This window comes from Lemur catta, unplaced genomic scaffold (assembly GCF_020740605.2).
Source record: "Lemur catta isolate mLemCat1 unplaced genomic scaffold, mLemCat1.pri scaffold_41_ctg1, whole genome shotgun sequence".
Classification (NCBI taxonomy): Eukaryota; Metazoa; Chordata; class Mammalia; order Primates; family Lemuridae; genus Lemur; species Lemur catta.
Window position 1 is genome coordinate 2,049,007 of NW_025423849.1, and position 143,516 is coordinate 2,192,522.

At 48.3% G+C, this 143,516-nt stretch overlaps 1 protein-coding gene, 2 long non-coding RNA genes and 3 pseudogenes across 4 annotated transcripts; 3 read left to right on the forward strand and 3 right to left on the reverse strand.

Annotated features, from left to right (window-relative positions):
- Positions 1-45,396: 45,396 nt before the first annotated feature.
- LOC123629745 lies at positions 45,397-48,129 on the reverse strand (annotated as a pseudogene).
- Positions 48,130-59,991: 11,862 nt separating this feature from the next.
- Positions 59,992-60,476, forward strand: LOC123629767. The gene is made up of 3 exons (XR_006732226.1): positions 59,992-60,061; positions 60,212-60,286; positions 60,407-60,476. It is a non-coding gene; the product is annotated as an uncharacterized LOC123629767 (long non-coding RNA).
- A 5,568-nt stretch (positions 60,477-66,044) lies between these two features.
- On the reverse strand, positions 66,045-73,547 carry LOC123629763. The gene has a single exon (XM_045539164.1). It carries the CDS (start codon positions 73,433-73,435, stop codon positions 71,906-71,908), a length of 1,530 nt encoding a protein of 509 aa, XP_045395120.1. The 5' UTR covers positions 73,436-73,547; the 3' UTR covers positions 66,045-71,905.
- A 10,947-nt stretch (positions 73,548-84,494) lies between these two features.
- LOC123629749 lies at positions 84,495-85,165 on the forward strand (annotated as a pseudogene).
- Positions 85,166-91,481: 6,316 nt separating this feature from the next.
- Positions 91,482-92,726, reverse strand: LOC123629750 (annotated as a pseudogene).
- Positions 92,727-100,744: 8,018 nt separating this feature from the next.
- Positions 100,745-106,197, forward strand: LOC123629752. Of its 2 annotated transcripts, none has more exons than XR_006732204.1 (3): positions 100,745-100,887; positions 105,367-105,526; positions 105,996-106,197. It is a non-coding gene; the product is annotated as an uncharacterized LOC123629752 (long non-coding RNA). The 2 variants fall into 2 exon arrangements; XR_006732205.1 differs by having other exon boundaries at positions 105,396-105,526.
- The last annotated feature ends 37,319 nt before the right edge of the window (positions 106,198-143,516 follow it).

Sequence of the window (143,516 nt, forward strand, 5' to 3'; positions counted from 1 at the left end):
ATAAGCTCTCAACAATTCCACATACTCAGAAAAGATAGTCTTCCTCATTATTTTAACCCGGACAGAATAATAATTTACTTTGCCCTGGAGATGTTCACTTACCTCTCTTCAGGTAAGACACGCGCGCGACTTTCAGTCCACTCCAGGTCCCTTGCGATGCAATTCGGGAATTCCTTCGCTCGAGCAAAGCCTTTTGCCTTTAAGACCCTATCGGAACATCCTGCCAACTACGCCAGTTTGCGGGGAGTTAGCTACGCTCCCCGCAAAGGGGGTTTTGTCTCTTTCTTCGGATCAGGTCTCTAAGTTGACCACGCCAGTTTGCGGGGAGTCAGCTGCGCTCCCCGCAAAGAGGTTTTCTCTTCCGATCAGGTCTCTCAGGCAGGGGTCATCGCAAAGGATGAAAAAATAGTAGGAAACAGAAATAATAGTAATAATACACAGAGCCAAAGATATAGTTTATAAAGTAAAGGTTTATGAAAATAGATAAAAGTAGGGTATCCGGATGGGGATATTTCCTCCCGCTAGCAATATCTCCCCAAAATGAATATCCACACAGGTGTTATATAGGGTAGATACAGGCTCCCGTTGGCAAGGGCAAGGGAATTCGCATGCTAACAGGCAGTTTGCTTTCGGGTCAAAGTCTTCTAAAAGGCTACTACAGATCCTTCAACTAACTCTAACTAGGGGAACAATGAGTTGTAAAATCTTCTTGGGGCAAACTTCTAAGTTTTCTGATAAGGCTATTACTTCAAAAACCAGAGACATCTTGGCTCCGGTGATTGTGTTCTTGGAGACAGAGATGATCTCAGAAGTCAACATGAGCTGTGCTTTGTGTTAATCACTTTAACCGCATGGCTCCTTCTGGGCCCGGCTTGGGCATTAGCATATCTCTCTGATCAGCTCTCATCTCCGGGGGTCCTTGCCAGCTCCGGCAACCCATGGCTCTAGGAGAGGCCTGCCTTGTCTTTCAAAACAGGTGAGAACCATAGGCCCAGTTTACAGCTGTCTCTTTGAAGTGCAGCTTTTACTGACCAAGGAGACGCCCTCCTGAGACGAGGCAGCTTTTGAACTAACACATTTCTTTTTTCTTTAAGGCAAAGCCTTATGTGACTTCTGAAATCAAATCTTGTCTCCGGAAATACAGGGGGCATTTCTATGACTCAGTATTCTTAGGCCCAACAGTCACAGGCTTTCTTGCCTGCGTTCGGGATCAGGCTTCGGCGTCCCTCCCAAGCAGCGCCTGGAACTGAACCCACGCAGTGACAGGTGTGTGGACCTGAGCAGGGCTGGGGACGGTGTCTGGCGGGGGCGGGAGGGGCACTCGGAGGCCTGTGTGTCCCGGGGCCGCTGGGGAGCGGGCGGCCGGCAGGCTGGATGCCGCGCTCCTCCTGCGGGGCTCCCCGTTCCAGAAAAGCGGACTGTGCTTGTGCTTCCGCCTCCGCAGGGCCCTGCTGAACCCGGGGGAACCGGCAGTGGAGACTTCCAGACTTCCGTTCTTTTTTTTTAATCATCTGTCTAAGATCCAGAGACTGCGTTCTTTAATCTGCAACCATGTCTCTCTCCTGGGATTAGTGGTGTGACACAGGTGGCAGAGACTGGGACTCTCGCACTCGGGTCTGTGTCACCAGGGCAGCCTCTGGCCAGTTCTGCTTCTTCCTGTGAGTCTCCGTGGGCATGTGCCACCACGCCGGCCTGGCGAATGAATGAATGAGTGAAAGAATGAATGGGCACAGCCCTGACCCCCGTGACTTTAAGTGTCCAGGCCTGGCCCGGCTCCCGGGGGACGGAGCCAGTGGAGGTGCTGAGCGATGAATCCCGGCCTCCGCGTGGCACCGCCCGGTCCTTCCTCCCCTGCAGCCCCTGCCCTGGGCGGAGGCAAAGATGTCGCGGGGAGGGGAGGAAGAGAATGAGAAATCACAGCTCAAAGAGAAGCCCACGTCCCCACCCTCACTCCACGTTTTCCTCTTTCTTGCTTTTGTCTTAATTATCTGCTAAACCACAGGTGTTATCTCTCAGTCCCTGCGGGTGAGGGAGACAGGACAGGACAGGCCGAGCCGGCGGGCCTGGGTCACCGCCCCGAGAGGTCAAGCTGTCGGGGGCTGCGGGGTCTGCGGGCTAGGCCCCTCCCGCGGGGGGCTGGGGACCGTCCCCACCGCCTCTCCAGAGGACGGAGTGAACTCACAGCGTGGCAGCCGGCTGTCCTCAGAGCGAGTGCAGAGGGGGGCAGGGAGGAAGAGAGACCTGAGAGAGGCCGCCCTGCCTTTTGTGACCTGCTCTCTGAAATCACGGCTGTCGCTTTCACCTTACTCTGTCCCTTAGCTACAAACAGCTCTGTCCTGCCCACACCCAGGGAGGCCATTAGGCTCCACCTCTTGGGGGAGCTGTCTCGGGCCTTGTGGAGACATTCTAAAGCCACCACACCCCTGCCGGACCCCCTGGCCCGCCCCCACTGCGCTCCACTCCTCTAATGAGCCAGGCATTTGCCCAACTAATCCTAAGGGGACTGGAAGCTTCCAGTAGCTTCCCTCAGGCCCAGGAATCCTGACACCCTTTTCACTTCCTCCTCAACACAGTGTCTTGCCTGTGGCACTTCTAAATATGTTGATTTAATTAATTCACACTAAAATACAGAGGCTTGTCAACTCACTGCATCCAAGAGTGCTTCCCCTTTTAAAAAGAGGCAACATCACTCCAGAAAGTAACTCTTTAACTTAAAGGAGAGACTGGCTGGTAGAATTTTACATGTGCTTGGTTCCTGAGCAGAGCAAGCTAGTACCAGAGTGACCCAAGGTGACCCTGCAAGGTGGGGACACACACATACACAAGAAGAGGGACCTAGGCTGGCCTGCTGGCCAAAGCATGTGCGTGCTCTCTCTCTTCTGCTGTCTCTGTCTCTCTGGGCCTCTCTCTCCCTCTCCCTCTCCATCCCCCTTTCTCTGTCTCCATCTCTCTCTTTGTCTTGGCCTCTGTCACTCAGTCTCTGTCTGTCTCTGTGTGTGTGTGTGTGTATCTTCGCAGCTGACCTGGCATTCTGAACCCCTCCCCTGCACTGTGGGCCCCTCCTGCTTCTGAGCAGCTCTGTTCTCTCTTTACCTCTCTAATTTCCTACCCCACCCCCACCTTCAGAGGTTATTATTAGAAGATTGCTGAACACTTACTTGTTTCATTTAAACAAACAAAAAGAAACAAAATGTTTATTGGGATATACTGTGTGTGTTATTTCGTAATCTACTTCTTTCATGTGAACATTTTATAGTGAACATTTTCCCATGCTAATATTTTTCTGGTGTATTACTACATAGTATTCTACTATATGAACATAACAAAACTTATCACTATTGGACATTTTAGATATTTAAAAAATTTTTGCTATTAGCAATAGCATTGTGTTGAGTATTCTGGTACTTAAGTCATTATCTACATCTGTGGCCATTTCCTTAGCATACATTTCTAGAAATAGAATAGCTTGATTAAAGGGATGTAAATTTTAAGTTCCCGGTGCATGGAAACAAATTAACCTTCAGAAAGTCTATGCTAATTTCCACTTCTATCAGCAATGTGTGAGAATGCTGTTTCTCTGTACCCTAGATAACCATGGCTACCATCAATTTTTTTCTGTTATTAATTTTTAGTTTAATTCTCTTGTGGTCAGAAAATATACTTTGTATAAATTCAATCCTTTTAAATTCATTAAGATTTGTTTTCTAGCCCAGTTTGTAAGTCTACTTGGTGAATGTTCCGTGAGCGCTTGAAAAGAATGTGGCATCTGCTATTGTTGGATGAAGGGTTCTGTAAGTTCCAGTGAGGTCTAGCTGGTTGCCACTGCTGCTGAAATCTGTCCTGTCCTCACTGATTTTCTCTGTGCCTGTTCTGTCAGAGCAAGAGAGAGATGTTGAAATCTCCCATTATAATTTTGGATTTGTCTATTTTCCCTTCTGTCAGCTTTTCCTTCCTATGTTTTAAAGCTCTGCTATTATGGGCATACACAGTTAGTCTTGTTGTACCTTCTTGAAGAATTGACCTGCTTGTCATAATATCACATTCATCTTTATCCCTGGTAATATTCTCTGGCCTGAATTCTATTCTGTCTGCTATAAATATAGCTTTTCCAGCTTGTTTTGATTGGTGTCTGTATGGCATATGTTTTCCCAGACTTTTACTTCTTAACTACTTGAGTCTTTATATTTAAAGTGGGCTTCTTCGTAGACAACATAATTTGAGATTTACTTTGTTTTTTTTTTTAAAAGAAAGTGACAATTGCTGCTTTTTAATTGGAGTGCTTAGACAACTTATTTGATGCAATTCTTGATACAGTTGGGTTCAGTCTCTTATCTTGCATTCCCCCCCATTTTTGTGCAGTCTGTTCTTTGTTTCATCTTTCTTTTTTTCTGTCTTTTTTTTTGGAGTAATTGAGTACTCTTTACAACTGTAGTTTATTTCTGGTCTTTGCTTATTAGCTATGCCTCTTTGTTCTATTATTATTTTTTAGTGGTTGCTCTAGGACCTACAATATACATCTTTATCTCATCCCTGTCTTCCTTCGTGTGTAGTATAAGAACCGTACAACATTTCTGTCTTCCATTCTTTGTGCTGTTGTTGCTGTAAAATATTATGTCTCTATGCATTGTAAAACCCATAACAGATAGGTTTTTCTTGGCTTTAGACCAGGGGTTAGCAAATTTCCTGTAAAGAGCTAGACAGTAAATATTTTAGGCTTTGAGGGCCATATAGTCTCCATTGCAGCTACTTAACCCTGCTATTGTAGCACAAAACCAGCCACAGATGAGACAGAAATAAATGAACATGACTGTGTTCCAATAAAACTTTATTTACAGAAACAGCAGGCAGGATTTGGCCTTTGGGTGGTAGTTTGTGATCCCTGCTTTAGATAATCAAAAATTATATCAGAAAGAAAAAGATATTTTTATATTTACCTATATATTTCCCATATTTAACACTCTTGTTCTTTCTTTATTCTTTTTATGAGATCCCACATTCCACTTGGAATCATTTTCCTTCTCTTTGAAGAATCTTGTTGGATATTTCTATAGAGATACCTACTGTACATTAGCTCAGCTTTTGATTGTTTGAAAAAATTTTTATTTTGCATTCATTTTTTTCTTCCATTTTTTTATATTTTGCCTTTATTTTTGAAAGATATTTTTGCTTGGTATGGAATTCTAGGCTGACATGACTTTTTCTTGCAGTACTGGAAGGATGTCTCTCCATTGTCTGCTGACTTCCATGGATTCTGTCAGGAAGTCAGCTACAGTTATTATCCCTTTTTACCCCACATAAGTAATTTTTTCTGGCTGCCATCAAGATTTCTCTCTTTATCTTTGAGGGTTTTTTTAGCATTTTGACTGTGATGCTCAGGTGTGGTTTTCTTTGTGCTGATCTTGCTTGGGATTCTCTGAACTAGGGTCTGTAGGTTTGTAATTTTTTTTTTTTTAATCTTGGAAAATTCTTGGGTAGTAGCTCTTCAGATATTTCTTCTGCCCTATTCTTTCTTTTTCACTCCTTCTGGGACTCACACTAGATGTGTGTTAGGCCATGTGAAATTGTGGTATGGTGCTTGGATTCTATCACCACCACCATAACCATTTAGATAATGTTTACAGTGGGGCAGGCATTATTCTAAACACCTCATATATATTAACTCTTTTAATCATCGTGTCAACCGTACAATATAATTGAAAACGTATTACTGTTATTCTGACTTCACAGGACTTGGAAGAGGGGTCTGGACTAAAGGGGAGGAAAATAGGACACATTGTGGAACCCTCTGAAGACCGGGGCTATGACTACAAATGTTATTCTAATACTGAAGCTAATAACTCCATCACTTAAATTTGTTTCAGGGAAATACATTCAATCAATCGTTTGTTCATCAGACGTTTATGGGCTGTCTCCTGTGTGGCAGAGGCTGAACAGCCAACAAAGGCTGATGATTCTCCCCTCCCAGCTCCCTCCTTCTTCCCTCGGACACACAAGACAGTTTGAAAAATCAGTCTCCACCCTTCCACCTTCTCCTGGAAAGACACAGGCTTTGAGCTCTGGGCCTGGGTCCCCCGCGGAGGCCAGGATTGCCTTCGGCTGCAGAGCGCCTTTGCTGCCAGTGCTGCCACTGGGCCTCCTGTTCCTTCGGCCTCAGATCTCTTGCTGCTCCATCCTAATGACAGGTTGATGTGCCAGTAGCTTTGTGGCCCAGGTCTGAAGCTGGGCAGCTCAGCTGCGTCTTAGGATTCTGGGCTTGTGAAGTTACTGTGCAACAGCCTCGTGTCTCTGTTTTCTACATTGTATACTCCCAGAAAGTAAGTTTGTGGGTATTTGATGGGCTGAAAATCCTATAAACTGTACTTTCCTCATTCCATTTTCTCTCTGGAATGCAGGTTATTAAAGTGAGAATTAATGCACACCCGGGACAGTTCTGGGGTACACCTGTTGTCCAAGTGTAATCATTAATTGCATCCTCCCCATTTGCTCACAAATGAATACTGGCTTATTAGGTGAGAAATTATATGGTCATCTGAAGTTAAGAAACCTCAAATCCAGTTTTGTTATAGCTTCACTTGTTTTCTCATCTGTTCACATAAATGTTATGAAGGTAGACGAAAGATTAGAAGGAAGTGCTTTGAACTTACCAGAAGAAAGGCACTGCAGAAGTCCAAGGTGGTTTACTATTGTTGTTATAACTTTTATTATGCTTGCTGGCCTGTAACAGATGTGCTCTGGTTTAGGACTAGTTAAAACTTTATGTTAGGATCATAATTTTGTATATCTAATTATATATTCTTATGAATTTATGAATTTTTTTTTTCTTGAGACAGAATCTAGCTCTCTTGCCCGGGCTAGAGTGAGTGCCGTGGTGTCAGCCCAGCTCACAGCAACCTCCAACTCCTGAGCTTAAGCGATCCTACTGCCCCAGCCTCCCCAGTAGCTGGGACTACAGGCATGCGCTAATTTTTTCTATATATATTTTTTAGTTGGCCAGATAATTTCTTTCTACTTTTTTTTTTAGTAGAGACGGGGTCTCGCTCTTGCTGAGGCTGGTCTTGAACTCCTGACCTCAAGCGATCCACCTGCCTCGGCCTCCCAGAGTGCTAGGATTACAGGCGTGAGCCACTGTGCCGGGCCGAATTTATGAATTTTTTGAAATGCCTTTTCTTTTTCTGAAGACCTTAAATTGTCTTCACGTCTCTTTTCCTTGTTTCTCTCCTGGGTGCGCTGCCCGCCTCCCCAGCCTCTCTGCTCCCTCCCTGGAAGAGCGAGCGGTGGGCAGCTTTGGAGCGGTGGGTGTTGGGGGAGCCGCGGGGACTGTGCCTGGGTGACACATGAGCTTCAGGAGCCTTTGGCTGTTTAGAGCAGAGACTGGCTGCCTTTTTCCATAAAGAGTCAGACAGAAAATATTTTCGGCTTTGCGGGTCCTACGGCCTCTGTGGCAGCTGCTGGCGTCTGCCTCTGCAGCACAGACAGTAGTTACCAAATGGAAGTGGCTGTTTCAATAGACCTTTATGTACAAAAAGGCCCGTGGGCCACAGTCTGCTGGGCCCCCAGTCTAGGGAACAGTTTGGGGCCTGGCCTTGGTCTGGAATCTCATCCCAAGAAGCCAGATGCAGGAGACAAGCTAACACTTACAGGAGGCCTCAGGGATTCCTTTTGCAGAGGCAAAATAATCACCCCCTTCTCTCTTTTGGTAAAATGGGGTTTGCTTTGGATGCTGAGGGGTAGGTGCAGCGTTGCTCACTAGCAAGCAATTAAAGGAAAGAGCTGCTGGGTTTGGCCGTCAGCTGGAGGTGTCTAGACCGCAGGGCCGCGCCAAACCCTCTCGCCTCCCACCCCTTCCCCTCTCACCGCTGCCACCCTCATTTCCGTATTGACCTTCTCTGGGGAACGAAGAAAAACTGTTTTCATGCGAGCGAGCCGTCCCTGAAGTAGCCCACCGGGGGAGGTGGAGCACGGTGTCAGAACCGGCAGCTGGGGGGACTGTCGCAGCCCCGCACGAGTGGCTGAGGCTGCAGGGCGGTGGCCTTGTTGAAGGCGGCGTGGGCAGCTCAGGCCGCGCCCCCTCTGCCCCTGCTCCGCCCGACTGCGGGACGGCTCCCCCGGCCAGCGCGCTGGGCCCCCCAAGACAACGGCCCCGTGGGGCCTTGTGCTGTCATCACTGCAGCAAGTGACGCTGACAGGCGCTGACTAGGGCAGAGTAGGGGCCCCTGTGTCCGGCGTCCTACAAGGCGAGGTCCGTGTGCGCTCCCTGACTCACCGCAGCGTCGCCGTGGACCTTCCGTCAGGGCTCCCTGTCTCTGTCGAGGGTCGCTACCCAGGGGCGACAGCAAAGGGCTGACGTTGGCAGTGGAACCTTCGAGAACAGCTCTCCTTTGAGGGATCCTCGTTGCCGGCTGTGACTGAGCAATTCCAGTTTACTGAAAGCTTCATGCAGGCAGTTCCCGGGTCACCTGTGTGTCGGGTGCCCTGTGTTGGTGACAGCCAGATGTCTGGAGTCTGGAATGGAGGGTCATGGAAGCAACGAGGGTACTGTGCTGGGGTGGCGGCGGCTCCCTGCCCGCTTAGCCCCCGTGGGCTGCAGAACCCGCCGGGGTCGCAGAGACGTCGGTAGGATCCCGTCTCGCTGCCCAGCGGGAGGGTCACAAACACCTTGCGCTCCCTGTTCCTCCCCACGGAGGCCTTTAAGGCTTGTGGCTTTCAAGGCCCGAGAGGCCCAGGGAAGGGGACAAGGAGCAGGAGCGGCCGGCTCTGGGCCCAAGGGACGCGGGTGAGGGGCTGAGCTCAGGACAGAGCATCCTGCCTGGGTAACCGCCAAGCTGCGCCCAGGGCTCCGCTGGCTCCTTTATGTTATTGAATATAATAATGTTCATTTTTTATTCAGTATCAATGAGCATTCATTTTAGAAAACTTAAAAATATAAATAAGCAGAAGGAAGAAATTTAGATATCCCATATTCCTGCCAATTTGGTATTAATAATATGGACTTCCAGTGTTTTTCTATTGTCAGACAAAAATTATGGGAGGCCTTGGAGCTTGCCTTGGACTGAGCGCCTGCCCTCAGCCCTGGAAGACTAGACCAAGCCAACATGGAGTCACTCATGCTGAATGCCACATAATCAAACTGAAACTTTAAGGAAGGAGATAGATCCCCAAACAGACCAGTTTTTCCTGAAAACAGGAGATTCCAGTCTAGCTGAGTCGGCATAATAAGGAAGCTGCCTCCACTTTAACTCTTACGAAACAGTAACCTGAGGAAACCTGAGGGTAACCAATGGGCTTTTTTCCTATTGTTCTACTTCCTTGTTCCTGTGTTACAAAACCCACTGTTCTGCCATTACCCACCGGGAGCACTCATTCTGTTTTATAGAGTTGACAATCAAAGCCAATTAGATCTATAATAAAATTTGTTGTAATTTTGTCTTTGATGCTATGTATTCATGTATACATGTATAATATTTATATATTCACACACTTTGCATAATGTTACAACTTGTTTTCACTGAACAATATTTTGTGAACATTTTTATGTCATTAAATATTTTCCTATTGCATTTTAAAATGGATAGCTATAGCATAATTTACTTAACCAACTTCCTATTGTTGGACTATTTGGTTTTTCTATCAAAAATGACCCTGTGCTGAGCTCCTTGAAGTTGCAGTCTTTGCGTGGATCCACCGTATTTCCTTTAGACAATTGTAAAAAGGCCCGAGTGTGCATGAGTTAAGGCATTGAATAACTTCTTGCCAAAGTGCCTTCCTCACCCAGTGTGTGAGAAGGTTCACCTCTATCTTTCCAACACTGACTATTTAAAATTTTAAAAACTCTGCCAAATCTATAAACATTTTGTTGCATATTTTCCTGTATTGGTGAGCTTGAGCACGTTTATATGTTTTTAGCTATTTGTGAATTGACTGCTTCCTCTTTTGCATCACAGCTCTGGTGTCCCTGGGTTATTACAGCCTTTGGAACTGGAGTGCGTGGATCCAGGTTTTATTAGCCTTTGAAATGGAAGCACCTGCTCCCGGCAGATAAACCTGCAGACCTTTCCAGGGCAATTAATTCTCTGTTTCCAACCCCCAAGGCTGGCGCATCCTTTGAGCCGCCTGTCCCGAATGTGCAGAGCCAGGAACACCTTTCCCTGCCGCACCAGTGGGAACCCAGGCCTGGGAAGGGTCTCACCTGTTTGGAGCTACGAGCTTTTAGGTAATAGGAATGGGAAATAAAATTGATCAGTAAAACAACAGAAAATTATGGAAGGCCTTAAAAGGCAAGAGAGCAAAAATATCCATCTGTGGTTAACAGATATTTGCCTTATTTCCAGTTTTTGGCTAAATACACTGGGTGTCAGTGATCTGGTGTGTGCCTGTCTGTGGACACATGCCTCATTTTGTCGTGAGTATTCACCTAGGAGTGGGATTATTGAATCAGAGTGTAGGTGTAGGTTTAGCTTTAGTAGATAATTATGTCAAATAGTTTCCCCAAAAGACCAAAAAAGAATTTACCCTCCAACCAGCAGTGTATCATGGGTTCAGTTCCAGTTGCTTTAAACTTCACTGACATGGTGTTTCTGTTCTCTAATTTTAGTCACTCTGTTAGGCTTCTTATTTCTTTTAATAAGTTAATTGGGTACCACATATAATATTAATTTTGTTTTTATTTTGTTTAGTTTTAAAAATTTATCTTTTAATGTCTTCTACATTTTATAGAAACCCTACTTTCAAGATTTTATACACTTTCTAGTAAAAAATTCTGGGTGGATTCCCTTCACGATAGTTTTTCACCCTTTCATACACCACCTACCTATATGTTACCTCTTCATGTACAGACGCATTTCTTTTTGACAGTGAGTTCTTGCCACTTCTCATTCAACCTAGGAAATGGTATCCAATACCTCACTCCTAAATTTGGTCTTATCCTGTTCTATGAAAATGATATGACATAAATATTAAGCTGATATAAATTCTGCGTGGATTATTCTCAAATCTCCTTCCTTTGAAAGTAAGTTGCAGTGTAAAGAACATGGCTTTACAGCCAGACTGAGCTCAGCTCATGTCCTGAGCACACAACTTACTGGCTGTGTGACTTTGGGCAAGTTAGGTAACCACTCAGAGCTTTGGGTTCCTCATCTGTAGCATAGAAATAACAAAACCCAGCTCTTAGGATTGTTGGGATGAAAGAGGAGATAGCATATGTAAAGTGTCCAGCATGTAATACTTACTCAGTTGATAGAAGCAAATACATCAGGTGATGTATCTTTATCATATAGTCCTCAGTTCACAAAACTATTTAAAAAAGGCATCATCTTATCTACTGTCTGTACCTAGATAAAGGTGAAAGAAACCCAAATTATTAAACATTGCCTTGACTTCATTTTACTGTTGTTTACCCTGCACCCCAGGTGAACCCAAACATCCTATATGACATTCCTGATCTTGCTGCAGGACAGACAGAACTTATATAACATCTTATCTTTTGATGCTCAGAATGTTACCAACCAAAACAGTGCTCTTGCAGTTGTTATTTTGAGGGCCTTCTGCAGACTTATGGCTTAGAATCTGCCTGTTTTTGCCACATTTTGTGCAGATCCATTGTGCACTTGACACTTACACCTAGAGGGGTGGGCTGCTGGGTCCCGGCAGGACTCTGCCGAGCAGCCTGGAACAAGGGCCACTGCGCACTCCGCAGCTAACTTCGCTCTCGATGGCCAGAGGTCCATCGCCACCACCAGGGTCAAGGTGCTGGAGCCCAGTCCACTTAGCCCAGATTCTACTTATTGATGCAAACGCCTTAAAAATGGATAACTGAACAATGGGGGATGAAAAATTCAGGATACCAAAGGTGACCTGAAAACTCTCAACCTGTCCCTACCCCTCCCCTGTGCCAGTGTGCACACATGCACTAAAAGGCACTGACACCAAGAAGGTGCCAGCTTGTTTAGGCAGGAGGCGTCCTTGTCGATCAAACCTTCAAATACAGACTCAGTAGAAACAAGGAACACTTTTTCCCCCAAGGTTAAGCACCCGTGCCCTTTGGAACAAGGAATACTAAGGGAGAGTAGGATTTACGGTGTCTTTTTGGGAATGGTTCTGGAACACACCCGTGGTGCTGTGACTGAAACCCACCGACCGCCCCAGGTGAGGCGCATCCTCGCACCCCCCTTGGAGGCCATTCCTGGTCTCTGCCGTCGTGACTGCCGTTGGGTTTCTAAACCTGTCCTCCTCCCTGAGCCAAAGTGCCAGGTTTCTAATAGCTGCCTGCCAATGTCCCTGGGGAAGCCCAGTAAACATTCCAACACGAGTTAATCATTGCACTTCAGTTGCTGGCTCCCCTTCCCATCCTTTTGTTTCTGTTAAGGTGACCACCATTTTCTTGGGCCACTTTCTACACTACTCAGAACCGATGTGCCGTGTTGCTTTAGGTGAAGGGCTACAGCAGCCGTACCTGCAGGAGCCCCGGGACCTTCCATCCCTTCTTTCACTGTGCTGTGATCTGCATCGGGGCTGCCCAGGATCGAGGCTCCGCTTCCCAGATGCACCTGTCCCTGCGTGTGGCAACAGGCTAAGTTCTGGCCAAAGGACTGTGGGTGAAACTGTTGGGTGTAACCTCTAGATGACATCCTTAAAGGGAAGAGGGCCGGTCCCTTCCTCCCCCGTCCTCCATCCTGCTGCCGGGCACACGTGAGGGGTGGGGAAGCCAGTCTGGGGAACGCGAGTTCCGTGGAGGTGGCCAAGCAGCCCGAAGGGGGAGCCGGGTCTTGACACCGCGCAGCTGCCACACCAGCCTTCACTTAGTGTTTGCCTGGACGGCTGCGAGAGGGAGCGACAGTCTACCCTGTGTAACCGAGACTACTGTGACGCTCCGTTAGGGCTCGTGAAACTCACCCCAGTGAAAACGGCCACCAGGGAGGCCCCCCGTCCCCCGACTCTCCAGCGGCTTTGACTCGGCGCCTTCGCCCCCGCGCAGGAATCAGACTCTGATGTGAAGCAGGATTTGGATGCACCGACGCCGGCGGCCGGGAAAGCTCCAGTGAGAAACCCGGGTCAGTCTGACACGGTCTCTAAACCCCCCGCCACCCTCGCTCTTCCTCCGCCGCCGCATCCGCCCGGACACCCAAGCTCGCCTTTGGGGACGTCACGGTCTGTCTCCGGCCCTGCAGGCCTCGATGTTAGGGGCCTCCCGGAGGCTCTCCGTGCCTGCCTGCCGTCTCCATTCCCGCCCTTTCCGGGCTTTCACACCAGAGTAATGTCTGTCAAAAAGTTAGCACGATGTCTTCGCTTCCCCCTTGTGTCTCCTCAGTGGCCCCTGTGTCAGCTCAGCCGTCCCCACCTCCCATCACTGCGCAGGCGAACTCTCCCCCGCTGGGTGAGTCCCTTGCCCTGGGAAACCTGCCGGCGTCGCCTCCGCTTGTGTCTTCGCTCAGAGGGAGATGCCACAGTGGCAGTTCCGCTGCCTGTGCCTTTTCCTGTCCAGAGGTGGCCCCGTCGCCCAGAAGGCCAAGCCCATGGCTTCTCATGCTGACCTCTGCTTTGCCTGAAGTCCCGCAGTGCCCACACCCGGTCATTTAATTATTCTGGGTGTGAGGTTTCTCTTACTAATTCCAATAGCAGGTGGAATCATTAGAGTTTTGGAACTATCAACTATTCAAATGTGTGACTCCCCAAATAGCAAATAAATTCAGACAGTCCTAATCAGAGCCCCCGTTTTTACTATGCCACACCCCCAACTACTGCTTTGATCATGTTAGAATAAAATCCAGAATCAAACTCCTGAGGAGGCCACTGAATGCCAGTACCTAGAACAGAGTGCCTCCTGCAGCCTGGGCTCCCCACTGTGCCCTTTGACCTCAGTCACACTTGCTTCCTGTTTAGAGTTTTGGAGAAACTGGCGTGACAGCCCACTGTGCATAAAGCACGTCAGGGCACATCCCGGCCAAGACCCAGGACTCCGAAATTTCTTGAGTTCAGTCTGTGCATCACAGTACATCTCTGACCTCCCTGTGGCAAAGACAGAGTCCCTTTTGTCACAAGCAGGACAGGAAAAGCCACACAGCAATCTGGATGATTTAAATGTATGAGTGGATTTTTTTCTGGAAGAGCCCAGATAGACTCAGAAGTGACATCTAATTCCAAACACAAGACCAGGCATATAGTGGGAGCATAATACATGCTTGCCGGCTGTTTGACAGTTGCAGGGCCTATGTCAGTTTCAGCTGCGGAATGCAGCTCTCTGATCTCAGAGAAGAAATTGTCCTCCAGTTTCCCTTTTCCTTGTCACATTGCTTTGTGAAGCCTTTCTCCAATTTCTTGCCAGCCTGGTTTTCATTTCCTGCCTAATTTCTATTTGTACCTGCTTTTTTGTGTGTGTGTGCTTTTTACTAGAGCTACCTTATGGAGAGCAAGCTACAGTGATGCTCCACAGAAAAAATTAGGCTTTTGTGAACGGAAATAAAATCTTAAGGCTCCTCCCCAACCCCCACACTGGCTGACTGAATGGAGCCCCTCTTGGCCAAGCGCATATCCTAAAACTAAATTGCCTGCCAGGAGGAAGGAGGTCAGACTTGCCTCATCATTCCCAGCCCCCTTCTTGAGGACATCCTTTGTAACCTATTGACAGGCCTAAGGGTATGCAAGACAAACCTGCCGGCCCTTAATTTACACAACAAATCTATGTCCTGTGTCTTGTCTCTGATTAACAGCTCCTTATCTTAAAACATTCCAAGCCTTCAGACAAAGCTTCACGTCTTTAACCAATTACAAGTCAAGGAATCTTTAAAACCACCTATAACCTGTAAGCTCCCCCAACCCTCCAGATGTCCCACCTATTCAGGACAAACCGATGTATGACTCCTACGTATTGATTTATGACTTTCCCTATGGCCCCTGTCTCCCTGAAATGTATGAAACCAAACTGTAGCCCAGCCACAGCGAGTCCACTTGCTCAGGGCTTCTTGGCCGTGGCTCCAGGTCATGGTCCTCACATTTGGCTCAGAATAAACCTCTTTAAAATTATTTTACAGAGTCTGGCTTCTTTTCTGTTAACACTTTCTAGGGTGCTGAGGTCTTTCTTTCTCTTTCTTTTCCTTCCTTCCTTCCTTCCTTCCTTCCTTCCTTCAGTACATTTGAAAAGTTTGGTCTAACATTTAAAGCTGGGGTAGAAATTACGGGCACTCAGATGCTTTGGGCAATTGGAAAATTCCTCCAGCCCCTGGAGACTTCAGTGGTGTGGCAGAATTTGTTTAACAAAGGAATTTCAGTATCTTAGTGATTTGCTGTTTACTCTGTTTACAGTAGCAGGTGTTTACTTTGAAGCTTAGCAATAGTAGGAGGCAGGGGGGAGTCATATGTCAATCATTTCTTTCTAACTTCTGTAGTTTTTTCAGTTAAGGGAGCCTGTGAGTCAGCGGAAAGGTCATTGCTCTGCAGATTCTGAGGGAGCAGAGGGGGAGGGCAGCAGGGGCTGAGGGTGTGTTTGGGGAAGGTAGGGGGCAGCCCGCAGTGCAGCTGGGAGGGTGCTAGGAGGGTCTCCCAGCCCGCAGGGCCTGGACGCCCTTGACCGATCAGAGCGCCTGGCAGAGCTGTCACCATGATTTAAAAGCCCTGAGAACATAAATTAGCAGGAGGTCGGTGGATGGTGTCATTCTGGCCCTGAAAGGCTTCCGTAAATCAGTGACACTAGAGCCCCAGCAAACTTCCTTCCAGTGGCGTCTGGAGCCCTCCTTCCACTTTGCTTGGACACGTGGAGAGGAGTGAGTCCTTGAATGGGTAGGATGTTGCCACGTGGCCTGCCCCCCGCCGGCCTGCAGACCCAGGCAGCTGGGTTTTCACCAGAGTTTCAGGCTTCACTGATGGCAGAATTTCAGGATCCTGGCTCCATGGTAGGACTCAGGTTCTGGTCTCTGGGGGGGGTCTTTGACGGTCGTGGCGATGAGGGAGTTTCTAATGAAACAAACTGTCACATTGGATAAACACAATGGAGCTCAGTCTGACCCAAGAATGGCTTGTTCCTTCCTTCTACCCTTTGTGCTTTGTTAACAGAATGTCCCTGGCACTTGTGCGCTCCAGCCTGCTGCCAAAGGCTTAACTCTGCCCTCGCGTAATCCTGGGGACACTGTCAGAAGGTCAGCGGAGTCCCTCATCAGAAGGCAGAGGCGAGGGCTCAACCCTGCCACGATCCCCAGGACATTGTTCAGTTTTAAGGTTTAAACTTATTCCCCAGCGCCAACCCCTGCTTCCCACCGCAGATCACAAGCTCCTCCCTCTAGCTGAGCCAGAGACTTGGGGTCCCGGGTGTCTTTAGTGCCCCTCTATAAAGCAAAAACGTGCCACCTGGACAGCAGGGGCCACGCGGTTACTTCTCTGCATTCTCATCAATTCCATGCTCTAGCAGGCCTTACCTTTTAGGGAAACCAGGAGTCACACCAAGGTCACTTGTAGTAAACTTTTGGCCCCTTCACTCATTTACTTCTGCCAGGCAAGTAGGCACCAGGGCATCTTGTAGTCAAAAACAAAGTGGGAAACCTGACCTCCCGGTGGCTCTTAGGAGCTGAGGAATAAGATCCAGGTGTCTCTGTACTCAGCCAATTTGCGTTCTTGTCTTCCTTGGAATGCAAGTTCCTTTTACAAACCACAAAAGGCAACTTACAGAGAAATAGCCCCAAGGTTCTTTTGCTGCCCCGTGGGCTCTGTGACTGCTCAGCCCAGGAGGTGCGGTCATGTCTTCATGGTGCAGGGGACAGAAATGCCCCTGCCAAGAAGGGAGTTGGTTGGGCTGCTTCACTGTGGCAGGACAGGAACAGCCTTAGCCGTGGACTTGCAAGTACTTGGCTTGTTTGTTTTGGTCACGGGGACAGGAATAAACAAGGAGCACTAGACAGATGAAGTGCCTCAGCACTCCTGGAAAACACACATGTCACACACAGGAGCGCAGTACTGTCTATTACCTAAGTGTATACAAGTGGAGCATCCCTTATCCGAAAATTCAAAATCTGAAATGCTTTAAAAGCTGAAACTTTCTGAGCACTGAGAGGACACCACAAGTAGAAAATCCCACACCTGACTTTGTGTGACAGGTCACAGTCACAACTTTGCTTCATGCACAAAATGATTAAAAACACTGTATAAAATTAACTTCAGGCTACGTGTATAAGGTGTATATATAAAACATAAATGAATTTTGTGTTTAGACTTGGGTCCCATCCCCAAGATGTCTCATTATGTATATGCAAATGTCCCAACATCTGAAATCTGAAGCACTTCTGGTCCCAGGCATTTCAGATAAGAGAAACTCCACCTGCGACCTGCCTCCCACACGCCTTTGCTTATGTCTCTGTCCCGGCTCTGCCGCTTTCTGGCTGTGAGCCTGGCACAAGTTATTCTGTAGAACAGGACTGAAACAACATTTTAGTTAATTCTGTGATGGCTTGCTTAATTTATAGCTAATAGCCAAAGTCCGCTTTTGTATACAAGGCTTGCTTGCTTAATTTATAGCTAATAGCCAAAGTCCGCTTTTGTATACAAGGCCTGCTTGCTTAATTTATAGCTAATAGCCAAAGTCCGCTTTTGTATACAAGGCTTGCTTGCTTAATTTATAGCTAATAGCTAATAGCCAAAGTCCGCTTTTGTATACAAGGATGGCTTGCCTAACGCTTGGTTGCGATAAAGAGCTAAAAAAAAAAAAAAAAAAAACATAAAAGACCTGTACTCCCGCTGCGCGGGGTCCCTGCCCATAGAAAGAGACCACTGCGTTGGTGCTCGGGGCTTGGACCCTAGTTCGAACTAGTCAATAAACTCCTTTGCCTTTTACAGCCTCAGTGACTCTGTCATTCTGTTCCCGGGGCCGAGGGAATCTGGCTCTAACATTTTGGGGGCTCGTCCGGGATCCCAAATCCCCCGGAACAGAATCCGGATCCGAGGAGGAGTTGGAACTCTTGAAATCCGTACGGTGTAGGTGATTGGGCCCTGGAAAGAGACCGGCAGAAGACTTAGGCGGACGCGCTGGTGGGTCGCTGGTCGGGAGTGACAGGAGACGTCCGTCACCCCCACGGTTGGTTTTGCTTTTTTTTGGTTTCCAGTCAGTGGGAGGCACTCCCGAGAGGGGAGATAAGTCCGGGGCCACTCGGCAGTCAGTGGGAGGCACTCCCGAGAGGGGAGATAAGTCCGGGGCCACTCGGCAGTCAGTGGGAGGCACTCCCGAGAGGGGAGATAAGTCCGGGGCCACTCGGCAGTCAGTGGGAGGCACTCCCGAGAGGGGAGATAAGTCCGGGGCCACTTGATGGAAACGGTGTTTGGAAAGGCGAAACCAGGTGGATCCGTTTGACGAGGAATCCAAACGGTAGCCGGCTAAGTTGTGTGTTGCGGGAGGCACCCCCGAGCGGGGATAAGTCCGGGGCCGCTGTTTGTCATTCTGTCTTTGTTTGTTCCCCCGTTGTCGTTACTTTGTCGTCTCGTCTGTGTTTTTCGCTTCTATGACGCGCCTGGTCTTGGAAGGTGCAGTGTTCTGGGTGCAGCTCTTCCTCCTCTGTTCACTAGCCCTGGTGTTTGGTGTCGGTCTATACACTGTAGCACCCCAGTCTTGGAGTACTTCACAGAAGTGTGCATTTACATTCTTCTACTGGGTCGTAGTGGGAGTCCTAGCGTGGCTCCGGATCGACCCTCCCTTCTAAGAGGTAAAGTCTGTCTGTCTGACCGAGTGAATGAAGTGTGACTGTATGAGGTTCCACGGCTGCGGCTACGGAATCTGAGTGGGTCCTAACCTGCGTTTCTGTGGCGACGTCGTACGGCATAACGGTGATTCACTCCCCTAAAAAGGAGTGACCGGGCCCGGGCTCTATACGGGTACACCTTAGCCAAGACGCGCCTAAGTTCCCGCGAGGGACGCAGCCAGGCGGACACCTGAAAGAACTCCCTCCCCTGATACCCTTGTGAGCATGGGTCAGACTCAGACAACGCCTCTATCTATCCTCATTGATCATTTCAAAAATGTTAAGGAAAGGGCACACAGTCTTTCCTTGGATATAAAGAAAAATAAATTTATCACTTTGTGTGAGGCAGAGTGGCCAGCCTTCAGGGTAGGATGGCCACAGGAAGGAACATTTGATGCTGAGCTTATTAAAAAAATAAAAGGGATAGTCTTTGGTCATCACGGTCATCTGGACCAAGCCCCCTATATTATAGTCTGGCAAGACTTGGTCCAGGATCCGCCACCTTGGCTAAGGGCCCTCCTGCCAGCATCAAGGAAGAGGACACAAGCCCTGGTTACCAAAGAGATAAAGAAGAGTGGGGTGCAGGATCCTCAGCCCACAGGGTCACCTGTGCTGCCAGACTCTAATCTATATCCAGATTTAATAGACCTAGAGTGTCATACACCCCACCTTATGATCCCAGGGTGGCCCAGGGGGCCCAGGCGGCTCCTGCGGCTCCTGCGGCCCAGGGGAAGACGGGGCCTCCGACGGGGGGGCCGGCGTACGGCACTAGACAACGGACCGGACAAACTCCAGATCTTGAACCAGTGAGGGCGCTTCCCTTGAGGGCCGTGGGACCCCCAGGAGTGGATGGGGAGCAGGCACATCAGTACTGGCCCTTCTCCACCAGTGATCTTTATAATTGGAAATCTCAAAATGCAAATTTCTCTGATAATCCGAAAGATCTAATTAACCTTTTAGATTCTGTCCTTTTCACTCATCAGCCCACATGGGACGACTGCCAACAGTTACTTAAGGTTCTCTTTACCACGGAGGAGAGGGAGCGAATCCAGGGGGAGGCTCGAAAGTTAGTTCCTGGAGAGGACGGCAGGCCTACTGTCAACCCTCGGGTCATCGACCAGACCTTTCCCCTTGAACGGCCGCCCTGGGACTACAATGAGGCTGAAGGTAGGGAGCGTCTCCGGGTCTACCGCCAGACTCTGATGGCCGGTCTCCGGGCGGCGGCACGGAAGCCGACCAATTTGGCTAAGGTAGGGGATGTTCGGCAGGGGCCCGAGGAGAGTCCAGCGGCTTATCTAGAAAGGATTATGGAGGCTTTCAGACAGTACACTCCCATAGATCCCACTGCAGAAGAGAGCAAGGCGGCAGTAATGATGGCTTTTGTTAACCAGGCAGCCCCGGACATTAGGCGTAAAGTGCAAAAAATAGAAAGGCTGAGTGAAAAAACTTTGAAAGACCTGCTGGAAGTGGCGAAAAAAGTCTATAACTATAGGGAGACGCTGGAAGAAAAGTTAGAAAGAATGAGACAGGAAGATAGGAAGTTCCAGGCCGGTGAGGCACGTAAGGCAAATAAGGAGATGGCTAAGATCCTACTTGCAGCCATGGGAAGGGGACAGTCAGGGGCAGATGGCAAAGAACGACCCTGGAGGGAAAGACTAGGCAAGGATCAGTGCGCCCACTGCAAGGAGCATGGACATTGGGCTAGAGAATGTCCCAAGAAAAAGGGGGGCCCAGGGAGCAGAGCATCGCCTAAGAGAGTCTTACTAGCAGGGCAAGGAGAAGATAGTGAATAGGGAAGACGGGGTTCGGTGCCCCTCCCCGAGCCCAGGGTAACTTTGCAAGTGGAGGGGAACCCAGTTAGCTTCCTGGTGGACACAAGGGCAGAATACTCGGTGATTACCAAAACTACTGGAAAACTATCCAATAAGACTAGCTGGGTACAGGGGGCGACTGGAATTAAGCCCTACCAATGGACCACTCAACGAAAGTTAGATTTGAGCTCGGGGCAAGTGAGTCATGCTTTTATGGTCATTCCAAAATGCCCCACCCCATTATTAGGAAGGGACATACTCACAAAATTAAAGGCCCGTATCTACTTTGAAGAAGAAGGAATAATAATAACTGATAATAAAGGCAATCTTATCAATAGCCCCCGGGTTACTCAAATCTTGACCTTGGCTCAGGCAGACGAGTACCGACTGTATCAGCCCATGAAGATCAATCAGGAAGGGAAAATGAGCTACTGGCTTCATGAGTTTCCTGAAGCCTGGGCTGAGACAGGGGGAGCAGGATGGGCAAAGCATCGGCCGCCTCTCTATATTGAACTGAAACCAGGAGCTGAACCAGCCCGGGTCAGGCAATATCCTATGCCCCAGGAGGCCAAGATGGGCATAATGCCCCACATTCGAAGGCTTCTAGATGCTGGAATCCTCCGAAAGTGCCAGTCAGCTTGGAACACTCCGTTGTTGCCAGTGAGGAAACTGGGTGAGAAAGATTATCGACCTGTGCAGGACCTCAGGGAGGTCAACGCGCGGGTCCTAGACATCCACCCTACGGTTCCCAACCCTTATACCCTGCTAAGCACCCTTCCCCCGACACAAACCTGGTACACTGTCCTGGATTTAAAGGATGCTTTCTTCAGTTTGGCAGTAGCCCCGCGCAGCCAAGAAATATTTGCCTTTGAATGGCAAGATGAGGAAAGGGGAATTCAGGGGCAACTGACCTGGACAAGGCTGCCTCAAGGGTTTAAGAACTCACCCACCTTGTTCAATGAGGCCCTTCATGATGATTTGGGTGAATACCGTGCCAACCACCCAAAAGTGACTTTGCTGCAGTATGTAGATGATCTGCTACTAGCTGCCCCAACCCCACAGACCTGCTTGAAAGGCACTAAGGACCTGCTTAGGGTGCTAAATGAACGGGGATATCGGGCCAGTGCTAAAAAGGCCCAGATCTGCAAAGAAAAAGTCACTTATCTAGGATATAAAATAAAAGGAGGTCAGCGATGGCTGACTGAGGCAATGAAACAGACTGTGTTAGGGATTCCCACCCCAACTTCATGTCAAAAAGTGCGAGAATTCCTGGGGTCAGTAGGGTACTGCCGTCTCTGGATCCCAGGTTTTGCAGAAAAAGCTCGGCCCTTATATGAAGGCTATAAAGTGGGCCAGAAATGGGAATGGACTATGCAAATGGAAGATGCCTTCCGGGCCCTAAAAAAAGCTATGTTAGAGGCCCCGGCCTTGGCGCTCCCTGACCTCACAAAGGAGTTCCACCTGTTTATAGATGAGAGAAAGGGAATAGCCAAGGGAGTGCTTACACAGACATTAGGACCTTGGAAACGGCCAGTAGCGTACCTGTCCAAAAAGCTAGACCCGGTGGCAGCAGGGTGGCCTGCGTGCCTGCGAATCATTGCAGCTACTGCTTTGCTGGTCAAAGATGCCGACAAGCTCACCCTGGGCCAGCGTCTGCACATCACCACCCCTCACGCCATAGAGGGGATCTTGAAGCAGCCGCCGGGACGATGGATCACAAACGCGAGGCTGACTCACTACCAGGGGCTTCTGTTAGACGCCCCTCGCATCGGATTCCGGACTCCTGCCATCCTGAACCCAGCCACGCTTCTGCCAGATCCGGTGCCAACAATGCCTGAACACAGCTGCCTTGAGATCCTGGCTGAGACCCAGATGGCCCGGAGTGATCTGCGAGACCGCCCCCTCGCAAACAGCGACCTGATCTGGTTCACGGATGGGAGCAGCTTCGTCCAGGACGGACACAGACATAAGGTGGGCCACAGAAAAGCTGCAGGCGACGCCGAACAAGGACGGCTGGTTCCAAGACGGAGAACATCGCCTGATAGTCCCTGAGGCCTTAGGGAATCACCTACTAGGGCACTTGCACCAGACAACGCATCTTGGCAAAAAGAAGATGTTACAGCTGCTGGCCACGGCACGACTCAGATTCAAATCACAAGAGAAGACGGCAGAGGACATTGTCAAAAACTGCCGTGTCTGCCAGGTTATGCAGCCGGGGAAGGTCAGAGGGACCCATACAGGTACCAGGGAACGGGGGAGGCAACCTGGGTTGTTTTGGGAAATAGATTTTACAGAAGTAAGACCAGGGAAATATAGGTACAAATACTTACTGGTCATGATAGATACCTTCTCAAGGTGGATAAAAGCCTTTCCTACTAAAGGAGAAACTGCTTTAATAGTGGCAAAAAAAATATTAGAGAAAATAGTTCCCAGGTATGGGCTGCCAGAGAGCATAGGGTCTGACAATGGACCAGCCTTCACAAGTCAAGTTAGTCAGGGACTAGCCCGGGCACTGGGGACAGATTGAAAATTACATTGTGCATATAATCCCCAGAGCTCAGGGCAGGTAGAAAGAATGAACAGAACCCTGAAGGAGACTTTGACTAAATTGGTCCTAGAGACTGGCGGAGACTGGGTGATCCTCCTTCCCTTCGCCCTGTTCCGAGCACGGAACACCCCCTATCATTTAGGCCTAACCCCCTTTGAGATTATGTATGGTGCTCCTCCACCAGTAGTGCCAAAAATAACTTTTGGGGCTGCGCCTGAAGCCCCAAAAGAAGTGCTACAGGCTGTACAGGCTCTACAGCGAGTCCAGGGCCAGATTTGGCCTACACTCCGAGCTTTTTACCAGACAACCCAAGAGGGGAAGAGAGAGGATACTGGGCACCTTTACCAGCCGGGAGACTGGATATGAGTAAAAAGGCATAATAACAAAACCCTAGAGCCCAGGTAGAAGGGACCTTTTCAGATTATTCTTGTCACCCCCCACTGCCCTAAAGGTTGATGGTGTGGCAACCTGGATACACCACTCTCACGTGAGACCTGCCAGCGAGGGTAAACAGGAGCAGCAGCAAGATCAGTGGAGGGCCTCAGCAGATCCAAAGAATCCCCTGAAGACCAGACTGACTCGTGTGGCCCAGTGATAGAAGTGCCTGGAACAAAGATGCTTGTGGTGACTGTTATAATTGTAACTCTTGTGAAAACGCTAGTGACTGATCCAAATCCCCACGTGCCTTATAACCTCACCTGGGAAATCACTAACTTGGAAACCCATGAAGTTTATAATAGGACTTCAGGGACGACCCCACTAAACACTTGATGGCCGGACCTATATTTCAACTTAGAACAATTACCGGGCATTGATATGGACTATAACCCTGCAAAGCACAACAGGTGGATAGGAGGAACCGCGGGGGGGGGGGGGGGGGGGGGGGGGATGGTGTGGCGCCAAGATGGCGAATTTACTCGACGCCAGGCCCAGATAGAGTTAAGTAGGAATGGGTTTTTTGTATGTCCAGGATTTAGAACAGGGGAAATGAGACGCACATGCGGGGGAATTGAGTCCCTCTACTGTGCATCCTGGAGATGTGTGACCACCAATGATGGAGAGTGGAAATGGCAGGTCCAATCTCTTCTCATCGAAATGTCTTTTGTCCGGCCGTGCTCACGAACCAGGTATGCCTCTGACTGTAACTTAGTACGTGTGAGGTTTACGGAGGAAGGAAAGAAGGACAGACGGTGGGTCACGGGATTATATTGGGGATTCACCCTCTATGATCACAGCAAAGGGGGGCGAGGCACTGTAATACAAATTAAGCTGCGGGTCTCTCCCATCCAAGGCGCTGTAGGGCCCAATAGGGGGCTGACAGAAAAACAGTATACCCAGTGCCCGACAACCCAGAAACCCACCAGCACCCCACTTATACCTTCAGAGGCAACTCAGGTGGCCCCCAGAACACAGGCTCCGGTAGCAAAGAACCTTCTATGGAAAGTGCAAGAGCCACAAGACCCTTTATGGAAAATGCTGATCGCGGCATATGGGGCTTTAAATCGCTCCGACCCCAATGCTACGGCAGCTTGCTGGTTATGCTATGATATTAGACCCCCTTTCTATGAAGCAGTTGGATTAACTGCTCCCTTCAACTACTCAGAAGAAGAAGCCCCTGGATCTTGCATATGGGACCACAAGGGCCCCGGGCTAACACTTCAGGTAGTTGCCAAGAGTGGAATCTGTATAGGAAAGGTAACCCCCACTCATACACAGTTCTGTGCCAAAATCCACCCTTTGGTAAACCGGACTGTAAAGACAAAATGGATCGTTCCAGCACTCAATGGGTGGTGGCTCTGTTCTGAAGTAGGCCTGACTCCATGTCTTAGCCTGTCTGTGTTTAATGAGTCTAAGGAATTCTGTGTCCAGGTGTTAGTATTCCCTAAGGTTATTTACCATCAAGAAGATATAGTATACGATGCATGGACAAAGGGCACAGGCAGAGCCAGGTTAGCTAGAAAAAGGAGAGAGCCCCTTACAGCAATAACCGTGGCTACCCTTTTTGGCCTGGGTGTAATAGGAGCAGGGACAGGCATCTCAGCCTTAGCCATGCAACATAGAGGATTTGACCATCTAAGGGCTGCCGTAGATGAAGACATAACCAGAATTGAAAAATCCATCTCCCTTTTAGAAAAGTCCCTAAACTCACTGTCTAAGGTGGTGCTGCAAAACCGGAGGGGACTGGACCTTGTATTCCTCCAACAAGGAGGGCTATGTGCGGCCCTTGGAGAAGAGTGCTGCTTTTACGCTGACCACACTGGAGTAGTTAGAGATACTATGGCTAAAGTCAGAGAGGGACTAACAAAGCGAAAGCGTGAGCGCGAACAAAGAGAAGGATGGTTTGAGTCATGGTTCAATAGCTCCCCTTGGCTAACTACTTTGCTTTCCACTATACTAGGACCCCTAATTGTAATCCTGCTCATTCTCACTCTCGGGCCATATATCCTAAATAGGCTGGTTGCCTTTGTAAAAGAACGGGTTAACACTGTACAATTAATGGTTTTGCGACAGCAGTACCAGAGCTTAGAAATGAAAGACATAAGAGGCCCATAAACCAAATACGAGCAGGAGTGCTCGTATAAACAAAGAAAAGGGGGGAAAATGTAGAACAGGACTGAAACAACATTTTAGTTAATTCTGTGATGGCTTGCTTAATTTATAGCTAATAGCCAAAGTCCGCTTTTGTATACAAGGCTTGCTTGCTTAATTTATAGCTAATAGCTAATAGCCAAAGTCCGCTTTTGTATACAAGGATGGCTTGCCTAACGCTTGGTTGCGATAAAGAGCTAAAAAAAAAAAAAAAAAAAAAAAAACATAAAAGACCTGTACTCCCGCTGCGCGGGGTCCCTGCCCATAGAAAGAGACCACTGCGTTGGTGCTCGGGGCTTGGACCCTAGTTCGAACTAGTCAATAAACTCCTTTGCCTTTTACAGCCTCAGTGACTCTGTCATTCTGTTCCCGGGGCCGAGGGAATCTGGCTCTAACATTTCCTGCCTCTGTCCCCATTTTCCACTTCTGACAAATTAATGGTCTCCCACAGGATTGCTGTGAAGATTACATGAGATAATACATGCAAAGCTCTTTGAATGGTGCTTGGCACAAAATAAGCACTCAGATAATGTTTTTGCTAAGATTCCTATATATCTATGTATGGGTTTGTTGTTGTTTTTGTTTTTAGTCAAGGATTAGAGCTCATTTCTTGTCTTTCCTGGGTTTTCTGAACTCGGGCTGTGTGAGTGCCATCGACCTGCCCTTGCAGCTTCTCAGCCTGGAAGATCGCTTGCATCTTGGGAAGGATCCTCTCAGCGCTCCTCTAGGAAAGCAGCCTTGCACAATCACGCCTCTCTTTCATGTCACCAGAATATTCTGAGCACAGAACAGTCTCCAGCATGGCTGCCAGTTTCTGTCCTTTGTGAGGCGTCTTTGCGGGTCCTGGCTGCCACCCCTAGCACTGTTCGGTTGCTCTCGGAGCAGCCGGCAGGGAACGCCAATCAGCCTTCCCGCTCTCAGGCGCGGGGTTCTGACTTGCCAGGGGCTGCTCTAAAGGAGATCAGCCCTGCAGATCTTGCAGTCAGGAAGACAGAAAACTGCCTGGGCTTGGAGAATCTCTGTGTGTTTATGCAAACAGAAATTTAAAGGACAGAAAGCTGCAGATTATACCTGCTGGGAGCTTAGCAGCCACTATACCTACCACAAGAGACTAGCTGTGTTACCTTGGGCAAGGTGCTTAACCTCCCTGAGGCAGTTTCTTTGTGAAAATGGGGCAGAAGGCAGCGTGGCCCCTGGGATTGTTGGAAGAATCTTGCTGTAGCTGACAGATGTAGCGATATTGGCCACTGGGTGTTTCTGCAATTGCCGGCGTCATCACTGCATCCCTACTCAGGGGAACGGAGGCAATGTCGGGGCCCTATCTTTTCTCTCCCCTGACCCTCCCACACCTCCTTTTCCTCTCCCTCCCAGCTCTACTTCTCCTCTTCTGCTCTCCATCCCCTGGATCTGAGGGCCAAGACCCACACCTGAGGTAGGAGGGGCCTCCAGGAGTGGGCCCGGGCTAGCCCGGGGGAGGCTGAGCAACCAGAAGGGAGGCGAGGAAGGCTAAGGGGAGCCCTTCGCCACGTCCCCTTGGCTATGCACGCTGCACACCTCCTCTGCCCCCTTGGTCACCTCAAGCAAAATTAGCCACCAGCCTCCTACTGTGCTGACTTTCACCCCGTTCTGCCCCACGGGGGCTAAGAGATGTCAGCAAGGATAACCCCCCAAAAGAGCGTTCTTTACACCTGGTGCGCAGAACTGTGCTGCCGTATGGACCTCGCCCTGGGCGGGGCGTCTCTGCCATCCCGGACACCTAACTGGCAGCTGTGGGCAGGGCTGCTCTGGGGATCCGGAAGCCGGAGCCGGTGGCTGCGTGGGCCGAGGGTGTGACTCCAACTGGGTCGGAGGCGAGTGAGGCTCAGCGCCCAGGCTCGGCTCGGCTCAGTTCAGGGGGCCATGTAGGCCAGGGCTGACACCTGTGGTTTGGTTGGGGACAGGTCTGGAAGGCTCCGTGCCTCTAAACTTCAAACAAGACTGGGTCTGTCTTGCAACTGGAGGGCTGGTCTTGATGCCTTCTGTCCACAGGGGTAGCTTAGTTTGTTTCCTTCGAAGGCCTGGGTCTCTTAGTGGAGGGATAAGGAAAGGGTGGGTAAAGTGACCAGCTTGTCCTGGGTTCAGCCCTGACAATCCTGCATTCCAGGAAGCCCCTGAGTCCTGGCCGCACTGGGAGGGTCGGCCGCCTTGTGGGCTGTAGCACGCAAGGCGTTGATCTCAGGCTACATCCCTGCAAGGGAGCTGTGTGGCTCTGGGGTGTGACAGGCACCGGGAATGCTGCCCCGCTGGACGGGGAGGAGCGGCCGTCCCCGCCCACCGCCCAAACTGCTTCCTCCGACGTTTCTCAGGGCACCTCGTGAACGGGGAGTTCTGCAGCAGGAGGGTCAGAGCAGACTCATCGCCAAGGGGGAGGCCTGGGAAGAGCTTCCTGCCTTTGTCCCGGAGCCCCTCACGCCCGCCCCCCAGCGCTGGGAGTGGGGCGCTGGGGCCCGGCCCGCACCTCCCCGGCTGCGGCCCTGCGCCTTCCCTCTAATCGGCCCCTGCACCCAGCCGCGTGGAGACCTGGCAGTGACGCACCTGGCCCGGGTGCTGGGGACCCGCCGCGGGCTGCTGCCGGCCTGGACTGTGCCCCTGCCCGGCGCGGCTTCCAGCGGAGCGTCCTGTGCCCTCAGCTCTGCGGAGACTGGCTCCGTTCTGTTTGGGGACCGGGCCGTGCCCTTTAACCCCGTGCTGCAGGGGAGCCTCGTAGCGGAGGAGGGGCCGTGACCCGACGCCAAGCCCGTCCCGGAGCGAGCGGGGCGAAAGGCGGCCCCTGTCACCGCCCTGCGCCCGTCCCCTCCTGCTACTCCGCGGGTCCCGACCCTGGGCGTGGTGGGAGGCAGAGTGCGCTCGGCTTTCCCGAGCCCAGGGCGCAGCTGTGCTCAGGGTGGCTGCAGGGTTCCTGCACCCCACAGGCCTGGGCCAAACTCCAGCGTGTCCCCAGAATCCAGGGTGGTCCATAGACAGACAGGATCTTGGACTCCAGACAGACGGGGAGTCTTGGGAGAACAGGAAACAGTCCTGTGCTCTCAGCTGGCGGCGGCGGCGAGGTGCCCGGGACGCGCGTTGAAAGGGTGGACGGACCCACTCACAGAGCGGGAAGCGCCTCCACGCGGAACCAGCTTCAGTGACTTAGGGGTGTCTAGACACAGGACAGGGCTAGGCTGGAAGGGAAAAGGCTCATTTCTAGTGCACGTCCTCCCCCCGCGGCCCGCACTCTCCTCCGCCACCCTCAGGCCACGGGGCAGACGGGGCAGGCGAGTCTGGCCCGCATCTCCCCGCCCCTGCGTCCCTGACGCTTCGGCCCCGCGCGCTCTGCTGCCGCTGCAGCGCACACGGTCACACACACAGACACAGTCACACACAGACACGTACATATACATACACTCACACAGACACATACTTAGCCACCAGCACACATAAACATAGACACACACTCATACTCAAACACAAACATACACAAGTGCAACACAAAACATGCACACAAATACACACAAACATACATACACTCACACAAATACACACATACAAACACACAAACATGTATACATACACTCATACATACAAACTAAACACATATACACAAACACACACTACACACACACAAACATGCCCATATACACATAATCATATACACATATGTATCCAAACACACTGTATACAGGCACACATGAAAATACACCCCCAGATACCCTCCTACCATCTGAGGGGTTGGGATATAAGAGAAGACATGAACTTTCCATCTGCACTTAATTGTCATGCAACATGCTGGTCAGCAGTTTTCGTACAGAAGTTTTCAATGTTATGTCTGCTTAAAATTGCTCCAAGTTTTACTTGACGGCAATAGTTTAATGCTATAAAAATATATTGTTAGAACCGGTTCCCGGTTCGGCCCCAGGAACAGAGTGGCAGAGTCCAAGGCTGCAAAAGGCAAAGGAGTTTATTGGCTGGCTCGAGCCAGGGTCCAAGTCCCAGAGCACCAACGCAGTGGTCTCTTTACGAACTAGGACCCCGCCCTGGGGTAAAAGCTAAGCTTTTATGCTTTTCAGTAGGTTACATACGCTGTGCACACCATTCCCCCTCCCCCCTTAGTTCATTTGCTCCTTCAAAGGTGGCTTGATCAAGTTGTCTCCTGATTGGTTGGCTCCAAGGTGCTCCATGTCCCAATACTTTTCCAGCTGTTTTGCAGAGTCATTGGGCGGGAAGAGGACCCATCCCAGGAACTCGTGACTTAGGCCCACCCGTCTTGGGGAAACCGAAACTTAGGCCTGTGTCAGGAGATTCAGCCTGTCATGGAGTCACTCCTGCTCCCCCTTCTGCCCTTCAATATGTATATACTTGTTATGGTTTGTAGCTTCTAAAACATGGTCACCTGCTCTGTGTTTACAGAATTTGACACAGCATTCTTCCTCAAGGCTTTGTGTTGTTAGTTTGCTTCTCCAAGTCATCGTCTAAGTCCTGCTACGGTAAATGTCATCCCGGCCCAGCCCAGTTATGAGTTTCATTGTTGAGTTCTGCATTAATGAGGTCTGAACACGGTTCACTCAGGAATCCGGGTTGTCTGGCAGGATTTGCGACTGTGATCTGTTTTGTGCGATGTGCCGCCTCTGCCGACCACCACCAGTGTCTCCCGGCAGTGGAGGGATTTGTGTGAGGCCAGCTCGCTATTGTGACCTCAGCATTCGCCCTTCAGGGGACGGAAGTGGCTCTTGCTGTCTCAGTCCACTGGAAGCCCTCCCAAGAGAGCCTGGCCGACTGGCTTTGACTTTCAGTTCTGCCACCCGTGAGGGTGTGACCTTGGAAAAGTTGGTGCTTCTCCCTGCCCCTTGGTGCTCCTGTGACCCGGGCATGGGTGACGCCTCTCTTTCAGGACTCTTGTGAGGAATAAATGAGACGTTTTAGTAAAACATCTACACTAGTTTTACAATTTGCAGTTGTGACCCATGAATGAAATGAATTTGGTGAGTTGTGACCAACATTTTTAATACGTTAAGTAAATTATGAAAACTGTCAATCGGTACCCAGGGGAAAAAAAGTTAAGTAAAATAGAATAGATATTGGGGATATGGTGTTTTTTTGGAGGGCGATGAAAATGTTCTAAAATTAGATTATGATGGTGATTGCACAACTCGGGAAATATACTAAAAACTATTTAGTTGTGGACTTCAATTGGGTAAATTTTGTGGGATATAAATCACATCTCAGTGAAATTGTTCATAAAAAAAGATTAGAGAGCCCTTAAAAAGCCCATCACGCCCTACCTCTGGGATTTGTGAATGTTATTATGGTATGTTCGACCTCAACCCGAAAATTAGGTGTAAAGATAGAAACTATCAGAGCACGTTACATTTAGGAAGGGTTAACATCGTTTGCTTGAAATATCTGTGCAAATGTGTGTGCGAATGTGTGTGTGTACGGGGGCTGCAACAGAGACGCGTTTCCTAAAACATTTAGAGCCATTGGCCTGGCGCCTCCCCAGTCGGGATAGGCATTTAACTATGATTATTTGTACCCCTCCTACCCTGCCTTTCCAGAAACGCAAATAAAAAAGGAAGATGACGCCCATGTTCAACCACTGACCTCAGGGTGCTGGTCTGTTTTCTGACATGAAAGAGGGGAAATTCGGACCAGCTGTAGGAAACCTGTTACCTTCCCACTTCCACGTGCAGACGCACACACCTGTGTGCACCCTCTCTTTTCCAGTTAAATAAACACCACACCCGCTAGAAGAACAAAGAGCTGGCCTATCCCCAAAGACAATGTGCCTCTGGGCTTCTGGTTTTGGAGGGTTTGTAATGTTTGCTTTCCAGCAATCTCCACTTGACTCCTTCCCTGTTTGATTTGGTTTTAAATACCACAGTTTAAACTAGCTGTCTTCCTGCCGTGACCCTGGGCTGGGTACAGGTTCTCTTGACAGATGCGTCAGGCCTGCACAGCCCCTTCTCCTCTAGGCTAGAGTGGGCCGGGGGGAGCAGCAGACCTGGCCGTGGGCAGGAACACGGCTGCTGTGGGGGGAGTGCAGGCCAGGGACCTCAGCCACTGCCACCACTGGGACATGGACTTAGCGCTTAGTCAAGGAAAACAGATGAAGTCATCCAGTGCTTGGTGACCCTTGAAGATGACCAAGTTCTAAATGGCCTTGGGATGACTGTTCCATCAGGGATGAAACCATTGCGTTTCTGTGGCTTTCTGATGATTGTTTCACTTGGGTTCTTTGCCCCGTAACACCCCTGGGCAGCCACCAGAGGGCTCTGGGGCAGATGCGTCCAGTGGAAAGACCGAGTTGGAAATGACAGGACTGGCACCTGCCTCCTCACTGAAGCCCAGGAAATCAGGAAATTGACTGAAGAATTCTTAGAATTTACTCTAGTTTTTTAAGTTCTGGGTTCAAATTCCATTTCATGTTATAGATAAGAGTGAGACAAGTACTAATTTGTGGCTACATTACAACTGACGTGGGGTAGTGGATTAGCCTCTGGTTGGAACTAGCTACCCTGGGAAGGCCACGTTAACTCTTTCAGGTGACTTGGGATCCCTGAGTGCCCGGAGCAAGGATGGTTTCTGAGTAGATGGTCTATAGCACATGGCACAGGTGGATGGTGACGGCTGGTGTTAGATGGTTCATGACGTAATATATGCGGTGGTGGGTAGAGCCCACTTAGAGTCCAGCTGCCTGGTGAGAATGTGGGCTCTTCCTCCGACTTGCAGCTCAACCTTTTTGCCTCAGTTGCCACAGCTGCAAGATAATAGCACCTCACTCATGGGATTTGTTTTTTATTGTGTTTCAATAAACATTACATAAAATTTATCATTTTAGTGCTTTTAAGCATACAGTTCAGTGGCATTTAGTACATTCCCATTGTACACGGTCGTCACTATCCATCCACAGGACTCTGTTCATCTCCCCAAACTGAAACTCCGTACCCAGTGAGCACCAACTCCCATCTCCCCCTCCCCAGCCCCTGGCAGCCCCCACTCCACTTTCTGTCTGTGTGGATCTGACTACTCTTAAGTACCTTATACAAGTGGAATCACACAATATTTGTCCTTTTGTGACTGGCTTATCTCGCTTAATGAAACATCTTCAAGATTCATCCAGGGTGTAGTACGTGTCAGAATTTCCTTCCTTTGTAAAGCTGACTCATCCTCCACTGTATGGACACAGCACATTTTATTTATCCGTGGATGGACACTTAGGCTGTTTCCATCTTTTGGCTACTGTGAATAACGCTGCTGTGAACCTGGGTGTAACAGCATGTGTTCAAGTCTCTGTTTTCAGTTCTTTTAGGTATATACCCAGGAGCAGAATTGCTGGGCCGGTCATATGGTAATTCAATGTTTCATTTTTAGAGAATCTACCATATTGTTTTCTACAGCAACTACACCATTCTACATTCCTACCAGCAATGCACAAGGGTTCCAATGTCTCCACATCCTTAGCAACACTTGTTATTTTCTTCTTCTTTTTTTTAGTAATAGTTCCCTGGGATTTTGTTTTGAGGGTCCGATGAGAATGTATGAAAAACACTTAGTGCAGCATAGCGCCTTGCTCAGTAAATGCCAGCTGCCCTTGTTATTTCCGGTTCTCCTCTCTCTTGTAGAAATAGAGCAGACGACGACTTCCTCAGACGCTGCTCAAGTGTCCAGTTGTCTTTCACATAACATTGGCCCTGGAGCTCCAAAGGTTTGCATTTGGACGGCAGCGGCGGATTCTGGACCTCCAGCTCGGCTCTGGGAAGGTCCTATGTTGCTCTCGGTCCTGTCAAGCTTTGAGATTCTCGTGGGAGGGGGAGGCAGCATGGCTTGTAGGCTACCCCAGAATGGGGAGGCCTTTCTGTGTAACTTCTTAGGGTCTTGTTCTTGCCTGGGTTTTCACTATCTCGTTGGTTTTATTACCTAGCCTAGCAAACATAAGCTCTCCATAGAAAGGGGAGCAATGAGAATAACTTGCTCATAGCCTACAAATTCTTCTAAGAAAAGGTATAGTGAAGAGACACAAAATTTTTCTTTGGATTATTCTAGAAATGTTGGAAAACAGCTTTATTTAACACTTGATCAATTTAGTTAGGAAGAGAATATTTTAAATGGAATAACTGAGGATGAAAATGATTTTTATTTTCTTGAGTGAGGCAGCATGTTAGAGAATAGGACAAAATAAACGTCATTTTAGGTTGGAAGACAGTTAACTTGAACAATATTTGTTCCTTGATTTAACATTCCAGAAATGGATATGAAAAATGGGACCAACAGCATGTTGTGTGTATATGGTATTTCTAAGCCATGCCTTGGGTTAGTTCTATTTTTCTGTCTCTTCCTTCGGCCGAAGACTGTGCATTTCAGCTGTATTTCAACTGTATGCCTAGGCACCACCCTGACCGTGGGGTTTATGCCGTGTCCCATAAAGAGAAAGCCAGAGAAGGAAGTTTTGGATTAGAAAAACCAGGAAGAATCTAGTAATGTTAAAAAACAAACAAACAACACCCCCCCCCCCAAAAAAAACTAACAACAACAATAACAAAACAACCAAAAAAGAAAAGGGTAAAAGCTTCCTTCAGTCTGGAACTTTGCTCAGAAGATTCGGGGCGAGTTGCTAATAGGCCTTCAGCTTGGTTTTCCTTCTGTTAGGGTGGAAAGCTTGGCAGGTGCTCACGGTGCGGGTGGAGGAAGATTTCTCACTCAGAGATTAAACAAAAAAGTAAAATTTATTTTGTCTTTTAGAAGGACAGTGGGAATGAGAGAGAGAGAGAAAGGGAGAAAGAGAGAAGAGGGGGACAGAGGGCAGGGAGACACGTGGCAGCCCAAAGAAAGAGGAGAGGCTCCAGCAGCGAGGCCGGGTGGCTGCTGATTTTAAGGGGGATGAAGAGAGAAAAAAACAGTGATGGCCGTCGGTGGAGAACAAAAGCGGCAGCAGGTGGATGACAAAAACTGCAAGGATGTCAAAGTCCAAGACTTGGTTTCCTGCCTTTCCTTGGAGAAGGGATTTTCACAGGAGATGCGACTCTGTCCTCATCCTGAGACGTGGTTGAGGCTGGAGCTCTTCTCCTGCTGTTTACTCAGGACCTCTGGTAAAGCAGATTCTCAAAAAACAGTTTGAAAGAGGGAGAGTTACGTCTCTTTTCTGTTCATTCAGCTTTCTTCAGAGGTTGTGCAAAACAGAACTGCCGGTTCCTTAGCAAGAGAACCCGCAGGAGTGGTCTGTAACTGGTGCTGGGGAAACGGGGGGGGGGGGGGGGGGGTATTTTCCTGTTATTCTTGCAAGGCTGCTCCTCCCACCTTCAGCCCCTGTTTGAAAACAAATCAAAATGTAAAAAATAATAGTCTTTATTTAAATCTTTATTTTCCTTGAAAGAACTCATTGGAGGATTCTTTATTATTATATACATACACATATATATTGTATATGCAAGCATATAATGTTAATATATGGTATATAATATATATGTATGTAGTATATATGTATCTAGTGTAAGTATATAAATATATAATACATTCAGGTGACTAATAGTTTTGAGGTGTCATAGCTTATAAAATTTGGTGGCCCTTTTTCAGTGTAGGGTCGAAGAGGGCAAGCTTCCCCTTCTGCTGTTGAAACCACAAGGCGGTGTCAGTCTAGGTCCGGTTGCCCATTGCAGTACTGAGACAGGGAGGACTGCCAGGGAAGAACGCAGTTTTCCATGTGACAGATGTCTTGTCTTGTCGGGGGAAGGGGAGAAGCTGCCTCAAATCCACCCCCAGCTGGGGGAGGCCCCGGCGTTCGGAGGCCGGCGGGTGTGGTGTAGCTGGCAAGGGGCCACGGGCACTGGGGGCAGCGTGTGGGGGACAGTGGGTCCTGGCATCAGGAAGTCTGCCCAGGGGCCTTCAGAATCTCCGTTCCTTTGTCCTGCAGAAAACCCACCATTTCTGGGAAACAACTCCAAAGGTCAAGTAGTGAAGGGAGAGGATTATATAGGGGTCACTGAGGTTTGTTCAGTGGGGGCCGGTTACACTTCTCCCTCTGAAGATTCACTGAAAATGAACTGATAAAAGTCAGATTAAAAGGAGCAAAAGGCACACAGGCTTATTCACCAGGCATAGCAAGGGGCAGTTGTAGGAGCGAGTGCCCCGTGGGGGCCAGGCGCCTGCACACCCTCCTCCACAGGGCAGGGCCTGGGCCACGTGGGTAAATGACAGGGATCCTCTGAGCCCCGCGGAGGCCGTGGGCAGGGGAGGAGAACTGCGCTGGGAGCGAAGGCCGTCTGACTGTGCAGGTGAAGTCCTGCAGGTCGTCTCTGGTAGGTGGAAAGTCTGTCTGGGCCTGGTGATGACTTTCGTTCTTTCATTCATCTTTCCTGGTTATTTGATGAGATTCCTAGGGAGGGGCTCTTAAGACAATCGCATTTCTTTTGGAAGAAAGCTTTCTTAGTCAGATAAGGAAATTCTGGAGCAGGTTCCTCCAGGTGCAGGAAAGGAGGGCACAGTGGGGGCCGGAGGGAATGGGAGTGTCGGGGGAAGGTCAGAGAGACCTGGCTCTAAGGCCTATTTCTGAGGTCTTTCAGTTTTCTTCAGTTCAAAGCACTCAGCATGCCCAAGTACTGTATTGCGGGGTGTCAGTTTCTGTGGCCCAACATAAGGGAAAAATACAAAATATCTTACTTTTGCAAAAATTTCCCCAAACATGACTATGTTAATGCATTGCTCAAGCTCCTCCCAGGTTCTGGCCAGAAGCTTAAGCTGTGTTGGCTTCCCAGAAACCTACCTCCAGGCCCCTGTGATTTCCCTGGAAGGTCCCCTGCAGCAGCTCCTTGAATGAGTGGCTCCTTTGTCACCTGCTGTCTTCTGAAACCATTGGTAATGGCAGCTGGCAGCTGGAACTTGATCCTCCCACCAAATCTGGGGATGTAGCAGAAGTAAGGGTCTGAAAAAGGGCAAAATGTTTTACAAGTTGTCTCTTGTCAATGGAAAAGAAGCCAGACTCTGTAAAATAATTTAAAGAGGTTTATTCTGAGCCAAATTTGAGGCCCATGACCTAGAGCCACGTCCAAGAAGTCTTGAGCAAGTGGACTCGCTGTGGCTGCGTTACAGTTTGGTTTTATACATTTTAGGGAGACAGGAATTACAGGTAAAGTCATAAATCAATACATGGAAGGCATACATTGGTTTGGCTTGAAAAAGTGGGACATCTCAAAGTGGGGGCTCACAGGTTACTGGTGGCTTTAAAGACTCTTTGACTTGTAATTGGTTAAAGAAATGAAGCTTTGTCTGAAGGCTTGGAATGTTTTAAGTTAAGAGAAGAAAGTCTGTTAATCAAAGATAAGCTACTGGCTCTGTACTTGTGTCAGTTGAGGCCCTGCAGGCTTGTCCTGGGCAGCCTTAGGCCTGTCAATGAGCTACAGAGGATGTCCCCGAGAAGGGAAGGGGGAGTGATGAGTCAGGTCTGACCTCTCTTCTCATGGCCACCAGCTCAGTTTTAGGGTATCCCCTTGGCCAAGAGGGGATCTATTCTGTCAGCAGGTAGGAGGGGTGGGGGGAGTCTACAGATTTCATTTTAGCTCACACCGTTTAAAACGCCTTGCCATTTTTGGGAATTAAAACCTGCATTCCTGCTGGAGGCCAGTAATCAAAGGGGTAGAAAAATGTTCTTTGTTCTTTGTATCTTAACCCACAGGAGATGGCTCAGCAGAATTGTCTGGACAGAGGTCACCGTCCTCACTGGAGACGCTGTGATTAAACAGCAACAGCCTGAAGCTGAAAAGCCCCTTAAGAGCTCTGTGTTTCTGCTTAAAGGAGGATGATGATTCTTTGAGACTTTAGGATGAGAGTGCCACCCTCCCCAGTTGCTGGCAAATTAATAAACTTCTCCTTCCTTTTCCTCAAACCAATTGTCCTCATTCTTCATTTGGCCTCAGGGACAAGTACTGAACTTTCAGTAACAGGGACATGCTTATCTTTAAGGGCCTGTGCAAAGGCCAGGAGCAACAGTTTTTAGGAGAGAGTCCCACTGCTTTGGTCTTGAAGTGAAAATGCGAGGAAAATAGCAACAAAGGTAGAAGTGGAGAAGGGGAAAAAAAGAAGTGGGTTGGGGGTTGGGGGTGCATGGGGTGGGCAGACAGCTACCGGCTGCAGCGATTGTCCTTATAGCCATGAAAGGAAGGGGGAAGATCCTCGGCTTCCAGTGGAGCTGAAATGGGCTCTCCTTAAGATCGTGAACTGGAGTCTGGGAGGCTGAATTATTCATGAGAAGGAAGCGTTTGGCAACCTTGTCTCTCCCGTAGCTGTCTGGGCAGCGGGTGCTGGGATAGCCTGGTGTCTGCACACACCGGCCAGCCGCGTGTCCACTGCTCTGGCACCATGGACAGCTGTGACCACCTCAGAGAGATATCTTCAGGCTCAGAGTCTTGGATTTTAGTCCTTGTCCTCTGCGTGTCAATCTTCTGTCCTCCCAGCTGCTCTGGAGGGTCTCTGCAGGAGGAAACAGCAGACAACCCAATCAGAGCACGCGCTGCAGCACCTCTGCCCTGCGTTCTCACGTGGCCATGTCAGGAAAGGCAGGGGGCTGAGGAATCGTCCCCACTAAAGAGACATGGCCAGTAAATGAGATGTGTAGCCTGGATTGGATTCTGCGTTGGGGAAAATTGCTACAGAGGACATTACTGGATAATTGAAGAACCTGGTATATGGATTGTAGAGTAGATAATTGTATCTATTTGAAATTTCCTGAGTTTGAAAATCATACTGTTATATGTGAAAGAACATCCTTATTCTTAGGAAAGAAATGCTGGAATATTTAGGGGGATGGGGAATGGTGGCTCTGCAACTCACTTTCAAATGGTTCAGGAAGAAATCACAAAATTTTATTATACATATTGTGAAAATAAGTAATTAAAAATCTAAGCTGTTGAAACTTTAAAATATTATGAGCCACAACAGGCAGCTGTAACTTTTATTTCTCTGACTGTTTATAGATTAGCTGTTTCCTTACCTACATTGTTATGTAAAATGTTGTAAATGACTGAAGGGTGACAAGGAAGACCCCTTCCCTCTTACCTGATTAACTTCCCAAAGTCTTCCTGACTCTCATCCAGACACTCCATGACTGTCACGTTGTCTAAGATGGAATGTTAAATACACTCTTTTAAGTTGGAAAGAAAAGAAAACAAACTGTAACTAATTAAATTGCTGTAACTCATAAACCAGCCTGTATAGAAAATGTCACAATACTGTTAGAAAAAGTTCACACCTGTCCCCAAGGCTGCATCAGAAGAATGAGGACAAGTGGTTTAAGGAAAAGGAAAGAGAAGTTTATTAATTTGCTGGCAAATGAGGAGGATCGCAGACTTTCATCTTAAACAATCATTGTCCTCCTATAAGCAGAAATACAGAGCCTTTAAAAGGAGTTTTCAGCGCTGGGCTATCGCTGTGTAGCTGTAGCACCTTGGGTGAAGACGGTCCTGACCTCTGCCCGGCAGTTCAGTTGGGCTGTCTCTTGTGGTGCAAAGAACAAAGGACACTCCCTGCCCCTCTGACTACTGGCCTTGGGCAGGAACGCAGGTTTTAATTCCCAAAAAGAGTAGGGGCAGGGTTTAAAGAGACAACTTGTAATACATTTTGATCTTTTTCAGGCCCTTCTGTCACAATCCCACTAAATTCCTTTGTTTTCTGCCTATATAAGCAAGACCTTAACTTTAAACTTCAGAGTACTGACCCCATTTCTTTGGAGTCTGTGTTACCTGAATGGCTATTCTCAGCTTTGTGCTTTAATAAACCCTTTTAAACTGTGTTCTGATCCTTTCAATTATTTAAGGTTGACACCATATATGTAGAGGGGCGGAGGAGAGAGACATATTGAGAGAGAGGGAGAGAGATCGAGAGATAAAGACAGAGACAGAGGCAGAAAGCAAATGTGGCAAAATGTGAATAGTTGCTGAGTGAAGGGGAGAAGAGAGTTTTTTGTATTATTTATGAATCTCTTCTCTAAAATTTAAAATTATTTCAAAATTAAAAAATAAAAATCACAGGATATGGGCTTCCTAGGACCATGTTTATTGGGGTGTGTTTCCCAGCTGTCTGCGTTAGAATTTGCTGTGTGTTTAGACTCGACTCAGCAGGCCCAGGGCAGGCAGTCTGCTGCAGGAGGTTTGGGGCGTGGCCCCACGATCTGCGTTTTCCACAAGCGCCTCAGATGATTCTGGGTGAGCTGGTTGGTGGATGACACTTTAAGAGGAACTTCTTCAAGCAGATTTGTGCAAAATCTCGGGGGTGGCAGGATGACTGTAGCCCTGGCTGGTCTTGGCTATGCTTGCCCTGGGCAAACTGGATTCTGAGCCAACCGTTTTGAGGCAGGAACTAGGGCTGGTTTAGGATTAAGTCACCTGCCCAGACCCAGTGACACTGCCAGCTGTGCTGAACTCCCTTGCTCTTTCCTGTGTCTCTTCACTGACACAGTGACATGGTGTCCTCAGAGATGATCTTGTAGTCACTCAAAGCCCCCAGGAATCCAAGGTAACATTACTGACACAAAGGTGGTGGCCCATAAACGGTGGCACAGGCAACAGTGGTGACGCTGCTGCTGCTGCTGGTCCGATATTGACATGCCGTTCCTGAATGACGTGCTGGGGAAAGCAGGCGCCGCGAACCAGGGCGCGCACACAAGGAGCACCAGATAAAGGGGCAGGAGCAAGGTGGGAGGGTGAAGCACACAAGGTGTTTGGGATTATTCATCTGTGTTTTCAGTGACTATTTTATGAATCCCACGTGTGTGCCAGGAACTTTGCAAGGCGTGGAGAATATAGTTCAGACAGACAGAGCCTCCCTTCTCTCAGGGAGCTCGGCCCAGGCCTGGTCTCACCGCCAACAAGGACGGTGCAAGCGTAGCCTGGAGCTGCCATAAAGTTTGCACGAAGGGAAGTGACTGGGAAACAGCAGTGTTAAGAAAGTCGGGCTCCAGATGATGGGGATGGGAGGGAATTCCTGAATGTAGAGAACCCATTTTCTGCAGATAAGAAGTGGGAATGTGGGTCCTAATAGTAATAGTCAAATAATAATAATGATGATGACAAAACAACTCAAGCTTTTGTCTCAGCCCTTACCAGTGAAATAGTTGGAAACCCACCCTCGGGTCCCACCCCCATGGCCTTTGGAGTCGTCAGGTTCCAGATCCCCAGGAACCTTCACCTCTTCCACCGCTGGAGGCCGCTCTCTCTGGCTGGATGTGCGACGCCCCTGCCTGGCTGCCTTTGCCATCACCTCCAGGCTTCCTCTTCCTGCTCCCCCCAGGCAAGGTCTTGACTCCTCCTCTGCTCTCCAGAGGGGGCTGCATTTACTTGTTTCTTATTTGCTTATTTTCTTTAACGTTTACTCCTTCAGTAGACAATGCACTCTGTAGTTGAAAGATCAAAGCTATCAAAGAAGACCCAATGAATAGGGCTCCTGCTATTCCAGCCCCCCCGTCATGATGCCTCCCAGAGGTGACCGATGTTTCTCGATTCCTGTGTATCTTCCCAGAGATAGTCTCTGTATATTAAGGCATATATACTTTTCGTCATTTTTTTTTTTTTTTGGAAAAAAATTCTAGTACATCGTAGATACCATTGTACTTTGCTTTTTTCATCTATTTGAAAATATCTCTTGGAGATCATTTCCTATCATGAGGAACCTCCTCCTTGTTTCTGCGACTGTATGGTATCCACGGTATCCCTGGTTGTGATTTAACTAATTGGTCTCCAATTAGTGGTCATGTAGATCCTTTCCAAATTTTTCCCATTATAACATACATATAAAATGTATAACATCCACATGAGTATAGCTGCAGGTTAAATTCCTACAAGTAAGAATTGTTGGCTACAAGGATGTGAGCTTTGAGAGTTTGATGGACACGTGACTGCCTTCCACTGAAGTACTAATTGACATGTCCACCAACAATGTGTTAATGTAATTGTACATTTTGTCACACTCTTCCCACCATAAGAATCAATTTTTTGTCATTTGCAATCCTGTAGGTAAAAAAAACAAAAGGTATCCCATTGAAATTTTAATCTTCATTCCTCGTGTTATAAGTGGATTTCAACATCCTTCTGTATGTTTAAAATCTATTTTCATATTCTTTTGGAGGAATTTTGCTCCCCCCGTATCCATTTCTCTTTTTTTATTGGGTTACATTATTTTTTCCTTTTTATTTACAAGGAGCACTTTATATATTAGGCCAGATTAGCTCTTTGTTAGTGATGTGAGTTGCAAATGTATTTTTTCATTTGTCATTTAGTTTTACTTGCGTTGGTTTGCTTCAGGGACTTTAAGAAATTTGTATACTGTTGAATGAATCAATCTTTTCCTTTATGGTGTCTGTTGTGTTTCATAGTTAAAAAGATATTCTTTATACCAGGATTATTATTGTTGTTATTTTTGAGACAGTTTCTCACTCTGTTGTCTGGGCTAGAGTGCAGGGGCGTATCATAGCTCACTGCAGCCCCAAACACAGGGATCCTCCTGCCTCAGGCTCCTGAGTAGCTGGGACTACAGGAGTGCAACATCACACCTGGCTAAGTTTTTTTTTTTTTTTTTTAATTTTGTAGAGATGGGGTCTCAGTATGTTGCTCAGGCTGGTCTTGAACTCCTGGCCTCAAGCCATCCTAACACCTTGGCCTCCCAAAGTGCTAGGATTACAGGTGTGAGCCATTGCACCCAGCCAATACTAAGATTATTAAAAATTTTTCCCATAAAGTCTTTTAACACTTTCATAATTTAATTTTTTATATTAAAAATTTAAATCCATATTAAATTTATCCTGGTATAAGATGTGAAGTGTGAATTCATCTTCTGTTTTTTTGTTTCCTTTTTCCATCTGCTTTTCAATATTGCCTAGTGAGGTGTGAATTCAAATTCATGTTTTCCTCCAGATGGTTATCCAGTTATTTCAGAAGCATCTTTTCTGCACTAATTTGAAGTGCTGTCCTTTTCATATACTACATTTTCATTTATGTGTGGATTTATTTATGGATTTTATATTCTGTCCCATTTATCTATTTATCAGTATCCTACTATTTCAGTGATTAATTGTAAAATGTCAATATTTGGCTGGGCTGACCCATTATTACTTTTTTTTTCCCAGAAATTTTTTGACTATTTTGCTTGTTTATTTCTACATATGATTTTTAGGATCAGCTTATCTACTTAAAACACCTCATTATTTTATTGGGATTTTTTAATTTATGAGCTATTTATAGAGTAAAGGAAAAATGGCATTTATGATGTTTCCATTCCAAGAATATGCTATGCCTTATTATTTGCTCAGGACATTTATTATGTGTCCAATAGTATTAATAACATTTTAAAGTTTTTATTTCATATAGATCTTACCTATTTCTTGTTATTTCCAAGTAGATTTTCTTTTTGCTATTGTAAATTCCTGTTTAGTATATTTTCTAACTGGTTGTAATTTGTATTTATTGAAGGATATTGAGTTAATCATTTCTGCATGTTAATTTTGAATTTTCTTGTTTGTGAAACAGGCAAACTAAATGAGGGTTTTAAATCATTAGAAATTAATTTGTTCCCTCTTCTTTTTAATATTTATTCATACAGTAAATTCTTTCTTTATTACTGGTCAATTCAGGTTTTCTTGTGCAGTAGCTAATGTTGAGTATCCTTTACTTTGACAGAACTTATTAACAGATTTGTCATGGATATCCCTCTATGTGTATAGTATATTAGGAGTTTTTTGTTATTTATGTTGATGCCACCATTTTGTGTTAAATCAACAAAAAATTTAAATATTTTTCCAATGAATCGTGATTGATTCCTCTTCACCAATTGAATTATCACCCAACACAAGAGCCTATTCATCATAACTCATTACTTCTACTATTGATCTATTTTTTTCCTGTTTAATGAATTATTGCTTTTGGTATGATCTGAAATTTGTTTTGGTTACAATTTCCTTCTTGATGTTAGAACAATTTTTATCAATTTCTTTGCTTCTATTTGTCACTTTTGTTTCATATGCCATTAATTTTATATGTGGATTTCCTCTAAGCTTTTTAATAAATTTAAAGATGAGAAAATAAAGTCCTTTTTATATATGCCCAAATCAGGAATATATAATTATGTTCCAAAACATCTTTCAATTATAGTGATAATGGCATATTTAAGCTTTTTTTTTTTTCAGAATAAAGTGCTTCATTTATTGATGATTAAAATGTCCCCAGCCCCCTGCCCCAGGGCCATGGGCCTCACAAGGAGGTCAGAAGGGTTCAGCGCCCCCAACTATGCCCCTTGGGCCCAGGCCTCTTCCCACCCCGGCCACACTGGGAAGGTGGTAGCGTGGGGGAGTAGTGGGAGTTTAAGGTGCAAAAAGTATAACAAACAAAACTGTATAAACACAAGAGGAAAGAGCTTAACTAGGAAACATGTAGTTTACGGAACCTTCCACTCCATCTTAAAAGCAGGAATGAAGACATTAAATGACAACAAAATAGGATTTCCTATTAGTGCAGGCCTCATGAGGGCAAGCACCGGGCACAGGCTGGGGTCCCCTGTCCCCGGGGGTTTCTCTCACCAGCAGTGCTGTGAGCGGCCCACCCACCTGTGCAGAGGCCCGGGAGGAGCCAGGATGCTGGAGCCGGCCAGGGACAGGCTGTGGCTGCCCTAGTGCCGCCACAGGGGAGCAGAGACGGACACAGACACACACGTCTCCTTCTGGTGTGAAAGGGCCAGGGTAGCTGGTGAGGGGCAGAGGTGCTCTGTGAGCGGCAGCCCTGCCCCCTGTCCCACCGAGAGCACCTTGAAACCCCAAAACACTTGTCCAAGTGGTCCTCCTTGGACCCTGCCCCTGGGGTCTAGCCTGTCTGCAGGGGTTCCTTGACTCCAGCCCCTGGGAGCTGGTGCTGAGGGAGGCACCTGTCTGCCCACCTAGGGCCTGGCCCACAGCACCAAGGCCTAGCAGCTTCGGGGGACATCGCCGGGACTCAAGACCCACGGTGCAGCCTGGTGCAGGTTGGGGGCCCCCGGGCCTGCCGGCAGGGATGTGAGTGGGGAAAGCAAGCCCCTGGGGTCCAGCCCCTGCCTCCCCCACACTACTTGGTGCAGAGCCCGGACTGCAGTTCCCGCTGCTCAACGCTCCCCACCCGCACCCGCCAGTGTCCAGTCTCAAGCCCTGGCGGGGTGTCCACAGCCCTCAGACTGGGTCCACAACTCTTCTACGGGGCGGCACCCCAACTTCTCCCCAAACCCTGCAAGAAGAAGGAGCAAATTAGGGGCACGAGCACGTGGGGCTAAACCGCTGAGGTCGCTCCAGGCTGGGCCTGACCAACCCTCTCCGGCTCCGGCCTCAGCAGCGTGACCGGCCACTACACCTGCCCCGGGCCCCTCCGTCCCCGCCGGACCTGCCGCCTCCAGCACCCCCCTCGCCTGGAGGGGTGCTGCAAACAGTTTCCTCTCTTTTCTTTTTCCTTCACTTCCAAAAAAAACCCAAAAAGTAAAGGCTTCAGGGAGCCGCAGAAGGGGGGCACTTGCGAGGGAGGCGTCCTCCACCGGCTCTGGGGGCTGCCGGCCCGCGCCCCCCGGGTCGGGGTCTCAGGCGGAGCACATCCAGCCACCTCTGGAGGAGGGGGCGGCGGCTCAGGCCCGAGCTGCTGCCCCCCAGCAAGGGGGGAGGGCAGCGGGGTCCCCCCCCCGGAGCGGGCCCTGGGCTCCAGGTCGCAGCAGGTGTAGCTCGGCAGCTAGTTGGTGGCGTTCATGCCCCGCCAGTGCCGGCAGCGGTGGGGACGAGGGGCGGCGGGGTCTGGGGGAGCCCGGGGAGCAGGGGCAGCGCGGGCCTGAGGCTGGGCGGGGGGCAGGCCCGGGGCGGGGAGGGCGGTCACCGGCCTGCGGGCGGCTGACAAGGAAGCATTTCTCCTTGTGGGCCTCGAGCACGTCGGGGCAGCGGCAGCGCGGGCCGCACACGTCGCAAGGCTCCGGCTTCTCCCCGTGTGCGGCGCCGGCGCCGCTTCACGCTGGGCGGGCTGGGGAAGCTCCTGCCGCAGATGTCGCAGATGTCCGGCCTCTCCCCTGTGTGGGTCTTCGTGTGCTCATCAAAGCACTGCTTCATGTTGAAGTCCTGGCCACACCACTGGCACAGGAGCTGCTTGTGGCCAGTGTGGATGCTCATGTGTGACGGCAGCTGGTACCTGTACTGGAAACGCTCCTTGCAGTTGTCACATCTGAATGGCTTCTCCCCGGAGCGCTGCAGTGAGTGCACCTCGAGGGACATGCTGCGCTTGAAGGACTTCCCGCAGGCTTCACAGGTGGAGGGCATGTCCTTGGTGTGGGCAACCATGTGCGAAACATGGGCCATGGTATAGAACTCACAGATCTCACATGAGAACTTCTTCTCTGCGTACCCATGCACAATCTTCTTGTGCTCATGGAGGGACCAGAGCTTCTTGAAAGCTTTGCCACACGTCACACACTGAATGTTGCGCTCGCAGTCCGTCTGCCGCTGCAGCAGCCGCTCACTCTCTAGCAGGAAGCGCTTGCCGCACTGGTCACAGATCTGCATGTGGCTGTGGGTCACATTCATGTGTTTCTCCAGGTACCAGCGGTTGTTGAAATCTCGTGGGCACTTCTGGCACGGGTGGTGCTGCTTCTCCTCCAGCCTCACGTTCGCCCCCCGCCCATCAGTGGCTGGAGGCCCTCGGGCTGGTGCAGAGGCCACTCTGGGGGACAGCTTGGGTCGCTTCCCACTACATGGCCCAGCCTCCTCAGGCTCAGAGGTGCCTTGGCGCCAGGCATTCTCCCGGGACCGCGTGGCCATGCGACTGTGGGGAGGGGGGTCAGCACGGCTGCCCCGGCGCCCTGGTGGCCCCTGCATGCTGCCAGCTTCCCCCTCCTCTGCTTCCTCCTCCTCAGAGCTCTCTTGATCCTGCTCACTGGGCCCTTCCTCCTCCTCCTCTTCTTCCTCTTCCTCCTGCTCACTGTGCCCTTCCTCTTCCTCCTCTTCCTCTTCTCCCTCACTGCCACTTTCTTGATCCTCCTCCTCCTCTCCTCCACTGCCACCATCCTCCTCTTCCTCATCCTCTTCTTCCTCCTCCTCCTCCTCCTCTGAGTGTCTCTGCAGTACATCCTCCCGGCCCAGCATCATGGTGGCCGGCTCCTTCCAGGGCCTGGCTTCCCCTCGGCCAGTGGACACGTGCAGTGTCTGGTTGTTGAGGTTCACCTCCACAATGATCTGGGGCTGCTCCTGGCGGCTGTAGGTGCCAGAACCCCCAAGCTCTTCCTCCAACTCCTCCCCACCCTCCAGCTTACACAAGCTGGCCGGGGGCCTGCCGGCCTCCTCGACAGCACCCTCCTTCTCCTCTTTGAAGAAGGGCTGGGCTGGCCCAATGGTGGCAGGCACTGTGCCGCCAGCGGTCCCTGCCCGTCCTCCACGCGCACTGAGTAGGGGTCAGGACCCTCGCGGGCACAGATCTTGGGCAGGCCTGGGGTGTCCGCCTCCTGCTTGATGTCACAGTAGTAGGGTGGCACAGCTGGGGTGCAGCTGGCAGCCGGCTGGGCCAGGGCCACAGTGCCGGGACCCGTGGGCCTAGGGAGCGGGCGTCCAGCAGTTCCTGGCGGGACGCGGCGATGCCGGCCATCTGCAGCAAGGAGGCGGCACTGAGCACCTCGTGGGCGCTGGCTGCGTTGACCAGCAGCTCCGGCGTGTAGATGAAGCTGAGGATCTGCTGCAGGCCACCAGACGCCAGCGCCTCCAGGGACAGCTCCACACGCCGCAGCTGCTCGTTCTGGGTGAAGAGCGAGTGGAAGAACCGGCTGTGGGCAGCGCGCGCGCCCGTGTGCGCCGGGAAGACGCTGCGCTGGGGCACCCGCACCAGGCCCACGTCGCAGGGGTCGGGCTGGAGAGGCGCTGCTGGGTCAGGCGGCCCGTCAAGCAGGCGAAGTGCGGCGCCACGTCCTCCACCAGCGAGAACTCAGCGCCGGTGAGTCAGTGTCCTCCCAGCCAGCAGCGTGGCGCGTGGCGCTGGGGGCTCGCTGCCCCCACGGCCCCGGGGGCGAGTCCAGCGCCGAGCAGCTCTTAGGCTTTAATAAGTTTTGAATAAGCGTTTTGCTTTTTGTTTGTGTCCAAGTTTCTCGTGCCTGTCTCTGAAAACACATTTTAGAGCCATGTTAAAATGTTGGTTGGTCACCTTGCAGGGCTTGAATGGCACATCCCTGGGACCCTGACGGGAGGTGGGGACTCATCCGGTTTGAGTTTAGTGGGTCACAGTCACTTCCTCACGCTCAGCTCCTGGTGGCCGTCCGGGTCTGGGACGCCTCCCGGGAATGTCTCGCTGCGCGTCTCCGCTGCTGACCGCGGGCGCAGGAACCGGTCCTGGGGCCCCGCCCAGCGCCACCAGGCAGGAGTTAAAGTCAGCGTGAGAGACTGTTCCGAACTGACGACAGCTGAGCTGTCTAATTTTCGCAATGTCTGATGACACAGGGCCACGCACATGCTGTCGCCGGAGCCCTTCGCGGGCCCCGGGGGACCGCAGGAGCGAGGCCGAGGCGCGGCCCCTCCAGCCAGGTCGCCCCGCTGCGGGCTGTGCCTGCGCAGCCCTCCGGCTTCTCCGGTTTCTCTTAGAAAATCCCCAAGTGCATCTCAGCTGGGTGACAATGAGAGCGTCCAGGCCTGCGGAACAGCGAAAGCTTCTAACTCCATTCAGGTCCCGCCAGCTCCAGCTTTTCCTGCCGGGGCCTCTGCAGGTAGGAGCCTGGGACGGGGCTCTAGCCTAGTTCGCTCCAAGTAGAAATTTCATTTTGAATAATTTTCGGTTGATTTTCTTATTCTTTTTCAGGTCAACAACCATACGGTCTGGAAATACAGTTGGCCCTTGAACAACACGGGTTTGAACTGCACAGGCCCAGTTACGTGTGGTTTCTCCTCCGCCTCTGCCGCCCAAGACAGCCCGACCACCCTCCTCCTCCTCCGCCTCAGCCTGCTCAGCATGGAGACGACGGGGATGAAGACCTTCCTGAGGCTCCACTTCCACTTAATGGATAGTAAATATATTTTCTTTTCCTTATGATTTTCTTAATAACATTTTCTTTTCTCTAGCTTACTTTATTGTAAGCTAATAATACATATAACATATAAGATATGTGTTAATCAACTATGTTACTGATAAGGCTTCCAGCCAAGAGTAGGCTATCAGTAGTTAAGTTTTTGGGGAGTCAAATGTTATACGAGGTCAGTTCCCTCACTCAACCCCTGCCATGTTCAAGGGTCAACTTAATGTTAATTTTGTGCCTCCTTTGCTGCCTTTTTTTTTTTTTTTTTTTGGAGACAAGGTCTCCCTCTGTCCTCCAGGCTGGAGTGCAGTGGCATCATCATAGCTCATTGCAACCTCAAACTCCTGGGCTCAAGCGATCCTCCTGCCTCAGCCTCCCGAGTAACTAGGACTACAGATGTGTACCACCACAGCCAGCTAATTAAAATTTTTTTTTTTTTTGGTAAAGATGGGATGTCATTGTATTGCCCAGGCTGATCTCAAACTCCTGGCTTCAAGCAAGCTTCCTGCCTCGGCCTCCCGAAGTACTGAGATTACAGGTGTGAGCCACCATGCCCAGCCCTTTGCTGCTTTTATAGTTATTGTTTCCTTCTCTTGTGTAATTGTTTTGGCTAGTGTGCAGGAAAGAGTTAACACAGGCGATCTGAAATTGCTCTCCTTAGAAAGGCCTGCTTGCAAGCTTGGTCCTTGGCTGGCATCCGGGAACTTAGACTTTGGGAGGATCCCACATTAACTAACTGATGAGTGGCTCACAAATTGTACAAACAGTATGGTTTAGGCGGAGTACAAACTTCCCTTCTGGGATCTAGAATTTGGTTCTCTCCAGACAGAGGGTGCCCATGTGACCAGCCCCAATAAAAACCCTGGGCACTGAGCCTCTACGAGGTTTTCCTGGTCAGCAGCATTTCCCACTTATTGCTGGGAAAATCAGTATGTTCTGCATGGCTCCCCTGGGAGAGACCTTGAAGCTTGCTCCTGGTTCCCTCCGGAATTTTGCCCCGTGACTTTGTCCCTTTGCTGATTGTGCATAGCATCCTTTTGCTATAACAAATCTCAGCCATGGGTCCAGCTCTCTACTGAGTCTTGGGAGTCCCCCTAGAGAATTATCAAACCTGTGGGTGGTCTTGGGGGCCCTGACTCAGCTAGACACTCTATTTGTGGTGAAGCCACCTGTAAATGGCGAGAAACGGCCTCCTCCTGCCCATGTTAAGATCAGTTATTGGCTCACAAATGGTGTTCTCTGAAGGCCCCACCTCCCTGCTGTTCAGCTGAAGCACTCCCCAGAGCCGTCAACATTGCCTGGGGTCCTGTTAGAATGCAGAGCTCCTCTCCCCCTCTCAGAGTGTCAGGTCCGGCCTCCTGGTGGACTGTTGTCCTGCTTCTTTGGCTCCTTGCTTGGAAAATTCACAAGCAGGGCCGGTGCCACCAAGTGACCACAGACAGGAAGCAATTCCATGCAAACAGCTTTTATTGCAGAAAAGAAGGGAGCTATACAAAGTGAGAGCACATTCCAGAGAGGAACGGGTCGGTCTCCACGAGTGGGGAATGACGTTGAGGACTCCCAGGTGGTTTCCTTTGATTGGCCTGGTCCGGGGCAGGGCTTACGGGGACTGTGGGTGTCACCAGATGATTGACACATGTGATTTGACAGGTGTTCTTATAACAAAGTCGCAGCTCCGCAGCTGTGTGAGCCTCAGACCTCAAGTCCCTGCTCTTCGTGGTTGTCAGCTGCGCTTTCCTGCAGTCCCTTCCCCACTTCTCCATCCCCTCAGAACTGTCATCCTGGCCTCTATCAGCCACCTGCAGATTTGATCTCTGCCTAACAAGAGCTTCTGACCGAGGAGGTCTGAGGAGTTCACCAGCGCCCCAGGGATCCGGACTGCACGGTCCCAGACGCAGCCCAGCATCTGCCTTTATCTTTCCTTGGAGGTTTGTCCCAAAGGGTTTCTCTTCTATCCTTTCTCTCAACTTCCCTCGTCTAGTCCATACCTGGCAAAGTCCACTGGGGTGGGGTGATTCCCTGTGCCATCCACTCACGACCATCCCTCTGCACAGGTTCCTGCTCGCCACACTCTCCTGTCACACAGGTGTCCCCCAAAGCCAGTTCCATGCTCCGAGGGCTGAGAGCTGGTCTCGACTCTGTGAGGGCACCCGGGAGCCGCCCATCAGCAGCTCCAACTCAGGCCACTCACTTCCTCTTCCCTCTCAGGCGAGCCAGACCCTGCGGGGCCCAAATGTGTGGTTCTGGTGGACGCTGCTCACACCCTGCCCTGAGACCCGTGTCTCAGACACCTGCCCTGAGACACCCTGCCCTGAGACCCGTGTCTCAGACACCTGCCCTGAGACACCCAGCCCTGAGACCCGTGTCTCAGACACCTGCCCTGAGACATCCAGCCCTGAGACATCCAGCCCTGAGACAACCAGCCCTGAGACATCCAGCCCTGAGACCCGTGTCTCAGACACCTGCCCTGAGACATCCAGCCCTGAGACATCCAGCCCTGAGACCCGTGTGTCAGACACCTGCCCTGAGACCCGTGTCTCAGACACCTGCCCTGAGACATCCAGCCCTGAGACCCATGTCTCAGACACCTGCCCTGAGACCCGTGTCTCAGACACCTGCCCTGAGACATCCAGCCCTGAGACATCCAGCCCTGAGACCCGTGTCTCAGACACCTGCCCTGAGACATCCAGCCCTGAGACACCCAGCCCTGAGACACCCAGCCCTGAGACAACCAGCCCTGAGACATCCAGCCCTGAGACCCGTGTCTCAGACACCTGCCCTGAGACATCCAGCCCTGAGACATCCAGCCCTGAGACCCGTGTCTCAGACACCCTGCCCTGAGACATCCAGCTAAGAAGCGTCAATTAATTCAGGGATCACGATGACTCGTGGAAAGTTGTTTTCAAGATTAAAGCCTTCCGCCTTGGGGGTTGATCCAAGGGTGTTGGAGCGTGGTGGGAAAGATGCTTCAACATCAAGGGAGACCGTAGGAAACCAGTACATGAATCTGAATGTGAAGTAACGAGACAGTGCTAATCGGGACCTTGGTGGACGAGGTCGCATTGGATGACTTTTTCAAACTGTGGGTCCATTTCTCATTTTCAGAACCAATAGATTCTCTTGTGTTTTTTTTTTTTTTTGACAGAGTCTCATTCTGTCACCTGGGCTAGAGTGCCATGGTGTCAGCTTAGCTCACAGCAACCTCAAACTCCAGGGCTTAAGTGATCCTCCTGCCTCAGCCTCCTGAGTGCCTGGGACTGCAGGTTCCAGCTAATTTTTTAATTTTTATTTTTGTAGAGATGGAGTCCTGCTGTGTTGCCCAGGCTGCTCTCGAACTCCTGGCCGCAAGTGATCCTCCCGCCTCAGCCCCTCAAAGAGCTGGGATTATAGGTGTGCGCCGCTGTGCTGGCCTCTTTCATCTTTTTCAAACACTTCCTGCCTCCTGCCCATCTAAATGAGGTTAGGACCAAGGGGCCTTCGGGGCTAAAGAGATCCGTGTTAAAACCATGTGTGTGACTTCATTGAACCCTCAGAATCCGGTCACCTCATGTAAAATGAAAATGGTACCAGCACCCGCACGATGTCGGCAGAAGAGTGACGTGCAGAGTCCCACGAGAAGCACTCGTCACAGGGTCTGGTAAATGGGGAGCTTCGAGACGTGGTCGCAGTCCTCCTCCGTTCCTGAGGTCCAGTGGGACCTGCCTGCCTCATGGGCTTCTTGACTTCTCTGGCCACACAGCAGCCGAGCCCTGCCGCGCTGAGGCGTGACATTCGGTCCTGGATTATTGTCCGTGCAGTGAGTGGATTAGATGTAGCTCCTGAGCTAGACTGCACACTGTGAGGACATAGCCTGTGTTTTCTTCTTCTTCCTTTTCTGTGCCCCTTGTTCTCAGAAATTCTCCTGGCTGGAGCTGAGGGGGACCTGGGGGATTTTCTTTGTCCACATCAAGTCCAGGTCCTCTAGCCCCAGGCTCCTCAGAGCCCCGCAGGCAGCCCCCATGAGATCTAGGGCCGGGGCTGCCCTCCTGCAGGGGTCCTGCCACCTGGCAGATGCCCAGGGCTGAATGTGCCCAGCAGGCCCGTGGCCTGGGCACGCAGCTGCTCCCTGAGGGCACTTAGTCTCCCCTCGTCTTGCCGGGTGACAGGGGCCGGCCAGCATCTTGCTTTGCAGGCCTGTGGAGTCTCCATGGCAACACGCTGGGACAGGGTGCGAGGGGCTGTTTTAATGGAACAGGCGCGTTCTGTTTAGTGAGGGGCATTCGAGACCCAAGCTGAGATTACACGAGCTGACTTCTTGACAATGTAATTATAGCTCATTTTCCTCACTCAACTAAAACCCCGTGGCCGGGCACCGGCCTGCTCTGGCCAGCGCGGGGGCAGCCGCCGCGGCCTGTCGTGTTGGGGCACCGGGCAGTGGCGGGTCTGCTTCCATTAGAATGTTCCTGAGAAACTGTGCACAACTGGTTTTCATGAGCATTTGCCTTGGGCTGGCGTCACGGTGTCGGGAAGGCTGCACGGCCGACTGATCGTGGAGTGCCCGCCGGCGTCCGCGTTGAGGTTCCCAAGCAGTTACTTGTCTGTAAACTCCGGGGAAGTTGGGGTTCCTATCCGAGGCGACAAGCTATTCTAAGTGAATCCTTTGGGAAAGAGAAAAATCCTTTTGTAGTGAAGAATGATCTCCCCTAATCGACGCCTCTGGTGAATCGGGCTTCCCTTGCCGTAGGGGGTCTTGAGTGCACTGGGGTCAGCGGGGTCACGTGGCTCCAAGGGGCAGATGGGGGAGGGGGAAGGGGGGGAGCAGCACAGTGGGGGGCAGGTGAATTGAGCACCTGCTGCTTCCTGTTCTCACGTGACCCACTTGGGAGTCCTGTGCGGTAGGTGTCACTACCCCCTTTCCCAAGTGAACAAAGTGAGGCCAGAAGAGGCCAAGTAGGAGTCTGAGGTGGCCCCGCTGGCAGGGGCTGGGCCAGGACTCGGTCTGAGGCCACTTCACCGCCGGCCTGGAAGGAGGCCCTGGGCGCTGCAGCCCTCTGCCCGGGAACAACCTTGAAGGCTCTGGAATTTCAGGCCGCTCTTACTTCTAGCTCTTTGAAGCCATTCTCAGAATCGAGTCCCCTTATCCTTCAAGAGAGGAGATGAGTTTTCTCTGGGTGAGTGTCCTGGGCTCATTCCACGGTGGCCCGGAGGACAATGGCTTAGTGTTTCCCTCCCAGCCCTCCGGGACGCCTGGGGCTGTGCCGAGTCTTCCTCGACCTTCTCCTCTTCAGACAACCAGACTACTTAGAGCAGCAAACAGCTCAGGTTTCCCATTTTAACCAGAAGCTGGGGTTAAAGTTTTTAATGACCAGAGTGGTCTTTTATTTTTATTTTTTCATTTTACAAATGCTTTAAATACAGTTATAAAAATAAGCTTTGATTTTACAAAAAAGCCAATACATTATTTCTTATTTTATTTTTTATTTCCTTCAGCTAGCCTAGAAAAAGCAATATATTAATATTAAAAGACGATGGGATGGGAAGCAAATTTCCGTGTTCCAAATGCTAACTCGACACAAGAGTTCCTTTAAATGGGGAACTACCTAAATGCATGTGATGTAGTTATGTTTCTAAAATTACAATTAAGTCTTTATTTAAATATTTTTAGATGCAATTTTATCTCATGCAAACTATTGCATAAAGTGTATGTGATATAAGTTTTAACCACAAATACAACCAGAGCCAGCCCAGATCTTCCTAAAGTACACTTCGGGTGCGACATTAACACCCTAAGGTGTTCGTGAGGCGTTCTTTGAAAGAAATGTTGTGTAACAAAAGCATTTGCCAAACACTGAGTGAAAGCTGAACACGTTATCTGAAACTGCAGGACTCCCTCTAAGATTTCAACATGCTAGTATATATTTATATTGGCTATCTATTGCTATAGAACATATTATCCCAAAAGCCAGTGGTTAGAAACAACAATAAACTGTGAGATGCCACTCACGGCATCTGCGGGTCAGGAATTTATGAGCGTCCTGCTTGGGTGACTTTGGCTCATGGTCTCCCCGGAGGCTGCAGTCAAGGTGTCAGCTGGTGACGCGTCATCCAAAGGCTGGACTGGAGCCGGGGATCCTCACTCGGCCCACAAGCTGGTGATTGGTGGAGCCCTCGGTTCCTCTCCCCGGACCTCTCTGTACAGGGCTGCTTCAGGGTCCTCCCGCTGTGGTGGCCAGCTTCCCCCAAGGGACAAGGCAGAAGCTGCAGGAGGCATCACCTCCCCCAGACTCTATTGGTCACCCCCACCAGCCCCGCAGCATTGTGGGAGGGCTCCACAAGCCCTTGAAGTCCCAGAGGCAAGATCTTTGGGGCATCATGATACCTTTCAACCTTGGTGTACGGTTTTCTCCAAACTTGCTTTACCTCACGGTTTTCTCCAAACTTGCTTTACCTCAGATAGTCACAAAATCCTTTTGTCTTTCAAGGAATGCGTATCCTGGTGTGTGTTGATTCCCGCTGTTCTAGCCCAGGCTGCTCAGTCCGACCCCTGGCCCAGATGAGCTATTGTCCACCAGCCTGTGTGGTGCCAGGAGACTTCTTTGTATTTGGTGTGCGTGCATGTGGGCGTGTGTCCATACGCGTGTGGGCGTGTGTCCATACGCGTGTGCGCACATGAGTAGGTGCATCTGGGTGTGTGTGTACATGCATGGGTGCACCTGGGTGTGTGTGCATGCATGTGTGTGCACGTGGGTGGGTGCACGTGGGTGGGTGCACGGTGCTGGCCAGGAGCTCTGTGGGCAGAGCCTGAGCTGAAGGACTTCCTGGGTATTTAAACTGCACCCCCAGGGGCTCTTCCCTTGCTGCAGTGCTGAGTTCCCGCCCACGCTGGGGCCACTCCCTCCCTTGCTGCCACTGAGTTCCCAGATTCAGAGCTGGGGTTTCTCTCCACTTCTTGGTTTCTTCCTCACCTTCCTCCACTTTGTGCCTGGATCCCCCTTTCTCTTTCACATCAAAGCCATCTTCCTGGCTTTTCTTTCACAAAAAGCTATGGTGGTCAAATCAGAAAGAACTTCTAAAACAGGATTCTGAGCCGTTCACGACCGAATGTATCTCCCCCTTCTTTGCCGAGAGGAAGGCTCTCCCTGCAGACCCAGCCGCCTGGTCAGCACGTCCCAGGGAGGGTCACTCTCCCTCCCTGTCCAGCCAAGGACGGGCCAAATCTAAGGCAGGAAAAAAGAGACACAGGGACTTGAGATTTCATATCCCGTTACAGGCAGCGTTTGTCCTTCTATCCCAGACCTGCCTCTGCCTGCATCTAGCTCGGGCAGGAACGCAGCCTTCCTGACCATCGAGCTTCTCTGACGTGCTCTTGCCCTCATTCCAGGAAACCACGTCTTTCCTGCTTTGCTTTTGTGGCGGCCCTCCCTCCACCTCCTCGCCCCCTCTACACCGCAGTTGCCTCGCACGTCCTGCCATGGACTTGGCTCAGCCACGTGCCTGCTGCCCTTGTCCTAGCGACAGTGTGAGGTCCCTGAATGAGCATCCGAAGCCGTGGCCCTGGCTGGATGTGGGCAGGGGCTGCATCCTCAGGCAGCCAGGCAGAGGGTCTGGAAACACAGCACGCTGTTCTTGTTTCTCCGTGAACTCGTGTGGTGAACATGAGAAGGCTCATAGGCTGCTCAGTGTCCTGGTTGTCCAGTGCTGGGATGGGGAGGGACACACACCGCATCTGACGCGCCGTCAGGCGGGGTTAACGAGTTTCTCTCTCTCCCCCTCTCTCTGTCTTTACTTTTCCGTCCATGTCCTGGGCAAAGCTTACTTATTCGTAGAAGTCTTGTCCATTGTGTCATTTCCTTCCTTCTCTGAAGGGCAGATTTCCATCTGGGTATCTGGGAAGAAAGGAAAGGAAAATAGTTCTTGGACAGGGTGGTTCTGGAAATTAATAGCTCCCTCCTCTGTGTTGTCAATCTCCAGACTTAAAGGATACAACTTTTTTTTTTTACCACCCTGCACAATTGGTGATTAAACACCGGGGTTGTTATGACAGAGAAAAAAGGTTAGATTCTAATTTTGGCAGCAAGAATAAAGACTGACCTTGTCAATAAAATGTAGTCAGGGAGTTTAAACTCTTTTGCCAAAGGCCTGGTTTCCCAACTAGAGGGCCGTCCTCCGCCTCCTCCAGTGAAGTTGCTGATATTTTCCCTTGTTGATACATTGTCCTAAAATGCTGTGCAATTATTTTCCCCTTAATTGTCTCCTGGAACTACTTAGCACATTTCCTCTGAGTGAGGGATGGTGCAACCGAGGCACGGAAACACGACAGCGTGAACACCGTGCTCCCGAGGAGCTCTCCCCTCGCCCGCTGACGGCCCCCTCTTAAAGTAGCCTCCGTGGATCCAGGGGCAGTGGGGCTGAGACACAAGACCCTCACCAGCCTGTCGTGCCTCTAGAGCTCAGCCCGTAGGGGAAAAAGGACCCTCACCACTAGCCAGTCGCAGGCAGATTACAGAGCGTGGGTGAGGGCACGTGACTTTTTGGAAGCAAATACTCCTCTCTAGTGGCCGGGACTGGTTTGCTTCCAGATTCATGCAATGGCAGCCACCCAAGCCCCAGGTAGACGGTGGGATGGGGCTGTGTGGGGCGGAGTGGCCGTCTTCATTACCTGAGTCATCTTGGGCCAGGTAGACAAGTCTGCAGGCCACTTGTCCCCAAGCAAAGCTAAGTGAAGATAAATGTCTAAATCATCTTCACTTCCTTGCCAAAGCCACTGGGTGTCCAGGATGCAGCTGTAGCGGGATGTGTCAGGAATTTTATGCCTGTCTCTTTGTCTGGGCTAGATGTCCCTCTCTCTGGGATCCTACCCCCATCCCTGTCCTGACTGCTGTCAGCATTCGTCACTCTGTTACAGTCACCTGTCTGCCCTACAACACTATAACTGGCTTTACTGCAGGAACCGCGTGTGTGTGTGTGTGTGTTTCTGTAGCCTTAGTGTTTAAAATAGAGCCTGGCACCCAGTAGGGACCCAAAGTGTGTTTTCTGGGAGAATGAAATTGTCCTGCAGCAGAAAAGCAGCAGCAGGTGTCGCTGTCCCCGGTGAACTCAGGAGGGCTCGGCGGGATGCCTCCTGAAATGTGGAAAGACCCGGGCCCCTGAAGCAGACACGCAGCACTGGCAGGGCCAGTGGGGGCTGGAGGGAGGCTGGAGGGAGGGGAAGAGACAAGTGACTAGGGCGAGGGAGAAATCTCCAGTGCATTAGCACACTCTTTATTCTTGTCCAGTGAACATTTCTTGTTTCCTCTGGAGTCCCAGCTAGATCAGATGCTGGCAGTTGAGGAAGCGAATGATCATTGAGGGCGGGTGGAGACCTGTAGGAGCCTCGCTCAGAAGCAGACGTCGCTCCCTCCTGGCCGCCCGTCCCACGGTCGTTGAAACAACCAAGAGCAGGAGGGTGGTGGATGGGTGAGTCGGAGGCCGCAGGGAAAACGGGCCCCTCCCAGACACACACAGGCCCACGGAGGCTGGAATCACTGCTGGGCAGACGCCACCTTTTCCATACCGGGCTTTTTTGCAGAGAAGGGCAACTGATAAGAAACCAGTTCATATTAGGCATTTAGTAAACAAAGGAAGGAAGATGATTTCTAGGTCTCAGCCGATTCAAGATGATCTCCAACAGCAGTGTGTAACAACACACTGTTTTTAGGAATGGAACTTCTGTTGTTTTGTTTTTTTTTTTGAGACAGAGTCTCACTGTGCTGCCCAGGCTAGAGTGAGTGCCGTGGTGTCAGCCTAGCTCACAGCAACCTCAAACTCCTGGGCTCAAGTGATCCTCCTGCCTCAGCCTCCTGAGCAGCTGGGACTACAGGCATGCGCCACCATGCCCGGCTAATGTTTTCTATGTATATATTTTAGTTGTCCAGATAATTTCTTTCTATTTTTAGCAGAGACGGGGTCTCACTGTTGCTCAGGCTGGTCTCAAACTCCTGACCTCGAGCCATCCACCCACCTCGGCCTCCCAGAGTGCTAGGATTACAGGCATGAGCCACTGCGCCCGGCCTAGGAATGGAATTTCTTAGTTGCACAAGATCTGGTATTGTATCCTAGCATATAAAACGATGCACTTGGGGTTCCCCACGTCTAACCCCGCAGCAGACAACCACCCATGAACTCAGCTCGGGACCCACTGCCTGCTCCTCCCCCTTGGCTCAGGCCCCTGGAGGTCACGTGAGCCACCGCGTAGCCCCCTAACACTGAAAGAAGATTCCACCTGGTCCTCCGTCCTACACGTAATCTACCAGGAGAGTGAACTGGAGACTGACACCTGGGAGGGCACCAAAAATCCCCCAGTGCTTTGGGCGCTTTCCTTGTTCAACGCCAGTTGGTGGGTCCTTACGGTTCTCCGGCATCATTCCTCACAAGGTCTCGTTGACAGTCTCATCCTCCTGTGTGTCCCTGGCACTTAACGCTGGGAAAGGCCATGGTAAACCCCCAACTGCGGGGAAGCAGCCTTTTGTCCAGAGCAGTTACCTTTTAGCGCTGGTGTCTGAGCTGCAGGTGGCACGTGGAGGATTTGAGACTGAGGGACAGACAGGAAACCACCCAGAGAAGAGGCTTCTGTTTGGCCCAATCGGGTCCTGCGGGGGCCCCGGCGGGAGGGTGGACTGTCCCCTCTTGGCGCCCACCAGGTCTGCGAATCTCTGTCCACCCTGTGGGGGGCCAGCCGGGCCTTTCCTCTGGCAGAGGCGTCTCACAGCGGCAGGGGGACTTGGGGACATGCACACTCAGGGGAGCACAGACAGGGGAACTCTCAGGCCTGTCATCCTTCGCACAGGCACGAGACCACCAGGCGCGGGACTGTGACCCTGTTTGACAGTGCCATGTGCTTAAGGAGGGAGTTCTGTACTTTCACAGCTGCAGCAACGGAGAACTGAACAGTCTCTGCAGCCGGCCAGTCCGCAGACACCGCGGGAGACGAATCCCACCCGGGCTCGTCTGGACCAGCTTGGGACACACAGGAGGACAGAGACAGGTAACGAAGGCAATGGGCCTGGGCAAACCAGGGCCAGGCCACTGGCGGGGGCCAGCAGGGGGTGGAAGTTAGTAACAGGCTCACAGCGCAGTGTTGTACATGCAGGGTTAAAGTTGACGCACAACTGCAGTTCTCCAGAATTATGTTTAACTTAATTGCTCAATAACCTGCCGATATTCTATACCTTAGTATGAATTCAATTCTGTTCACCCCACTATAGCGTTGCTTTGCAAAGTCACCAGTTCAAAGAAGTTCGTTCCCGTGTGTCGGGAGTGAGAGCAGCTGAGTCCTAAGAGCGCAGGGTCGGGAACCAGGTGTCCAGGGGACAACTCCTGAGCCTCTTGGGAGAGATGAGCCCAGAGAATGGTTCTAGGTATGAGAGCACTTTATTACAAGGTGACACTTTGGCGCTGTCGTCCCGCGGTATTCTCTGGAAATTTGCTAAACCACGTGGAGTGGGAGGGTGTTCTCTTGCCTAGATTCTGTCAGTCTCAACAGCTGCCTCCCCCCGTGTCACTTTCAGATTTCTTCTGGGCTTTGCACAGAGGGTGGAGGGGAAAGGGCCGGTCCTGACCTGCAAAGAGTGGAGACAGGAGAGGTGAGCCGGGAGGGGTGAGTGGTGACGAGGGAGAAGGGAGCCTGGGAGCGAGAGTGCTGCACTAGCTGGTGACAGGCAGAGGGTGGGAAGTGCGAGACTGCCACCTTTCTCCTTCCACAGAGACCCACGTTCCAGCTTCTGTGTCTACTGTCGTGGGTGCTCCAGCGTGGAGACGGGTCTGAGGCCAAGCATCTCACAGCACCGTTCTTCCTCCCTGGAGGTGGGGTTCATTCCGAGGGCTGTTTTGCATTGATGTCGTGTTGTGGGGGGAGTACAGTCTCCCATCTCTCTCCCTCTCCTCAATCCTCCCTGTTTCCTGAGACATAAAAAAATAGAAATTAGGGCAATTAATAACCATACAGGGGCCTCTGAGTGTTCAAGGGAAGGGAAGTTGCACGTCTCTCGCTTTTAGTCAAAAGCTACAAAGGATTAAATTTAGCAAGGAAGGCAAGTCTGAAGCCAAGACAGGTGACAGCTTGCTCCGAGGTCAGCTGTTGAGCCTAAGAATACTGAGTCATAGAAATGCCCCCTGTATTTCCGGAGACAAGATTTGATTTCAGAAGTCACATAAGGCTTTGCCTTAAAGAAAAAAGAAATGTGTTAGTTCAAAAGCTGCCTCGTCTCAGGAGGGCGTCTCCTTGGTCAGTAAAAGCTGCACTTCAAAGAGACAGCTGTAAACTGGGCCTATGGTTCTCACCTGTTTTGAAAGACAAGGCAGGCCTCTTCCTAGAGCCAGGGGTTGCCAGAGCTGGCAAGGACCCCCGGAGATGAGAGCTGATCAGAGAGATATGCTAATGCCCACGCCGGGCCCAGAAGGAGCCATGCGGTTAAAGTAATTAACACAAAGCACAGCTCATGTTGACTTCTGAGATCATCTCTGTCTCCAAGAACACAATCACTGGAGCCAAGATGTCTCTGGTTTTTGCTAAAGTAATAGCCTTATCAGAAAACTTAGAAGTTTGCCCCAAGAAGATTTTACAACTCATTGTTCCCCTAGTTAGAGTTAGTTGAAGGATCTGTAGTAGCCTTTTAGAAGACTTTGACCCTAAAGCAAACTGCCAAGGGCAACGGGAGCTTGTATCTACCCTATATAACACCTGTGTGGATTTTCAGTTTTGGATATATTTTTGGCAGGAGGAAATATTCGCATCCGGATACCCTCCTTTATCTATTTTCATAAACCTTTACTTTATAAACTATATCTTTGGCTCTGTGTATTATTACTATTATTTCTGTTTCCTACTATTTTTTCATCCTTTGCGATGACCCCTGCCTGAGAGACCTGATCGGAAGAGAAAACCTCTTTGCTGGGAGCGCAGCTGACTCCCCGCAAACTGGCGTGGTCGACTTAGAGACCGGATCCGAAGAAAGAGACAAAACCTCTTTGCGGGGAGCGTAGTTAACTCCCCGCAAACTGGCGTGGTCAACTTAGAGACCTGACCCGAAGAAAGAGACAAAACCTCTTTGCGGGGAGCGGGAGCGTAGCTAACTCCCCGCAATCAGCCAAGCTGTGACTGCCAAGGAAAGTTCCTGAGGGAAATGAAAACTGCTGCGCCAGCGATCACACAAGTGATGAGACAGTGAAATAGTCTCGCTGACACGGAGAAAGTGTTAGCGGTGGGGACAGAAGATCCAACCGGCCACAGCGTTCCCTTAGGCCAAAGCCTAATCCAGAGCGAGGCCCTAACTCTCTTCAGTTCTGTGAAGGCTGAGAGAGGAGAGGAAGCTGCGGAAGGGAAGTCAGAAGCCAGCAGAGGTTGGTTCCCGAGGTTGAAGGAGAGAAGCCGTCTCCACAACATTAGTAAAACTCACGGGGAAGCAGCCGGTGCTGGTGCAGAAGCTGCGGCAAGTTGTCCAGACGATCTCGCCAAGGTAACTGCCGGCCACGCTCAACGCAGATTTTCAATGTGAATGAAACAGCCTCCTGTCGGGAGCAGGTGCCATCCAGGACTTTCACAGCTGGACGGGAGCAGTCAATGTCCGGCTTCAAAGCCTCACAGGTCAGGTGACTCTTCTGTCAGGGCCAATGCCGCTGGCGACTTTAAGCTGAAGACGGTGCCATTTGCCACTGTGAAAGCCGCAGGGCCCTAAGACTTAGGCCGACTCGGCTCTGCCTGTGCTCTGTCGGCGAAACAGCAGTGACAGCACATCTGTTTACAGCGTGTTTCAGTGAATATTGTAAGCCCAATGTTGAGATTTACTGCTCAGAAAAAGAGATTCCTTTCAAAATGTCACTGTTCATTGACAATGCAGCCAGTCAGCCGAGAGCCCTCATGGAGATGTACCAGGAAATTGATGTTGTTTTCATGCCAACACAACGTCCGCCCTGCAGCCGGTGGATCAAGGAGTAATTTCGACTTTCAAGTCTTATTATTTAAGAAATATATTCTGTAAGGCCACAGCTGTCATAGGTAGTGATTCCTGTGGTGGATTTGAGCAAAGTTAATTGAAAACCTTCTGGAAAGGATTCACCATTCTAGATGCCATTCATGAGAGAAGATCAAAATACCAACATTAAAAGGAGGTTGGAAAAAGGTGATTCCAACTCTCGTGGATGAGTTTGAGGGATTTAAGACTTCAGAGGAGAAAATAACTGCAGATGTGGCAAAAATAGCAGGAGCACTAGGATTAGCAGTGGAGCCTGAAGATGGGACTGCATTGCTGCGATCTCATGGCCAAACTTGAACGGATGAGGAGCCGCTTCTTACGGGTGAGCAAAGAAAGTGTTTCTTCAGATGGAATCTACTCCTGGTGAAGATGCTGTGAGCACTGTTGAAATGACAACAAAGGATTTAGAATATTACAGAAACTTAGTTGATAAAGCAGCAGGAGAGTTTGAGAGAACTGACTCTAACTTTGAAAGAAGTTCTACTGTTACCCACAGTGTCATATGCTACAGAGAATTTTTTTTTGTGAAAGAAAGAGTTAATGTGGCAAACTTCCTTCCTTTATTGATTAATTGATTGACAGGGTTTTGCCCTGTCACCCAGGCTGGAGAACAGTGGGGTGATCATAGCTCATTGCAGCCTCGAACTCCTGGACTCAAGCGATCCTCCCAAGTAGCTGAGACTACAGGTGTGCCCTGCCATGCACAGACAATTTTTTTTTTTATTTTTGGAAGAGGCAAGATCTCACTGTTTTGCCCAGCTGCTCTCAAGCTCCTGGCCTCAAGTGATCCTCCTGCCTTGGCCTCCCACAGTGCTAGGTAGGACTGCAGGCATGAGCCACCACACCTGGCCTCATTGTTGTCCTGTTTTAAGAAACTACCACAGCCGTCCGCCCTTCAGGAACCACCACACTGATCAGTCAGCAGCCATCACCGTCAAGACAAGACTCCGCACCAGCAAAAAGATTGCAACTCACTGAAGGCTCAGATGATCGCTACCATTTTTTAGCAATTAAGTGGTTTTTAATTAAGGGATTTACGTTTTGTTTTTAGACAGTGCTATTGCACACTTAATAGACTGCAGTCTGGTATAGATACAACTTTTACATACACCGGGAATCAAAAAATTGGTGTGACTTGCTTTATTGCGATGTTTGCTTTCTTGGACGGTGTGGACCAAACCCGCACTATCTCTGAGGTGCCTGTGTGGGGATGTGCTGGAAGGTAGGACTGGCTTCCTGTTTAAACGCAGCTTCCAAAGCTTTTATTTTTATCTTCACACCTTGCTTTACATGTGTCAGAGATCAACTGGACCTGCTGGAGTGACAGCAGGTGTGCTGTTGGCCCTGCAGTGAAATGCCTTCCACCTGCTCTCAGGCCCAGAAGATGTGGACTGTCAGGGCCGAGTTCCTGCTGTGAGATGAGCCCTGGGGGGCTTGAGAGACCCAGCCCTGCCCTAGTTGCCACCACCCAGGCTTCTCACCTCCCTGCCAAAGGGAAGGCAGTCGTTGGAAATGAAGGAGCCTTTCCCAGCACTGTCCTCACGTGGCTTTGAGTTACTGTCTAGTTTTCTTTCATTTTAACTTAAGGAACTTCTGTTAGCATTTCCTATAGGGCCAGTAATGAGCTCCTTCAGTTTTTGTTTATCTGGGAATGTCTTAATTTCTTGCATATTTTTGAAAGACAGTTTTTGGAATATAAAACTCTCAGTTGACAAATTATTTTTCTTTCAGTACTTTAAACTACTTTCCCATTGCTTTATTCTTTTTAAAAATCTTCTTACTGCTTTCTGACATCAAATGTTTCTGATGATTAATCTGCTGATAATCGTATGGGGCGTCTCTTGTATGTTATGAGTCCCTTCTCTCTTGCTACTTTCAAGATTCTTTTTTTTTTTTTTTTGTCTTTTGACAATTTGAGTATAATGTGTATTGGTATGGGTCTCAGACTTTATTCTACTTAGAGGTCAAGTTTCTTAAATTTGTGAATTCATGTGTAGAAGCAAATGTGGGCCATTTTCAACCATTATTTCTTTCAATCATCTGTTTTGCTTTTCTCTCTCCTCCTTCTGGGAATTCCATAACGTGTGTTTTTCTGCTTGATGGTGCCCCACAGGTCTGTTAGGCTCTGCTAACTTTTCTTCCTTCTTTTTTCTTTCTACTCCTCAGATGAGATAATTTCATTTGTTCTTTTTTCAAGTTCACTCATCTTTCTTTTGTCTGCTGAAATCAAATTGCTGTTGAACACCTATAGTGAATTTTTCATTTCAGTTGTTGTACTTTCAGCTCCAGAATTTCTGTTTGGTACTTTCAAAAATTCTGATCTCTTTGTTAATATTGTCATTTTGTTCATATATCATTTTCCTGATCTCCTTTAGTGGTTTTGCTTATGTTTTCCTTTAGTTATTTGAGCACGTTTTAAACTTTTTTGTGTAGTAAGTCTGATGTCTGGGCTTCCTCAGGAATGGTTTCTGTTTAATATTTTTTTACTTGAATGAGCCATGTTTTCCTCTTTGTTTGTACACATTGTGGGGTGTGTGTGTGTGTGTGTGTGTGTGTGTGTGTGTGAGAGAGAGAGAGAGAGAGAGAGAGAGAGAGAGAGAGAGAGAGAGAATTGGGCATCTTACTGTTATAATGTGGTAACTCTGACATTCAGAATCTTTACCTTCTCCAGGGGTTGCTGGTTTTTGTAAAAATTGTTGAAGCATGTAGCACCAGTCCATTTGTTTGAGACTTTTCCAAACTTTTTTTATAAGACTATTCCTTGTCATGTGTAATTGCTGAAGTCTTTGTTCCTTTACTTTGTGTTCAGCTAATGTTTGGACAGAGATTTCCTTGAAGGCCAAGGGGTCTCCTGGTCTTTGCAGACTGTCTTTGTGCACTCCTTCAAAATCAGTGAAGCTTGCTCAGAGCCCAGGGATCAGCATGAGGTGAAAGTCTAGGTCCTCTCAGAACTTTGTGAGCACACATTGTCCCTGAGCATGTAAATTCCCCTGCAGACACAGCTGCTTTTGAATATCCCAATTTCTCAGAGTCTCACTCCAGCTTCCAGTCTGGGCCTCAGGTGGTCTATTGTATGTCTCCACTCATAATCTTTCACCCCAGGCATCGGTGAGTCTGCAGTCATCTTGCAGCTTTCATGAACATTGTCCCCCTGTGTTCCCACCTGTGTGTGTTCTGTGCTATGTGACACAGACTAGTGAGTCAGTCCTTCAGGTATCTCCCAGACAGTATAGAAGAGATGTGCATAACAATTTGCAAGTAATATCTGCTCTGATTCTTTCAGCACCAGGGAAGGAACTGGAAACGAGGCTGGTTGCTGCTGCTTCAAGACTTGTTGTAGGGTGAAAGCGCACAAATCAGACACAAAGGATCAAAAGTCTAATTGGAGTCTTTATTAGCCGGCCGGCGACCACCTCTGCTCGGAGAGAGTGGCCCCGATCTGCAATTGTACAGGACTTTTATGCCCCTCCGGAGAAGGGCTACGTGCCTGCACACATGTACGAGTAAAACAAAGAGAACAAAGACAGGACAATCATTAATAGTTCAAGGTTTCACTAACCAGGGGCCTAGTGATTTTACAGACTTCTTAGCGACATAAGCAGATTATAATCATTAACGTACAGATCATCTATTCTATTTAATCAAGCATACCTATGTTAAACCCCCGAGGACTATTTACCTTTCTCCTTCATCAACTAGAACAGCAAGCTTAGTACAGAAGCAGATAGCATCAGTTAGAATCTCCTAACATTCTTTAACAATTTAACCCTATGTAGTCAATTTTGAGGAAAGATTTTTTCTAAGACCATCACATTCCCCACTGGTTTTCTTGGAAATATCAAATCCTTGATAGTTATCATAGGTCATCATCGCAAATATGGTGGTAGTGAGTACGCAACACCATCAGTTTTACCCCTTGTATGTGCCTTTGAACATAATTTGTTAAACATTTAAGTATGCATGGACCGATCAGTATTATTAATAAAAGTAACAGTAATGGCCCGGCTATGGCTGACAACAAGGTAGTGAGCCATGGGGACCAGGTGAACAAGTTTTGATACCAGTTATGTCCAGCATTAATTTGTTCTTCTCTTTCCCGAATTCTATTTCTTACCTGGGAAAGACTATTCTGAATAATTCCAGAATGGTTGGCGTAAAAGCAGCAAGTTTCTCCTAGGGCTACACATAATCCACCCTGTTTCAGGAATAATAAATCTAACCCTCTTCTGTTTTGCAAGACTACTTCGGCCAGTGAATCAACTGATTGTTCTAAATAACTAATGGATTTTTCCAAGTCACTTAAATCTAAATCTACCTGGTGACTCAGAATTTTAAAATTTTGATTTTCAGTTATTAAGGCCGCAGTACTTACAGCAGCCGAGCCTGCAATGCCTAGTCCAATTAATAACGGTACCAAAACTGGAATGGCTCGTTTTAGCCGCCAAGGGATAGAAGCTTGAAGATGTTCTCGTCCGCCTTCTCCTGAATAAAAGTAGACTTGAGGCACGATATGAGATAGAACACACAAATCCTGCTTTTGCATAATTACCGCGGGTCTGACACAAGGGGTGATACCTGTAGTACATGCAAACCACGTGCCATTTGGGGCCACCAAGAGTGTTTTAGGTTCGGGATCTGTCAAATTATTTAGTTGAATGGTAATGTTACATGACGCCATATAGGGAGATTGGGATATGGGGAACCCCACAGGGTAAATACAAGTCCCTTGTCCCTGTAGGTCTTCTAAAGTCAGCTTGGGCTTTTGACCCCATTTGCATAAATGTTGCTTATATATTTCTTCAGCAGTCAAGTTTCTTATATTATTTTCATTTTGACCTAGGGGTCGGATGGCTCCAATCCCTACATAATAAGGAGGTTCTGGATTAAGGCAGAGCCAACAATCTCGAGTTATATTAGGCTTTGTTTGGTTAACAAACTTATACACTGAATTTAACAAATTTAACACAGGCTTTCGGCGTGGCTCTGACATCAAGCTCTTTTCTGGTGTTGTAGGCTCTAGGATGGCTTGTGTCGGTAATTCAGGTCCTAAATAAATCTCACGGTTTGGGCCTATAGGATTAAATTGACGAACGGGGGTAAATCTCTGAATAGTGAATGAAACTTCTGGCCCCTTCTTTCCCCCTCCTCCGTACAGGTGAAATTCCCAGGTCTTCCCTGTGGCCCAAGTCTGATCCTGGCCCCGTTTAATACTTATAGTTACGGGGTTACAGGTATTTGAAGAGACACACCTAGGAGCCTTTTTTGTTAATATAATATCAGAGTCACTGTTTATCCAACTAGCTATAGTCTCACAGCCCCACTCTATACAGTATTGTCCATCTGCATGACAATGCGAGGGGCCTGTGGTGGGGCAACCATAATATCTAATACGTTGCATGTTTTTTTCTATGTTAATATTGCCACATCCGTAGGCTCCGAACCTCCCTTCAGGTAATAACCCCATCACAGGCTCAGTGTTACCTAAAAGTTGACATAAATCAAAATATAGCAAGGGAGAAAAGACTGTAACATTCTGAGTTATCACTGTCCCATCGACTGTGCGCGTGAGCACCCAAGTGTAATTTAAAGGCTGGTGGGGGCTCGTCGCCACCACCCCCATCAAGATGTTCCAGAGGAATGTCTTAAAAGTCTTATCTTTAGTGGATCTTCGGTGGGCCGAGCCGTCCATCGTTCTTCTTGGACTGGAGTCGCTTTCTTGATTTGGGTATGGTGAATCCAGTGGCGTTTTCCTGCCACCTTTACAGCCGTAGGGGTGGTGAGAATCACCGGTAAAGGTCCAGTCCACCTTGGTTCTAAAGTAGCGGGCTGGAGTTTCTTTATCCAAACAAGGTCACCGGGCTGTACCTGGAGAGAAACTTTATCAGAAGGAGAATTAGCAAGACTAGAGTGTGCAGCCCTGACTAAGTTGTGGATCTTCCGGGTGCTCAGCTGTAAGGCTTGCAGGGATTTAAGAAGAGCGTGGTCACTTAATTCAGCTAGTTTCTCTTCTCCCACTTTAGGAACCAGTGGAGGTGGACGGCCAAACATTATCTCATATGGTGTTATACCTCTGACATATGGAGTACACCTGGTTCTTAATAGTGCAAAAGGAAGGAGGCTCACCCAGTCTTCGCCCGTCTCCGCTCTTAACTTACATAATATTTCCTTCAATGTTCTATTCATCCTTTCTACCTGACCTGAACTTTGCGGTCTATAAATACAATGTAACTTCCATTTAATTTGTAATACCTGAGCTAATAATTGAGTAGTTTTGGCAATGAATGCCGGGCCATTGTCGGACCCCAGGGCTAAAGGAAGGCCGAATCTAGGTACAATTTCCATTACTAACTTCTTTACTACTACCTGTGCTGTTTCTGATTTCGTGGGAAATGCTTCTACCCATCCTGAGAAAGTGTCCACGAATACCAACAGGTAGCGGTATCCATACTTGCCTGGCTTGATTTCCGTGAAATCAGTTTCCCATTGCTCCCCAGGGGCTTGTCCTCGCAACCGGACTCCGGGGAGGGGGTTCAATCTTTTACCTGGATTAACTTGCGCACATGTCAGGCATCCGGCCGTAATCTGTTGGGTCATCTGATGCAAATTAGGTATATAATAGTCTCGTTGAAGCAGTTCTGCCACCTTCGTGCTTCCTAGGTGCGTGCTTTGATGTATTTGTTCAATTAACCGGCGACCCAGGTGCTGTGGGACTAAGGTTCTGCCACTTGGAAGGATTTTCCAACCTCCCGGATCGGTGGTTGCTCCTAGAGTCCTTCCCAATTCCAATTCTCCCTCTGAATAAACCGGCGAGGGCGGCAAGAGTCGCTCAGGCAGAACAGGCAAAATATGGAGAGGCCCCACTGGTTTTCGGGCAGCTTCCTTAGCAGTGACATCAGCAAACATGTTTCCCTTCGCTGTAGGGGTACTCTCATTCTGATGCCCCCGACAATGAATAATGGCCACTTTCTTCGGCAGCCATATAGCCTCTAAAAGAGCTAAAATCTCAGATTTATTCTTTATTTCTTTTCCACTTGAAGTTAAAAGGCCCCGTTCTTGGTAGAGTGCCCCATGAACATGTGCAGTAGCAAAAGCATACCTGCTGTCCGTATAAATATTAACAACTTTGTCTTTTCCCCACCTGAGGGCTTGAGTTAAGGCAACAAGTTCGGCCTTTTGAGCTGACGTCCCTGGGTTGAGGGCTTGTGCCCATATAACCCGGTCCTTAGTAACTACTGCCGCCCCTGCATACCTTATTCCTTCATCCACATAGCTGCTTCCATCCGTAAATAACTCTTCCTCAGGGTCCGGCCAAGGCTGGTCTGTAAGGTCAGGCCGCAGGCTTGTCAAGGATTCCAGTATCTCACAACAATCGTGCAAAGGTTCTGATGGCTCTGTGTCCGGAAGTAGGGTAGCAGGGTTAAGGGAAGCAGTTTTCAAAAACCTAATTCTAGGCGGATCCAATAGCAACACTTGATATTGTGTTATTCTAGCATTTGACAGCCACTTATCAGGAGGGCTTTTTAGCAAGGTTTCTATTGAATGCGGGGCAATTACACATAAATCCTGCCCCAAAGTCAGCTTCAGGGCCTCCTTCACCAAGGCAGCAGTTGCCGCAATGGCACGCACACACCCTGGCCATCCTGAGGCTACCGGGTCCAACCTTTTTGATAAATAGGCTACCGGCCTATTCCAAGGTCCTAACTCCTGTGTCAACACCCCCTTCGCTATTCCTCGTGCTTCAGCCACATATAACTTAAAAGGCTTAGTCACGTCAGGCAGGGTCAGTGCTGGGGCATTTACAAGTGCCCGCTTTAGGCTTTCAAAAGCTTCTGTTTCAGTTTCAGTCCATACTAGGGTTTCTCCTTTTCCCCCAGTACTTGCATATAATGGTTTTGCTATTTCAGCAAACTTAGGAATCCAAAGTCTACAATATCCTACTGCACCCAGGAACTCCCTCACTTGTTTCTTTGTTTGAGGTTGTGGAATTCTCAAAATCGCTTGAACTCTGTCTGTGGAGAGAGTTCTTTTTCCTCCCTTTAGTTCATAACCCAAATATGTGGCTACTGGAGTACACAATTGAGCTTTCCGGGCAGAGACTCTATACCCTAACTGGGCCAATTCAAGCAATAAATCTTCAGTTGCCTTTTTGCATGTTGCCTGGTCTTGTGCAGCCAAAAGGAGATCATCCACATATTGCAGCAGAGTCACCTGGGGATGGTTCTGTCGAAACTGAACCAAATCTTGACTCAATGCCTCATCAAACAGAGTGGGGGAATTCTTAAACCCCTGTGGCAATCGAGTCCAAGTCAACTGTCCCGAGTATTCTCCCTCTGGGTCAATCCATTCAAAAGCAAAAATGGGCTGACTTACCGCCGCCAATGGAAGTGAAAAGAAGGCATCTTTCAGGTCCAGCACTGTGTAGACTTGATGGTTTGGAGGCAGCATACTTAAAAGAGTATATGGATTAGGCACCGTTGGGTGGATAGTCTCAGTTCTTTTATTTACCTCCCTCAGGTCCTGTACCGGTCGATAATCATTCGTCCCCGGCTTCAGGACTGGGAGCAAAGGAGTATTCCAAGCCGACTGACAAGGCACCAGAATTCCTGCCTGTCTAAGTCTTGCTATGTGAATGGCAATTCCTTTTCTTGCCTTTAAGCTAATAGGATACTGCCGTACGCGTATCGGTGTGGCGGTACTAGTCAATTGCACAATAATGGGGGAGCGGTGGGAAGCTAGTCCGGGTGGATTAGTTTCTGCCCAGACACCAGGTATTTTACATTGTAACTCCTGTAGGTATCTATTCAATTTAACCTCTTCAGAAATTTCTTCAGTTAGCAAATATTCTTCTGATAAGGGGCACGTGAGGAGCATAGCAGAAGGGCTTTGATCGAACGAGAGTTCGGTCACGTCTCCCTGGAAGGTTATAGTGGCCTTTAATTTGTGTAACAGATCTCTGCCTAGAAGTGGATATGGGCATTCAGGAATGACCAAGAAAGAGTGAGTAATTGTTCCTTTTCCCAAGTTAGTTATTCGAGTCCTAGTCCATGGATAGGATTTAGTTTTTCCTGTAGCCCCTTGTATGGAGGTTTTTACCTCCGATATGGGTCCTATTGCTTTCTGCAAAACAGAATGTGTAGCTCCAGTATCTACCAAGAAATTCACCGGAGTGCCCCCTACATTTAACGTGACCCTGGGCTCTCGGGGGCTCATGAAAATCGAGCCCGGGCCCCGTCACTCAGTCTCTTCTGCCAGAACTAAAGCCGGTTGGTCCCCTTTCTTTTGCTGGAGGAGCGGACAGTCCTTCTTCCAATGTCCGTATTCTTTACAATAGGCACATTGGTTTGGTCCTACATCACTGCGACCTTTCTTGGGATGTCTTCCTTTCTTAGTCTTATTCATGTCCGCACACAGATTCTGAGAATTCCCCATAGCAGCTACTAAGATCTTAGCCATTTTCTTTGATTGCACAACCTCTGATCCTTCTCGGTTGTTGTAAATCTTCTGGGCAATTTCCACTAACTCAGACAGCAGTTTCCCCTCAAACCCTTCTAATCTTTGTAACTTTCTTCTAATATCAGGGGCCGACTGCGTAGCAAAGGCAATATTAATAGCCCGCCTATTTTCGGGTGCCTCAGGATCAATTGGGGTATAAAGGCGATAAGCCTCAAAGAGGCGCTCTAAAAATGCCGCCGGGGCCTCATTTTGTCCCTGAACTGTCTCACTCACCTTAGACAAATTAGTCGGCTTCTTGGCGGCAGCCCGTATACCCCGGAGCAGAGTCTGGCGATACTGATCGAGAGCCCCCTTACCTTCATCATCATTCGGATCCCAATTAGGGCGCAGGGAAGGGAAAACGCGTTCAATCCGGACAGGATCAGTTGTCGGCTGCCCGTCCGGACCCGGAATTGTCTTAGTAGCCTCTCTTCGGATTCTTTCTCGCTCCTCGGAGGTAAAGAGCACCTGTAAGAGCTGTTGGCAATCATCCCAGGTGGGCTGATGAGTGAAAAAGATAGTTTCCAGCAGAGATATCAATCCCTGGGGTTTCTCAGAAAAAGAAGGGTTTTGATTTTTCCAATTATACAGGTCACTGGTGGAAAAAGGGACATATATCATAAAAGGAGGATGGTCAATCCCTGGGTTCATAGGTGCTTGTCGTAGCGGAAGGATAGGGACCTCAGGTATGTGACCACCAGGTGGTGGTTGATATTGGGAACCACTACGAGTATGTGAGGGACTTGCTAGATCAGGTGGGCTCTGGACTCCGATCTCCGATTGCCCCGATTCCCGGGAGTGGGTTGTAACGTAAGGAGGGGGTCCTTCCAAAAGGGGATCTTCCCCTTGTCCCGGCAGTACCGGATATAACTTACGGCCTGCTTGTCCCTCTCCCGGCCCTCCTGCAACCTTTGACACCATGACTGCTTTCGGCGGAGAATCCGCCTTTTTGCAACGACGCAACCACCGAGGATTATCTGCCAAGATATCATTCCAAATTTGAATATAGGGAATTTGATCAGGATGTCCCGGGTTCCCATAAACCACCGTCTGCACCCGGGCAGCTAAAGATCTTTGATAGCTACCCTCCGGTGGCCACCCAACCCCAAAAGCCGGCCATTCTTGTTCACAGAACTTCTGTAAGTCAAAAGAATTTACAGTGAAACCATATGGCCGTGCTCTCTGTTGGAAGTCTGTAAAATTCTTTATAAAACACTCAAGGGGAGAGTAATTAGTGCAACCAGTCGATCTCGAGGCGGCCTGTCCCATCTTTTTCAATCTGTTCCAAAGAGAAACACAAGATTATTTATATAAAACTTAAGACCAAATTATTATTATTACAGAATCTCGTTTAAAATAACAAACACATAACAATAAACACATAACAGACAAGACATGAAACACAGAACCAAACAAGAGACCTAGCTCTCAAGCGACGTCTCGCCTTCAGAGCTTCAAACCAGGGGAGTCAGCTGCGTCCAGCCTCCCTCAGGCAATCAAAGAGGGCCCACAAAACGAAACAGAACAACTCACCGGTGCAAACAAACAGAAGACTCCTGAATTTTCACAAAATTTTAGGGTGGTTGAGCCTTCCCGGGGCTGGGTACTAGTTCCCAGGAGCTCCCCCCGGCGAAGGGCTCAGCCTGCGCTTCCGCACCCTGGCTCCCACAAATCTCGCTGGGGCCTCCAAATGTTGTAGGGTGAAAGCGCACAAATCAGACACAAAGGATCAAAAGTCTAATTGGAGTCTTTATTAGCCGGCCGGCGACCACCTCTGCTCGGAGAGAGTGGCCCCGATCTGCAATTGTACAGGACTTTTATGCCCCTCCGGAGAAGGGCTACGTGCCTGCACACATGTACGAGTAAAACAAAGAGAACAAAGACAGGACAATCATTAATAGTTCAAGGTTTCACTAACCAGGGGCCTAGTGATTTTACAGACTTCTTAGCGACATAAGCAGATTATAATCATTAACGTACAGATCATCTATTCTATTTAATCAAGCATACCTATGTTAAACCCCCGAGGACTATTTACCTTTCTCCTTCATCAACTAGAACAGCAAGCTTAGTACAGAAGCAGATAGCATCAGTTAGAATCTCCTAACATTCTTTAACAATTTAACCCTATGTAGTCAATTTTGAGGAAAGATTTTTTCTAAGACCATCACAGACTGATACAGCCACCACACTGGGAAGAAGGTGGGACCAGGGTAAGTAAAAACACAACAGAAATTTTCACTTTGAAGATGGCATTTTCTTGATCGGGCATTCACTTGGTTGCTGTAAACCTTTGACTGTTTTCCAGTACTCAGACAAAAGTGGTTCAAAAAATTTCTTTTTATTTTTTAATGTTCTGTGGGAAAAGGAAAGCTTAGAGCTTCCTAGTCTGCCAGTTTTCTGATGTCTGTCCTTCAGCAAACTCTGTAATCCTGTGTTAGCATGTCCCCGTACCTATTTTGGCTGAAAGCCTCCTCAGACCATTGTGGCGTGCGGCAGAGTAAACACAAACCCCCTGGGTGGGCTGCTGTGTGCACGGCAGTGACCCGCGTGGACACGCCAGTGTGGCCGCCACCCAGACGCCATTTTGGTGTTTCTGTGGAGAAGCTGAAGGACGGCAATTGTAAACGGGCCCAGAATCCTTCTGGAGAAAGCCTGCTGTGCAGCCACACTCCTCCTTTCCTTGGAACTTTACCCAAAACCATTTTGAATTTTCCACAGCTAGTTTACCAGTCTGGTGGATTACTATTTTTTACCCGTTTGTGTGTGTGTGCTTGTGCACACATGTAGGCTAGGGAGGGGGACGGGGGGTGAATAACTCTTCTTCTTTGCCTAAAATGGCAGAGAAATGCCCACCTCGCCCCCACCCCAACCCACCCCTTTCTACCTCCCACACTAAGAATCTCAAGACCTGACCTCATTGTTTCTCCTGAGGAGCTCACGGTTTGGTGGGCTCCTTCCAGAACCCTCACAGCCTCCCGCGGAGCAGGTCTTCCCACCCAGCCTCGCTCTCCTGCCGGCCTTGGCTCCCGTGTTCCCTTCCTGGGATCTGCCGTCCAGTCAGCAGCAGGGCTGCAGAGACGACAGAGCTTGGTGTCTTTCCGGGTCAACGAAGCTTCCACTGTGACCAGGGACAGTGCCCAGGGCCCTCCTTTTCAAACACGAAATGTAGAGAATCCCGAGAGAGATGCAGCGAAGGAGGGAAAGTCGGCCGGATGGGCTCCGCCCTTCCAGTCATCTGTCCCTTCGGCGCCTGTACACAACGTGGGACCTGTTGACAATGAGCGTCAGATGTAAGAGCTGACGGAAGAACACCCAGACAGGGAGGGGGTGAAAGGAGGAGACTCTTGACAGGGACCTCCTCTTTCTTCCAGCCTGGCCTTGTGAGACAGGGAGCCCGAGGGCTGTTGGGGTCACATTTAGTGTTGCGGCCTGAAAACCAAAGGAGACACAGAGGTGTGCGAACCATTAGCACCAGGACGAAGACAGCTGAGCCAGGCACAGAGGGCAGCTCTGCATTGGGGCCACCACCTTCTGGCTGAAGCTGAGGCCCGGCCGCCAGGGCGGCTGCTTGCCCGACCCGTCTGCGCCTTCCAGCCCCAGCCCCACAGGGATCCGGGAAGGGAAGGAACCTCCCCAAGGTGTCCAGGACTGGACACTGGACGGTCGGATGGAGGAGGGGAGAAAGGGATGGAGAGAGGAAGGGGAGAGAGAAGGGAGGGAGGGACGGAGGGGCTGGGGCAGGGACAGAGGAAGGGAGAAAAAGAGGTTGTCTCAGCCCCGGCAGGAAGGCCACGCTCACCTTAGGATGAGTGGGGCTAGGGGTGGAGGTGACCATCTAGTGTTGGTTGGCCTCAGCAGGTGAGGGGGTGGCAGGGTTCCCTCCTTTTCCTTCTCTCCGTCCCTCCGTTCTGTCCCTCCCTTTGGTGCTTCGGGCTGAGCATAGGAAGAGAGCGGAGCTCTTGGAAACAGGAAAGCTGAAGATAAACCCCAAAGCTTCCTTTGTCTCCCCTTAATCTGCTTTAGGCTCCCGCTGGCTCCTCCTAATCCAGTGAGTCCTTGCATGAAAGGCGCTTGGGGTGTTAAACTGCTATTTACCGGCAAGTGGCAGGTGGCAGGTGGGGCAAAGGGCAAGAGGAGCCCGTCTGTGGGAACAAGAGCTAGGAAGCCTTCCTTCCCCCTGCCCCCTGGCGAGGGCCCCTGACGCCCTGTCGTCAGTGTCTCGGCCGGTGCCTTCCAGACTGCTGCCATAAACCGCTGGGGGACTGGGAAATCAGTTTAGTGGATTTCAGCCAGCATTGCTGAGCTGTGGGGGTTGGTGCCCCATGGGAGGGTAGAATAGAAAGCAACAGGAGGCTTTGCAGGTAGCCAAAGGAGGTATTGCTTCCTGAAACCTGCTTTAGATGAGAGAGAGAGAGAGAGAGAGAGAGAGAGAGAGAGAGAGAGAGAGAGAGAGAGAGAGAGAGAGAACACTTAGCTGCAATAGAAAATGCACTTTTACTGCGGGCCATGAGCAGAGAAGTTTGAAAGCCTCTCTGATGTATCAGATGCTTCCACAAGAAGAGTCCCCATGGTGTCTGGATCATGAGAAATGATAACTCACAGGGGACTTGGGGACAGGAGTTCTTGGCCGTGTGACAGAGAAGGCAGCAGAGAGGTGGGAGGTGGGAGGGCAGCCTGTAGGACTCAGTGTCCCAGCATCTGCTGCTGCTGTGCCTGCAGCCAGGACCCTCCCCCCAGGGACAGGGACAGGGACAGGGACAGGGGGAGGAGCAGATGAGGGAACCGAAGGCCCCTGTGATGAGGTCCGGAGGGAGAAGGGCAACAGAAAGGCGGTGCTGGGGGGAACTTTAGTCCCCACTAGCGTTGACCCTCAGAAGGGAGTTTCGCAGCAGCTCAGCCCAAATGAGCTTTGTAGAGGATGACCTTTCTATTTCGAGTTTTAAAGATTCCATCTTACTGTTTTGCCTTCCATCTTTTATGTGTACGTTAGGCAAAGAGTAATACAGTGAGCGTTTAGGATTCATATTAACACCTTCATTTGATTGTTAAAGCTTTTTCCCCACATTTTTTTGGGTTCCGCTTAAACAGTACTGAAGAGCAGAAATAATTTGCAGCCCCTACAAGTGTGTTGTGCTATTTCAAGTGTGTTATGCTATTTCATTGAACTAAGTGTGTTGAAAAGTAAAATAATTTGCTTATAGCTAACGGCCAAATTCCGCTTCTGTGAACGGTGCTTGCTTACTCAAATGCTTGGTAAACAAGGCCCAGGCCCTGGGGGGGTGACTAGAAGCGGTGCTTGCTTACTCAAATGCTTGGTAAACAAGGCCCAGGCCCTGGGGGGGTGACTACAAACAACTTACTGATAAAGGGGCCGAGGCATGATCAGCACGTAAACAGCCTAACAGCCAGGACAACGTTCCTAATCGCACGTAGACGGCTTGTGCAGGGTGTGTGTGTGTGGGTTTGGGCAATCAATATTGGACAATCTTTTGTAACAAGCTATAGCAAAAGTATAAAAGGGCATATGTCCCATTGAGCGGGGTCCTAGTTCGTAAAGAGACCACTGCGTTGGTGCTCTGGGACTTGGACCCTGGCTCGAGCCAGCCAATAAACTCCTTTGCCTTTTGCAGCCTTGGACTCTGCCATTCTGTTCCTGGGGCAGAACAGGGAACCAGTTCTAACAGTACCACTAGCAAACCCAAGTGGATCAGAAAGTGGGGTGCTTGTGGGAAAAACAGACAGAACGCTGAGGCCCAGGCTGAGCTGCGGCGGCGCTGCGGGAGGGGGCGGCTCGGTCCCCGCGCTCAGAGCTAAAGGGACCTCCCAGCGCTTCGCGGGCCGGGCGGGCAGCTCCCAGCGTTGCTGCTGCCTCTGGGGTTACGGGTCATTGTCCAAGGTCCACACTGTCCCTCACACCGTGCACGACCCTCGGCATCTCGTGGGGAAAGAGGGCTTTAGCTCCAAGATGGACTTTGGAGTTTAAAAGTAAGGGCAGCGCGAGGTCCCCCAGGGCCACCGCGGAGGCTGCGCAGAACCGGCTCTTTCTGCGCAAGTGAGCAGCGTCCGGGCCGCCCCCGCTTCAGGTGACAGCGACCTCTTCCTCTGCGGCTGGCCGGGGTGGAGGGGGATTACTTGGGACTAGCGTAGCGACATCAAAGGAGAAATGTTTACAGATGTTTGTCTTACGGGGAAGCGGAAACCATTCTTTTCGGATGGGGGAGGCGGCGCCCGCTGAGACTGCTGGGTTTTGGCCGCGGCCAGGAGACAGCCAGTCGCTGAGCAGTTACCTGCCTGTCACCACTCACAGCAGTCGGAAGTTATTACAAACCTCCATGCGGTTTGTTTCCCCAGGGTCCCAGGGCACCAGCCGGGGAAGGCAAGGCAGGACTGCGGCAGCAGCGAGCTGTCACCCGCGGCCCGCCCAGCAGGGTTTGTAGCAGTTGCTTCCCGGTCAGGTGCGGGTGTCCCCTGCCTGCACCTGGCGCATCCCAGGGACGCAAGTGAGTCCAGCCTGGATGTTTCTGGGCCGTGTGGCGATGCCTTAGTGTGCTCACATCCACGCTGGCGGCTGCTCCTAGCCCCGGGCCTGTGTCCTGCGACCTTCCTGGGCCTTCACCCCACACGGCACGAAGGAGAGAAAGGCCCAAAGACGCGAGGCCCTGCACGGGCAGGGCCGGGGTGGAGCCGGCCACAGGCGGGAGGGAAGGACGCTGGCCTCCCTCGCAGCACGTGCCGTGTGGGGCCCGGGAGCTCCTGGGCTGCCCCTGCCGACTCCACAGCCTCCCGGGCCTCTCAGAGCGGCAGCTTTTCCTCCAGGCCCGGGGGGCTCCCTGGAGGGGGTGGTGCCGCCGCCCTTTCTGGCAACCCTGGGTCTGGACGGCGGGCTCGGTGGAGCCAAGTGTCCCGGGCCACGGCTCCTCCACCAGAGCGGGTTCTGGGGACAGGATCGGGACAGCAGACCCTGGGAGGTCAAAGGAGGAGCAGAGAGGCCCACAGCCCCGGCGTGGGGCCAGGGCAGGCGAGGGGTGGGAAGGTGGGCTCAAGGCTGAGCCGGGGCACGCTGCCAGGAAGAGTCAGGGGACGCGACGGCAGCGGGAGAAGCCGAGGACTGGAATCTCCTGCCCTGGGGACCGGTGGGCTGCTGCCGCCAGGGCCATCAGAGCGGCAGGAGCAGCGCGGGCAGGACCGGACAGGACGCCCTTCTCCTCCCCGGGGGGCTGGGCGGCGGCAGGAGGGCGGCGGGCTCGCTGGCCGGCCGGGCGGGCCCTGGTCACACTGCTGTCGGCCAGGCTCCCGCCTTGCGCTGCGGGTGCCCTGTGTTCCAGACGCTTCTAGCGACATCGCCTGCACCAGCTCATGCCCTTCGCACGGCAGCAGTGGAGCAGCACCTGGTTCTGTTTTCACTTGAGAGGTGGGTGAGGAGACGGAGACCCGGAGAAGGCGGGTGACTTGCCCCGGGCCACAGAGAGTCGGAGGAGCCCACGCTCCCTGACCGCTGAGTCTGCGGTGACCAGATCCCGCAGGTACGGTGACAAGACCAGACCACGCTAGAGTTGTCAGGGGCCCAAACTGACCAAAAAGGTGAATCAAAAGACAGACGGGCGGGACTCAGCGGCTCACATCTGTACTCCCAGCTACTCGGGAGGCTGTGGCAGGAGGATCGCTTGAGCAAAGGAGTGTGAGGCTGCTGTGAGCTATGATGGCACCACAGCACCTTAGCCTGGGTGACAGAGTGAGACCCTGTCTCAAAAAAAAAAAAAAAAAAGTTAAAAATAAGGTCTGTGGGCTCCTGTAGAAGGAGGAATGAATTCTGAAGAGGAGAACCAGAGGAGGAAGGCTCCCCCCAGAATGTGGGTTAGTCTTCAGCAAAGCCCCATCTGTCACCACGCATCGCTCGAGCGAACCCTCGGGAACCACTAGCTCCTCAGACACTTCTCGTCCTGGGTCACCTCCTGGAGACCCTATCAGGAGCCCCGAAAATAGAAAGGTGGCCAGCTCAAACAAAGGATGACAACTTCCGGAGAACAAAAGTTTATTTCTTTCGGCTTCATTCAGTGCTTATAAGGAGAAGAGGTTAGTTTCTGAGAGCCCCACAAATCACTCACTACCACCTCAAAAGATTGATTTTATTTTTAAAAATATGTTCTCTTAACAGAATGTACAAGACAAAAGACAGCAGCCAACCTGCCGCAGAGAGACCTCACATGACGCAGAGGTTGGGCCCCGCTTCCTCCTGCGAGGCGAAGACTGTCTCGATCCGGTAGACACGGGCAGTCGCAGGGCATGGCACCTGCAGGGGAGAGACCCTGAGCCAGTGTCAGTCTTAGGTTATTACAGCTGTCCAGGGGTTTACAGTTAAGAAACATTTTTTTTTTAGGAATATAAAAATATTTATTGACCGCTGTTCACCAGTATTTACAATAAACAGTATACAGTTGGATACCATTCTGATTACTACAAGGCTGTTCTTCCTGGCTTCTGCAGAACCAGTAACCCAAATACTGAAAAGATTGAGCCTACATGTAAGAAATGAATTGGGGTAAGAAAAAACATGCAGGTCAATAGTTTAGATTACAAAAAGTTTGTTCACTCATTTATGTCAGCAGGTCTGAAACTGCCAACGTTTCTAACCATCTGAATAAGTTTCCATGGGCCAAACCTCAGCTATTCCATTAATCATGAACTTTTAGTCAATGCAGCACAGGGATTTCAAGTTTTTGTAAAAGAATTGCTCACTAGGGGAATCTTTAATGTTCATTTAACTAAGTCTCGTTTACTGTATTAGAACACACCAGAATTTGTCTAGTTTCCTCATCTGGGTGGGGAGATTTTTGGTAGCGATAAAGCTTTTCCTTTTAGGAATTTTGCAAACACAATGTTGCATTTATATGAATATCCATGTAGATACGGATTCTAATATGGCTGCCTTTAAATTATCCAATTAATTATGAACCAACTATTTAGTTTGAAATGTTACAGCTTCAGGAAAATTTTCAGTTCTTAGGTTGCTCAGAATGATAGCATCACAGACACATGGGATTACCCATGATTTTTGTTTCGGTGAATGTTTAAAAATAAAGAGAATCATTTACATATGCATTTTACGTATACACACACAAAAACAAATTTAAAAAACCCAGAATGGTCCTTAGGCATGAGTTAAACACAAGTTCTGACTGAAAAATGGCTATGGAAATTTCCCCTAGCATTTAGAAGAGCTGTTCTCTAGTGCAGAGGAAATAATATACCATGGTATCATATGTCCTTTTCTGATAAAGGAAGCAGCTACGGAAAGCTTTTGTTTGTTCAAAGTAACCAGTGCTATTGATGCACCCCCCAACAATTCTCTCAATACTACTTTCAAAACAAATGTATCAAACTTGATTTATTAGATGTAGTTATTTCTTCACATTAGTAAATCAAAAACCAAGCCCCAGATTGTGTGCGTATATATAAATATATATAAAAAACAATGCACACAATTATTGAGCTGCATCTTCTGGACAAGAATGCCAAGTTAGTCTCTCTTCATAAAAAGCAATTACAATTTGAGGACACTTCATATTTGCTTCTTTTGCCAGCACCAAATCTGCCTCATCTGAATCTTTCCATTTCATAAGAAACATTAATTCCCCACTGCTATCCGTGGCACCAATTATTCTTTCAGGATCAAGACCTCTGGCAAAGCCTCTTGGTTTGTCAGCACCATCTCTTTTTTTCTTTGATTTGCTATCGTCAGATTCACTGTCAGATAAAGATTTTCTTTTTGTACCATCTTTTTCTTTACCAGCTCTTTGAGAATTAAGAAATGCTTCAGGGAGACTCGCCGTGACACGGGCCTAAGCCACCGCGACTCGGGCGTCTGGACAGCTCGGACCCTCGGGCCAGGCAGGTGCTGCCCCTCAGAGGGTGGGCCAGGGCCAAGGGGCCCACCCGCGCGGCCCCCACCGTGGGCCGGAGCCGAGTCGCCGCCCCGCCTGCTGGGGGACGGCTGGTCAGAGCTGTGGGAGCCGGGGGACCCCACGCTGGCTGCGTGCAGGAGAGGAGGGAGGAGAAACTTTGCCCTTTATTGTTTTTAGCCGTTAAGTGCAAGGAACTCTGTGTTGGAAGGAAAAATGTCCTTCTTCAATTTCCGTAAGATCTTCAAGTTGGAGAGTGAGAAGAAGAAGAGGCAGTACGAACATGTGAAGAGGGACCTGCACCCCGAGGAGTTTAGGGAGATTATAGGAGAACTGGATGACGGAGCCTTTGGGAAAGTGTACAAGGCCCAGAATAACGAGACCAGCGTTTTAGCTGCTGCAAAGGTGATTGGCACCAAATCTGAAGAACTTGAAGACTACATGGTTGAAATTGATATATTAGCATCTTGTGATCACCCAAATATAGTCAAGCTTCTAGATGCCTTCTATTATGAGAATAATCTTTGGATCCTTATTGAATTTTGTGCAGGTGGAGAAGTAGATGCTGTGATGCTTGAACTTGAGAGACCATTAACTGAGTCCCAAATACAAGTAGTTTGCAAACAGACTTTGGAGGCATTGAACTACTTACATGATAATAAAATCATCCACAGAGATCTAAAGGCTGGCAACATTCTTTTTACTTTAGATGGAGATATTAAATTGGCAGATTTTGGAGTATCAGCTAAAAACACGAGGACAATTCAAAGAAGAGATTCCTTTATTGGCACACCATATTGGATGGCTCCTGAAGTAGTCACCTGTGAAACATCTAAGGACAGACCCTATGACTACAAAGCTGATGTTTGGTCCCTGGGTATTACTTTAATAGAAATGACTGAGATAGAACCACCTCATCATGAATTAAATCCAATGCGAGTGCTGCTAAAAATAGCAAAATCTGAGCCCCCTACTGAGCACAGCCATCAAAATGGTTTTCAAATTTTAAGGACTTTCTAAAGAAATGCTTGGAAAAGAATGTGGATGCTAGGTGGAATACATCTCAGCTACTGCAGCATCCCTTTGTTACTGTTGGTTCCAATAAACCAATCTGAGAATTGATTGCAGAGGCAAAGGCTGAAGTAACAGAAGTTGAAGATGGTAAAGAGGAAGATGATGATGAGGAAGCAGAAAATTCTCTGCCAATACCTTCAGATAAGCATGCCTCCTCTGATCTTAGTATTGCCACCTCTGAAGAAGACAAACTTTCACAAAATGCTTGTATTTTGGAATCTGTCTCAGAAAAGACAGAACGTAATACTTCTGAAGATAAATTCAACAACAAATTTCTTATTGAAAAATCTACCACTGGTGAACCTGAAAAGGCTATGGATAGAATTAATGAACTTGTTAATGATGCTCATTTAGAAGCTATGGCTGAACTCCATAATAGAACAACAGTAATCAAAGAGAATGGGAGAGAGAAGAGACCTGAGTCTGAAAATCTACCTGATACAAAAAACCAAGAAACTGTGAACACTAATTCAGTCAGTGAAGGAAAAGAGAATAATGCAGTGATAACTTTAGAAACAAACATTGAAGATAATCTAAAATCTGAGGAAGAAAGGGATCAGGAAGAGAAACAGACATTTGAAAATAGGCTTATAAAATCTGAAGAAATTAAAGATACTGTTATTCAAACAATAGATTCAGTTACTCAAGAGACTGGAGAAAAAGAGGCAGCTATTCAAGCAATTGATAGTGAAGTTGGCCTTAAAAAGGAAGACAGCCAAGAGAAATTAGGAAAAGATGACAAAACTCAAAAAGATGTCATCAACGATACAAGTAATGTGGTAGAAATAAACAAGGGAGTAGATGTTCAGAAGGTTGTTGAAAACAGTGCTGAGGATACTCAGAGTAATGATGGGGAAGAAGTGATTGAAGTAGACCAGAAATTAATAAGCAAGCCTGAGAAGGGTCCTGAGGCTGGTGGTACTAAGGAAGTTTCTATTAAAGAAATAGTTGAAACTAATGAGATAGATCAAAAATCTGTAGAAGATAAAAATAAGGAACAATTAATAAACAGTTCAGAGAACATATTGGAGACCAGTGAAGAACTAGGGACAAATGAGTTTGAAGAAATTACTGAATGAAGTAGCACAGAAAAAACAGAGGTTGGAAATGTAGTGATTGATGCTGACCAAAAGGCTTTAGGAGGTGACACTCAGGATGCTCATAAAGCCACTACTCAGATAGATACAGAGAAAAAAGAAATGCCATATGAAGTGCCAATTAAAACAGAACCTCAGGTTACTGCAGTTTCACAGCCCAGTGAACCTCAGCCTGTTCTAATACCCAGTATTAATATCAACTCTGGAGATGCAGAAAATGAAGGAGAAATCAGTGCTTTGTCAAGAAATGAAACCATGCTGCTTCCAGAATCTGAGAATCAAAAGGAACATGATGCTGATTCAGGCATTGGTTCTACTGCTGATAACAGCAGCATTGACTTGAATTTATCCGTCTCTAGCTTCCTCAGTAAAACTAAAGACAGTGGATCAATATCTTTACAAGAAACAAGAAGACAAAAGAAAACACTGAAGCAACTTAAAGATCAATATTTCATACAAAGACATCAGCTACTTAAGCGCCATGAGAAGGAAACAGAACAAATGGAGTGTTACAATCAATGACTTATTTGAGGAATTGAAAAACAGGCAGACTCAAGAAAGAACAATATTACCCAAGATTCAACACAGTGAAGCTAAGACTCGAATGGCCATGTTTAAGAAAAGTTTGAGAATTAACTCAACAGCTACGCCAGATCAGGACTGCGACAAAATTAAACAGTTTGCTGCACAAGAAGAAAAGAGGCAGAAAAATGAGAGAATGGCTCAGCATCAGAAACATGAAAATCAAATGCGGGATCTTCAGTTGCAGTGTGAAGCCAATGTCTGAGAACTGCATCAGCTGCAGAATGAAAAATGCCACCTGTTGGTTGAGCATGAGACACAGAAACTAAAGGAGTTAGATGAGGAACACAGCCAAAAATTAAAGGAGTGGAGAGAGAAATTGAGACCTAGGAAAAAGACACTGGAAGAAGAGTTTGCCAGGAAACTCCAGGAACAGGAAGTGATCTTTAAAAGGACTGGGGAGTCTGAATGCCTTAACCCATCAACACAGAGCCGTATTTCTAAATTCTATCCTATTTCTAGCTTGCATTCCACTGGATCATAACATGGGAAGCATTCTGTGCTTGAGTTGGCTTTTTAAATATATCATTCTATTCTCTTCATCTTCTGCCACAGTCTATATCAAATAGCTCACGAAGACAATCACCTGCCTCACCTTCTAGGTGTTTTTTTGGTTTTAGTTTTGGGTTGTTTTTTTTTTTTAAAGCAAAGATGAAGGGAAAACAAACTAAGACAGATGCTGGGCCATGCTGGCAAAGTAGCATCTTGCAGTAATTCCCTAAGGTGATTTTGTATATTAATCTTAAAAATTGTATTCTTTAGACACTGTTACCTGAAAAATTATTAAGAGAAATAATGTTTAAAGTTATTTAAAAAAACTGTTATGTCACTAAGTGTTAATAAATGTCTTTTTACCTGTCCTAACTTCTCAGTGATGCCTAAATTCTATAGCTGAAGCTCTGCTGTAGAGGATTGAAATGATTTTCTTTTGGTGAATCAGCTCTCATAAAAAAGCTATGAGTTGCTCAAAATGTTCTATTGATTCAGTGAATAAATATATTTTATCTTTAAATAGGAACAAACTCTTTTAAAAGAGAGAAATTATTTCAGTAATTTGTTGAAAGTAACCTATTTAGGCATGAGCTAACAATTGAGGTTGCTAGTTTTATTAAGATAGTGCCTAAAACACTAAATTTTAATCAAGTCTAAGATAGGATTTTCTTTTTGATCAACAGAGACATAACATCCTTAGCATTAAACATTATTGTGTTAAAAATCTTGCTCCTGTTACCATTTGATGGAAATTTTCATCCTAAAATATATGTTGTACAAAGTTTGGAAGACAAAAAATAAAAATAAAAATAGCTTTTAGATGTGCAAATTGGAAATGTAAAATACCAAACTAAAAGTAAGATAGATTTAGCCATCTCAGTTTATTTTCTAAAATAATACATGAGTTAAATGACTTCTCTCCTTCTTAGTGAATTCTGTACTTTTAAAACTCTATGAGAAGCTTGCAGGCTCTGAGTTATATTTATAAATATATTTTCTGAAATTAATTTTAAAAGGCATTTATTCAGAATACTTTTTTTAAAGGATTTAAATATTTAGGCAAATGTCAGGAATGACTTTTCATTGTTTTGAAATGAGGAAACTTACATTTTGGTGTTATTTTGTTTCATATTTAAATTATTTACTTTGAATGGGAAAAGCCTGAAACCTTTATCATGTGGTTGCTGATATGTGTAATTATTAATGAAATGTTCATTCTCAGTCCCTTTTGAGGCTTAGAATTTCAACCATGTGGCAGGTCAAATAGTATTACGAACTGGACTTTGGTGTGTGAGACAGCACACTTGTAAATGATGCTTGTTGCCTGCCATTTACAACCTATTCTCTCTTAAGAGTGCTAGAAGTTTGTTTTTAGTTGTATTACTTTTGAGGCTGGTGAAAAATTTAAATGCAACTTTGTGGGAACACTGACTTATACTAAGAAAATGTAAATGTCTGTAGCACTTTCTTGCAGTTAATTTGAAAACTTTAGATGCTGAACCTTATTTTGTCAGTGGTTTGGATGATTTAAAAATGTATGTGTGATTTTAATTTTGTAATTTTTTTGACAAGCATAATTTACTTGGACAACTTTGTAGGTAGCCTTAACTTCTGGCCAAGTTTGTTTTTTATATAAATATATATACATATATCATGTATGGTTGTAAATTCATACACTTATCACATGTATGTGTTACTATATACAAAACTCTTTTAATGCTTTATTCTCAAATGCTGGGTTGAAAAATGTTTTTAAAGCCTCTTGAAATATATACCTTTATAAAGTAATATTCAGGATGATGGAAATTATTTATATTGTTATGATAAAAATGACTGTATTTAATGATTTATTTGAAGAGGGAGTGGGAGGAAGGTTCTCATAACCACTTTCTCCTTTGAAATTTTCAGTTTATTAACTTCTTAAAAATGAATACTTTAGGCAGTAGGTATTTTTTCAGTATCATTGAAATGATACCCTGAGTGCTAAAGTTTGTGGCACCTAATTAATTTGGTCTGAATATTTGATGCTTTCCCTTTCAGTTTGACATTCAGAGTATTGACTCAAGGAGAGAGGCTCAGAGTGGCATGGTTGATGCTCTGGGCAAAGTTATTAGCGACTCGCATCTCCTGTAAAACTGCCTTTTGGATTCAGTGTGTGTGCTTGAGTTCTCTTTCAAACATGACCATATTCATGGTCATGACTATACAAGACTGGTGCAAGACTATACAACGATACCTATATAGAGGTGAAGCATTCATTTTCATACTTAAAGTTATATAAATCTTTTCAAAAAGTGTTTTGTTATAGAATATAGTGTTTGTACCCATACTGGCCCACCTCTTCTTAGGCCCTATATTCAAATAGATAATAGTGATCATTCTTTCTTGCATGAAGTGTAGGTAGGGAGTGGATGAGGGGCACAGACTTTGAAATCTAAGAGTACAGTCAAATTTCTTCCTGATTTGGTTGTTTTGTTGCTGTGGCAGAATGTGCCATGAAATGCATAAAAGAACTTCTCCATATGTGCACCCTAATCAGTCCCCTCTCCTCCTTTTCCTGAGTGCTGTGAACACACCAGACCTCCATGCTTCTGTAGGTCCAGCTCCTAGAGCTTGGGGCACCAGGCTGCCTTTCCTAGTCCTGCCAACTATAAGGTATGAATTGCTGAATTAGCTGCTATTTTATGTGGAGTCACATTAAGCTTTTTCTTACCCTTCTCTATGGGGAAGCTATAGGGTGGGTAAGGAGGAAGTTTAGAGTGCTTTTACTTTGCTGAAAATGTTAGAACTTTCCTGTGACAGGACACAGCAAATTGTAATTAAATATAAACCAGAACCAGAGCTACCTCTAAGTAGTATTTCCTCAAGCACAAAGCTCTCAGGCCTATGGGACCCACTTTAATAGAGAGCCTCTGATGTCTTGAGCACCAGTGAGTTTCAGAAGTGACTATTTTTTGTACTCTTCTAGTTTCCTCGTATACACACTTTTTCCCATTCCACACTGTGCTTAAATGACAGACTTCTGAGAAGCCAAATTCTGTCAAAGTATTAGCTAGAGATGTTGATTAAAGGCAAACCTAGACTGAAGTGGAAGAAGAGTGTTCCAGTTCTAACAGTCTTTTGATTAAATAAATAAATTCTTTTCTGGGAAATGACTTTTTTATAGGAAATGGGATGATATTTTAAATGCTTTTCTTAAGTTGAAGGCACAACAGTTAATGCCTCTATTGTTGCTATTCTGTGGCTGATGTGCTTTTGATAAAGCTTTAAAATTTCTGCTACTAAGCCTAGGATAGAGTGTTTTACCAGTTTTAAATGTTGGCTGCAGCTTTTTGTTGATCCTTCTCTGATTTGCAGTGTAATGAGTTCATAAGCTAAATTTTCAGAAAGAATTTTGTTTCAAATTATGCTTCTTGTCTATCTGAGAGCAACATGTCTTTTCAATCATGAGATTGACACACAAAAAATAAAGTTATTTCTTAATCTAAAAAAAAAAAAAAGAAAGAAAGAAATGCTTCAATTAACTCTGGACAATCTAAATTTTCTTCAGGTTCCCAAGTGTTGTCAGCATCTGTAAATCCCTTCCACTTCAGGAAATACTCCACTTTCCCATTTACTACACGTCGATCCAATACTTTTTCCACCACAAATTCTTCAGGCTCTGCCTCTTCAACCTTTTTACTCTTCCCATTCTGTTTCTTTCCCATTTTTTGCAATGTAGTTTTATTGGAGGCCAATTTTTTTTTTTTTTTTTTTTTTTTTTGAGACAGTCTCACTCTGTTGCCTGGGCTAGAGTGCCGTGGCGTCAGCCTCGCTCACAGCAACCTCAAACTCCTGGGCTTAAGCGATCCTCCTGCCTCAGCCTCCCAAGTAGCTGGGACTACAGGCATGGCCACCATGCCCGGCTAATTTTTTCTATATATATTTTTAGTTGGCCAGCTAATTTCTTTCTATGTTTAGTAGAGACGGGGTCTCGCTCTTGCTCAGGCTGGTCTCGAACTCCTGACCTCGAGCGATCCTCCCGCCTCGGCCTCCCAGAGTGCCGGGATCACAGGCGTGAGCCCCCGCGCCCGGCCTGGAGCCGTTTGTTACTGCAGACTTGAAGAGCTATTATTCACCGCCTCCGAGCGGCTCCGGGTCGCGGTCTACGGCGACTCTCAGAAACATCTTTGTATAGACGAGCTCAGCTGGGTGGGGACGCGCTGGTCCCCTCATTCTGCAGGCGAGGTGAGTGGCTGGCCGAGGCTCCAGTGACTCGTCAACCCTCCCTGGGAGCAGGCCCGACCGCGTGGTTCCTGGGTTCGTGTCCATCACCGACTTTTCCGCTCAAGCGCTGGCGTCTCAGACAAGGCGAAGCCACCGGGGACGGGGGTAGGGAGACCGGCTGTGAAAGCGTCTCCACCCGGCTGACTTGTGTGTCGGCAGTCTGCAGGGACACACGGTTTGGACAGCCGTGTGACAGCCTTCACACCAAAGAGGTCCAGCCTTCACTGAGTGTGTCTTGCGCACGTTCTCATTCACCCCTGAGAAAACCCGTTAAATATGTTCTAAATCCCCATCTACAGACGTGGAAATGGCAGCTTTGCGACTTCAGTAACCTGCCCAAGGTCACACCAGTGGGACGCTGTGGAGTCCCAGTTTAAGCCCGTTGTCTGGTGTGGGGTCTGTGTCCCTCCCACTGCCTCCCTCGAGTCCCCTCTCCTCCTGCCGTGTGTGCCTGCTGTCTGCAGGGCCACATGCTGCTTATCTGGAACCAGGAGAAGAGCTGTTGTCTTCCCGGGGACCTGACAGTGGATGACGTCCCCCAGGACAAGGAAGTCCAGGTAGACAAGGGAGCGACATGGGTGGGAATAGAGGCAGTGGCCCCTGGCCCCTGGCGCTGAGGAGACTGGAGGAGCTGTGTCCGCAGGAGGCTGCTGGCCTCCTGCTGCAGGGCTGCCCCGCGCTGGTGCCTTCTGGGCCTGGCGATGGTCTAAACCTGCCACGGCCACTCGGGAGGGAGGCTGAGGCGGGAGGATCGCTTGCACCCAGGAGCTTGAGTCCAGCCTGGGCAACGTAGCGAGACCCCGTCTCTATGTACATCATGATCTTCCTGTCCCTGGTTGCAAACTCCTGGCAGGCGAGTGCTGCTCCTCTTTCTTTCTGGGCTCATCTCCGAGCCCGCCTCTGCTCTCTCCGAATGAGAAAGAGGAGGACGCTTCTCCGTACCGACGTGCCCACACTGGAGCACACTTATCGCCCCCCGGGGCCACCCCTTGGTTGAGGGTGGAGGGAGAAGCTCCCCCAGAGACACAGGGGACTCTGCTCCAGACAGGCTTCCCTGCTCAGGAGACTGTTGACAGTGTTGACGACAGCACTGTTCCTGCCAGCCAGGACACACTTCCTGCCTCCCTCTGCTCGCCATGTATTATGCACCTCCTGTATACCAGGGCCTGTTACAGGCCTTGAAGATACAAAGACAAATTTTAAAAGGCTTCTGCCTGAAAGAGCCATGGCTTCTAGTAGATTCCCAGTCATAGGCCTTAGCTACGGCTGTGTTGCATGGAGTAAAATGCGTTTTTCATAATCTGTGTTTCCTCAGGCCACAGCAAAGGAGGCTAAAAATAGGGCTACTCTGACAGCCGTGAAGGACATTTTTCTGGTCCTCATCTCCACCTGCTGTTGTTAGAACTTCAACCCCTGGGCGTCCTCCAGGAGGATCTCCTGTGGACTGTGGATGAACACCATTCTTTCTTTCTTTCTTTCTTTCTTTATTTTTTTGAGGTCACAAAAAGAATTTTAATAGTAGCTAATAAGGACAATTACCTCTTAGTACTCATCAAAAACATGGCTTTCCCACTCAGATTACAACCAGACAGAATTAACATCTCACTGCATCAGTTGTTCCTGCATGTTAATTATCAATACAGGGGAAAGTGAAACAGGTACAATATATAAAAAATAACATATATGTGTACACGTATATACACAAAAACATATACACATATGTATACATAGTTCACATTTCCCAGTCAAGTGTTCAGAAAAACTAAAATAAAACAAACACAAATATAACTTATTTGGTCTTGGAGAGGTATACATTCTACACATACATGCATGCATATATATATACATATATATATGTATATACCTTCATATATATATATGTATATAATGCCTACACGCATGTTAGCACACTGGTATACACACGCAAGCATGTCTACTCGCTTGTCTATCACATGCTACACCAGCTCGATTTTTCAGATGGTCATTCAAGTTTCACCTTTGTTCTGGGCTGTCTCTACTTTGTTTTCTGTCAACTGCCAAGCCATGTTCTATCAACACTTTACGCAGTGGGCCACGCCAACAGGAAGGCCGGGATCAATATGCAGGCTGCGGTCTGGGTGCTGTCGCCTGCCCAGCAGCGTGGCCCGGCGTGGGCAGGGAGTGCAGGACACGTCCTCCCTCACCCGTAGGAGGGCAGCCCAAACAGCTCAGGCCGGAAGTCCTGCAGGGAATCCAGCACCGGCGTGGCCTTTGCCGTCAGGTCGTGGCTCAGGGGTCCGTCTGGAGCCGTGACCGCCTGCATCCCGGCTGCCAGGGCCGCCTGCAGCCCGTTGGGAGCATCTTCAACGACAAGGCCCTGCTCCATGGGAGGAGGCGGGGACAACCTCTTGGCACAAGCCAGGAATATGTCGGGCTCCGGCTTCCCGCTCTTCACTCCCGGGTCGTCTCCCAAAACGAGGTGACGAAACAAACCAAAGAATTCCTTGTTCCTGCTTGTCTTCATCTCGAGTGACGCAGACCCGGAGCTGGCGGCGGCGGCAGAGGGTATGTTGTGTTTCCGCAGGTGGCGGACGAGTTTTTAGCCCCTGGCATGAGTGCGGCCGTGGGGACAGCTCCTTTAACGTCGCTTGGCTTTCGTCCCGCGGCTCCTCCTTGGACGCGGGGGGTCAAGACGTCTGTGACGATCTGCGCGGCCTCCGGCGCCTTCTTACCCCTGGCCAGGGACTGCACGTCCCAGGTGTGATTCCTCCCAGAGCGGCCACATGTTTCTCGAAACACCACTGAACACAGCCGTGCAGTACCCAGAAGAAGGCCGTGCGTGTCACAGAGGAGGCAGGTGACGGGGCGCAGCATGGTGCCGCCTTCTCGGTCTAAACACCGTCCTTTAGTCGCCGCCCGGAGCTGGCCTTCGCCGCCCCCGACCCCGGGGTCTTGTTCCGACCTGGGTTCATACAGGCGCAGGGCCCGAGAGGAGGAGGAATCAGGTGCCTGGTGGCGCCTCCACTTGTCGCCAGCCACCAGGGCCAGCACCTGCCAGAAGGGGCCCGGGAGCACCACGCTGCCCCTTCCTAGATTGGCTGTTTGACCCCAGAAGGCTCTGAGCCCTCCGAGAGTCGCGGGCCACCGGCAGTGCTGCTGAGGCGACATGGTGCAGGCAGCAGAGGCGACAAGAGTAGATGGGAAGGCAACTTCCAAACTGCAGTGGCGCAGAGGAAGTTCTCCAAGGCGGGTCTGAAAGTCCCACGTGAGTATTTGCTGCGTGTCGGGGACGCGCCGGACCCCACACGCCCCTGTGACGTCTCAGCTCCCAGCAGTGACACAAAGGCTCTCAGGAGCCCCGCGGTGACCCCAAAATGTAACACGCGAGCGGACACACCCCTGTTTAAAAATCAGCATTTTTCTGAAGTTTTTTTATTGGACTGAGGGCTCCTTTTCTCACTTAAAACCTCTTCTTCCCATAGCACTGGGGCCTGGGGAACAAAACCTAGTGCCGGTGACCGGCCCTGGGCGTCACGCAGGAGGGTGGCAGGTGGGGGGGTGCTCTTCACTTCTTCTGCCTCCCAGGGGGTCTGTGACCCTGGAACCCGGGACACCCCGGTCCCCTCTCCCCTGCTGGCTCGGGTGGCACATCCCACATCCAAAGCAGCGATAGCTGTGGACTGACGTGGGACACCTTTTCTACACGCTGTCAGCTGAGCCAACTGGGTGGGGGGACACGTTGGGGAAAGAATCGCGGTTGGGGAATCAGCAGACAGGGCTGGCACTGCCGACTATCGATCATCTGCGGGATTCTGGGGGATGCTGAAGTCCCCACAAGCCTCAGTTTCCATCTGTGAAATGGGGACAACACACATTGGACAGGCTGTGCCAGGATGAAATGAGATAACATAGGAGAAAACCCGAGACTTGTATCAACGTGCTGGAAGGATCCAGAAATTTCTAGCCTAACACACACCCTCAGCACAACACACACACCACACATCACACTCACCACACACTCATACACCACACATCAAACACACAGCACAGCACACTCATCACACTCATACACCACACATTGCACTCATCACACACATTCCACACGCCACACAGCACACTCATCACACACATTCTCACACCACACACCACACTCATCACACACAAACATACACCACACATCACACACCACATACCACACTCATCACACACACCACAGATCACACTCATACACACTCATATACCACACAATATAGACACCACACACCACATGCATCACACACCACACTCATACACATGCATACACCACACATCACACACACCACACACCACACTCATCATAGACAAATACACCACACATTACACACAGCACACACCACAGTCATCACACACACTTATGCACCACACATCACACACACCACACTTAAGACTCATACACACTCATACACCACAGATTACACACACCACACACTACACTCATCACACACCACACCTCACACTCATCACACACACTATATACCACACATTACACACACCACACAGCACACTCTTCACACACCCTCATACACAACACATTACACACACCCCACATCACACTCATACACACACACTTATACACCACACATTACACACACGACACACCACACTCATCACACATTCATACACCACACATCACACACCATAGTCATGACACACACTCATACACCACACATCACACACACTGCACGCCACACTCATACACACACCACATGGGCTCTCGCTCATGCACATGCTCCGAGCCGTCCCTGTGTGTCACTTGCCAGCGCACCGTGAGTTGGGAGCATTTTCAAAGTCCAAGACAGGCCTGGTGGCGGCACAGGGGCGGGCTGAGGGGCTGTCCCCCGCCCCCGTGGGAAGGTCCGTGGGCTCCGAAGCCCCCCCCACGGAGGGAACTCGGGTCACCGGCGTGTGCGTTGGAGCCGGTGGCCCTTGTCCCCGCCGGGCCTTGGTCGCGGACAAGAGCAGCTGAGTGAGGCGGCGGCGCCTGTGCGGACTCCCGGCCCTGCGCCCCCCACGCCGAGGCCTGCCACCTGGTCCCGTGCGGGGACAGGGACCTCCCGCTCCCCCAGGCTGGCAGCACCCAGCTGCCTATTCCTAGAGGATGGTCTTTCGTCTGGAAGATGCATCACTTGTGGAACGAGAGGCCGGTAACTCTGTGTCACGGAGAAGCAGGGACAGAAAGCAAAGGCTGCTGTCGCCCCGCCCCCTTGTCTCTCTCAGCCGCGCTGCCAGCAGCCTGGGACACGGGATGATCCCAGCGTCACCGAGGCTGTCTCTTTCCTTAATGCCACACGTACGTTTCACACTTTTAAAAGAGAAGCCATGTCACTGTGATGGCCCCGGCGCCTCCCGTGCGAGCTCCCGTAACGCTGTGCTCGGGCCGCAAACCCCTGCCGGGGACAGTGTCCCTCACGGTGACTCCCGGGAGGCCACGGAAGGCTCCGGTGCGAGTCCCCGCAGCACGGGAGTCCGACGCGGTTAGAAGCCAAAGTGCCCCCGGAGAGGACGTAGCACCGGAAACACCTGGTGACACGAGGCCGCGGGGCCGCTGGAGGCGGAGAGCGGGCCCAGCTGACACTCGGGGACGCGTCCCCGCTGCGTGAGATGCGTCCGTGCCAGACTGCGGGACGCGCGTTGCGGGGACCGCGGGCTCCCTGCCGGGTTCATCTGCAGCTCCAGCAAAGCCCAGGGAAGAGACGGGGGCAGAGGAAGGACTCGGGCCTCCTCCTGCCCGACTAACGACGCTGCAGCCGGAGCGGCTCCCGAGAGTCCGGCCGGAGCTCTGCGACCTCAGGAGGCCGGCAGGTACTCGTTGCTGGACAGACCCCTCTGCTGGTCTTATTGCAGACACACACGGTGCCTGCCCCCGCCGGCCAGCCCCCAGTGTGGCCCCGTCAGAAAACACAGGACAGTAAACCCAGACGGATGGTCTGTCGGGGAGCGACGCTGTCGTCCCTTTGGTCGTTCTCCTGCCAGCTGTGCCCTTCACTGAAACTGGGCACAGACTGAGTGGCCTCCGCCAGGCCGCCGGGCACAGGGACCGGAGGCTGCTGCTTTCCTTCCTGCCCTCCCCCTGCCCAAGGTGGGGCAGACAAAGGGAAACCCTGCTTGGTGTGGGCCGATCGGTCACCAGTTTCACACCAGCCTGGCGGGCCCGGGTGAAATTTCACAGTTAGCAGACGCGCTTCTGGTCATTCGTCAGGACCTCAGTGTGCTCTTGCAACGGACACCCCCAATTTCCAGATGCTCCGCTGTAGGGGAGTCACACGATGGCTGGGAGGCAGGAAAGGTGAGGCTGGTCCATCCGGGTTCAAGTGTGTTAACACGTGAAAAATGAAGAAGGCCAGGGGTTTAGACACCCAGCCAGGAGAAGAGCACTGACTGCAGCAAAAGGTGACTCCATGGGCTGAGTTATGTCCCCTAAAAATCACGTGTTGCCTTCCTAACCCCACAGGAATGTGAATGTATTTGGAGATAGTGTCTTTAAAGAGGTAATTAAGTTGAAATGAGGACATCAGGGTGGGCTAACCCAATCTGACTGGTGTCCCTATAAAAAGAGATTGGGACACAGACACACATAGAGAGACCAGGTGAGGATGCAGAGAGAAGACGGCGTCTGCAAGCCCAGGAGAGAGGCCCCAGAGGAACCCAACCCTGCTGGCACCTTGGTCTCACACTTCCAGCCTCCAGAGTCATGAGAAAATAAATGTTTGTTGTTTAAGGCCCCCAGTCTGTGGTACTTCGCCATGGCAGCCCCGGCAGACTAGCACAGAGACCCTAGTATTGCTCGAGGAACGTTGTCCTTTGTAGCGGGGGACGCGTCACGACTTACAGCAGGTGCACATGCCTGGTGGCTCTTGGCATCCTCACCGCAGGCCTGAAGGGCAGGTCAGGAATTATTACAGGGCTTCAGCCCCTTATCCAAAACCACTGGGGACAAATGTACTTGGATTCCAGAATTCCTCAGATTTCGGGAAGATCATACATGCATGCACCATGTGTTACCTAACACACTGAGTGCGTCTGCCAGGGCACCCACAGTTAAACACACGGCCACTTCTGAAATGAAACAGAACCACATGTGTGTGGAGATATCTACAGATACGTATTTGCACTAAAAAGGATACATAAAGCATATATGTAACCTCATATTTGTTCAGGTCAGATTGTGCCACCAAATGAGTTAGTGTCAAGTGGATAAAGACTTGTTTGGGTTGGGGGATTTTGGAAATACACACAGGGTGTTACAGACTTGCCTAATTCTCCCACCCTCACCTTCTGAATTCAACTTTCAAAGAAGAAGAAACCAAGACTCAGGGGAAAAGCCCCTCATTAGGGATCACCTGGCTCACAGAAGCCCAGCTGGGCTCTTAACTTCTGCCTCCTAACTCCGAGGTCCGGTTCTTTCGATGTGAACCCAGAGGGCCTCCCTGCAGGGCTCGCCCACCGGCAGCTCCTTGCAAACGCCCCCTCCCACCTCCTCCGCCCTCCCCCTCCATCCTGGCTCTGCAGCCTTTCCGGCTCCACCCGGGCACTTGGTGGCCATTCATAGACATCATCTTCCAGGCTCCCTTCCCTGACCTCTCAGAGTCTCATAGTTTCAGGACTGGAAATGACTTTGAAGATCATTTCTGGAAGAGTAGCCTGCTAACTTTTTTAAAGAATCAAATGTTTTATTTTTCCACTGTAATCACACATCTCAGATTATCAGACAGGTACAAGCAGAGCTGCTCCTGCGAGCCTGGGCTCCTCCTCCCCTAACCAGCCAGAGAGACCCGAGGGGCCTGGGCAGAGCTCTGCGGATCCTCGAAATACAGTCTGACACCCTCTGGTGTGGCAGGACGCTGTTATACTATGGGACAGAAAAAAATGAGATCCACCAGGGGAAAAAGGCAGCCAAAGTTTACAAGATGCTCACTAGTTATTGCCAATCTCATTGCACAGAGTCAGAAACTGAGGCCCCAAAAGGACTGGGAAAAACCAAGTGCAGACAGACTGCGGCCGGCAGCAGCACAGCAGTTAGCCTGCCTTGCAGACCTACGTTCCTGGCATTCCATGCCCCTTCATATGCTAAACGAAAGAGCAAGGTGTACTGTTTGGAAAGCTGCCCAAAGGTGTCCGGGGCTGATGAGACTTGTGCTCGGGAATTCTTAGCAGCAGTGGTTTGTATAACATGAACCCCGAACTCCAATGCCTACCCTAGGCCGCAAATGTTCATAATAATTCGGTGACTTCTGAGTTAACTGAACGTAAAGAAACCCCAAAATATGTTACATAAGAGAGATTTTTGTTTCTCTGCTCTAGAATCTGCCAAATGGAACTTGTTCAAACTTCCTGTATTAAAAAAAGAATCCCTTCTAGACTAAGATCCAAAATGCAAGAGTTCAATCCAAAAAGGATAAATTTTAAAAGGTCATGATCCTGGGAACTACTGGATTATAGTGAGAATTGAAGTTTTCATGGCATGAAAAAAAATCTAAGAATAGTATATATTTTGGAGACGTTTCACCAAAAAACTTTGACCATCTCTTTGAGTTTTCCAAAAGCGACCCCTATCTTTTCCTTTGCTGTCTGGATTCTATTATGAGGGTCACCTCTGTGTTTGAGGACAGCTCCAGGGACTTCGAAATTTGGTCAGCTACTGTCTGAAAGTGAGATAATGACTATAAAATTGTCCTTCCACATTCATCGCCCCTCGCTCTCGATGACAGAATCCCTGGGCATTAGCAGGACTCCCGTCTGCTTGTGTAGACATGACATTTCTCAGCCTCCCTGACCACAGTGTGGCCATCGAGTGAAGCCTGGGAGAAGGATGCAGGTAGAAGGGACCCTGGGCAAGTCCTGAGGCCCATTATTAGAAGGACGGCGCCTGCCCCTCAGTGACCCCTGCTTTATGTGACTGAGAACAGCCCCCCAGGCCTCTGCAAAGGAACTGGGTCCTGGATGACACCCTGCAGCAGCATGACCCAGCTCTGGGCCACACATTTTCAGGCCTCTGTGTTATAGCAACTCTGCCACTAACTGACACGAGAAATGACATGTGGGTGTGATGACTGCCAGCAACAGTGTCCAAGGCATTTTTCCAGAGAGACAGTTGGGCCTGTAATGGCCACACAGGGGCCCAGATGCCCAGTGGCGAGCCCTATACCCCTCTGTCCCTTGTTGACCTGGGAATGGGCCACCTCCTGCCTGGGGCTGACGGGGTGAGGCTGCAGGCATGAAGTCCCTGGCCTGACAGTCACAGGCCCACAGGTGTTGCTGGGCCGGGCTGCACCCAGACAGGAGGACAGGAGGGCCTGGGCAGTGCTGCAGACAGACCCGCCCTGTGCCTGGCATACTGGGGATGTCCAGTCAGGACTGGTTAAAACGTCCTCTTGCCGTAGCGCCCCCCCTTGCTGTCAACAGGCACTGCCAGCTTGTCCCATCCAGACCCACACCTGCTTTCTGCCCCAGCCTGCTCCAACCTCCTCTGTGTTTCCATCTCAGTGAGTGGCACCTCCCCACTATTGCGGAGAGGGGTTCCTGGCATCTTGCCCTGCCAGCTCCCCCTCTCTGGGGGCATCGGAACCATCAGCACCTCCCCTGCGGCTGCCAACAAGGCTCCTGGTTGCCCTCCGTGCCTGCAGTGTGTTCTGCAAACACAGCAGGGCGATCCTCTGTGAGTGTAGGTGACATCGCACAGCCTTCCTGCCTGCACCCCCCGGCTCCCCGCTGCTCTGCAGCCAGACCCCAGCTGCCCGGCACAGCCCCGGGGCCCTGTGTCCCTCCCGGACTGCGGTCCTTCCTGCCCCGGGCGCCTGTGCTCCTGCAGCCTGCAGGGCTCACGTCTGTCCTCGACATTCTCATCGCTTCCTGACCCCCATGAGGGAGTGTCCCCCACCCCACCCCCGCCACCGCGTGCTTGCCTTTTTATTCTTCGCGGCCATTACCATCCAATGCGGAAGTGATCATTGTTACGGTGTTAGTTGATCATCAGCCTCCCCGACAAGAACGAAAGCCCCTAGGTCTGCCCGGCTGGCACCAGTGGGCTCTTAACAAACACTTCTCGAAGGAATGAAGTGAGGTGAGTTGAGCTGGACAGGTTCTATCTTCCGAAGTCACCGCAGTAGAAATTCCCACCATTTAGAGACTAACAACTCCAGCCCAGTGGGCAGAGCAGGTGACAGTGAACTTCAGCAGAGACCAGTGAGCTCCCCGTGCTCACGCGCCGGCCTCACCATGAGCCGAGTGACCCACTAAGGTCACCAAGCTCTCTCTCCCCTCCCGCCAGCCAAGCGTCCCTCCAGTGGGTGGCCGTGGGACTGCAAGGGACCTTTGTGAACAGAGAAAGGAAGAGGCAAGGTAAAGGACGAGGACTAGCCCAGCAATTGGACTGTTTTGTTTGTTTACCTCTGTTTTCCGGTGATTTTATAGTGACCATGTATTTCTTTTATAATGTTTTAAAAAGGAAAAATATGATCATTGTAAAAGAAATTATCATTCTGGTGGATTAATACCATCAGAAGATAGAGAAAGAGAGAGAGAGAGAGAAATAGTAATAACAATTTTCCTCTAAAATTTCCTAGAAATAGACTGGAACCACGTACAATAATCCCTCCCCCAGTGTGGGGCTCAGCAGCCTATAACCTACAGCCCCCCGCCCGTTTGTATAAATAAAGTTTCATCAGAACACAGCCGTGATCCCCGATGCCTTCCGACTGTGCAGCGTTAGAGTTGAGTTGGGACAAAGACCGTGTGGCCTGCACAGCCGAACACAGCTACTGCCTGGCCTCTTCCAGACAAAGCTTCCGCCTCCTGCCCGGGACAGAGCTCCCTGCGCTCCCCTTTCCCGGGCTCCTTCCGCAAGGCCAGCACAGGCAGCTGCGGCTGCTTCTGTGTCCTCGCCCGCATCTGGTGTCTCTGTCTCTCGGCTGAAGATCAGAAACTAGATTCATCTTTATATTTCCACAGGGCCTGGCACAGTTTTGGCCTTGGAGCATGAGCATGTTGTGGAAATATTTCAGTTCTGCTTGAGTGAGGAAGTCGGAGTGGATCCAGTCTTCAGCAGCCCGTGTGGCTGCGCAGCCAGGGCTGCTCCCCCGGGCAGCCTCCCTTGCTGCGTCACCGCCTGGCGACAGCGGCGCCCTGTCTCTGATGGCTCTTGGCCACACTGGATGGCGTGAGGCTGCCCCTCCTCAGCACCGCCCGCCCGGACTCCGGACGGGCACAGCAAGGCCTCTTCAGAGCCAGGAACAGGAAGCAGTAAATGCCCGACCGAGGACAAGCTGAGGGAGGGGTGGACAGTCTAGATTTGGTAAGTCTGAGGTGCAGAATATCATTTTTCAAAAAAGGCCATTTTGTTCCTTCCACACAAAAGCTCCCGGACTCATGCTTATGAAGCATCGCTAAGCCAGCACCACGCTGGGCGTGACATGAAAAGTGTGCATCCGTCTGTGGTTTGCAGCCAACACCGGCGGCACAGGCGTCTGGTCCCGCACAGTCAATCTGCCCGGTCCCGCGTCTACTATGAATCCGCGTTTTAGCGACCGTCGTCCTTGTGAGCCGCGAGGGCGAACGGCAGGGAGCGGCTCCGCAGGCCCTTTGCTTTCAGAGGCCCCGGTGCTAGGCTGGCGCCACTTCTCAGGGAGGCTGTGATCGCAGCGACAGGCCCCATGACCCCTCCCCCGGGAAGGTGAGCTCTAGAAGGTCAGAGTGCGCGCGCGCGCATGGGGAGCCCTGTGGGGGCGTGGCTGGGAGACCCCGAATTTTTTGAGAAGAGAAGAAAGGACTGACGCTGCCTGTGAACTCCCCCCACTGTGCCGCCCACCCTGGAGAAACGGCCACTGGACTCACGACCGCTGTCCCGCCCGAGCTGGGTGGCAACGGGACGGAGCGTCCCTTTTCCCAGTGAAAGGCGACCGGTTCACATTAAGATCGTTTCCTGGAGAGCTAATGGCCCTCTCAGGTTAAAGACTCAAGGCGAATGAACTCATCTGGTCACGACTCTGTGGGGGACACCTGGTGGGGGGGGTCTCATCGCTGTAGCTTAATTAAAGACCCCCAGGCGCCGGGTCAGCTGGTGGCCCTGCAGGCTTGACTAATTGTAATATTTTTCTCATTAAATTTCTGGAAGGAGACAAGCTTGGTCCCGCACAATCCCTCAATCCCCCAAATAATCAGGCGGCGTGTGGCACACTCTCCACACGGCCGGGTCCCGGGGAGCCGCCGCCCGGCGACAGCGGACGGCTGACTGTCGCGGGGACTCTCGGTTCTCGCCCCGCTGGACTGCGGGTGTTGCGGAGACGGCGGCACAGCGAGGGCGACCCGCTCCGCCCCTGGGGAGTCCTCCTTCTTCCCTGACTCGAGCGACAAGCAGGGACAGTGAGAGCCACACGCCTCCCTCCGTGCTTCCGCCCTTCACGTCCGGAAGCCGCTTCCCCGCAGGTGCGGGCCGAGTCACGCCCGGCGGTCCCGGGTCTGCGCTGTCACAGGGCGGCTCTGGAGCGGCCACGCGGGCCACCCAGGCGGAGCCGCCGCACACAAGGACCCTGGCTCAGGCCGGGCAGGTCCGCTCTTCCGCCTGGGGAGTGGCTGTCACGTCTGCACAGCCCCCTGGATGCTGGGCCTGTTAACCTGCACTCTCCTCACATTTGCCACCCGGCATGCCCATCGCTTGTCACACGCTGTGCGATGGCTTTAGAAACATTTCCTTTTAATTTTTACGGCAAACCCAATGAAGTAGACAGTTTTACTCCAGTTTTACAAACGGGAGAGCTATGGCTCCGAGGTGAAGCAGCACGCCCAAGTTCAACAGCTGCCCAGTGCAAGAGCTGAGTTTGCGGCTCTGTGACCCTCAAAGCCCTGCCATCCGCAGAGCAAAGTCAGAGCTCTCTGCATGTCCCTTGAGCTGCTGACCTGAGCTCCCCTGGGGGCACCGGCCGCCTGTACTTCCCCACTGTCGTGGGCTAAATTGTGTCCCCCTCCCCAAAATTTGTGTGTTGTAGCCCTAACTCTCAGTACCTCGGGATGTGATCTGTATTTGGAGACAGGGTCTTTGAGGAGGTGATGAAGTCAAAATGAGGCCTTGGTGATGGGCCCTAATCCGGTGTGCCTGGTGTCCCTATAAGAGGTGCTGAGGACACAGACACACACAGAGGGATGACAGCTGTAAGCCAAAGAGAGAGGCCTCAGATGAGACCAACCTGCAGGCACCTGGATCCCAGACTGCTGGCCTCCAGGACTGGGAGACAACGTGTCTCTGCGGGCGACTCGTCCAGTCTGCGGTTCTTTGCTGTGGCAGCCCAAGCGGCCCGAGACGCCTCTCCCCATGTGCTGCCCGGGCCTTTGCTCAGACCCCGGCCCCACGCCTGGGGTGCTCTGTCCACTGTCTCTGCTCGGTCGGCCTTTGCCAGTCTTTTGAGATTCACTTCATGAGTCGTTTCCTCTAAGAATCCTCTGGATTGGGCTAAGAATTCCTCTTCTGGTCACCTGTACCCCCTTCTGCGTGGCGCTATCTTAGCAGATAGCAAATCATGTTTAGTCGTGTATCTGTCTCTCTGATTGGAGAGCAGGGACCAACTTATACACCATTGTGCTCCCAGCAGCTGGTGCAGGCCCTGGCACGTGGTAGATGACAAATAGATGTTGGTGGCACCATACGCTGAGTGCTGAGTCCCCATCAGAGCACATGTTGGAACCTGTTTCCCATATTCTTTCTTTCCTAGGCTTGTGCACAGAAGCCTCTCCCACCCCCTGGCAGGATCCGTGGGGGCCACATTTCCTTCTTTCACTCCTCTCCGCTCAGCCTCAGAGTCACCTGTGCTCCCACGCCTCAGCAGAGCACGAGGGGCCTGAACCCAGCAGGGGAGCCTGGTTCCACTCTCACCTGGCCGGAGCTGTGAGCGTCTCTTTGTCTTGAGACTTCCAAAGTCCCCCTGGTCCCCTGGCCCCTCCTTGGTGCTCTTAAATCCTGGAGGCCAGTGAGATCTTACAGAGGCTGGGCTCACCTGTCCTCAGGGCCTGGAGTGGCAGGTGCGTTGACACAGGAGACAGGCCCTCCACTCCCCACCCCCTGCCTCCGCAGCGCAGCTCTGCTTCATGAGTGGAGCAGGTCACTCCAAGGTGAAGTCCTGGCTAAATCCGATCCTGTAAAACAGCAGATGAAGAAAAAGTGGCTTTGATTCGGATTGAACATGTATTACATCCAATGTATTTTTTTTTTTTTTTTTTTTTTTTGCAGCACTGGTAGCATTTTGCTATCTTGATAATTTTTTGCATATGCTAACCTTAAACTGAATTACATTTCCAGAGTCCACGTCAGCTAGTGTGTGCTTGTAGGCACGTGGGGGTGTGCTAAGCCCCCACCCCTTGATCAGTGTGGACGTCTCCCAGCCTGTGAGGGTAGTTTCTCTGAGCTGGCACTTCCTCCCCTTTAAAATGGGGATAATGTCTACACTGCAGGGCTGTTTTGAGAAGTGGAGATTTTGTGAGAGCTGTTCTAGTGATAGCTCTCCCTGACAACTACTGATACTAACAGTACTACTCTTTCTTCCCAACTTAATTTTCATAGCCTGGGGCAAACACCTACCTCTTTAGTATTCTCTTTACTATCTATTGCTGCTGTTGTTGTTTTTAACTAACTCCATGAGAAAGGGAGACAAGAGATGTCATGTTTGGGAATAAAACAAAAACAGCTTAAGGAAATCAGAAAGGAAGTAACTACGCCATTGCCTGTGTTATGCGTTGCCTGGAGGACAGCAAGCGTGTCTCGTGAGCGCCAACTACCCCCGCTGGGTCCTCGCACCGGCTGTCTTCCCACAGCACCTGACCTGGGAAAGGCAAGCCTTCACTGTGCCCTTCCTTGGTGCTCTCTGTCTTGCCTATAATGGGCATATGTCATTGCTGTTTGTTGCCTTGCTTGGAGCCACTGGCACAACACACCTTGTGCACGGTTTTTAATTTACCAATTTACTGAAACAGGAGGGCCTGTGAGGAGCTGCCTCCTGCTGGGGCCGCATACTCGAACAGAGACAGGTGCAAACCTCACTGCCCTGCCCTAAAGCACCCGACAATCCAGTCAATGAGGATAGTTAGTATGAACAGTGCTAGATGAGTGGCATGGAGACATTGAGTGCTCCGTGAGGACAAGGGAGCCATGGCCTGGTGGGGGCAGGGGAGAGAAGCCATCCCTGAGACAGGGAGTCCAGAGGGAGAGCAGGCAGGGCTAGGGGAGAGCTGGGTCACCCCGGGGGGTGCCTGCTGTCGCCTTCTCCAGATGCACTGCCTACTTCTCCCCCGCAGCCCCCAGAGAAGGAGTGGCTTGCTCCCCTGGACTTGGAGGCTGCCTTGCCTGGCTACCCCCTGCAGAGCGAGCAATGCCCCCTTTCCCAGGGTTGGGACGGCCTCAGGACACATTCAGAACCCACCTGATCCTGATCTCAGGGCAGATGGGCCCTCATCCCTAACAGGAACTCACGCAAGACCCCTGTCCACCAAGACAAAGGTGGACAGATGGTTTTAGCAGGCAGGATGGCTTGGGGGGTGGTTCTTCCTCAGCTACTTTTTAATGGTGACGGTGATAACAAAATCAATATAGTATGATTATTATATAACATCAGTGCATTTGAGCAGATCAAGTACATCCGAATCAATGCGCTCATTATACAACTTACAATATGCAGTGTGAGGGACAATGCACCACACAGTGTACAACACGAACCACTCCATGTACAGCTTGACACAGTCAGGCATCGGGCAATGATGGGGTTATGTTCTGAGAAGTGCTTTTTTTTAGGTGATTTCATTGCTGTGCAAACATTACAGAGTTACTTACACAAACCCAGATGGTGCAGCCTACTCCAAACCTAGGCTACATGGACAGCTGATTGCTCCCGGGCTGCAGAGCTGCACAGCATGTGACTGTACTGAACACTGTAGGCAACTGTAACACAATGGTAAGTATTTGTGCATCTAAACATATCTAAACTTAGAAAAGATATGGTGAAAATACAGCACTAAAGATGAAAAATGGACACTTGTGTAGGGCACTGACCATGAATGGAGCTCCCGAGACTAGAAATCACTCTGGTTGAGCCAGTGAGTGAGTGTTGGGTGAAGGGGAGGCCTAGGACGTTCCTAGTGTTTATAAAGTCTGTAGACTTTATGGAAACACTGCACACTTAGGCTACACTAAATTTATAAAAAAAAATTTATTTTTTCAATAATATATTAACATTAGCTTACTGTAACATTTTTATTTTGTTTTAATTTTTTTAACTTTTGACTGTTTTGTAATAGTACTTAGTTTAAAACACACGTTGTACAGCTATACAAAAAGTTTCTTTCTTTACATCCTTATGCTATAAGCTTTTTTATTTTTAACTTTTTTTTTTTACTTTTTAAACTTTTTGTTTAAAAACTAAGACACAAACACACAGTAGGCCTACACAGGGTCAGGATCATCGATATCACTGCCGTCCGCTCCACACCTCGTCCCTCCGGAAGGTCTTCAGGGCCGACAGCAGGCCTGGGGCTGCCGCCCTGTGACAGCAATGCCTTCTGGATGCTTCCTGGAGGACCTGCCCGGGGCTGTGTTACATTTACTTTTTTTATGTAAGCAAAATGAGCATACTCTAAAAAAAAATAAAAGGTTAATAAATATACAAACCAGTAACCTAGTTGTTTATTTTTATCAAGTGTCGCACACCGAGCGTATTGCATGCGCTTTGCTTTCATAGCCCAGGCAGTGTTGGACTAATGTGTCACGCTCCACCGCCACTGCGTCACTAGGCCACAGAAATCATTCATCTCCGTTTTGACCTTGGGGACCACTGTCATATGTGTGGTCTGCCTTGACAGAATGTTTTCACGTGGTGCGGGACTGTGTAGCTGGACACCAGCTGGAGGGCCGATGCGCAGTGCATGTTACGTACAATATAATGATCCGTGTGTGAATATTCACTCCTCCTACACGCAGCCCAAATAAGAAACACTCCACAAACGCCAAAGCCGAGGGCTGGAGAAGGCCAAGATGCGCCGTGGGTCACAGCGTGGAGCGACACAGCGTGGAGCGACACAGCGTCGCCCTCGGCTCGCAAACGCGCTCCCGCCGCGGCGTCTTCCCGGCCGCCTCCAGCCTCTTCTCCGGGCTCAGCCCGACCTCCTCTGCCGAATGGCCCGGGCCACCCTTCGTCCCCTGCTCCGGCTGATCCAGGTCCCCCCCCCCCCGCCCCCCAGCTGCAGCTCCCGGCTCGGGAGAAACCCCTGCCGCAGAGCTCAGAGCCGCACACGCGGCCGCCCGGTTCTCAGCCGGCTCCCCGTGCGGCTCCGCAGCCTCCTCGCACTGCTCCTCGGCCCTTAGTCCATCAGGAAATCGCTGCAGTGAGCTGTGGTCAGCGTTTAAGGAAAGAAAAAGAAGAGAATAGAACAAAATAGGATGCATCGCACATATTGATAGTATGGATCGGCCTGTTTTGTACAACTTTTGTTTCCTCCGTGTGTCTCTGTGTGTGAATGTGTGTTTCTGTGTGTGTGAGTGTGTTTGTGTCTGTGTGAGTCTGTGTGTGTTTGTGTCTCCGTGTGTGACTGTGTGTGTGTGTGTGTGTGTGTGTGTGCTGGATCACCATGAAAAATGTATTTTTTACATTTTACTGTGGATTATGATCAAAAAAGTTGCAAGCCCTGAGTTAGAGGGCTGGCATTTTCCTGCTCATTCTGTTGCCCTCGGTGCCTACAAAGTGGCTGGCCCCAGGGAATGGGGACCGGATCAATACCTGAGTTAACAGTCCAGGAAGGAGCTCAAGCCAGAGCTCGGGGGTGTGGCTGCCGGTCCCTCCCGACTCCTGCTCCAACACTCCCAGTCCGCGCCGCCCCCAAGCCTGCAACCCGTCTCCCCACACACGACTGCCCCCCCACCCCCACCCCCTGCAGGAAGGGGCCCAGCCGGGTTGACCTCATTAGAGCACGGACACCGCGTGCGGGGTGGTGCAAAAGCAAAATCCTTCCATTCGGGCATTTACTGAAGACCCAAACTAAACTGCGTGCCTCAGTGCGTGGCGTGCTGTGGGGCAGAGTGGTGCCCGGTACCTGTCCCTACACTAAGCACCAGCACCCCTCGCCCCGCCCCACCCCTTAGCTCCTGCGCAGTGGGGGGAAGAGCATCCTGGAACCAGCACTGCGCAGCTACCTGCAGACACACACCTGCGCCCCCTTTCCTTCCCTGGCCAGGTGTCCGCCTCCCTGGGCTCAGTGCGGGCCGAACAGGCTGGTGTTCCACGGCGGCGAGGCTGGAAGGTGACCCCTGCTGTTTCCTGCCCGGAAATGCAGGCTGCCCTGGCAGCGGCCGCGTCTCAGCTGGCTCTGGGGGGCGGCCAGAGGCCTTGTGCATCCTGCGCCCTCGCTGCCCTTCCGGAAGGTCCGCGCCGTCCTCCCTCCCTCCTGCTGCCGTCTGCCCCACTGCCGCTCTGTTTTCACTCCAGGGACTGGGACTTTGGGAACAGCCGGGCTCAAACATTTGGCCTGAGCTTAGGCCCTCGGCAGACTCACCCCTGACACGCTGCGTCAGCAAACCAGGGCGGAGCGCGAGTGACCACGGCCCAGGGGAGGCCAAGCAGCCGGGAAGAGAGTGAGCAGAGGGGAAGGCTGGTCGCTGGCAGGGACACTTTCCCAGGATCCCTCTAAGAGCTTCCTTCACGTGGGGAAGGTGTGGAGGACATGGAGATTTGACAGCCAGCTACTTAAGAGATGAAAGGAAGCTTTGGGGACACAGGTTGTCCGGTGACAGCAAGCAGAAAGCAGGGCAGGGCCACCAACATTCCTCTTAGTTCCTGAGGGTAGGGGACTACTTTCCATTTGCACTTAGCATGTAGGCTGTGTAGTGGCAGGGGTCTCACTCTACTCCCCAGGCTGGTCTCGAACTCCTGGCCTCAGGTGATCCTCCCACCCTGGCCTCTCAAAATGCTGGGATTGCAAGAGTGAGCCACTGTGCCTGGCTAGGAAGCAGAACTGCTAAGTGCTCCATTGATTCCAGAAAGCAGAATTATGTTTCCAAGAGTAAAGCCATTAAGATGTAAATTTAAAACAAACAAAAACGCTAAATGTCCCAAGAGGCTATAGTCACCCTGTTTATCAGGGACCTTTGAGCTGCAGATCACTGGTAAAAGCCAGGAGGAGGGACGGAAGAAACAAAGGACTGTCTTCCTGCCCCTGAGGAATCGACCTGCTAAGACAGAGACAGGTAAAATGCACGTAAAAGACAGTATGTAACCATGTACATTAGAAAACACAAACTCCTCTGGGATGAATGATATCCCAAGTCTGGGGGTTATGGGATTTGAACATCGTAGACCAGGTGACTCGGGAGAGCTTTGTGGGGTACTGAGTCCATCCCTGCCCCTACAGGCAGCGATGGTCAGGAAAGGCATGCCCTCCAGCGTGGCTGTGGGGTGGGTGTCCCATGGTAGCAGCCTGTTTGCAGCCTCTGGAGCAGAGAGAGAAAGGGAGAGGTGCAGACGAACCAGGAGGAAGGACTCACTCGTGCTGTTCCCATGACACCCTTCATGCGTCCTTGCATTTAACTGGCCTGCATTGCCTGTTCTACCGTGGTCCCGGGCATTCATTCACGCTGAGAACTCCGGTGAATTCTGACAATCGGGAACCAAGCAATGGCACAATCAGAGTAGCCTAGGACAAAGAGGTTTTTGGGACAACATACAGGAAAGTGTATAGGATAACAGAGGCTGAAGTCCATAAAGTAACAAGATTTAGCAGACTTTTATTTAGGAAAAAAATGACACAAAACTTGTAAAATTTTGGCCTCATTGTTTTGTGATCTTTTAAATTAGCCTAAAATATTTGAAGTGTGAAAAATAGAGAGAAGACAGGCACCGCAGCACAAGGCGACAGTCCCAGCTACTCCGGAGGCCGAGGTGGGAGGATCACTTGATCCTTGAGGCCAGCCTGGGATACTCCATTTCTAAAAGAGTAAACAAATCAAAAACAGAGGGGATGAGGTAGCCATTCACTAATAGTAGTTTATTAAAGGCATTATTTTTCCACCAAATTCACTAAGGCCTGGACACCAAAACCTGGGCACCGTACAGTTCAAAACAAGTGACATTACCCAGAATAGCCATAGGTCCAACAAGCTGTCCAGCCACCTACCAGTTTCACCTACAGTCCTTGGACCAAGCTAAAACAAAGTGAAACAGAGACAGTAGCTCCTGGCTGGTGGAAGAGCCCACTCTCATGTCTGGAGCCTGGCTTCCAGCCTTCAGAATAGCTCCGTGGCCCACATTTCATGGCACTTGCCTTAAATGCATGGGCCACACTCCCTAAAGCTCCTACCGCCTGGCTGCTCACAGCCTTCCTCCACCACAGGCCTGCGTCCCATCTGGGCTGCCCAGCAGAGCCTGTCCTGAGCTCTCCACATGCATAAACATTAGCACCGTGAGGAATGAGTGGCCACCACACCCAGGCCAACCCACAGGACCAGTTCCTGCTCCCGTGGGGTGTCCCCTGGGCCTGCCCACATCATATGGCAGTCTCTCGTCTACCTTTGTGGGGTATCTCCTCAAACACTCTCAGGCAAAGCAGCTGCCTCTCTCCCCGTCTGAGCTGCTATGTTTTGAAACACATTGGCCAAGAAACAATATACTTAAAAAAGTCTCGCAGGACTCTGTGAGCTTGCAAACTGCAAGGAAATAAAACAATATTTTAACAGGCTGTCCAGCCAACAGGGATCCTGGGAGTCTTATATCAGGACTCCATGACTAATCCTGTCAAAACTAACACAGGCTACAACAATATTTAGCCAGGAACACTGCTGAAAGCTGCCAGTGTGTGGTCCTCCATGTAACGATTTCTCAGGTTTTTATGCTGGGCAGAGGTTTGGGGAGGAGATGGCGTTTCAGAGACTGTTTTACCTTCCGTGGAACAGTTCCTGATGCACACCAAGAAAAGTCCCATTACTAGTCAGAAGCCAGGCTGCACCTTTGCATGGGTCTTTCAGGCACTCACTTTAGAAAAGGCAAACCAAAGTTTCCCCAAAGAACACGTTACTTTGTTCTTACAGCCTTGGCGGTGGCAACTTCTACGTCGTGTGCCAAGATTCTGAGCCTTCCCCCTAAGCCTGGGAAGGAAGGCAGGTGGGGAGCGGCCATGGCCCACGGCAGCCTCAGCCCTCCTTTGCACTGTTTCTGTTCTCTGCTTCATGTCTTTTCATACACAAACACATACATGTGTACACACATGCTCACACAAGCACATGTGTGTACACATATGCTCATGTAAGCATATCCTTGTGCACACATGCTCAAGCTAACACACACCCATACACACTTGCACACACATGCTCATGCAATTATGCCACAGGCACCTGTGTTCTTTATTTCACATCTTCTCGTACTCTGAACACATGCACGTGCACACGTATGTGTACACACATGCTCACACAGGCGTGCACACATCCCCTGCAGAGGCGAAATAGCAGAGATGGATGTGAGTGCACAGAGCTGAGAGGGGAGGAGCAGAGAGTTTGGTCGTGTCTACAAAAGCGTCTGCCCAGGCAGCCCGAGTCGGGGATCTGGGTCAGGTCACGTTGGGATTCCCAGCTCCACCACGGGCCAGCTCAGTGTTGCTGGGTTAGTAACTTAATCTGAGGCCCAGATTAAGAGGGTTTTTTTCTTTTTTTCTAAAATGAAGATGACACCATCTACTCACAGGACTTTTTTCCCCAGAGGATTAAATGAAATGATAAATGTTAAAGCTCTTCGTAAATTTCAGTGTCATAAGGAGTCATATGGAGCTGACAAAAAGGAACAATGTGCATCTCTAAATGCAGCTATGGGAACATCCTCACATACTTAGAACCAAAGGTAAAAAGTTGATGAAAAATGTACAGAGAACAGAACACTGTCTAGCGCCCAGCATGTCCCAGGCTGTTTGCGTGTTCTGGCCAATGCCTGTACGTCACCTGGTGAGTGATGACACAGCTCCGCAGGTCTGGAACCCCGGACTGATTAGAAGTGACTGTCATTTAGACAAGGATACAGGGCCATAAAACAAACAACAACATCTTGTCTTTATTTAAAATTCTGGTATTCTGTTCATCAAGACTTTTGCATGGAAATAACTTTTATTTTTTAAATATTGCATTAAACTATTACTTATCTTGATTACTGAGTTCTTTGGTGTCCCCTTAAATTTTGCACGGCAGCCAAGCACTTCCCTTGCCTCCCTCAGCTGCAGCCCTGGTGAACGTCACTCGTCATTGCCATGTTTCATTTCAGCAGATTTTCTGTGCTGACGTAAATGAACGTCACTCGTCATTGCCATGTTTCATTTCAGCATATTTTCTGTGCAGCCGAGTCACTCTGTCTGTTTTCCCTGTCTGCCCAATCTATAAAATAATAAAACTGTTGCAAAGAGTATAAAAGAAGCAAGAAAGTTGGCCCTTGGTGTCAAGGACCTTACAATCTGGTTGGGAAGCCAACCTGGCCTGCTTCAAGCTACTGAGCTACACAAGACAGTGTGATAAAAAATGTTTTTATAAATTTTATAGGATTTCAGACTAGGAGGAAGACTTGTGGGAGCCATGATCTCTCTGTAATAGGTTCATTAAAGTGAATCTTAAGTGAAGTACGGATCCGGATTAGCATGAAAAATGGAGAGAAACATCACACAGCTGAGATGCTGGGAGCCTCTCTCCTCTGTCTTTGGGTCAGATTCCAGCTCTCGTTAATTAACATAGTAACCCTGGATGCACAAAGCTGTGGTGGTCAGAGCTCTCTCTAGAAAAAGTTCAAGCCCCCCCACACCAGTTGCTCCCCAAATCTCATAACAGCTGGCAATATTTTTTGATCATTTTGGCCATTTCAGCACCAGAACTTAAAATGGATCTTAATAATGGGTTTGGGATTTGGGGGCTTTGCTGTTGTTGTTGTTGTTTTGTTTTTTGGCCACAATTTAAAAAGAATGGTGAAGGAGAAAGCTAGCTAGCTGTCTAGGTCATCAAAAACAAGGACAGTCTGAGAAATTGTCACAGCCGAAAGGGGCCTAAGCAGACATGACAGCTAAATGTAATGTAATGTCTGGATGGGACACTGGGACATAACAAGGACATGAGGTGGAAGCTAAGGAAACCTGGAGCTAGATGCCAGTTAATAGTAACGCCCGAGTCCGGGTTCATTCCTACTCCAGTGATGTGAGCTCTGACAGGGCAAACTGAAAGGCATATGGGGGCCTCTGTCCTGTCTGTGGAACTTTTCTATAAATCTAGAACTATTCAAAATACGAAGTTTATTGAAATTATAAAAAAAAGGTTCTTAGTGGCACAGTAAGGTTAGAATCCGGCAGAGGGATAAAAATGAGTCCTGAAGATATCAAAAGGTAATGCAATCGGGGCTAAAACCTCTCTTCCAAATCCCCCCAGAGGGGTGTGCACGGGGTAGTGTGGGGAGGCCTCTGAGCTGGAGTGAAACGTCTGGAGGAGTCCAGGGCTCAGGATTCTGTCACCCAACAGAACCTCAGGTCGTTAACCGCAGCCTGGGTGCTCCCAGCTGAAAATGCCTCCTACGAAACGCCCCAGGCCAAAGCACAAGGCGTCAGAAACTGAGTTCCCATATCCCCCAGCAAGAACCCGAGGCCCCCCAGGGCTGGATTGGCTTCCTCGGGGACTCTGGGATCCTCCCGCTTGTCCTCTGGGCCTCCTCCCGGACGGCCAGGACCAGGGCCACCTGAGAAGCTGCGACCCAGGACACACTTGTTCACTTATCCATGGCAGTCTGGACTCAGTTTACCCTCTTGCCTCCTTGGCCCAATCCGGAAGTAGAGGAGCATAGTGCTGATAAGTCTCAAAATTGAATTAAAATGAGAAGTAACTGAAGTAACAGCACAGCTCAGGGCACACGGCAGTTCCACAGAAGCACAGTCCCTAGTCCAGCCTCTGGGGCCCCCTGTGTGTCTGTAAGTTTCTCCGTTTGGAAAACTCTAACAAGGCAGCGGCCTTCACGTGCCGGGGTGAAAACACAGAGTGTGTTGCTGGAAGGAGGCTCACTGGAACCCAGGAGTTCGAGGCTGCAGGGAGCTATGATTGCACCACTGCACTCCAGCCTGGGTGACAGAACGAGACCCTGTCTTTAAAAAAAGCAGAAACTAAAATAAATGAAAATTTGTAAGAAGTGGTCCCATAAGGTGGAGCCAGCCTGGAAAAGAGAAGGCTGCGGAGGGAATGTCTTCAGTCCACAAGGGACCCTCCCCGCAGTGCTTCTCACCAGAAGCACAACCCGAGCGTTGACGTGCACACACACACACACACATGCACACACACACGCACACACACACATGCACACACACACATGCACACACACACATGCACGCACGCAAGTGCACACACATGCACACACTCACGCACACACACATGCACACGCACACACATGCACACACACATGCACACACGCACACACATGCACACACACATGCACACGCACACACATGCACACACACATGCACACACACACATGCACGCACGCACGTGAACACACATGCACACACACACGCACACACTCACGCACACACACATGCACACGCACACACATGCACACACACGCACACACGCACACACACATGCACACACATGCACACACACATGCACACGCACACACACGCACACACATGCACACACACGCACACACGCACACACGCGTGCACGCCCCTGCTCACTGCGGGCTCAGTGTGCATGAGCCGCCCGTGCTGGCCATGCAGAGAGAGGCCGGCCAGCCCGGGGCCTCCCCTCCTCCGCCCCGTGGGGGTGCTGCCCGCGTGCATGGCCCACAGGCTACACCTCCAGGGCCCCCCCGCTGCTCACCAGGTCTTTGCCTTCCCGTTTCTCGAACCGGAAGGGAGTGCAGAGCTCTTCAGCTGCAGTCTGTGCTGCTTTCTCCCATCTGACTGGGGGCTCCCTGAGCACCCCGTGCCCAGCAGTGCTCGCTGGGAAGCAGTCAGGGACTCTGGGCAGGAGCGCAGAAGCCCGCCATGGAGGGAGGCTGCCTGTGGGTGACCCTCGCAAACAGGCCCACCTGATGCCACAACAGTGGGATGGGGACAAACCACTCAACTCAGCCAAGAGCCTGGCCAGTGGCCACCCCCGTCTGCTGGTCAGGACACTGGCAGCCGGAGGAAACGTTCTCAGACCGGGCACTTTAGGAGCCAGCATGTTGGTCAAGACCCACAGAACCAACCCAGTGGGCCCTCTCCCGCTGCCCTCGGCCCTGCATTGTCACGTTGGGGACACACTGATATTAGGGCCTCACTGTCCGCATTTTCCCTCAGCACCGCGCCTCTCACCAGCTTCAGTTCTGTCTTCCCCAGCACTAACTGAAGCTTTTCCTCTCTCGCTGCCAGCAACGTCTTTCATCTGCCTGTCTTCCTGCTTCTGAAGCCACCAAATAGTGAATTTATCCTGTGCAATGTATGAGGGTCCCTTGTGGACTGAAGACATCCCCTCTGCGGCCTTCTCCACTCCAGCCTGCCTCAACCTTATAGGACCACTTTTTAAAAATTTTCATTTATTTATTTTTTACTTGTTTTAGAGACAGGGTTTCATTCTGTCACCCAGGCTGGAGTGCAGTGGTGCAATCATAGCTCCCTGCAGCCTCGAACTCTTCCCAAGTAGCTGGGATGACAGGTGTCAGCCACCACGCCCAGCTCTGTGACCACTTTGTTTACCTGCTCTGAATGCTTTGATTTATCAACATCCCTTAAAATTAAGAACTCTGCTCTTAGAGCACAGTTTGGAGTTTAGAATAGGAGTAATGCCAAGATAATTGATCTATCCCATTGCTATAGTTTGGACGTTTGTCCCCTCCAAATTGCATGTTGAAATTTGATCCCCAATGTTGAGGTGGGGCCTGATAGGAGGCGTTTGATTCACAAGGGCAGATACTTCCAGAATAGATTAATGCCCTTCCTTGAGGGTGAGTGAGTTCCTCAGAGAGCTGGTTGTTAAAAAGAGGCTGACACCTCCCCGCCCTCTCCCTTTGTCTCTCACCCTGTGATCTCTGCACACGCCACTCCCCTTCGCCTTCTGCCAGGAAGCAGCCTGAGGCCCTCACAGATGCTGGCTCAATGCTTCATGTATACCCTGCAGAAACAGGAGCCAAATACCCCTCTTTTTTAAAAAAAAATATTTTTAGGTATTCCTTTATAGCAACACAAATGAACTAAGACACCCATTCTGACTTTTCCTTTTTTTTTTTGAGAAAGAGTCTTGTTTGTCATCACAGCTAGAGTGCAGTGGCATCATCATAGCTTACTCCAATCTCAGATTCCTGAGCTCAAGTAAACCTCCTGCCTCAGCCTCCCAAGTAGTTGGGACTACAGGTGTCTGCCACCACACCCAGCTAATTTTATTTTAGTAGAGATAAGTTCTCTCTCTTGCTCAGGTTGGTCTTGAACTCCTGAGCTCAAGTGATCCTCCTGCCTCAGTCTCCCTGTGCTAGGATTACAGGTGTGAGCCATCATGCCTGGCCACTTTTCCTTTTTTAATGCTACTTGATAATGATTTCCTTAGAAATTTCAAATCAATGATTTTTCTAATTCTATCATTCCTCCTACATTTATTGCCTGGCATTCTTCTGTAAAGCCGAGCTTTCCTTTATCAGCTGAAGTTATTTGGCTACCATGAAATATATTTCCTATTGGAAGGGTAAGATTAATAATTATTATGCTTTAATGAATTTCAAATAAGTTGATTATTGCAAAAAATAGTGAAAATGGAGGACTTTTTTCTTTGCTCTCTTTTAATTATTATTATGAATTCATAGATTTTTTCTCCATTTTAGAGATTAAAGACATAAAACTAAGACGTAGTTTCCTTTTCTTAATGTTATGCAGCTAATAAGTGGCAGAGCTGGGACTAGGACCCAGGCCAGTCTAATACCAAGGCTAATCTCCTAACCATGATACTTTACTGCTTCCCTATGGCCCACGCTTTTTTTTTTAGGTTTTCAAATACTGAGTTTGAAAGTACAAATTCTTGCAGTTCACTTGGTTAATACTAGACCCAAGGCTTGTGGGATTATAACAAAATATCTAATATTCATGTCATCAGAGTTTTGGAAAGAAAGAAGTAAGAGGGCAGGACTGAAAAAATACTCAGAAAAATAATGGCTGCAAAATTCCCAAATTTGGCAGGAGACATAAACCTAAAGATTCAAGAAGCTGAATAAACTCCAAGTAGGATAAAAACAATGAAATCTACACCAAGACACACTGTAATTAAATTTCTGAAAACTAAAGATTATACGTAAAACAAATGACAACAAATTTCTAATTGGAAACCAAGGAGGTCAAAAAGAAGTGGCACAATATTTTTCAAATGCTGAAAGAAAATCAGAATAAAGAATATCCAGCAAAAAAAAAAAAAATCCCTAAACAAACAAACACCCATCAAGATTAAAGAAAAAATCAAGACACTGTCAGAGGAAGGAAAACTAATAGAATTTCTCACCAGCAGACCTACCCTAAAAGAATGGCCAAAGGTTGTTCTCTAAATATAAAGAAAACAATAAAAGAAGAATCTTTGGAACATCAGGAAGGATGAAAGAACACAGTAAGCAAAAATGTAGATTTTCTTCCCCTCTTGAGTTTTCTGAATAATGTTTGACAATTGAAACAAAAAGTATAGCACTGTTTGATGTGACTCTCAATGTATGTATAGAAATATTTAAGATAATTATATGACAAAGGGCCGGGGAAGGAATGTAAAGGGAGGTAAGGTATTTATGCTTCACTCAAGCTGGCAAAATGATGACGCCAACAGACTATGATAAGTCATATATATGTAAATGTAATACCTAGAGAAACCATTAAGAGCTAGACAAAGAAATGCACTCAAAAACACTATAGATACATCACAATGAAATTCTAAAATATGTTCCAGTAACCTACAAGAAGGCAGGAAAGAGAAAACAGAGAAAACAGAAGCAGAGAGAACAGACAGAAGACAAAAAATAAAATGACAGACGTAAGCCCTAACATATCAATAATTACTTTAAACAAAAACGACCTAAAGTTACACTAATTAAAAGACAGAGATTGACAAATTGGATTAGAAAACATGACCCAAATATAGGTTTCCTACAAGACATTCCCTTCTAATGTAGCGATATAGGAAGGTTAAAAGTAAAGGAATGAAAATGTATCATATAAATATTGACCAAAGGAAAGCAGGGCTGGCTATATTAATATCAGACAAAATAGACTACAGAGCAAAGATGATTACCAGAGACAGAAGAGGAAATTATATAATGTTAAAAAGGTAAGTCTGCCAAGAAGACATATCAACCTATGCACCAAACAATGGAGCTGCAAAATACATGAAGCAAAACCTAACAGAACTAGACAAATACACAATTACAATTGAAAACTTCAACATCCCTCTCTCAAAAATCGACAGAAAAACTTGACATAAAATTAGCAAGGCTCTAGGAGAATTCAACAGGATCTAACTGACATTTATAGAACACTGCACTTGTGGTGGCTAACATTAGATGTCAATGTGACTAGATTCAGGGATGCCCAGATGCCTGGGGAAGCGTTGTTGCGGGGTGTGTCTGGGAAGGTGTTTCGGGGGAGACTGGCATGCGAGTCAGTGGACTGAGGGAGGAAGCCTGCCCTGGGTGTGGGTGGCACCATCCCACCGGCCGGGGCTGGGACAAAGCAGGAGGAAGGGAGATAGATATTCAGCTTCCTCTTGCCTCCTCTTGCTCTCCTTCCCAGAGCCAGATGCTTTTTCTCTTCCTGCCTTTGGACATCAGACTGCAGGTTCCTTGGCTTTTGGACTTTGACACTCACACCACAGCCTCCCTGTGGTCTCCCAGGGACTCTCCTGCCTTCAGCCTCAGCCTCAGACTGGGGGCTGCACTGGCAGCTTCCCTGGTTCTGGGGCTTTGGGGCTTGGACTGAGCCAGGCTACCAGCTTCTCTGGGAGCCACACTATCAGCTTCTTTCATCTGCCAGCTTGCAGATGGCCTGTTGTGGGACTTCGCCTTGGTAATCATGTGAGCCAATTTCCCCTAGAAATTTCCTTTCATATCTATATATTATTTCTTCTGTTCTTCTGGAAAACCTCGACTCTCCAGCAGCATCAGAATGCACATTCTCCTCAAGCACCCATGGAACATACACCAATATGGACTGTATCCTGAGCCATAAAACAAGCCTCAGTCAACTTAAAAGAATTGAAATAACACAGAGCATGTTTTCTTACCACAATGAAATCAAACTAACAATCAATAATGGAAAGATAACAAGGAAATCTCCAAGCACTTGAAAACTAAACAACACACTCCTAAATAATCCACAGTTCAAAGAGGAAGTCTCAAGCAATTTTTTTAAAAGTGCATTGAACTGAGTGAACAATAAAATACACCAAAATTTGTGGGGCACAGCTACAGTAGTGCTGAGAGGGCAAATTCACAGCACTAAATGTGCACATTAGAAAAAAAGGAAAGTCTCATATCAATAATCTAAGTTCCCACCTTAAAAACCTAGAAAAAGAGTAGCAAAATACACCCAAAGCCAGCATGAGAAGGGAAATAATAGAAATAATAATGGAAATTAGTGAAACTAAAACAGAATAGTAATGGGGAAAATAAATGGAACAAAGAGCTGGTTCTTTGAAAAGATCAATAAAATTGGCAAACCTCTAGCAAGACCAACAAGGAAAAAAGAGAGAGGATGCAAATTACCAATATTAGGAATAAAACAAGGTATATCACTATAGACCTCAAAGATACCAACAAGATAGGGGAATACTAAGAACAACTCTACACATATAAATTTGACAACTTGAGGAAATGGACCAATTCCTCAAAAAATACAAACTACCACAACTCATCCAATATAAAATATATAATTTGAATGACCCTATTACTATTAGGGAAATTGAATTTATAGTTCAAAACATCCCAAACCAAAAAATATCTCAGCACAGATTATTTCACTGGAGATTCTACTAAAGGTTTATAGAAAATTAACACCAATTCTCCAAAGTTTGTTCCAGAAAATAGAATAGGAGAGAGCACTTTCTAATTCATTTTATGAAGCTAATATTATCCTGGTTTCAAAAGACAAAGAAAGTACAAAAAAAAGGAAACTACATACCAACATCATTCATCAATATAGAAGCAAACATCCTCAACAAAATATTAGAAAATAGAATTGAGCAATATATTAAAAAAAACATATATACACCATGACCAAGTGGGCTTTACTCTAGGAATGCAGGGATATTTCCATATTTGAAAATCAGTCAATATTAACATAAACATATGAACTGGCTAAGAAGAAAATCACAGGATGTATAATAAAAATTTTGCCTGGTCTTTGTCCCTGGTTTCTGGGAGGCAGCATCTATCCTCAGTGATAAGAATGTCTTTGTTATTAATTGTGGGTCCATGCCTGAGTGTATGCTAATGAGGTAACCCATAGTGAGCCCCTGGATAGTATCAGGATGGGGGCTGGCCATGCCAGAAAGACAAACCACTTGGTTAGAGGGTTGGAGCTTTGAGATATGTGATATCCAGCCCAACCTCCCAATGTCCAGGGAGGGAAGGGAAGCTGGAGGTTGATTTCGGTCACATGGCAAGTAATTCCATCACTCATGCCCGTATAATGAAACATGGACACCAAAGCTTGGATGAACTTCTTGGTTAGTGAACATATTGATTCCCTGGGTTGAGGACACAGAAGCTCTGTGCTAAGAACCCTCCCAGACCTTGCCTTCATTGGCTAGTCCTAATATGTATCTTTTATAATGAAATATTAATCGTAAGTATAGCACGTTCTTGAGTTCTTTGAGTTGTTCTAGTGACTTATCAAACCTGAGGGAGTAGTGGGGACCCCAAAATTTATAGTCAATTGGTCAGAAGTATGGGTGGTTTGGGAAACCCAGAACTTGTGGCTGGCATATGAAGTGAGGACAGTCTTATTGGGGACTGTGCCGTAAACCTATGACGTTTACACTAACTCTAGGAAGTGTCAGAAATGCATTGTAATATTGCACATGATCATATCAATTGATGCTGAAAAAGCATTTGACAAAATTTAACGCCTTTTCATGATACTCTTTGAAAAACAGAAGTAGAGAGAACTTCCTCAACTTGATAAAAAGCATCTACAAAAAACGAAAAAAACAAAATAAAAATGCTATAGTTAACATAATACCTAATGGTGAAAGATTGAATGCTTTTCCTTTAAGACTGGGACTAAAGCCAAGATGTACATTTCCACTAACCATATTTAATATTGTGTTAGAAATTCTAGCCAGAGCAGTAAGTCAAGCAAAAGGTATACAATTAAAAAAAGGGAGAAATAAAATAATACCTATTTGTAGGTAATATAGTTGTTTATGTAGAAAATTTGAATGACTCTACATACATACACACAAAAGAACAACTCCTAGAATAAGTGATTTCAGCAAAATTGCAGGATACAAGATACATACAAAAATTAATTGTATTTTTACATAGTAGTAATGAACACATAAACACTTAAAATTAAATATATAATACCATTTACAATGACTCCAAAAATGAAATCTTAGGTGTAAATGTAACAAAATATGTACACGACTTGTATACTAAAAACTAAACAATGCTGATGAAAGTAATCAAAGTTGATCTACATAAATGGAGAGACATACCATGCTCATGGATTAAAAGCCTAAACACAGTAAAGATGTCAGTTCTCCACAAATTGATATACAGGTTTAACATGATTCCTATCAAGATCCCAACCAAATGTTTTGTAGGTTTAGACAAGATTATTCTAAAATTTATATGGAAATGGGAAGGAACTGAAATAGCTAAAACAATTTTCAAGGTGAATAAAGTGGTAGAAATCAGTCTATGTGATTTCACAACTGTGAGGTATGGTCAGGGGTGTAGCTCAGTGATAGAGTATGCACCTCTGATGTCAGAGGGGTAGACACATACATCAATGGAACAGAATGGAGAACTCAGATATAGACCCACAGGAAAATATGCTTAATTGGTTTTGACAACGGTGGAAAAGTGATTCAATGAAGGAAAGATAGCTTTCTCAACAAATGGTGCTGGAACAATTGGACATTGTAGGCAAATAAATGAACCTCAACTAAATTCTCACACCTTATACAAAAATTAACTTAAAGTTAAGTATAACTTAAGTTTAACACATTGACTGCCATGTGAGTTGTATTTAACTCAGGCTCATTTTGAGCCCCGGGGCCTCATGAAGCAAAACCCTGCAGCTGGTTCATGCAAATCTTACTTGTTGATATTCTTATTGTTACAATCAATATTGACAGTTTAATTCTAAAAATGTGGATTACATTGGATGTAAGTCATGCACAGAAAACAATAAAAATTAGAAGGATCCTTTTGTTTTAATAAAACACGACAGCCCCGGGGGGGGGGAATTTTTTTCTAGTGTGGCCGTCAATGTGTTAAAACATGAAACTATAAAACTTTGAGGAAAACAACTAGGAAAAACTCTGAAATCTGGGGCTACACAAAGAGTTCCTAGACGTGACACTGAAAGCACAGTCAACAAAAGAAAACATGGATAAACTGGACTTATGCTCTGAAAAAAACCTTGTCATGACAAAAAGACAAGCTATGGAGTAGGGGACAATATTGGCGAAGCACACATATATAGCAAAGGCCTAGAATCTGGAGTAAAAAAACTCTCAAAACTCAATAGTAAAAACAAACAATCCAGTGAGAAAATAGGGAAAAGATGTAAAGAGCAGCCATGTTGAGGTCACCTGCCCAGGTTTGCCCTACGGGCTGTGAGCAGAGCTGACACGTCTCTTGCAGTCAGAGGAGATAGGAGTAGCAGTGTGGGTTCTCATGTTTCCCCTCTTACCCTTCCTGGAAACCACGTACTGAGATGACAGAGTAGAGTGTTCACCTGCAGGCGTGAAGGTTCACCTGCAGGCGTTAAGTGTTCACCTGCAGGCGTGAAGGTCTGCACAGGACCAGCGAGGCTCTTCTGGCCTCAGTGGCTGTCTGCCTTCCCAGCCCTTCCAAACACCGCGTTCCTGTCTGGCCAAAGCTGCCGGTCGCAGCCTGGACCTGACCTTGCATCACCATGTGCCTTTGTATAAGCTGGTCCCTCTGCCTATAACCATCCTGGAGATTTTGTTCCCAGCATCCATCACGGTGCAGAGTGAGGGCTTTCCTGCTCCCCCAGGGCCCAGAGCTCCTCACTCCCTTCCTCACTTCCTGCAGGATGTGCTACCACTGTGGCATCTTCCTCAAGGCATGGCTCTCTCTTCCTCCAGATTACAAGTCATCGAGAACTTGTCTTCTCTCTCTTTTTGTTCCTAGCATCTACCATAGTGCAGAGTGAAAACATAGCAGGTTTTTGTTCAATGCATGGCACTAAGTCAAACCAGTTAGCAAATTTTTTTGTTTCCAACTTCTGACTGGGCCCTAAGAAGTCATCAAAAACAAAACTGGAGGGACACTTTTGAAGCCAAATCATCTAGAAAAGCATCAGAAAGCAAGGGCCAAGTTATAAATGCTTCAACTTGGGGCTCAGTGTCAGCATTCTTGCACATTCTTGCAAAGCTTGAGTAACTTTCCAAAGCCTGAGGAAATTCTTATGCATGTATAGCATGCAATACATGCTTGGTCTTTTCAGTTAAAATATATGTGTTGGTAAGGCTTTAATAATCTGTAGTATTTCCCTAAGATTCATTTGGCTGATAGTGTTGTTTTAGCTCTGTCACAGTTGGAAGCATCTTGATGTGACCTATGCTGGGGGCGAGGCTTACTGAGGGTCCCCGTGCTGCCTGTTTGAATAGGACAGTTATAAAATGCTACTCTTTTTAGCTGATTAACTGCTTAGACTCCTGGTTAGACTGAAGAGGGACTGGAGTAAGGGAAAAAGAAAGAAGAGAGAAATTTAGCCCCTTTGCAGGAAGCACAGATCTACTTAGAAACAGACGTGAGGGTAAGATTAATAGGGGCAAATTACCACTCACAATCTCACCCAGAAGACCAGGGCCTTAACGTCTTTGGCTGCAGTTTCAAAATCTCCTCTGTACAAATGGAAAGCTTCGGGCGACGATGATGATGATACTGCCCTTAAGTGGCCCGCGCCCCAGCAGGAGACTGCAGAGAACATGGTGTCTCTCAGCCCAAACGAGGGGACTGAGTGGCACTCGCTGTCTCATCCCCCGTCACCTTTCAACAGCCTCAGTCGTGAGCACTGAGACTTCCCACGAGCCTTTTGCCAGAAACGGGGTGCGTTACGTTTCAGGTGATTCAGGTCAATCTGATGGACTGTTAACTCAATGTTTTTGTTTAAAGATGAGTGGGGATGAGTGAGTAATGCCCTTCATCCAGAAAGTTCTCAGAACACAGACTGCAGAGGGCATTTAGAGCGGCCACTGCCTCGTGCGAGAATCCGCTCCGCTGGAGACTGCTGTCGTCGCGGACTCTGGGCTCTGACGTTCCCGACGGTCACGCTGATGAGACGATGTATTGAAAGAAACATGGAGCTTGAGATGAGGAAACTTTACAAAAGTAACAAAAATTTTAAGAGTTCACTGGCAACAGGATGTCCAATTAGCAAAGGTAATTTTAAGTGGCACTTCGTGTAAGAATAGAGTCAAATAATAGAACAGCACTGAGCAAATGTGGGAGAATCTGAGCATTGGATGGACTAGAACATTCGATGACCCGACTGTGTCACTGCTCAAATCTCAGGCATTTGAATACTGAATAAAAAATACAACAACAGAATCCCAGATTATCTCTGTCCTAAATAAATCAACCACCTATCAAGTTGTTATAGAGCGGTAGGGTGGGGATTTTTTCCTTATTTTCCAAACTTCCTGATATGTTGTTTTACTATTTTGCTAATAATAATAATAATAATAAACAGACAAATTAACCTAGAATAGAGTAACATAAATAATACATGCTTTTAAACAATGGCTTATGAAAATAAAAAGAAGAAAATATTCAGTGTTTCATTAAATGGCATTAAACTTCTTGATGCTCTGCAAGCTCCCTCACTCTGGTGCTGACCCCAGGCAAACTGAACAGAATATACCTTAAATTGTGTGATTCCATGCCATGTAAATATTATCAACATTCCTGAGTGTGGTCTGATTGTTAAAATGTAGTCATTCATGCATACGTAATTGCTTTCAAAACTCTACTTTTTTATGTGTCTTAGTCTGAGGCTGAATAATTATTATTTAAAGATATTCCCTCTTTTTATTTTTTTTTATTGTGGTAAAATGTACATGCCAAAGGTATCATTGTCAGCATTTCTAAGTGTGCAATTCAGAGGCATTAAGTATATTCACGTTGTCATATGAACATCATCGCCATCCATCTCCACAACGCTTATCTTCCCAGACTGAACTTCTGTCCCCATGAAACAGTAACTCCCTGTTCCCCCTCCCCAGTCCCCTAGCGACCACCACTGCATTTTCTGTGTCTGTGAGTTTGACTTCCCTGCGCATCTCATTTACATGGAATCATACAGTGTTTGTCTTTTCTGTGACTGACTTGTTTCACTTAACAGAACGCCCTCAAGGTTCATCCGTGTTGCAACACGTGTCAGAATTTCCGTCCTTTCTAGACAGAATAATATTTTGCTGTGTGAATATATCATATTTTGTTTATCCATCTGTCGACTGATGGGCATTTGGGTTGCTTCTCCCTCTTGGCTCTTGTGCGTGGCCAATACACAGCCCGCACTGCTGTGATGGGTGCACAGATACCTGTTTAGCCCCCTGCTGTGAATTCTTTTGGACATACACCCGGATGTGGCATGGCTGGGCCATTTGCTAATCCTGTGTCTACATTTTTGAAGGGCTGCCATATTGTTTTCCATGGCAGCTGCACCCCTGTGCGCCCCCCAGTGGCAGCAGGGCTCGAGGGTTCCAGTTTCTCCACATCCATGCCAGCACTTGTTACGTTCTCCATTGTCTTCTCCAAGAACACTGAACGACGCACTGAATCCTGCCCTGCCCGGCACCATGTCAGAGGGCACCTGACCCTCCTCCGGGGAGGCCCAGCCTTGTGCCACTGAGGCCCAGCCTTGTGCCCATCCCTCCTGTCTGTCCTCGGCGGACCGATCTGGATATGCGGAGAAAGGAGGGCCCAGAAGGCTGATGGGAAAGGCCTGCTGAAGAATCCGTCTGTGATTCCGCTTCCCCTGAAAGTGGGAAAACACTCCCACAGCTGCCAGTGGGGCCACCTCAGCCTCCTCTGTCGGGGCCCTGGGGTGTCCACCAGCTCCCAGGCTCCACTGCCCTGGGGAGGAGATGCCCCCTCCTGCCGAGTTTCAGCCCCACCTGCGCCACCGCGTGTGACCACACACACTTGCTGTAAACCTCCTCTCTCACCCGGAATCCCCAGGGACCCTCAGACCTTACCTGGCCTGACCTGGGCCCCTTGCAGCTACCCACCCAGAGGCGTGGGTAAACGCCTGCCCAGGAAGGACAAGGGTGACAGCTGGGGTTCTGCTGCTGACTCAGGTCAATGACTTTCCTCTCTAGTGTGACAGGAAGCAGAGTTGTATGTTACCATCTTTCACCCATGGAGCTGACAGCAGCTTCTCCATTCGTCTCCAACACACTTTTCTGAGGCTCAGAAGTTAGAGGTACCCCTGGCTGTGATTTACAGAGGATCCAGAGAGAGGGGGGAGGTTTGGGGCCAAAAGTCTCTTAAAAAAGCAGGGAAAAAAAGCAGGAAAGACAAGAAGTGGTTCACTTCACTTTCTGTTTTCAGCTCAGAGAGCCCAGCTGCTCTTTTTGTTTTAAGCAGGAACTGAGACAGGGGACAGCCCAGCAGAGTAAACCGAAGCAAGTAAGGACTCTGCAGTGCCATCCTCCTCCTGGCATGCCCTGACTCCATGGAGGACAACTGCCCAGGGCTGGGAGAAAAGAAGAAAAAAGGATGAAGCCATTCTTTCCACATAAGTGGATGAGGAGAAGACCAAGGACTGTGGTCTGAATGTGTACCTTCCTCCAAAAGTCGTATGTCGAATCCTCACCCTCCAAGTGGTGGTATTAGGAGGTGGGGCCTTTGAGAGGGGATTAGGTCATGAGGGTGGGGCTCTCATAAATGGGATTAGTGCCCTCATAGAAGAGGCCCTGGGGAACTCACTCACTCCTTCTAGCATGTGAGCTCACAGCAAGAAAACACCATCTATGAACTAAGAAACTGGGCCTGAACAGACACTGAATGTGCCAGCACTTTGATCTTGGACTTCCCAGCCTCCAGCACTGTGAGCGATAAATGTATGTTGTTTATAAGCCACCCAGTCTATAGTTTTTGTTATCACTAGTAAGCCTATGTGCCAAGGACCATATCAAAACATATAAAATATGTATATTATCTCTTTCAATTTCCACAAGAATAATATATTTCTTTGAGAAACAGATAATACTATCTCCATTGTATAGATGAGAAAACTGAGGTTTAAATAGACGAAGTGATTCAGCCAAGGTCATGGAACAGCTCTGTTCTCCCACAGTTATGCACTGATATTAAGCATTTATTAGGAGCTTCTGTATGCAGAGGTGGTGTGGTGGCTGTGGTCACTGACAGCCACCTTGTCCTTTCATGGCTGTTCCTAATAAAGCCCACAGGGATCAATAAAATATTATTTTACTATCCTTTCTTATGCAGAGATGTATTAGAGTTTTCCAGAGATATGAAACCAACAGGGTATACATGAACATACAGAGCCTTATTTTAAAAAATTGGCTCCCGCTTGTGGGGCTGGTCAGTTTGGATCTGCAGGGCAGGGCAGGCTAGAGATTCCAGCAGCGGTTGACGTTGCAGTCTTATGCCCAAAGGCATTCTGGAGGCAGAATTCCTGCGTCTGTGGAGGACCTCAGTCTTTGCTCCTAAGACCTTCAACTGATTGGCTGAGGCCTACACACACTAAGAGGGTGTCTGCTTTTCTCACAGTCTCCTGATGTAAATATTAATGTCATCTCATCAGTACCCTCACAAGCAACACCTAGGTGGGTGTTTGACCAAATATTCGGGTACCGTGGCCCAGCGAAGTTGACACATAGAATTACCCACCACCGAAGGCTGAAGTTGAAACAGAACCAGCCATCTGGGGAGCTCTAAGTGGAAAGAGAGCACTTTGGCGAGACCTGAACCCCACCTGCAGCTCTCTCTATGGTCCGGCTGAGCCCTGGCACCACCTCGTCACCTACGTGAGAGAAACCTTGGCACAAATCAAGCTGTCTCCCCCTCCAGCTGGCATGTACAGCTGGGGCCGGGAGCTCTCACAGGTCAGCCAGTAACTTTGTGATTTGAGGAACCACATCTGGCTCAGACTTACCTTGTCTACCGATCAGCAAACCACTCCAGAATCCGTGGGCACAATCATGCCATGTTTTCTTAGTTTCTAGTGAGGCAGCAGCTGGTTTCCTTTGAATGAATTAGTAAGTGACAATGTGAAATTTGATGAATAGAAGGAGCTGGAGAGAAAAAAGAAAAAAAAACTTGAACTATTCTAGGATAGGATTCCAGCTCAGCTGCCACCAGCAAGGGAACTGCCACCAGTTAAATGGTGATACCTGATCCTAGTCCAGTTATGAATAACTGAGACAACCAGAGTTATTAACTGACTAGTTCATTTCCTACTTGTCAATTGGCTAGGAACTGTGGGAGTCTTCTGTCCACTTCTTAGAAACTGTCCAATTCAGGAGACATCCTTGTCTAGAAAAGGCTCATGTTATCTTTTGTTAGGTTAGCTATGCATAATAGAAAGCTAAAAGTACTAGTGACTTTAACACACAGTGATATATTCTGCCGTGCAGAATTCTGGACAAGGGAGCCCAAAGCTGGTACAGTGGTTTCATGAACTCATCAGCTACTTTCTTTCCCATCATCCTCAGCACTTAACTTCCATCTTCCGCATTCCTGCAAGGTCCAAGGTGGCTGCTGGGGCTCCTGCCATCAAACCCACCTTTGCAAAAATAAAATATAAGAGGGAGACTCCGATGGGAGTCTTCTCTAAATTGCTGCTCCCCTTTGAAGAAGGCTTCCTAGAAGTCCTTCTCAACAACTTTCACTTATACGGGGTTGGCCAGAATTTAGTCACAGGTGTACAACTAGGTAGGAGGAAGGCTGGGTATATTGCCACCTGAGTGATGCGGGAGTTGTGGCATGGATATTGGGGAGCAGGTTGCAGTCTTGGTTGTACTTTTCTTCATCCTCTCTGACCCAACCCATCCTGTCTCCTGGGCCCACTGTACTAACTTACATTTCCACAACTTGAACCATCCTGTTAGTGAAATATTAAGGGTGAAATTACGATGCCAGAGATTTGCTTCAAAATAAACAGCTGAGGCTGGTTGTAGCTGGCAAGTGCACAGAAGCCACAAGAATCATGATCCACGTGTATCATGGGGCCTTATCTTACTCTTCCCTATTTTGTATATGTTTCAAATTTTCCATAATAAGGAGTTTTTTCCAAATCACACACCTGCCAAGTTTTCTTGCTTTTATTCAGGCTCCACAACACTCTAAACTCCTACACTACATAGAACCAAGTTCCCATCTGTTTTTGCTCCCTTTTTACCATAGATATTTGTGCAATGAATGAAGGGATGCTCTTTCTTCTTCCTAGAAGTCCTTCTCTGCCTTCTTGCCCTGCTGAAATTCCTCATCCTCTAAGGCCGGGTGCAAACATTGCCTCATCTGTGCAGTCCTATCCCATGGCCCTCCTTCCTCTTTGCTGGCCTAGCATGTTCTTATATGTTGCTATGGCATTTGTCACATGGATTGTCATCGTTAAGTCATTTGCTCATCATTGATAGTCATTGATCATCATCGGATTGCCATCGTTAAATCCGTTAGCTACTGTCTCTCTCCCCAGAAAGCCTGTGAATGCCTGGGGGGGTGAACCCCACTTCGCAGCCACGTCTGTGCCTCCTCCGCGTGCACAGTACCCAGCACACACAGACATCCGTGCATAAACGCCTTCTTTAAAACCAGCTTGAAAGCAAAATCTCAGGTTTAATTGGGCTTTAATATCGCTTTATCCCATTGGCAGACACAACCTATGTGTATTAACAGTGAAATTCAGAATTACAGTGCCAGGCCCAGAGGTCTCGCTGGTTTAGTTATAGACAATGAAACGGCACCGGAAGGAAAGGGAAAGGCCGGGCGCGGTGGCTCACGCCTGTAATCCTAGCACTTGGGAGGCCGAGGCAGGCGCATCATTTGAGCTCAGGAGTTCGAGACCAGCCTCAGCAAGAGCGAGACCCCGTCTCTACTAAAAATAGAAATAAATTAGCTGAACAACTAAAAATATATAGAAAAAATTAGCCAGGCATGGTGGCACATGCCTGTAGTCCCAGCTACTGGAGAGGCTGAGGCAGTAGGATCCCTTGAGCCCAGGAGTTGGAGGTTGCTGTGAGCTAGGCTGATGCCATGGCACTCACTCTAGCCCAGGCAGCAGAGTGAGACTCTGTCTCAAAAAACAAAAGGAAAGGGAAGCGGCGAGTGAGAGAGACTTAAAGGGGCATCTTCTCATGTGACAAGTGGAGAACCTAAAGCATGGCAGTTCAGAGTCCTAGAGAAATCTGTGGCAGACCCCAAGTGTCTGCGGGGAAGGCTCCTGGCTCACTGGGACAGGCAGAGGAAGAGGAAGAGGAAGAGGAAGAGGAGACGGCAGCCCGGCATCCAGCTTCTGGCTCGGTGCCTTCCCCCCTCCTTCCTCCCTCCACCCAATACCGGGAAAACTGACCTCTTCAGTGGGTCTGGCTCATCTGTGGTCAAGACAGTGGGGGCTCAGGGGGACTCGGTGGGACTTGAGCATCCACAGTGGGCACTGAGGTGAAGGATGGGAAGGGGGATGAGAAGGAGGAGAGGTCACCATGGCCTTGCACCTGTCTGGGTAGGACTTTACCCCAGAGAGGAAGGGCGTCACTGAAGGGCGTTAAGCAGGAAAGTGACAACACAGCGGATGTCTACCTGGACCTACTGCAAAGAAGCAGGGGTGGGGTGTCGGGGGTGGCTCTGACTCATCTCGGAATGATTTTAACACAGGATAAACGTGGATCTTAATCAGAGCAAACAGGACTCAGAAAAATCCCACGTGACACCAGGGCCGAAGGGGTTTTAACACACGGGGCAGCTGCTGACCCCTGGTTGTGACTGACCGGGGTCCTGGGTGACCCGGAGATCACACAGCTGACGGCTCAGCTCCGCCCTTGCTCTGCCAGGTGCCTGCCGCTCACCTCAGCCATGAACCTCTCCAGAGCAGGGGCGATAGGAAATCTGCAATCTTTGTCCCCAAGCTTCCCGTGGTATCTGGAATATAGTAAGGCCGCAACATGAAATAAAGCCATCTCCCCCAGCTCCTTTCCCTGTGGACAGACAGCCACTCGGAGCTTGTGGACCCTGGGGACTCCGAGCCACACGCGCCTACAGGCTCACCGCTCCCTCTGCGTCTTGTCTCCAGGACTGTGGCCCGACAGGGCTTTTCCACATGCAGCTTCTCCATGTCCGGATCCTGCCCCGCAACACCCCCGGCATCTCCTCTCCACACCGTCGTCAGCGGGCGCTTTGAAGCAAAAAGCGCTTGAAATCATCAACTGACTTCCATCTTAGGAAATAACCAAAAATGTGGACAGAAATGACTACAGAACAGTGTTAGATCCAATATTCAATGTCAAATTTTGTGCTTTATGGTTCTGAGATATAAACCCCCAGCTCAAGAAAATTTCTAGTACCTAGCTAACTTGTGTGAATATTGCTGGGCGTAGGGACAGAGAAGGAAAGATTACATAAGAGTTAACATGCTTTTGGCAGCAAGTAACAGAAAGTTTGTCTCAATAGGGCTTAAGCGATAAAGGATTTTGTTGGCTCACGGAAGTGAAGATGCAGAAGTTTGGGCTTTGCGATTCTCGCACTCTGTCCTCCTCCTTTGGAGACCTTTATTCTTACAGATGCAGGGAGCTGCCAACTGAGACAATAGTCATGACAAGTGGGAGAGAAAGTCTCTTATCTAACTGTGAAATTAAACTCCCCTCTTCATTCTGATTGGAATCATTTAGTATATGCACTTGTCCCTGAACTGGGAACTGTCACCAGGGAAATGCCACACACTGATTGGCTTAAACCTGAGTTCCTAAAATAATTCCTAGCAGAGGAATGGAATTATCTGACTAGCTTAGGCTGGATCTGGAGTCAATTCCCAAAACCACATTGTTCCTGCTCTAAAGAGGAATGAGGAGACAGATGTTCACACACAAAGAGAACTGCGGAGACGCGTCAAGTCCCTCACTTGGATCAAAGTAGTGTGAAAGATTAAAAAATATTCACAAGACAAAAAGTTGAAACTGACATTTCAGTAGAAGTGAGAAGTCCAAGCCAGAAATCCTGAGGAGGTCCCTGAACTTCCCATAGGATGTAGGAAGAGAAGTTTGGAGTTGGTTTTATCAAAGTCACAAAGAGCAGGACAGAACGACCCAGCTTTATCTGGGTAACACACATAGAATAAGTAACAATGCCTAACAATAAGTAGGCGAGGGGGCGGATAGTGAGGAGGGGGTATAATTGCACAAAAGCAAATGCTGGGGTGAAAATACTGAAATATAATAGTCTCTGCCATTGGATAAGGGAACTGTGATTGTTTTTCTCCTTTCTAGTTTTCCAGTTTTTCCAATATTCTTATAATGAGAATATATTAATTTTACGATTAGAAAGTATTAAAATAAATGGTTGTTAATGGTGGTTTCCAGAGGTAACTTACTCTGAGACGGGCCATTCCCATGACCCATTCTTTACTCGCCAGCCACAAAAACCAAATGCACAGTAATAAATTTTCTGATATTTGTTATGCACTGAATTGTTAAGCTCTTGGGAGGCCTGGCAAGATAAAAGTCCCTAGTTAACAAGCACTCAAGGGCTGACACATCACGTGTTGAAACTGTGGCATATTTGTGGTTGAAGGCTATGCTTATGTTAAAAAGTTAATTGTTACTGAGTCAATAAGAGATAACTCTGGCTCCAGCAGAGAAACTGATTAAACTGGGAAGCCTCGGCAGAGCTCCCGCTGCAAGGAGAAGCACATTCTTGTCTCTAGGCGACTTTCCAGGAGCAGCAGGGTGAGTCCCTGGGAGGCAAGAATTCTGTGCAGTGACCATCACATGCACACACAGCGGCATAATAAAATGTTTTCTTGATACAGATAAAAACCAACAAACTCTCGTGGCACAAACTCACTTTAATCAGCTTCATTATTTTCTCTGTTTTGTACTATTTGATCATCTTCATTTCTCTTCTCTCCTTTCTTTTTAATTTCTTTTCCACATTAACAGGGTTTGGATTAGCAAGGATTTCACTCACTGAACTGCCCGTGTGTCAGGAAGTGAGAGGTTTTGTATCCTCCTGGAAACCCTTTATTTGCGATGGACTTGGCCTGCCACGCTCTTAGGCACCAGAGCTGCCTCTTCTTTCCTCGTCTCTGCGCGGACGCTGCTGACGGGCCGCTGGCCAGGAGGACATGGGCTCGCCCAGGTCGGGCCTCCAGACTCACGCCCAGCCCAGTGGTCTCAAGACATAACTTTCTTTATTGGAGTTTGGTGAGAACTATGAATTTCTTAACCTCGTATTGAATTTGGTTAAAATAAAAAATCCTAAGCCGGTAAAGGTCAACCAACAGTGAAGAGAATTTTGATTATCTTAAAATTATAGAGAAGAGACAGTAGAGATTTCTTGGTTTCAGCTCCTGGTGAGGATGAAAAAATTCAAAGCCAGAGAAATTAAACTCATCCTCTAAATGTGCACAGCGGGTCCTGGCAAAGGCAGGGTGAGGATTCAGGGTTCCTGGGACCCTGGTGATACCGGGCAGTCCTCTCTGCTCTGTGCCATGCAGCCCCTCCTGGTGACATTGCCAACACACGCTGCCCTAGAGCAACCACCCTTGCTGAAACCCCAGATGTGGGCATATCACAAATTGTATGCAAGAGAAAAGGAAATGTCTCAAAAGTATGGACAGACAGTGCATGTCAGAAGAACAATGAAAGTCAAAATCAGAGAGTGTCTTATGGGATCCTGGGGCACAACTACCCAGGAAAATGCCTTTGGGGAGGGAGAGGGACAGAGTGGGGAAAGAAATCACATTCTGGGAACCCATTCTACTGCTTTGGGAAATGGCTCAGAGTAGTTGCAAACGCCACCTCTGATTGGGCCGTGGCCTCATGATGTCATGGTCTAGCCACCTGCAGCGCAGGGCCGGGCGAGGCGCGATGGCAGGTGGTGCACACCTGACGGGGGTTTACAGGGTCTGGTGGCCAGTGGCAGGGGGTCGCAAGGAGGGGGTCCTAGGCAAGGGATGGGGGAGCTGATGGAGAGCTGCCGTCTCGGTAATAGCAGGACGCTGCTATTTGCTAAAAGCCCCTGAACACTATCCTCCACCCTCTCCCTTGAAGAGTTTGCAATCTGTAGAGGAAACAAGGCAGGGATATATACTTTTTCACTAAAAGAGAATTACGGTTTTTTTTTTTTAAACCACACTAACAGTTAAAAAAAAGAAAAAAAACTCAAACAATTAAGTTGAAACTCACTGGTTGGTCTAGAAAGGTAAATAGCTCCTTGTGCTCCTGAGAAACTCTTTGAGTTTAGGTTTTTTTCTTTTTGTTTCTTTAACTCTTGTTTCCATAGGCCATGAGTTTCTAAGAGGCTGACTTAGGGGAAAGAACTACTGAGGACTGGAAAAGTTCATTTAATGTGTTGATACTTTCATTAGCTGAAAGAGAAAGCTATTCTTTTTTTTTTTTTACCATGTACAAATACTTTATTCTTCAAAAATCAAAGAAAATGCCTAGTTCCAAAAGAAAGTACATCCCAGTTAAACCCTCATATCTTTCTCAGGGCTTACAGCAGTCTGGCTGTATGCCAAGATTTGTCCACCAGCTTGAAACTTGGACATCCATGTTAAAACTTTAAAAACATTACTTGAATTACAACTACATAAGAAGTTTAAACGAAATTCTAAGTGAGCCCAACTGTCACAGATCCTGAATTTCAGGAAATAAGGATAGCTCATAGATCCCGAGGATCATCAGGAGGATCGTCAGGATGATGAGGATCATCAGGAGGATGATGAGGACCATAAGGAGGATGATTAGGATCACCAGGAGAGTGACTAGGATCATCAAGATGATCAGGATCATCAGGAGGATGATTAGGATCATCAGTATCATCGTCATGAGGATCATTAGGAGGATCATGCAGGTAAGTCACCAATGCACAACCATTGCTGCTCAAAGTTATGGTGTGAGCAACAAGAGACCTCATTCTTTCCTTGCTACCACCTAACTGGCTCAAACTGGGATAAGCAAGGAGACTTTAGAGGGGCACAAAGAACTTATCTTCTAAATACAGCTATTCTAAATACAGAAATTCTTTCCCCAAAATCGTGCTTGGTTTTCCTTTGTCTTAAACACAGTATTTTTCACTCCCCCTCCCCAATCTGAGGGGGACACATTCCAAGCCCCTAGTGGATGCTGGAAACCACAGGTAGTACTGAACCCTGTATATGCTACACAAGAATTTCCTTTTCCTTTGTCACAGTTTTACTGAGGAAGACTTAAGGTAGATCTTAGCAACCTCAGCATATAATTTTTTTCTTTCCTTATTAAGTCTAGAACTTTCATTTTTCCACCTAAAGGAAGTACTTTACAGTTTCTCATTGGCATATCGAATTGCCAGCATCACTATTCTTGAGTTTGGGGTTCACTGTTATGTAGTATTTACTTAATTTTACTATAAGTCTATTAAGTAAAATAAGGGTTACTTGAACACAAACACTGCGGAACCAGGACAGAGGATCTGATCTGATCATGGAGATGGTTACTAAGTGCCTAATAGGCTGGTAGCGTGTGTAGCAGAGACGCACTGGACAAAAGGATGATTCACATACTGGGTGGGATGGTGGGAGATTTCAGTACAGAGTGCAATTTAAGACTTATGAGTTGTTTATTTCTGGAATTTTCCATTTAATATTTTTGGACCATGGATGACCACAGCTAACTGAAACTGTGGAAAGTGAAACCCTGGATAAGGGGAAACAACTGTATGTATCATAGTAGGTATAACATTTTCTTTAAAAGTGATTTCAGTCCTTTTCTGCCTTGATATAGGGAATATCAATAATTATCCACTTTCCCTCAACAAGAATGTGAGGCAAAGCAGTTAATAATTGTTTGTAATTTATAGGAGTCAAAAATTCTACTGATTTAATAAAATTATTAATATTTAGAAAGTAATTTGTCAATATTGATAAAAACTGAAGACACATATGCTTTTTATGCCAGCAATTGTACTTTTAAGTATTTATGTAGGGATATATTTGACGAAGTATATATATATATATATATAAAATATATACATGAATGTACATACACATATACAAGACTATTAATTCCAGCATTCTTTACAGGAACAAATGACTGGAAACACCTTAAATGCCAGTAAATATGGGACTAGTTAAATGGATGACATTACATTCATATCCAATGGAACACTACATAGCCAGTAAAAGTAATGATATAGCTCTTTATGTGTGCTTTAGAAGCTAGTCATGACATCTATTAACTAAAGGAAACCTAAGCTGCAGAATTGTGTGCATATTGGTATTTTCAAAAGATATTTATATGTCTGGATATGCATATATAATTTCTGGAAAGATACACAGATATGCTAGTTTTTTGCAAAGTGAAGACTGAATTAGATAATAGATCTTTTACTGAATATTGTTTTATAGTTATTAATATTGTAACCATGCAAATATTAAGTAGGTTTGTTCTCAATTTAAAGAAACTAGTTAATAGATAAGAGTGGTAAATAAAAATCAGTCTACCTATTCAAGATCTGTTTTGGTAAACCAGCTGTGAACTAGTATAGACTATTTTTTTTAATTGCTAAACTATGAAGACACTTGGCTGTATCTAATAAGACCCAGAGTTAAGGAAGCTATGTTTAACTGTTTTCGTTTTTAATTGTGGGCTAATATTGCACATATTAATATTTACTTGAAGGGAAGGTTGCTATCAAGAGGAAGAAGGGACATGATCAATGAAAGTCTCTGATGAAGCAAAAGGGAATTGGTCCAAGAGTACAGAGGAGGCATAAGCCTTTCAGAACTGTGCTTGATTGTTGCTGTGGCTGTCTTTGTTCCCGTCACTATAGCAGGTAACATTTATCAAATATTTACTATATGCCAGGCTCTCTGCTATATGCTCTATATCCATTTTTCATTTAAATTTTCAAAATTGTTCCTCAAGAAATATTTACTGAGCACCTGCTATGTGCCAGATATGGTTCTGATGAGTACTGAGAAGAAAAATAAAGCCAGATCAGGAGAGAGGAGAGAGGGGGAGGAGGAGCCAGGAGTAGGGGTGCTAGTTTCTTAGGAAACACATTCTTGTGGGAAGAAGTAGACAATACAGAATAAATGAGTAAAATAATTCATGGTGGAAGGAGGGGACACTTCAGATGGGAAGTTCAAAGAAGGCCTAGGGAGGTGAACTTTGATGTAAAACTTAATGTAATGAGGATAAGAGAGAGGGTGTACCAGACAGAGGGTGAACCCATGCTTGTCCGAGTTTGTCATGTGACTGAGACACAGAAAGAAGGCCCCTGTGGCTGAAGCATTTGGGGCAATGGAGAGAGGTGGGTGGGGCCAGATCCTGTGGGGACTTGTGGGCTGCGATAAAACATTTGGATCTTATTCTCATGGTAAGAGGAAGCCTGGGGAGGGTTTTAAGCAAGGGAGTAAAAAGGGATTTATTAATTCCTTCAAACAAGAATTTCTTTATTTCACTCTGAAAACAGAAGCTTCCAGAAGAGACTCTGCACTAGCTCCTGTCAATCTATCTATCCACCAACCTGTGCCTGTGCCCACATACCTGCCTTCCAGGTTGTGTCTAGATGAACAACCGTTATCCCCTCTGAAGATCTCTCCGCCTCGGCATCTTCTCCTGCTCTCAGAAGCCAGTCTCAGCAGCAAACGTCTGGTGCAATTTCTCACATCTTAGATATGTATAGATACTCTAAACTTAAAATGTCCAACACTGATTCATAATCTCCTTCTCACCAACTGCTTGCTCAGCAGCTTTCTGCATCTCAGTTGAGGGCAAGTCCATCATCCTTCCAGGCATCCAATCATGCTGCTAAACTTCTCCTTTTCTCTCAAAGTCCGCATTCAACGTACCTGAAAATTCTGTGGGGCTACCTTGAGAATATTCCAGAATATGACCATTTGTCAGAACTTATGCTAGCCACCTGGTCCAAAATACCATCATCTGACACTGAACTCATCTGTGTTTCTACCTTTTCCCAGCCCCACTGCCAGTCTATTCTCAACCTAGCAATTTGAGAGATCCTTTAAAAAATGGAAGTTGGGTCATATCACTCCTCTCTGAAGACCCCCAAAGCCTCCCCTGCACCCTCTGATTCTCTAAGAATAAAACCCAAATATTTCATTTGTCTCCCAAGCCTTATGTGATCTTGTTCCTTATTAGCACTCTGGCCTTACACGGCAGCCACACTGGCCTCTTGGCGTTTTTTTTTTTTTTTTCCTTTTAATTTCTCCTCTCTTTTGAAGAATAATTTTGCCAGATATATAATTCTAGGTTGGTACAGTTTTTTTCCCAATACTTTAAATATTTCACTTCACTCATTTTTGCTTGCATGGTTTCTAACAAAGTAGTCAGCTGTAATTCTTTTTTTTTTTTCTTTTAGAAATATATATATATGTTTTTAAAAATAGAGATGGGGTCTTGCTGTGACGCCCAGGCTAGTGTCAAACTCCTGGCCTCAGGTGATCCTCCCACGTCAGGCTTCCAAAGTGCTGGGATTACAGGTGTGAGCCACTGCACCTGGCCTGGCAGTTTCTTGAATCCTATACAGACTCCCTCTTAAGGCTTTTGTGCTGGCTGTTCTTTCTGGCTGGTAGGCACTTACCCCAATACCCATGTTTCCACCGTCCCGTTGAATCCAATATCTGGTTAAACGTCATCTTCTCAGAGCTTTCTCTGCATAAAACTCCTTTGTCTGTTACTTCTGTTCCTTTGATCTTCTTTTTAAATATCACTTATAACTTTTAGACATAGTATGTATGTATTAATTTATGTATATATTATGTGCCTCCTCTCACAAGAGTGTCAACTCTTATGAGGTCAGTGACAGTTTTGTTTACTCCTTATCCACTGCACCTAGAAAGATGCTTGGCACAGAATAAACATTCAATTAAAATATTGTTTATTCCATCACTCAATAAATACTTATTGGCATAATTCCTGGAAAGATACATGGAATACATCTAGCTTCCTTTGGCGAGGAGGACTGAGTTGGGAATAGATTTGCCTTTCATTGTATACTATTTCATAATTAACATTTTAACCATATAAAATTAGTTTCTCTCAACTTAAAGAAATTCATTAATAAATAAAAACAGTATATAAAATAGAGTGTACTCATTCAAGATTTGTTTTGTTATCCAAGTGTGAGCTAGTATAGACTACCTTTTTTGTGGCTATATTGTGAAGATGTTGGGCTGTAGCTAATAAGATAATCTAGAGTTAAGGAAGGTATGCTTTAATTTAAATTGAGTGGTCAGGGCAGGCACAAAGATTCCATAACTTATCTGAAGTTATGGAATTTCTGGAAAGAGATACTTAAAATTTGGATGCATGACACTTCTCTAGTAGGTAATTATTAATAAAATTTTTACTGATTAACATTTTTCTTACTTGAAAGATTATGAATGTGTATGATCAAAAAGTTGAAGTATTACAATAAAATTCACAGTGAAAAATAAATCTTCTCACATTTAACCCCTAAGGTGCCAGTTTGCCTCCCTGTAGGCAACTATGTAATTTCCTAAAGGGTTCTCCTCAAAATAAGCTACAGATATGCACATATATGCATCTTTCTCTGTATTTCATATCTTTTTACATAAATAGGTACCTGCTATACATACTGTAGTACACTGTGCTTAAAATGTGGTCTTTATTTCAATGTTTTCATTTTATTTATTAAAATAAATAAAATTTATCAAATTTTACTAAAATTTTAATATTTTCATTCAGTTCAAGAAGGAAAAGTGAATTTCTGAGGCATGTTAATTGCACACACTTCCATGTTGATGTTTCAGCTGCTGTTTTTTCCCCACAAACGGTATTATTTATGCTGAAGCTGCAGAGGGCAGTGTAGTCCTTCCAAAAGCATGGTGTGTCCTTGGATAGTGTTTTGAAGATCTTGAATGTGGTGGAAACTTTAGAATTTGGAGAAGCTCCTGGTATTAAAATAATGCATCAGTTCAAATTATTCACCCATGCTCTTTTATGCATTTCATATAAAATTATTTGCAATATGTTTATATTACATATGTCATCACCTTCCATAGGAGTAATTTTTGCTTAATAGATACAATGCTTATTTCAAAGGTCATTTTTAGTTCCAGTAACTTTATGATGTCTTCATTAAAAAAACCCTGAATTGTTAAGAGAGTATATTTTACATGTTCTCACCATAAAAAAGTATATGAGGTAATGCATATGTTAATTTGATTTAGCCATTCCACAATATATACGTATTGTGAAACATCATGTTGCACACTGTAAATGTATGTAATTTTGTCAACTAAGAAAATAAATAATAACATTTAAAAAAGGAATTTCAAATTGAGGATGGATGAGTGTAAAATTGAATATGGCTGCGTGAGGGGGTAGGAAAAGTCATCTGTGTTACAGAAAACGTCTAAGGTAGTCACAGTGTGTCTGAGAATGATGGCAGTCCACCAAATCCATTTTCCTCTTTCTGACAAGAAACCAAGACTGCATCGTTAGCCTTGCAGTTAGTGTCTTGCAGTGAGGGGCCACCACTAGACCTAGATAAGAAAAACTGCACAGCTGCATTTTTCCTCACTTGTCATTGGTGAGCATACTTTCCTCTTTGACAATTCCAAACCTTCACCACTCTCCTCAAGCCCAGGTTTCCTTATTTTTACTGAGAAAGCAGGGTCATCGGGCAAGATGTCTCCACTCCTAGCTCTCCAGCTGTACCTCCTGTACCCCTGCTGATCTACATAGCCATCGATTTTTCCCTCTTGTCACGTACTTGCAGACTGGAGTATTCATTGTGTTTGAAGAGTGTTCTTTTGCTTATACCCTTGGTTCCTTCCTCTCCAGTCTCCTCCAGGATTCTGATCCAGTAATTATTTGCTCTGTATTTCAGGAAAATGTTAGAAAACAACAAAAAGGAAAAATAATTTGTAATGTTAGGGTTAGGGTTAGGGTTACGGTTAGGGTTACGGTTAGGGTTTAGGGTCAGGGTCAGGGTCAGGGTGAGGGTTAGGGTTAGTGTCAAGGTCAGGGTCAGGATTAGGGTTAGGGTTACAGTTAGGAGTTAGGTTCAGGGTTAGGGTTAGGGTCAGGGTCAGCATTAGGGTTAGGTGTTAGGGTTAGGGTTAGGGGTAAGAGTTAGGGGTACAGTCAAGGTCAGGGTCATGGTTAGGGTCAGGACCAGGGTCAAGCTTAGTGGTTAGGGTCAGGGTCACAGTCAGGGTTAGGTTTAGGAGATAAGGTTAGGGTTAGGGGTTAGAGTTAGGGTTAGGGTTAGGGGTTAGGGTTAGGGTTACAATTTGTGTTAGGGTTAGACATAGGGTTAGGAGTTAGTTTTACGTGTTAGGGTTAGGGTTATGGTTAAGTGTTAGGGTTATGGTTAGGTTAGGGTTAGAGGTAGGGTTAGGGTTAGTGTTAGGGGATAGGGGTAGGGGCAGGAGTAGGGGTAGGGTTAGGGTTAGGGGTAGGGTTAGGGCTAGGGGTAGGGATAGGGGTAGGTTTAGGATTAGGGTTAGGAGTAGGGTTAGGGGTAGGGGTATGGTTAGGGGTAGGGGTAGGGGTAGGGGTAGGTTTAGGGTTAGGATTAGTGTTAGGGTTATGGTTAGGTTAGGGTTAGGGTTAGGGTTAGGGGTTTGGCTTATGGTTAATGTTATGGGTTAGGGTTAGGGTTAGGCTTAGGGTTATAGGTTAGGGTTAGGGTTCCGGTTAGGGGTTAAGGTTAGGGTTAAGGTTAGGGGCTAGGGTTAGGGTTAGGATTAGGGGTTAGTGTTCAGGTTAGGGTTATGGATTAGGGTTAAGGGTTAGGGATAGGGTTAGGGTTAGGGGTTAGGGTTAGGATTAGGGTTAGAGTTAGGTGTTAGGTTTAGGTTTAGGGTTAGGGTTAGGGTTAGGGTTAAGGTTATGGTTATCAGTTAGGTTTAGGGTTAGGGTTAGAGTGAAGTGTTAGGGTTAAGCTTAGGGTTAGGGTTAAGTGTTAGGGTTAGGGTTAGGGTTACAGTTAGGGGTTTGGGCTAGGGTTACGATTACGCGTTAGGGTTACGGTTATGGTTAGAAAGTTTAGGGTTAGGGTTAGGGTTAGATGAGTTAGGGTTAGGGTTATGGTTAGGGTTAGATGGGTTAGGTTTAGGGTTATGGTTAGGTTTAGGGTTAGGCTTTAGGGCTAGTGTTAGGATTAGTGGTTATGGTCAGGGTTAGGGTTAGGGTTAGGGGTTAGGGGTTAGGGTCAGGGTCAGGGTTAGGGTTAGGTTTAGGGTTAGGTTTAGGGTTTAGTGTTAGGGTGAGGGTTCGGAGTATGTTTATGGTTAGGGTTAGGCTTAGGGGTTAGGGTTAGGGTTAGGATTAGGGTTTGGGTTAGGGTTAGGTGTTAGGATTAGGTTTTAGGGTTAGGGTTAGGGTTAGGTGTTAGTGTTAAGTTTAGGGTTAGGGGTAGGGTTAGGTTAGGGTTACTGTTATGGAAAGGAGAAGGGGTAGGGGTAGGGTTAGGGGTAGGGGTAGGAGTAGGGTTAGGGTTAGGGTTAGAGTTAGGGTTAGGAGTAGGGTTAGTTGTAGGATTAGGCTTAGGGTTAGGGTTTGGGGTAGGGGTAGGTGTAGCTTTAGGCTTAGAGTTAGGATTAGTGTTAGGTTTCAGGTTAGGTTAGGGTTAAGGGTTAGGGTTAGGCTTTGGTGTTAAAGTTAGGATTAGGGTTAGTTTTAGGGTTAGGGTTTAGGGATAGGGTTAGGGTTAGCGGTTACGGTTAGGGCTAGTGTTAGGGTTAGAGCTTATGGTTAGGTTTAGGGTTAGAGGTTAGGATTAGGGTTAGGGTTAGTGTTAGGGGTTAGGGTTAGGGTTTCGGTTAGGGGTTAGTGTTAGGGTTAGTGTTAGGGTTTAGGGTTATGGTTAGGTTTAGGGTTAAAGGTTAGAGTTAGGGTTAGGGTTAGGGATTAGGGTTCGGTCTGTGTTAGGGTTAGGGTTCAGGGTTAGGGTTAGGGTTAGGTTTAAGAATTATGGTTAGGGTTAGGGGTTAGGGTAAGGGTTAGAGTTAAGTGTTAGGGGTAGGGTTTAAGGTTAGGTTTAGGGTTAGGGTTAGGGTTTAGAGTTAGGGTTAGGGTTAATGTTAGGGCTTAGGGCTTAGGCTTAGGTTTAGGGCTAGCGTTAGGGTTAGGTATAGGGTTAGGTGTTAGGGTTAGGGTGGAGGTTAGGGTTAGGGTTACGGTTAGGGTCAGTGTCAGGGTTAGGGTTAGGGTTAGGGTCACGGTGAGTGTTAGGGTCAGGGTCAGGGTCAGGGTTACAGTCTGGGTCAAGGTCAGGGTCAGGGTTACGGGTTAGGGTCAGTGTGAGGTTCAGGGTCAAGGTAAGTTTTGGGTTGAGGTAAGGTTACGGGTTAGGGTTAGGGTTAGTGCTAGGTGTTAGCTTTAGTGTTAGGTTTAGTGTTAGTGTTAGGGTTAGGGTTAGGGTTAGGTGTTAGGGTTAGGTGTTAGGGTTAGGGTTGGGTTTAGGGTTAGGCGTTAGGGTTAGGGTTAGGGTTAGGGGTAGGGTTATGGTTAGGGTTAGGGTAGGAGTAGGGTTAGGG

Bases quoted from the DNA above. Each gene is read 5' to 3' on its own strand.
- LOC123629763 (XM_045539164.1), bottom strand. From the start codon at position 73,435: ATGGGACAGGCCGCCTCGAGATCGACTGGTTGCACTAATTACTCTCCC.